At 44.3% G+C, this 144,179-nt stretch overlaps 1 protein-coding gene across 2 annotated transcripts; it reads left to right on the top strand.

Moving 5' to 3' along the window:
• Positions 1-33,285: 33,285 nt before the first annotated feature.
• acana (aggrecan a) lies at positions 33,286-129,969 on the top strand. 2 transcript variants are annotated; one of them, XM_070858474.1, is made up of 19 exons: positions 33,286-33,616; positions 78,945-79,021; positions 80,192-80,578; positions 81,460-81,634; positions 83,479-83,606; positions 85,766-86,059; positions 88,210-88,896; positions 91,003-91,177; positions 92,350-92,477; positions 93,941-94,234; positions 94,448-94,819; positions 97,477-99,681; positions 104,970-105,083; positions 115,222-115,335; positions 120,344-120,502; positions 121,992-122,074; positions 123,821-123,965; positions 125,980-126,162; positions 128,832-129,969. In XM_070858474.1, the coding sequence occupies exons 2-19, from the start codon at positions 78,952-78,954 to the stop codon at positions 128,924-128,926; spliced, it is 5,808 nt and encodes a 1,935-aa protein (XP_070714575.1). In that variant the 5' UTR covers positions 33,286-33,616; positions 78,945-78,951; the 3' UTR covers positions 128,927-129,969. The 2 variants fall into 2 exon arrangements, with proteins under 2 accessions (XP_070714575.1, XP_070714576.1); XM_070858475.1 differs by lacking the exon at positions 115,222-115,335.
• Positions 129,970-144,179: the final 14,210 nt, after the last annotated feature.

The following is a 144,179-nucleotide window of genomic DNA, read 5'->3' as shown; positions in this document are numbered from 1 at the left end:
CCCTGTGCTAAATTTGTGAGGCCAATTTTTTGCAGGCATCCCGACTAGATGCCTAAAACAATGCATTAAAGTTAATGTGGGGCCTAACACCCGTTGAAGGACCTGCCCACTCAGGCTTCTTCAGCAGCCCCCTATGGCTAGCAACTAAAGAAAGATATAGCGCCTTTCACAACCACCGGATGTCTCAAAGTACTCTACAGCCAATGAAGTACTTTCGAAGTGTAATCACTGTTGTAATGTGGGAAATGCAGCAGCCAATTTGCGCACAGCAAGCTCCCACAAACAGCAATGTGATAATGACCAGATAATCTGTTTTTTTTTGGTTATGTTGATTGAGGGATAAATATTGGCCAGGACAGCAAGGATAACTCCCCTGCTCTTCTTCGAAATAGCGGCATGGGATCTTTTATATCCACTTGAGAGGGCCTAGGTTTAACGTTCCATCTGAAAGATGGCACCTCTGACAGTACAGCGCTCCTTCGGCACTGCACTGGGAGTGTCAGCCTAGATTTATGTGCTCAAGTCCCTGGAGTGGGACTTGAACCCACAACCTTCTGACTCCGAGGCGAGTGTGCTACCCACTGAACCACAGCTGACACTTTAAAGCTAAGTTTAAAATCAGCTTTCTGTGCAACGAAAAGGAGCAGGAATGCGCCCCTGACTCCACAGGTGCCGCGATTGTCCTCCCCTGGATCCCCTTCCAATACCCCTCCCGGGATTTACCTAAGGGCCAGCGAGGCAGTTGGCTCTTAAAAACATATATATATAATTCTCAACGGGTGAGGCAAGTCGCCCAGAGTATGCAGATGAGGTCCTAAAAATGGGCTAATTTCTGCCTCACACATTATGAAAATGACATTGCTGTAATTCTAAAGTTATTGCCTTTATCTCTATTGATGTTATCCCAGCTCCCTCCCACTGTCAGACTCCTTCATTTCTCCTGAACAGCACTCTATGTTATTGCTGTACCTCACACTAACCTGGCTCCCTCAATTTGTTGGCCTCAGTGCTTCCTCCAGCCTAGTTCGTCAACAACGCTTGAGCTCAGTGGCCGATTATGCACAGTCATACCAAATAAGGTAATACCTTTGGTCCTGTGAAGTGAACAGCTTCAGTCACTGAAATATTATCACCCAAAAATACCCTGCCCACAGTGTACTCCTGAGAACCAAAGGTTAATTCATGGGCTTTTACGGCAAATGATAAAATCTTGTTTTCACAGTCAACTTCTCCAAACATAGACTTTCAGCCAATCCAATTACATCCTACTCAAAGCCATTGTATCGGGCACCTCGTCCAAGCATAACATTCGAGTTGCAAATTCCTGATCTTAGCATGGAATGTTCTCCCATGATCTAATTTTAATGGTCAAAACACCATCTACTGCCAAATCGCGTCTAGAGACAGTAACACATATTCTTGAACAATTTCTTGATAAAGAAACCCAGGTGCAGAGTCAAGGCCTAAAGTGTCGGATACCAACAGACTGACTTTACGGGTGGTGACATAGTCGACTGCCCAGGGCACCGTGGTAAGGGGAGCGCCGTGGTCAGGGGAGCGCTGTGGTCAAAAGGTTCTAACATTAACGACGTCGACCTCTGCGAAGGACTTGGCCATCTCCAAGATCTGCTTCCAACGGACGGTAGCGCTCCTCAAAAAGAACAAACTTCGTTTTAAGAGCAAGTTCCAAAACACATGGATAGCACTCAGATCCTGTTAACCGTGCCCGTATCGGAGGCGAGGGATAGCACGAGGGATAGCGTTCAGGATCCTGTTAACCATGCCCGTATCGAGGGCGAGCAGTGAACAAAGCTTCTCGCAGTTGAAGCTCCGAAAAACACATTTGCGATCGACCATGGGAGACAACAGACGATCTTCACTGGCCATCCTGTCTATCGGGAATGATGTGGCTCAAAATATCTTGGTGAACAAAGTTCTTTTAATTGTTATTTATTAATTTAGTGTTTAACTTAATGTTTTGTTTATTTGTCACTCAGCAGTAATGTTTTTTATGGCTTGCCATTTATTATTTAAATTATTAAAATCTTTTGAGATTACAGCTTTATTTCTGAAACCTTCACTAATTCTACTACATACGTAAACTCAAAGCAAGGGCGCCAAACGAGTTCACCCAGGGCACCATTTTCCCGAAGGTCAGCCCTGGATACCACTATGTTAGCAAAGAGTAGAACATGAACATAAGAAATAGGAGCAGGAGTAGGCCATTTGGCCCCTCGAACCTGCTCCGCCATTCAATATCATGGCTGATCTTCTACCTCAACTCCACTTTCCTCTAGGAGAGAAGAGGAGGTAAATCAGGGAATAGGGATTAGATGAAAATAAGTTGTGGCTTTTGAAAGCCTAAAGATTGCAAGAGGAGGGAAGACTGAGGAAGAGAAGGGGTTCAACAATGTTGATGTCCCAGAAAAGCATGAGAGGAGATTGTAAGAATGCCAAGAGCAGGAAGAACATGAACAGCCATAGATTTGGAGCTTCGGTGGAATACGGGAGGAAAGTTAATCGTAAGATCAATAAAATAGAAAGAAGCAGGAAAGTTTATGTTGAAGAGAAAGAGGAAGTGGTATCTAGAGGTGAGAGACAGATTGACTATCATCTTTGTTTTGCCTTGTTCTTCTAGATGGATGTTCGAAGAGTCTCCCAGATCTGAGTGCAGTATTGAAGTCATGGATAGACTTGGGCTTTCAACACAACTGCTCCTCACGATTCCCAAAGACAAACCATCGGGTGACCAGGCAGGAGTCTCTAGTCGTGTCATTGGCCAACTGCACAAAACACAATAATTGAGGGACATATTTATCTTGCTGTAACACATTTACGGGGCGAATTTGCCCCACGCCCGGTTTTGGGTGCATAATTTGAATTAAAAGAAAATTTAGAGCCCGGTTTGAGATGTGCCGTTCAATCTCGCGGAATTGGGGTCTCGGAGCAAAAAGAAATGTGTGGGGCTGCAGCGGGGCGGTAACAAGGCGATCACGAGGTGCGCAGCACTGATGTGCCGCCTCGCAATATCCCGTCCCCTTCTTTTAAAGGGGAGGGCCACTGCGAACTCTGCAGCCGCTTCAGTGGTGCCCACTGGGCCACCAGGGAGGGTGTCGGCCGAGCCAGTGGGTTGGCACCCAAGCGGGGGCTGAATAGTCAGCTGATACAGAAAGGATGGCAGCAGCGGCGCTACCCCCTCCGCCTCAGCCACTTCAGTGTCTCGCCCCGAGAAGCTGTCAGTGGCATTGTCCCATGCCAACCTCACGTCCCGCGGGGGGCAATTTCCCCCGCGGGGCGCAAACGGGTCGGTGGGAGGCGATAAGGGGTCGGCTCGCCACCCCGGTGCGTGGTGCAAAGCCCTTTTCACGTGCCGAGCCCTGGGGACACTTCCGGGAGGGGGCGCTCTGGCTGCCACGCCTGGGCGGAAACCCTTTAGTGCCCAGTTAGCGCCTCCCACTAACAGGCCTGTCTCAGAGGGGCAATTTTGGCCCCTTAGGATCAAATGATGATTCAATGGAGTCAACGTCCCTTTACCATGTGTGGGTGGGTTTTCTTTTTACTGAATAAATAGGGGATTGGGTCGTGCAGAGACTTCATGTCTGAAAGTTGTCTAGACAGATGGGTTGAAAGTCGATTAACTCCACTGGTTGTGAGTACCCTATTGTGAAAGGAATTTGGAGAGTCTCCACCTAAGTTGGTGTGCCCCAAACTTGGCATAAACTGAAAATCTCCGACATGCAACAGGATTGGCAGCTGTGCACAATGGTAATGTCACACTGGTAAGGGGTGTGGGGGTTCTGCACCTTACTGGGGAAGAGTAGAGAGGGTTTTATTGTGCAGCTGGTCTGATGTCCATGGAACTGGAGCCCAACAATGAACCACCATCTATGGAGGGAAAAAAGTGGGTGGGGGTGAGGAAAAGACAAACAACAACAATAACTTTTATTTATATAGCGCCTTTAACGTAGTGAAACGTCCCAAGGTCCTTCACAGGTTTATTATGAGATTAAAATAATTAACTCTGAACTGCATAAGTAGAAATTGGCGCAGGTGACCAAAAGCTTGACCAAAAAGGTAGGTTTGAAGGAGCGTCTTGAAGGAGGAAAGAGGTAGAGAGGCGGAGAGGTTTAGGCAGGGAGTTCCAGAGCTTGGGGCCCAGGCAACAGAAGGCACGGCCATCAGTGGTTGAGCGATTATAATCAGGGATGCTCAAGAGGGCAGAATTAGAGGATTAGAGGAGCGCAGACATCTCGGGGGGGTGGGGGGAGGGTGTTGGTGGTTGGAGGAGTTTGCAGCGATAGGGAGGGGCAAGGCCATGGAGAGATTTGAAAATAAGGATCAGAATTTTGAAATCAAGGCGTTGCTTAACAGGAAGTTTGTTACTTACAACCTAAAGCTATCATTCTGGGCATTTCTGATCTATATGATATTTACCTTTGTCACAGGACTGTTGCCTTGGGAACAGTGAAGCTTTATATTTGTGCAGCCTGTCCGGAAGTACATGCCGCTGTCTGCAATACTCTATTTTTCTCCGCCTCAGCCGTTGACACACATTTCCCTGTTAACCTCCAGAAAAAGATTTAAAAATAACTGTTTCACTCAATAGCCGTAACAAATCTATTTTAGGAAAGGTAAACTTCACGAGTTCAATGCTCTTTTGTGGGTTCTAGCTTTTAAATGTTCCGAAACAAAATCTCCATCTCCTGTCCTTGGCTATAGTCGTCTGGTCATAATTCTTAATGTGTTGTCACTTCTTGGAGACTTCTTGCATGCAATTGGCAACTGGCACCGCACTTCCTTCTAATTGTCGAACCGCTCTCCTCCCAAAGACACCAACCCGTGTTGGAGGATGGGTCAAATAGCTTCAGGCACCCACCAGTGTGCTTCTCAGATGACCATTCCAAACATGTGAGGCTAAGCACTGACTATTCTCTCATGGGATGCATTACAGCCAATCTCCACACTGCCCAAAACTGGGACAAAGATTCCCTCTGTGAGCTTGAGGGTCACAGATCATCAATCTATCCTTTCTATACATGTTTACTGTTTCACCACCCCTGCTGCACCGGGGGTAAGTGGAAACCTATCACGTTTCCGAGGTTTCCTTCATAAAGATAGATTTCCAAAAATAAGAATTCAATGCAAGACACAGTCACTGAAGGGAGAAACAAATGGGAAAAAGCAAAAAGGATTAACATAATATAGACACTGTCGCCTCGCATGGCCATTAAGGGACACCCTAACGTTATATTGCCATTAACACAATAGACACTACAAGCTGCATACTGTCACAAACAAGCATATGCCAGTGTCATGTACCGCCTTTAGCACAGGCACTCAACACACATGCCTGGAAGATGGTTCACACTGGTCTGCTGCCGCGAACTGGGAGCCAGAGATCGATCACTTCGCTGGAACGGGTAGGCCCGAGGCCCACCTGATATTGGGCTTTGGGCCTCGTTTACATCGGACTGAGGAGCTGCCGATGTTTTCTGGGCATCCTCAGGCAGATCTCCAGCCATCCCTTTAAGGACCTCTGGTTAGGCTGCATATTGACCTGGTTTTACTGAAGGCAACCAACCTAGCGGTGGCTGGGCTCAACGAGAACAAGTTAGAGGAAGGAGCCATCAAACGGGTGTCAGCCCCCTAATTTGCATATGCAAAGAGTCTAACGCATGCCTCAGGCACGGGCCTTGGACGCCTCTTTCGATGCCTATACCAATATGGCGGGTGGCATCCTTCTTGCTCAGATTGTGCGCATGCACACTGCCCGCCACATTGAGCACTCGACATCCATTTTACACCTGTCATTGACATACATACTCAACAAGTATGAATTGGCACTTTCAATAGTGGGGGAAAGAAAAATTTATGCGACTTCATTATTGAAGTTGCAATATCCACTTCATTATTACTTTTACAAACCTGATTTTGTACACTCATCTAAAGTGCACAACTCAGTTAATATTTTGCAATGGAGGAGTTCTATAAACGAATCAGCTTATTAGTTCAATAAACTCGGCTACATTCAATGAACAACAACAACAACCTGCGTTTATATAGCACCTTTAAATATAGGAAAACGTTCCAAGGAGCTTGACGGGGCCATAATCAGTCAAAAGTTGCCCCTGAGCCAAAGGAGGAGATTGGAGGGGTGGCTAAAAGGTTGATCCAAGAGGTAGGTTTTGAAGAGGGTCTTAAAAGGAGGAGAGTGAAATAGAGAGGCAGAGAGGTTTAAGGAGGGAATTATGGAGTGCAGGGCCTAGACGGCTGAAGGTGCAGCTGCCAATGGTGGGGTGAAGGGAGTGGAGGCTTGCATAAGAGAGCAGAGTTGGAGGAAGGTACAGTTCTTGGAGGGCAAGAGGAGGTTGCAGAGATAGGGAGGGATTTGAACCCAAGGATGAAAATTAAACAGCCAGGTAATATATTTAAAAATAAATGCACAGTTTTCAATTCCAAATTGCACTGATATAATCATGTCACTATAGTTTGCATTTATATAGTGCCATATCACCGTCCTCCAAAACATCCCAAAGCCTTCACTCTTCACATGCAGTGACTGTTGTGTAGGCAATGTATTCATAGAACCATAGAATCGCACAGCGCAGAAGGAAGCCATTCAGCCCGTCCCGCCTCTTTGAAAGAGCTATCCAATTAGTCCCACTCCCTCTGCTTTTTTCCCACAGCCCTGCAAATCTTTTCTCTTTGAAGTGTATATCCAATTTCCGTTGGAAAGTTGCTATTGAATCTGCTTCCACCATCATTTCAGGCAGGGTTTTCCAGATCATAACAAATCGCTGCGTAAAAATAAATTCTCATCTTCCGCCCCCCCCCCCCCCTTCTTTAGCCAATTACTTTAAATCGGTGTCCTCTGGTTACTGACCCTCCTGCCAGAGAAAACAGCTTCTCCTAAGTTGCTGTATCGGAACTCTTCATAGTTGATTTAATTTTGGGTGTATTGTGGTTGCCAAGATAAAGGAAGGCACTACAAATAATTGGAACATGTTTCATGTTCTAAGTACCCAGAGTTAGCACTAAGGGCTCTCAGGTTATCCTTAGCATGGTCAGATTCATAGTGCAGCTCTTTATTTTCCGCCATACTAACCTGCTTGACCGCAATCTCAGATGAGCTTATCCTGCACAGTAAACTTATCTATTTACACCAGGCGACCTGTGTCCTCTGAGTAACATTAACCATGTTCTATCCAATTGCCAGCAGTTTTGTGAGCCATGCCCACTAGTAACTTAATTCAAACTGCCCATTCATGTTTCACATTGGATACTTGCAGGAGACAGAGGAGATTTTCATCCCCTCGATCTGGGACTAGGGTTGCCCAACTCTGGTTGGACGTGTTCCTGGAGACATCATCACATGACCTCCTGACACAACCACCCTGTCCCCACACTCCTGCCATTGGTCACCCAACTTGTCCATCCTCGCGGTGCATCGCCTACCCACGCCAACTGGAAAGCGAATAGACTCTTCATTATCCAATTTGAATGCTTCTTGGCCATCAGGCAACCAGCCATCTTTCCCCATGCCCAGATTTTTTTTATAACCAGTAAACAATAGTGGTTAAAGAATATTTTTCTTGAAAACCACAATTTTTTATTGCCCCAGCAATTTTTTTCTCCTGGGTTACCCGCGGCTATATCCTGGAGATTGGTCTATAATTCCTCGAGACTCCATGGAAATCCTGGAGTGTTGACAACGCTAATCTGAGCTGGAATTGAATCCAAAGGACTGTCTGCTAATCCACTCCAGCGTTCTGCTCCAATCAGAGGTGCCATTGGTTAAACATTCGGGAGACCAGTCGGGAGCTTCTTTCTCCAGAATCAGCTCTGTATGTACTCTGCACTGCATTCATACTGGGGCTGAGCTGGTGACAATTTGCACGGACATTTTGAGCTCTTTATCTATAGTGCAAAACATCAACAGCTTCAGGCTAGGGAACCTGGACTAGTACGTTATTGGCAGGGCCGGATTAAGGGCCTGATGGGCCTGGGAAAAATTATCCAATGGGCCCATAGTTAGGTTTGTTCAAGTTCATGTTCATTACATTACGTACATGATTCTGATTCTGAGTATGAAAACATAAGCCAGTATATTCAACAATGAAAGCATATATATCAATATAATAGCAAATTACTACGGTGGACATACTATAACATATTTTATATATTAAATATATTATATAATAACACAGATAAATAGTAAAGATCATGTCTCTGCAAAAATAGGTATGTGCACGTTCGGCCAATAAACAATATTTTCCTCGGTCTTGTTTTTCCTCTCATTGTCTTTTCTATTCAGCCTATTTGGGAGGCCTTATATATTTTGTCCTGCATTTATTTGGTGGGCCTATGTTCTTTGGTGAGCCTGGGGCTGCAGCCCCATCCGCCCCGTGGTTAATCCGCCCCTGATTGTTGGGTTAATTTAAGTTTTCCAGAGACTAAAACATGATTGCATTTCTATGGGGGGAGTGTGAAGGTCAATTATCTGTGCATTTGACTGTGAATGTAAGATTCAATCACTATCTATCCTTGGATAACCTCTGGTAGTTAACGCAAGTAATGAAACTCCTTTCAATATGCAGAGTCCCATTTCTTTGTTTCACATCACTTGCGATGCGCACATCAACTGTTAGACAAAATTGTCTTCGAAAACTAATTACAAAGCTATCAAACTGAGTCTAAGCATCACAGGAAAACTCAATGGGTTTCCCATTTATAAGACTGAATCCTTTCAAGCACGTTCACTATAGCCTCAACTTTTGCCACATTAGTGCCAGTAGTCTATTTGTACAATGACATTTAATCAATAAATAAACATCTATGTGTACCTTGCAGAAGAACAGCTATAAAACACATGTCAGTTAACATGACTTTGGATGCCAAGAGTGAAGGGGAAGCAATGGTGAGTTAACAGCTTGCTTGTTCTTGATATTTAGCACTTTCCTCTTCGAGGTAACTCAATGCTGCCAGATTCATCTTTCATCCAGGAACTCAAAGATCTGACCTGTATACATCAACACCGCAGCTGCCAAATACTATTCCATCTTCAACTGGCAGTGCTCATCTCTGTGCTGCAATTGGTCTTACCATTCTCTCTGTTGATCATTCTGCCTTCTTAATCATCCCTGATTATAATCGCTCAACCATTGGTGGCCGTGCCTTCTGTTGCCAAGGCCCCAAGCTCTGGAACTCCCTGCCTAAACCTCTGTACCTCTCTACCTCTCTTTCCTCCTTCAAGACGCTCCTTAAAACCTACCTCTTTGACCAAGCTTTTGGTCACCTGCGCTAATTGTGACTTATGCGGCTTGGTGTCACATTTTTTTATCTCATAATACTCCTGTGAAGCGCCTTGGGACGTTTCACTAAGTTAAAGGCGTTATATAAATACAAGTTGTTGTTGTTCATCTTAGATGGGTCAAGGGCCTCTTTTCAATTAGCAGACAATGGAATGTGGTACAAACACGCAGGTGTCGGTACAGTAACATCACTCCACGTAACTTCCAGCTGCCATCTCAGGAGTCAAGAGAGGGCCAGTTTCATAAAAATAGTTGGCCACAAATAAACCATTGGTAACCATTCCCCCAGCAGCCAGATAAGGTGCTGCACTTGACAGTAATCGCCCAATTATGCCATGTATTCTTGCACGCCAAAAAAAAGAGCTCTGATTTTAAGCCCGCCTGACCAACATGAAAGGTGTGGGCAGGGGGTTAAATTGTGGACAGATGCTACCCAATGTGTTCCCGATATGTTTGGACCCACCACCATTTTAACTCCGCCGATTCGGGTCACGGGGAGGACACCCCTCGCCCACTCCCAGTATATTCAACACCATCATTTGAGAAAAGCTTTTAGTCCGATTACATAATTACAACCCTGACAGGATTTTGCCAAAAGAATCGGATGGATTTCCCACAGTTATGAAACTGCCAGTAAAACCTGCCGGCAAGCAGGATCAGGGCCAGAAAAGGCCCAGATAAGTTTATTATTTTTTTTAACATTTCTTTTTTAGGATCACGAGGAGTAGCAATGTTCCTCCTGCTTCCACAAAGAGACCTTGGGATCTGACTGCCCTGGGCCTCACACCCTCCTCCAACTCCCCTCCACCCCCCTGCCGATTGACTTACCTAGCTACCAGAGATCATTCCCTTCGGTCCCCAGTGGCAACCTACTCCGGCCTTATCATTCCCTCCGGCTTTGGGCGGGAGTCGGTGTTGCTAAAGTGAGATAAGGCCCGGGAGTTAAAATGGCTCAGGCCTCGCGTCAACATGGGAACTGCCCTCCCACACTGGCCCCTGCGCTCTGCACTCTCACTACAGGTTAAACTCGGGGCTAAGATTTCAGAAGGCAGCTATTAACAAAACTGTTCAACTTTTGGCAAAATACTGGCTTTTTTTTCTAAGAAACAACACAGTATTTTGTCAAGTAGATAGTTTGGCCAATTTCGCTCATATGGGGTCTGCTACCACTCTGGGGAAAACGCTTAAAGTTTAACCCATCTACTCCCTGAGGCATTAAGCGAGAGTTTTGAGGAACTGATAAACTAGGGGAGTGCAGGGAAGGAGAAATTCTTACATATGTTCAATTTATCCTGTGCTTATCAAATAAGTGTAAAGAGATGGAGGAGTTTCCAATGGAGTTGGGCAACAGTCAAATACTTTGGGGTTTAATTTACTCAGTGCCTTGGTTGAGCATTAAATGAAAGTGATTTTCTCCTCTTTTTTATGTATCCACAGGAATGCACAGATTTACTTACTGCGCTTGCTTGAATCACAGAGCATTCATATTTACAGGTTTACCTTCAATGCAAAGCAATTTTGATTTGCAAAATGGTAGAGTGCAAATTTCTGATTCCAAAGCAAAATGTAGTGAGACTCCCTTCCTTCCTTCCAGACTCTGGATTCAGGCTACATTTCTGTTCGTCACTGCTTCACACTGAGGGCAGTTCTTACATAAACACATACTCTGTATGCTTAATTGAGCATCCATTTGTGAGGAAAGCCCCAAGAGTTAATGGTGCTGAATATACTGGGAGTGGGCAGCATGCTCAGAAACTATCCAAAACTCAGGCAGAAAAAAACTAACAATGCAATTGATTGCTAAACGAGCACTGCAGCAATAGGTGGGGGAAAATACCAAAAAAGACACTTACTTCAGTAAATCAATGAACTTTGTTGTCTTCTGTCTAACTTGCACCAAGCCCCGCTCACCCATCACCCTTGTGCTCGCTGACCTGCATTGGCTCCTGGTTAAGCAACGCCTCAATTTCAAAATTCTCTTCCTTATTTTCAAATCCCTCCATTGCCTTGCTCCTCCCTATCTCTGTAATCTCCTCCACCCCACAACCCCCCGAGATGTCTGCGCTCCTCCAATTCTGCCCTCTTGAGCATCCCTGATTATAATCGCTCAACCATTGGTGGCCGTGCCTTCTGTTGCCTGGGCCCCAAGCTCTGGAACTCCCTTCCTGAACTGCTCCACCTCTCTACCTCACTTTCCTCCTTCAAGATATTCCTTAAAACCGACTTCTTTGACCAAGCTTTTGGTCACCTGCGCTAATTTCTACTTATGCGGCTCAGTGTCAATTTTTTTTAAATCTCATAATACTCCTGTGAAGCGCATTGAGTCGTTTCACTACGTTAAAAGCACCATATAAATACAAGTTGTGGTTGTGGTTGTTGGTCTGATATCTTAGTCCACAGAAGCTACATCTTGGTGTCGCCTAAATCTTTCTCTAACATGTTGCGTTCTTCTGAAGGTGTCTATTTTGGGCAGAGAAAACAGTTTAAGGACACCCTCAAAGCCTCCTTGAAACAATGTATCATCCCCAACGACTCTTGGGAATCCCTGGCCCAAGACCGCTCAAAATGGAGGAGAAGCATCCGAGAAGGCGCTGAACAACTCAAATCTCTTCGCTGGGGGCATGTGGAAGTGAATTTGAATCAGCAGAAGGAGCACACTGCAAATCAAGCACCTCACCCACCCATTCCTCCAACCACCATCTGCCACTCCTGTAACAGAGACTGCAGATCCCGCATTGGTCTCACAGTCACCTTAACTCATTTTAGTATGGAAGCAAGTCAGCCTCGACTCCGGGGGACTGCCTTAGAAGAAGAAGAAGTTGTTTGTTAAATGGCCTGTAGTAGCCAATACCTGTGTTCTGCAACGTAGCAATTAAACCTTTTTAGCCTGCTATAAATAACAGATGGGTTGGCTGGTTCATGAACCAAAGAGTGTTGATGCTTTTACAACAGCCAATGTCACCTAATGGCATTTTTTTTTAAATCTTAACACTTCTCAATATACCTTGCTCCCCCTAGTTTGTATACGCACTAGGTCCGTGAAGCAGAGCAGATCTCCAGTCTCCTGGTTAACCCTTGCTGGGCCCTGCAACATCGTGGGCGGAGGTGCGGCGAATGAGGGTACGGGGCCCAGAAGAGCTGAGGGCCCAGGGGCAGCACGGGCCAGCCCACACTGCAATATGTGTGTGAACTAGGTCCATGCAGCAGAGCAGGTCTCCAGTCGTCCTGGTTAATCCTTGCCACTGGATAAAGGCCTAGCTCTGTCGAGCCCGTGTGGTGGCTGATGTGCAATGGACACCACACATTAAAAAAATCCACACACAGGCATATTCCACCCCCCCTCAATTGGAGTTCAGGACTGGAACATCGGGTCCTTCATTGAAACATCTGTGAACTCTTGTGGAAGCAAGTCATCCTCACTCAAGGGACCGCCTATGATGATGATGACCCTATTTTTGTGTTAGGAGTAGTACGTCTTCCAATTTACAACTGATCCTCCTGGCTGAATATTTTATACTTGGTGTCATCAGTTGCTCTTGGCATAAGAATATAGGAAGCTTAGTTTTCATTTTCTGAAATAAAGCAGGGAAGATTGTCATTGTTTCTCCTGATCTATTTTTTGAAAGATATTTAGACAGGGCAGCCCACTATGAGACTGGGGGTGGGGGGTGCAGGTCTGCTATATAGTGGACGGTAAGGGAACTTAGATGAGCAGACTGAACTGGACCAATCACATAAATACTGTGGCAACAAGAGAGGGTCAGAGGCTGGGTATTCTGTGGTGAGTATCTCACCTCCTGACTCTCCAAAGCCTTTCCACCATCTACAAGGCAAAACTCACGAGTGTGATGGAATACTCTCCACTTCCAGTTCCAATAACACTCAAGAAGCTCAACACCATCCAGGACAAAGCAGCCCGCTTGATTGACACCCCATCCATCACCTTCAACATTCATTCCCTCCACCACTGGCGCTCCGTGGCTGCAGTGTGTACCATCTACAGGATGCACTGCAGCAACTCGCCAAGGCTTCTTCGGTAGCACCTCCCAAACCCCTGGCTTCTGCCACCTAGAAGGATGAGGGTAGCAGGCTTAGGCAAGCTCCAAGTTCCCCTCCAAGTTACACCATCCTCACTTGGAAGTACATCGCTGTTCCTTCAGCCGTCGCTAGGTCAAAATCCTGGAACTCCCCCCCTAACAGCACTATGGGAGCACCTACACCACACGGACAGCAGTGGTTCAAGAAGGCGGCTCACCACCACCTTCTCAAGGGCAATTAGAGATGGGTAATAAATGCTGGCCTTGCCAGTGATGCTCACATCCCGGAACAAATTTTTTAAACGAAGTTAAGAAAACATGGAACATGAAAATGCTGATTTGTCCATCAACCCAGCTCTTACTGAAGACTATTCATAATCATTGATGGACTTCCCCACCCCAATCCATTTCAACTTTTGAGAAAAGTTCCATCTGAAAAGTTTGGTGGAACGACACTAATTGTGTTAATATATAGTAAAGTATGCCAAAGACACTTCACAGGAGGTGAAAGAAGAGGGTGGTAATGGTGCAGTCAAAGAGGGAGATTTTGAGGAACCTTTTTGAAGGAGGGAGAGAAGTAGTAAGATGGGAAGGGCTTAGGGAGAGAGTTTTTCTGTCTTTAGGAAGCACCACGGTATGTTTTACTATGTTCCATACTTCGTGTTGAGGCACCATCAAGCAGCCTGACAAGAGATGGAACCTGCGACTTGGGTGCCGAATATTTGATGGGAGCCAAACAGGATTGGATCAGCCTTGCCAATGTTAAGTTGAAGAAACTTTTTGCTCATCCACAACTCGGGGTTGAAGGAGATTACAGAGATAGGGAGGGGCGAAGCCATGGAGGGATTTGAAAACAAGGATGAGAATTTTGAAATCGAGGCGTTGCTTAACCAGGAGCCACTGTATGTCAGCGAGCACAGGGTGATGGGTGAGCGGGACTTGGTGAACTGGATGTCATTGGCATGATGGAACCTAACTGATATGTCCTTACTATACAGTATAAATGCACATGAGGCCCACACTTGAGAGAAGGTCACTCTGTGACCAGTTACCTTTATTACCAAGACCTCAAGTGATGAAGGTGGGTGGAGCTTCCCCTTTTATAGCTGAAAGTCCAGGTTAGGAGTGTCTCCCACAAGTTCACCCTCCTTGTGGTCAATGTTCTCAAGGTGTACAACTTAGGTCAGCTTATACATGGGTTACAATGATAGTTGAATACATGACACTAACCATATGTCTATGGATGATATCGCCAAGTAGCAACATGTAGACAATGGATTGAAGCAAGGAAAAACAGGATGAGGAGAAGAGATAAGAAAAGGCAAGAGAAACAGCAAGCTGGAAATGTTAGGATATAATATTTTCCCGCAAATGTTACTGTAAAGTCTTTAATTGGTTCCTTCCTTTTTCTTGCTGTGTTTACACTCAAAAGGTATACACGGAGGTGTATCGTATTGTGAAAATGTCTGGCCATGATCTGGCCCACTGAATTTTATCAGGTTATCACCATATCAACAAAAACAGTCTCTATAGAGAGGTGACAACTGGCAGAAAGGGGCAAAGTATTCAGGCCACAGAGTATAAGAGTTCAGGTAAATCAAAGTACATGGGATGCTACAAGGAACACAGGCAGATTGCTTGCCTTTTCAGTTCAGAACAACAGGTCATTAACTGACTGCTGATGCCCTGGTGAATGGAATTGTCCAGCATTGACATCAAAGAATGACCTAGCTCCCCCTCTGTTGAGAGCCCATCTCTATACTGTGAATATCAATAGGTGAAAAGGTTGATTCAGACTTTTCAATTACTTGTTTCTATGTTGTGTTTTATTGCACATGCTGTATTTTATCCTGTTTTCTATTTTATATACATATCTATATGTTTTATGTCTTATTTGCCTTTACACTGATGTGAGAATCCAGACTGCCAAAACAGTTACTAGCTCTGCTATGTTTTAAATATTATCGTCCCATTTGGCTAACTCGTACATGACGTGTGAAAGCTAACAGTCACCATTGACTCTTATTTTCAGAGTGTGGAAACCTACTGATACATACTGTGCCTCATATACTGAATGGTCTCTTGTGACTCACTTTTTGGCAGGCTGTCTTTGTGGGTCTTGGGTTTATGCTGGTGATATGATTAAGTAATGCTTTAATGCAGGTGACATTCTATTACATTTTCTGTCCTGAGTGGTCATTGATGCCATTTGTGAGCCCATTTCCTCTTTTCACTCAACAGAGTGAGAATGTACTCATTGTACTGCTTCCCATGCTCACTATCCCATTGCCAATTGACGTGAAACCCTCCTGTCAAGAGTGGATGATGCTAGATTTCCATCTTGGGGAAGGAGAGAGGCAAAGCTCTTCCACCTTAAAGTGCTCCATCTAGTGCCCTGCAATAATAGTACCACATCCTGTCCTGTGAGCGAAGATGCAAGTCCACATGAGAAAGAAAATAACTTGCATAAATCCTTTTCGCGACTCGTTACAACATCCTGAAGCGATCCAGCAACAACAATGGCAACTTGTATTTATATAGCGTCTTTAATGTAGTAAAACATCCCAAAGTGCTTCACAGGAGCGTTATCAAACAACATTTGACACTGAGCCACGTAAGATATTCGGGCAGAAAGCAGGTAGGTTTTCAGGAGCGTCTTAAAGGAGGAAAGAAAGCTAGAGAGGTTTAGGGAAGGAATTTGGGGAGCTTAGGGCCTCGGTAATTGAAGGCACAGCCACCAATGGTGGAGCGCTTAAAATCGGGGATGCTTACGTGGCCAGAAATGGAGGAGTGCAGACATCTGAGGGTTGTAGGAGAGTACAGAGATCGGGCATGGAGGGATTTGAAAACAAGGATGAGAATGTAGCACATTATTTTTAAAATGCAGTAACAGCTTTTATGTAGACAGCCACAGGCTGAAATTTGAAGCTGGAAAACTTTGAGGTTCAGAGTCCAACAAGGTGCCATAAATATCTTGTAATAATTTGTCGTTGCCAACTACAGAACATATCTATTGATTACACAAGAGTTGTGTTAAATAGTCTGCCAATGAGAAGCTCAATCTTTAGCTTAATTAGCTGCAGTTACCTGTTGAGTATATTAACATACCCTGCGTGAACAAGCTGATACTCCGTGTGCTTCAATTACCTCTAGCTCTTAAACCTTAAATCAGAAGTTATTTCTCAATGGTTCTGAAGCCAAATTCTAGGTAAATATTTATTAGTTGTCCTCTGCACTTGGTTACAAACCAACTTTGTTTTTAGATTACAATTGACTTAAAATAAGGTGGAGCTCCTCCTATATTTACACTGTCACCAAGGAAGGCCTGTATGATATTATCTAATGCAGCCATAAGTCTGATTTTTCTAACAGTTTGGGGTTAATTGATACCTTTTAAAAGCAATATTTGTTGAGGGTCAGAGAGACATTGATTGCACTGCTTGCTTTTTTCAGGCGAGGTCAAGGAATGAATTTCATCTTCCTTGAAGGAGGGGTCAACAGGTGGTGATGGGGAAGTCCACATTGGAATAATCAGACGCGAACTCTGGATAGAGCATGCTTGGTGCGCTGAGTGGCTTTTTATTGCTCCATAGCCATCATAGATGGTGGAAGAGTAACTCCTTGCCTGCTTTGTCTCGTGTCTTCTTGTGGTTCCATTCCACAGCTGCACCATTCGGGTTCTGCATTTTGTACCAATTTGCTTTGAGGCCCATAGAGTGTAGCGGTATGTTTTTGTCAGTACTGTGCACCATCTAAGTGTCACCTAGTTAGATATGGCTGTATTTTATATGAAGAAAGTTGTAATCAGTGCTGCTCCCAACAGTTTTCTTTCCCATACATACGCCCTTTGTGGGGAGCTTTGGCACATTTTTAAATGAAAGGTGCTATATAAATAGAAGTTCTTGTTTAGAACCTAGTGATTTAAAACTCATATTTTAATGCTGTAACCATCGTGTTAACTACATCGCCCACACAGCACCATGCAACCTAGCTGGAAGTGGTCCAGGAATTCAGTGTTTGCTGTCAGAGCCCAATACATTTTACCATCTTCATGTAATCAAAACAAGCTCCACAGGATGCAACGGAATATATCTCAACACAGTTAGCAGTGATAGCTAAAGCAATTAGAAGCCTTTACAGGTAACCTAAGCTTGGTGGTGATTCCACAACAGTGTCCCTGAGATATAACCAAAAAGGAAACAAAAACTATATTCGGCGAAGTTATGGCGGCAGAAAGTTCGAGGAAATTCAGGGCCAAGGTGTTAAAGTTCGGTAAAGGTTCAATCAGATAATATTCCTTGCCTATTCTATTTGCGTTACTTCAATCTAACTGGTCATCTACCTGCCTGTGTGTGCTCGCTTACCCTGCTCAGTCATCGAATTCAATAACATTGCAAAATGCCTAACTTTCCGCTGAGATTTTGAATAAGATAATACGATAAGTAGTCTTTCTATCAGTATTTTTTTTTAAGCTTTGATCCAAAGAATACTACGAGTTTAGACACTAGTAGAGGGATTCAGTGCTTGTAGCTAGGTGGGAGGGTGTGACCGGAACATTGATTATATGATGTCTGTGCACCCACTAGTCAATCTGTGTAGGCTTGGCTCAGTTAGTGGCATTTTTCCCTCTGGATCATCAGAAAGTTGTAAATTTGGGCACCTCATTAGCTAGGCTCACACGACAGTGCAGTACTGAGGGAGTGCTGCATTGGGGAGGGTGTTACTTTTCCGATGAGATGTTAAACTGAGAGTCCTATGTTGATGGCTCAGATGAATGTTAAATTCCCTGTTTCGCTATTTGGAAAAAGAACATTTTGTACCAAGAGCAGGGAGTTCTTCTCATGCCAACATCCTCAATCAACCAAAACCACCAATGGGCATTTATCTTATTCCTGTTTGTGGGATCTTGCTGTGCAAAATGGCTACTGTGTTTTACCTACACAGCAATAGTCACAACACTTCAAACCAATTCATTGTACATTAAGTGCTTTGAAATAGTTCTGTGATGTGATATGGTGTTAAACAAATTCAGGCTCCTCTCTTTTTTTTCAATGTTGGTACCAAGTTTTTGCGTAAACCAGGGCGAATTCAATACCAAATCACGAAGGTAAGTGATGGAGAAGGCCAGATTTTCAAATCAATGATCTTTCAACACTGCTGGTAGCCCGTTTAAAATAAATGGGTTATCCGTCAATGTTTAGAATAACATTGATTTAATGTAAGGCCAACTGTCTAAACTCCTTTGGATTAGGGCCTCATTGACCATCTGGGAGAAGAGTGCTTCACGCTATTTGACTGTGCTGGAACTGGATCCTTCTGCCACAGGTAGAACAGGGCCTGCATTTAACAGCAACACCACAGCATTCTCCTTTTCGGAGAAGAATTCTGATTTTCCAGTAACTCTGTTGACAGAAAGCTCTCTGTGTACCGTTCCATTCGGGAATGTATCACATTTTGACATTATCAAGTGGGATTTATTTTACATATTCAATGAAGAATCTTTGTGTATGGCAACACACTAAGGAAATATTGTACTAAAGGGATGAATTGTCGTAAGAAGCTGATGCACCAATTCTCAGAGGAACTTTAGTCCAAATTTCTCTCTGGAGTACACTGACCCTTGCTGGAGTGCGGGTTCCACAACCACCAGCAGCCAGCCAGCACCTTGCCCAAGTGGCATTAAACACTTCAGTGGGCGTAGATTATCTGACAATACAAGGCATCACAGACAAATCCAATTCTGTTCTGTGCTTTGCAATCTGGACGATTTTGTATACCACCCGCAATCAGCAACATACCTTTTTATTTGTTCCTGGGATGTGGGCATCACTGGCAAGGCCAGCATTTATTGCCCATCCCTAAATGCCCTTGAGAAGAGGGTGGTGAAGCACCTTCTTGAACTGCTGCAGTCCGTGTGGTGAAGGTGCTCCCACAGTGCTGTTAGGGAAGGAGTTCCAGGATTTTGACCCAACGGCGATATACTTCCAAGTCAGGCTGGTGTGTGACTTGGAGGGGAACGTGGAGGTGATGGTGTTCCCATGCGCCTGCTGCCCTTGTCCTTCTAGGTGGTAGAGGTCGTGAGTTTGGGAGGTGCTGTCGAAGATGCCTTGGCGCGTTGCTGCAGTGCATCTTGTAGATGGTACACACTGCAGCCACGGTATGTCGGTGGTGGAGGGAGTGAATGTTGAAGGTAGTGGATGGGGTGCCAATCAAGAGGGCTGCTTTGTCCCTAACCATGCTTTGACAGAGATCGGACAACGCAAAACTGATCAGGGACATTGCTTTGAACAATCAGAATGACAGAAGACAGCGCTTGAGCTGCTGAGCCATCTGGTGAGCAGTTACAGAAAGTACGATATTTTCCCTCCAATTCTTATCATGTAGCTGATCACCTTGTAAACTCCATCTACTGAAAGTGGTCGGACTCCAGGCTATCCACTTGATTGATTGATCGATTGATTGATTGACGTAAAAGCATTGACTGATTTATATTGTGGACTCGGATCCACCAGGAACTGGATTACCACTGTCCAAACTTATTTTGTTTACAGCCTTCAAGCCATCAGAGAGTCCTTCATGCAACGTGTCTGCAATGGATTCAAATCCAGGAATCAAAAAGAAAGCACTCCTTGTTTTTAAGTTCACAATTGCACCATTTATTGAGATCAAGCAAGTATCGAAATTGGAATTTCAAAATAAAATAAAGTTTAAGAAACATGAAGCATATTCTGTACAGTAATATTGAGTTCATGAAATGCCTTTAACATGTCCTCAAGGAGAGAAACAGCAATTAAAACATTCCACGTGACCCAAGATCTAACTTTTTTTTAACTCTCCTGAAGGTGCTGAGGACAATTCTTGGGCAACTGTGCACCCTCCGATAGCTGGCCCAAGTGGCCATTCATTCTGTGTGAGTTTGGACAATGACTATCAGCAGGCTATTTCATCATGGGGTGTGTGGGGGTATCACAGCAGAGATCCCAGTCCACACTTGCACTTCCAGGCAGGATGACTGGAAGACAGTCTGGATTGGGAACCCTGACTGATTTTTCTGCACATCCCCCCACCCCCTCCAACTTGAAGTCCAGGAGGTTCCAACACCAACTGTGACCCCCACACCATGTTCCCACCTATTTTATATTTTAGAAGTTACAGTATTCAGCATTACTGCAGCTTCCAACAGTTACTGTGCACAGGATTGAAACCTTTAAATATTCAAATTATTTTGGACTGCAGCAATATTAAATTGAAAAAATCAAAGAACTGCAGATGCTGGAATTCTGAAATAAAAGCAGAAACCGCTGGAAGTCTCAATAGGTCATACAGCATCTGTGGAGAGAGAAACAGAGTCAATGTTTCAGGTCGATGACCTTTCATCAGAATATTAAATTGAGTTTGGCTTCAGTTGAATAGTATAGGATTATTGGTCAGTCATAAGAAACTTCCCAGTCATTAAATACATTCTGTGATAACTGTGGGTAGCGCTCCTGCCTCTGAGTCAAAAGGTTGTGGGTTCAAGTCCCACTCCAGAGATTTGAACTCAAAAAATCTCAGCTGACACTCCAGTGCAGTGCTGAGGGAGTGCTGCACTGTCGGAGGTGCCGCCTATCAGATGAAATGTTAAACCGAGGCCCCGTCTGCCCTCTCGGGTGGACTTAAAAGATCCCATGGCACTATTTCCCAGGGGGGTTATCCCTGGTGTCCTGACCAATATTTATCCCTCAATTAACATAATAAAAACAGATTATCTGGCCATTATCACATTGCTGTTTGAGGAACTTGCTGTGCTCAAATTGGCTGCCGTGTTTCCCACATTACAACAGTTACTACACTCCACAAATACTTCATTGGCTGTAAAGCGCTTTGAGACATCCGGTGGTTGTGAAAGGGTGCTTTTTAAATGCAAGTCTTCCTTTCTTTCTTTATCAGTCTATGCTGAATGAAAAGGCTGTTTCTCGCTGCTGTGTGAAGTGTTATTTTCAAAAGTAATGTTCCCAGTGAGCAGAAAGAGGGCTTGAAGCAATGATAGCAGTATTTTACTGGCAAAAGATGATTGGAAAGTTTTATAAAATGTCCAGATCATAACCTTCCCCTTGTTGGAAGTTACCCTTGTGAGCTTATTGATTTTCGTGCTGTACAAGTGTGCCTGCCAAATCCTTGCCCAACTCTCCCAGGACTGCCATCTGTTGATAAGTGATGGCAGTAAAGCTGGCTGCATGTACTGCTATAACTCCTCTTCACATTGCTTTTGTGGTTGAAAATAAACTAATATCCTTCATTTCAGACCATAACCTCTGCCCATATTTTGTTCCCTTTCCTCTCTTTTTGTTTTACAAACCCTCCCCACCTTTTTATTTATTTATTTTTCTCTGTTTCCCATGGCAGCTGGTAATTATTCTGCCATTCACATCCTATCTAGACTCATCTTTTGTTTCCTAACTTGTGCCATCACTATCTCAATTTGGCCCATCATCCCTTTTGTCTCCCTGACAACGGAGGCAGCGTGAGCCTGGAGAGAGCTGGAGGGAGTTTTAAACATAAGCGTCTCCCTGACAACGGAGGCAACTCGAGCCTGGAGCAGCTGGAGGGAGTTTTAAACATAAGCGTCGCGTTGACAACGGAGGCAACTCAAGCCTGGAGCAGCTGCAGGGAGTTTTAAACATAAGCTAACTATTACAGGTCCTGTCAAGGGAACAAAGTGAGAAATAAAAAGTAATGACTCCAAGGATGGAGGTCAGTGATTGGTTCTTCTATCTTAATTGAATCACTGGACAGGGAATGAATCTTAAAGAAAGCTAATAACTGATTTAATTTGCTTCAATTGCTGATTTTCTAATTTTAACTTAATTTATAATTATGGTATATATTTAATTTGGTTTAATTATAATTAATCTTTATTATACTGATTTTACTATTGTATACTCCTTATTGTATTTACAATGTAATATGAATTTCTTTTTTTTAGTTTTTTCATCTGTGTCTATCTGCGTGCGCATTTTGGCTGCCGCTTCGGACCCGAGCCTTTAATCTCTTTTTACATTTCCTTTTCCTGCTTTTTCTCTCTTTCCATCAATGGTCAATATCTAACTTGTTGTAAAATTGTTGTGAAGCGCCTTAGGACGTTTTACTATGTTAAAGGCGCTATATAAATAAAAGTTATTATTGTTAATTATTATTCAAATCTCTCCTGCCTGCCACCCTATCACAGACCTTCCCTTTTGTTCTTTCCTCCCCTCCCCCTTTTAGTACCCCTGCACTTCCTTAAGAATCTGTTACATTTTGACCTTTGCCAGTTCTGACGAAGGGTCATCGACCTGAAACATTAACTCTGCTTCTCTCTCCACAGATGCTGCCTGACCTGCTGAGACTTTCAGCTCTTTCTGTTTTTATTTCAGATTCCAGCATCTACGGTATTTTGCTTTTGTATTAATATCCTTCATCGTCGTTGAGTCAAAATGCATGAACTCCTGCTGTGGATTCACCACACATTTCAAGAAGAAAGCCCACCAACAACTTGTCAAAGGCATCTCGGAGTGGGCAATAAATGCCGAATTTGCCAGTGATGCCAACATCCAGAGAATGAGTAAAAAAAACATATTTTAAAAAAATGTTGTGCTCATTAAGGCAAGCAGTATTAGTGCTGGGCTGCTGTGTTTCCTACATTGCAACAGTGAATGCACTACAGAAGTAATGAATTGGTCGTGAAGCACTTTGGGTCATCCTCAAGTTATGAAAGACGCTATATGAATGCAAATTCTTTCCTTTTTTCTTTCCATCATTCCTTTTTTCCTTTTATCTCAGTGACATTGTCAATTAATGCTGAATTAGGGGGCAGTCCTGCGCTGGGGGCCTCTGCCTACTAATAACTGCACTGAGATTTCCAGATACATTTCAGCTAAGATCTTTATAGCCACAATCTTCGCCTTTCCATTTTGGACAATGCTGTTGTGCTCATCGATGCTGGATCACTGGTATTACTCAGAGGCTGATAATGCAATGGTGGCTGCCCCGTATTATTGGCGCGGGGGCCCAAGGCCTCTGAATATATCCCAAGGCTCTTTGAGGTTCTAAAAATAGTATAAATAAGTGACTGCAGCATCTGATTAACACTCCAGACACACAGCACCCATTTGGAATGACGGCTAAAGGGCAGGGCAGCTAATGACCCTTTATTTGTTATAGGGCTGCAAACATACACACACACACACACAAAACACGAGTCTCTATTCTCCCCCCACACACCACCCCTCCCCCATCCGCCCTTTTTGTACAGGTATGCAATCATCTATTAGAAAGAAAGAAATTGCATTTATATAGTGCCTTTCATGGCCTCAGGATGTCCCAAAGCCCTTTACAGCCAATAAAGTACTTTTGGAGTGTAGTCACTGTTGCAATGTAGGAAACGCAACAGCCAATTTACACAGAGCAAGTTCCCACAAACAGCAATGTGATAATGACCAGATAATCTGTTTTTTTTATGTGATTTTGGTTGAGGGATAAATATTGTCAGGACTCACCTGCTCTTCTTTGAAATAGTGCCATGGGTTCTTTAACGTCCATCTGAGAAGGTAACCAGGGGCCGCCATTTAATGTCTCATCCAAAAGACGGTGCCTCCAACAGTGCAGCACTCCCTCAGCACTGCACTGAAGCCTCAGCCTGGATTATGTGCTCAAGTCTATGGAGCTGGGAATTGAATCCACAACCTTCCGACTCAGAGGTGAGAGTGCTACCCACTGAGGAAGGGCTTACACCTAATTCCTCAATAACTGAGCCGCACTACATTTAAAATTAAATGAAAAACTTGATAAGCAAGCAGCAACCCTTTACAAGCTGCTGCTGCCTAACATTCCACCCTCTATCTGCACCTAATATCGGTCCCTCAGTATTGCTTTCGAGTAATTACAGTATGGGTCAGATATGAACAATTGAGCAAATACTTTGGTTCTGTCTTCACGAACGAAGACACAAATAACCTTCCAGAAATACTAGGGGAACGAGGGTCTAGCGAGAAGGAAGAACTAAAGGAAATCCTTATTAGTCAGCAAATTGTGTTAGGGAAATTGATGGGATTGAAGGCCGATAAATCTCCAGGGCCTGATAGTCAGCATCCCAGAGTACTTAAGGAAGTGGCCCTAGAAATAGTGGATGCATTGGTGGTCATTTTCCAACATTCTACAGACTCTGGATCAGTTCCTATGGACTGAAGGGTAGCTAATGTAACCCCACTTTTTAAAAAAGGAGGGAGAGAGAAAACAGGGAATTATAGACCGGTCAGTCTGACATCAGTAGTGGGGAAAATGTTGGAATTAATTATTAAAGATGTAATAGCAGCGCATTTGGAAAGCAGTGACAGGATCGGTCCAAGTCAGCATGGATTTATGAAAGGGAAATCATGCTTGACAAATCTTCTAGAATTTTTTGAGGATGTAACTAGTAGAGTGGACAAGGGGGAACCAGTGGATGTGGTGTATTTAGACTTTCAAAAGACTTTTGACAAGATCCCACATAAGAGATTAGTGTGCAAAATTAAAACACATGGTATTGGGGATAATGTACTGACGTGGATAGAGAACTGGTTGGCAGACAGGAAGCAGAGAGTAGGAATGAATGGGTCCTTTTCAGAATGGCAGGCAGTGACTAGTGGGGTGCCGCAAGATTCAGTGCTGGGACCCCAGCTATTTACAATATACATTGACGATTTAGATAAAGGAATTAAATGTAATATCTCCAAGTTTGCAGATGACACTAAGCTGGGTGACAGTGTGAGCTGTGAGGAGGATGTTAAGAGGCTGCAGGGTGATTTGGACAGGTAAGGTGAGTGGACAAATATATGGCAGATGTGGTATAATGTGGATAAATGTGAGGTTATCCACTTTGGTGGTAAAAACAGGAGGACTGATTATTATCTGAATGGTGACAGATTGGTAAAAGGGGAGATGCAACGAGACCTGGGTGTCATGGTACATCAGTCATTGAAGGTTGGCATACAGGTGCAGCAGGCAGTGAAGAAAGCAAATTTCATGTTGGCCTTCATAGTGAGAGGATTCGAGTGTAGGAGAAAGGAGGTCTTACTGCAGTTGTACAGGGCCTTGGTATTGTGTACAGTTTTGGTCTCCTAATCTGAGGAAGAACATTTTTGCTATTGAGGGAGTGCAGCGAAGGTTCACCAGACTGATTCCTGGGATGGCAGGACTGACATATGAAGAAAGATTGGATCGAATAGGCTTGTATTCAATGGAATTTAGAAGAATGAGAAGGGATCTCATAGAAACACACAAAATTCTGACAGGATTGGACAGGTTAGATACAGGAAGAATGTTCCCGATGTTGGGGAAGTCCAGAACCAAGGGTCACAGTCTAAGGATAAGGGGTAAGCCATTTAGGACCGAGATGAGGAGAAACTTCTTCACTCAGAGAATTGTGGGCATGTGGAATTCTCTACCACAGAAAGTTGTTGGGGACAGTTTGTCAGATATATTCAAAAGGGAGTTAGATATGGCCCTCACAGCTAAAGGGATCAAGGGGTATGGCGAGAAAGCAGGAATGGGGTACTGAAATGCATGATCAGCCATGATCATATTGAATGGTACTGCAGGCTCGAAGGGCCGAATGGCTTACTCTTGCACCTATTTTCTATGTTTCTATGGCATTGCAGTTATGTAAAAATCCATCTGGTTCACAAATGTTCTTACCCAGTTTGCCCTTTGTGACTCCAGACCCACAGCAATGTGGTTGACTCTTAACTGCCCTCTGAAATGGCCCAGCAAGCCACTCAGTTGTAACAAACCACTACGACAAAATTAGCACTGTGGGGGTACTTTCACCACATGGACTGCAGTGGAGGCGGCTCACCACCATCTTCGCGAGGTCAATTAGGGATGGACAATAACTGCTGGCCTTGCCAGCGACGCCCACAATCCCGTGAATGAATAAAATAAAAAGCTGAATGTAAAACTCCCTGCAATCTGTTCTGAATCAGAAGTCATTGGATAGTGATCAGGAGCAAAGCCGAGCTGAGTTAACCCATTCCTAACCCGTGGGCACTCTAGTAGAGTGTAGCAATCCTGACTGAGATTAGCTAATTGAGCACCGACTAAAGATTGACTTTGAAACGTTTTCTTCAAGCATCTCTTGAGTTTTGATTCTAACCTTGATTGTCAATACTAATTCCCAGATCTCCTCAGGATGTGGGAGATTTAAAAATGAAGAACAAACATTTGGAGAAGAAGGCATGTAATAAAAAGGATTTTGTAGAGCAGTCATTTAAAAGAATTAAAACACTGTAATAAAGTTTGATTTCCTTTGATATCAGCCCACGTACCACAACAAAAGGGAGACTGTGGATTTATAAATAGCTCGCTTACAATCTGCTGTCTTATTTATTTTGTGCTTTTCTGATGAATCAGGTTTTCTGTCCAGGATCTGCAGTTAACGGTGACGTAACAAATAAAATCAATTGCAGGAGAAACCCATCCTGTTTGTTGGCCTGTCTGACACCTCATAGTGTAGCATTTAATACACTTGCCTCAGAGGCGAGAGTGCTACCCACTGAGCCACGGCTGACACTGAGCCAGAAGGTTGCGGGTTCAAAGTCCCACTCCAGAGACTTGAGCGCATAAATCTAGGTTGACGCTCCAGTGCGGTGCTGAGGGAGTGCTGCACTGTCGGAGGTGCCGTCTTTCGGATGAGACGTTAAATCGAGGCTCCATCTGCCCTCTCAGGTGGACGTAAACGATCCCACGGCATTATTTCGAAGAAGGGAAGGAGAGTTATCCCAGGTGTCCTGGCCAATATTTATCCCTCAATCGACATCACTAAAATAGATTATCTGGTATTATCATATTGCTGTTTGCTGTGTGCCTCCATTCGTTGGTTTCCTACATTACAACAGTGGCTACATTTCAAAAAGTACTGCATTGGCTTTAAAGCACTTTTGGACGTCCGGTGTCCTGAAAGGCGCTATAGAAATGCAAGTCTTTCCTTCTTTCCTTTTTTCCTTCTTTTTCTCTTTCTCTTTCTCTCTCTCTCTCTCTCTTTCTCTTTCGCATTCTTTCTACTCTCTCTCTCTCTCTCTCTCTCACAAGCAAACCATTTGGATAACACAAGGGATGCTTCATTACATCACAACTAATGAGAGCAACAGCTTTAGACATTTGAACTTCAGCTCCTCGCCCCCACCTCACCGCTTTCTGTACCAATAATCCTATTTGAATTCCGTTGCTTTCCCTTCCATTTTGGAGCTGGTTGAATTATCTTTGGTCTTTCCATAGCTTGGTTTCGATGAGCCTTGAAAAATAAGCACCCTTTGGACCTAGTGATTAGCATATTTGAACTCCGAACCCAAACTTTGTTTTGGTTGGTCCCACAAATAGGTTCCTCTTCTCGGTTCTGATGCAGGAGCTCGTCCCTTTCAGATGTTGAAAAAGCTCCTGTGCATTTACAGCGTTTTCCATCTTTGTTACAGATTGGCACCATTCACAGTTTTCACTTTTCATATAGCCGTGCAAGAAACCACTTGAGAGCAACGTTTGAGAGCTCAGTTGTCACTGGTGCCCCTGGGCTTCTTTTCCATAACACAATTACCGTGTGATGCATCCATCGTACGGGCAGGCTCTTTTTGGGCTCATATTTAATCTTTAACAATCCCACTCATTTAATATTAGTTAGAGTAAGTGGCTTTGTTGCTGTTTCATTGAGTTTACCTCACAAGACCCAAACAGATAAGAGGGGACATTCAGCATTGAAAGACCTGACCGTCCTTACACATGCCCCATCGAAATATTTAAATGATTAAGTGATTCTAGAGTTTTCACATCCATTCCCAAACCTGGAAATCCACTCCAGGTTTTTACCATGTGTGTGAACCAAAATTCCTGATGGGTAGCACACTCGCCTCTGAGTCAACATGTTGTGGGTTCAAGTCCCACTTCAGGGGGGCTTTAGCACAAAAAAATCTAGGCTGACACTCCAGTGCAGTGCTGAGGGAGCGCTGCACTGTCAGAGGTGCCGTCTTTCAGATGAGACGTTAAACCGTCTGCTCTCTCAGGTGGATGTAAAAGATCCCATGGAACTACTTTGAAGAGGAGCAGGGGAGTTATTCCCGGTATCCTTGACCAATATTTATCCCTCAATCAACATAACAAAAACAGATTATCTGGTCATTATCACATTGCGTTTGTGGGAGCTTGCTGTGTGCAAATTCGCTGCCGTGTTTCCTACATTACAACAGTGACTGCACTCCAAAAGTACTTCATTGGCTGTAAAGCGCTTTATGACATCCGGTGGTCATGAAAAGCGCAATATAAATCCAAATCATTCATTCATTTTCTATGCCATTTTATTATCTTCCTTATATCTATGAAGTCCCCTCTCCGTCGTCTCCTTTCAAGGCCAGAAAGCCCCAATTTTCCCAGTCACTTAGTCCTTTGGATCAACCACACGGAGGAATTAGAATATAAACATACAAATGTTATGAACAGAACAGATTCAAAATCTCCTACTATACCATGGAAACGTTTTAATGTTACCAGCCTGTGCCAGCTCTTTCCAGTTCCCAAGCTGTTCTCACAGTCTGATCTCTGCAGATTTGCTGCTGGCCTCTCCCTGAAGTACTTGGAGCTGAAATCAGTTCATATAAGTAGTGCGTGAGGTGGTCCCAAAATGATGGGTCTCTACAACTGCATAATGACGCCTACTGTGATGCCCTCCATAGTAAAATAGTCTGTCGCCGCTCATTGTTTAGACAACTGATCATTAAAATGTTTTATAACTGTTCCTTCACTCTGTTATCTGTCATGCCGCTATTCAGCCTCTGGTCAAACCAATCCACCAACTTGTAACGCAACTATCACCCCAGCCCATCTTCACAATTCTCATGAAACGGCCTTTAGCAAATTGGCTCTCAAATTTCCTAAATTACAAAAGTGACTACACTTCAAAAAGCACTTCATTGGCTGTAAAGCATTTTGAGATGTCTTGAGTCTTAAATGCAGATCTTTCTTTCTTTCCTTTGTCTCTTTCTCTCTTGCTCTCTCTCTCTTTCTTTCTCTCTTTCTTTCTCTCTTTCTTTCTCTCTTTCTTTCTCTCTTTCTTTCTCTCTCTCCTTTTCTCTCTCTCTCTCTCTCTTTCTCTCTCCCCCTCATTCTCTCAGCCTCCTGATTCCTATCCCCTCAGCCCTTATACACAAGGTTCACTTTTCTGTTTTCTTGATCTCATTAGGCACACCCTCTCAACATCTAAACGGTTTGCGAGCCCCTCACTTCTCGTCTCACACCTGTCCTCTAGGGCCAGGCTCCTCTTTTCCCAGCTTCTTGACTTGCATCTGTCTAATCTCTGGTTCAATTCATTTTGCCTTTCTCCAACACCACCTTCTGGTTCCACCTGGGCTCCTAGTCATTGGCCCTGGTTTTCAGGAGCTGCAAGGCCCGCCCATTTGCCACCGCCGATGGCCACCGAGAGACCGGGCGGTACTTTGCCTGAAAGATTCCTCTTAAAGGGGTGGCAGTACCGCCCGGTGGCAAAATAATGGCTTACGCCGTAATCTAGGCGGCAGCGGGCGGGAGCTCGCAATCTCGGCAGCAAATGATCTTTGCCGCCCAAGTGCCACTGAGGATGGAGTCGGGCCCAGGGAGGGGGAACTCTGAAAAGTAAAAAACATTAATGAAAAAACAGCACCGGAACACGTTCAGGGGACCCCATGCAGGTAAGTCGCTGTGAAAAAAAATGTTTTAAGATGTTCACTAACCTTTTCTTTCATGTCTTCATACCTACCGTCGGGGTTAGAACAGCCTCCACGCAGCAGTCCTTCCTCCTGCTGGTGCCGACTCCCGCAAACTCCCGCCCGCACTTACGCTACTCGACCGCCAGAGGACATCAGCGGGCGGTTCCTGGCGGTGTTCCCCTCCCCCCTCCGCACCCCCCCGCCCCCGCTCCAGCCCAAGTGGAAACTGGGAGAGAGAGGAAAATGGCAGCAATACTAGGCGATAGTGGGCGGTAAGGCCACCAATATCCTGGGCACTCTGCGTCAAAGCTTTGTTCATTCTGTCCTCCTAACTCACAACCATTTCACCCCTCCTATCAAAACAAACAGGCGCCACTGTCTCCCTGAGATGAAGGGGTTGTTTTATGAGGAAAGGTTGAGCAGGTTGGGCCTGTACTCATTGGAGTTTAGAAGAACGAGAGTTGATCTTATTGAAATATATAAGATTCAGCGGGGGCTTGACAGGGTAGATGCAGAGAGGATGTTTCCCCTTATGGAGGAATCTGGAACTAGGGGGCATAGTTTCAGAATAAGGGGCCGTCCATTTAAAACGGAAATGCGGAGGAATTTCTTCTCTGAGTGTCATGAATCTGTGGAATTGTCTACCCCAGAGAGCTGTGGGGGCTGGGTCATTGAATATATTTAAGGCATTGATAGACAGACAGGGTAGTCAAGGGCTATGGGGAGCAAGCAGGGAGTGGACTTGAGTCCATGATCAGATCAGCCATGATCTTATTGAATGGCGGAGCAGGCTCAAGGGCCAAATGGCCGATTCCTGCTCCTATTTCTTATGTTCTTATGTTCACCAAATTTGCCTACCCGTGGTCATTCACGTTCGATAATTGACCATACAACTTGTATCTCCCCATCTCCCAGACCTCTGATTCATTTTTCTCTACTTCCTGATTGTTGGAGTTTGGGATTAATGGAAAGCCAATCATATCTCCACTGCCCAGAACCGCACCCCCATTCCCGTCATTATGCTGATAGTCCCAGACCCTGGCACCAAGTCTCCAAATTTTCGACCTGTCTTTCTTGATGATCTCTTGGAAGTTCTCCTTGCTGACTGGATCATGCTCGGCTACGATGCCACCTGCAGTGGAATAGTATGCTGGCATCAACATGTCCAGGGCTCAGATGCAGAATGGCCACTCGGGTGAGATTACCAGAGGCTGGCAAATGCCTGTGAAACCACACCCTCGTATAAATCAACATCATCAGGAGAGGAAAGGAGAACATTAGGAGAATGGTCAGTGCTTGTTTTAGGGGATAAGGTGGTGGGGAGGTTGATTCCCTGCGGATTATGGGGGTGAATCATGGGCGGTAGTGGAAATTGACCGATAGTGAATGGGTCCAAGACAAAGATCACCCCCTATGTGTCTGATCCCTGATAGTTTAGCCTTATACCACTGGATCACAAGGATGAATTTCTTCTCTGAGGGTTGTAAATCTGTGGAATTCGCTGCCTCAGAGAGCTGTGGAAGCTGGGTCATTGAATACATTGAATACGGCTAAAGGGATCAGCGGGTATGGAGAGAAGGCAGGAGTGGGGTACTGAAGTTGCATGATCAGCCATGATCATATTGTTTCTATGTTTCTATAGACAGTTTCTTAACCGATAAGAGAATAAGGGGTTATGGGGAGCGGGCAGGGAAGTGGACCTGAGTCATGATCGAATCAGCTATGATCGTATTAAATGGCAGAGCAGACTCGAGGGGCTGTATGGCTTACTCCTGCTCCTATTTCTTATGTTCTTATTCCCAGGTAGCCTCGTATAGAGGAGATTTCCCAGGCAGTGCTGTACCGCCTAATCCTCAATCATTGAATGGGGATGGGGGAGGTATGTGGCCTCAAAGTTGAACTGCATCCAAAACATGAGGCCCAGATTCAGCTTCGTGACGGTTCAAGTTTTGTGTTTTTGAATTGTAAATTCCACAGCAGGTTTGCAGTGCCAAATGGTGATTTATTGATAAGTAGCTAACACAATGAGAGCAGGCTCAATAACTCACCAGGTCATCAGGCTCATTAGTTACACGGGGCAAATTCACTCGATGGCTGTTGTTTCTCCACCTCCACCAACCATCGAGCCCACTACTTTCTGCCCACTAATGGGCCAGAGGGAATATTTGATTGACAAGGATCGTTCCCATCTCAAAAATGTGGAGGGATTTCACATGAAATATTCGGGAGAAGTCGTGCACCAAAGCCAAATGTCTAATTGGACACTCGCTGGTATTAATGACAGCAGCAGTGGTACAGACTGATGATGAGCTGGAGCCCTGCTTTCGTGAATTCTCGCTCTATGCTTCACGGGTTCGGAACATTACACGTCAACATGAGTGATGTCTTCCAGCAAGAGATTTCAGCTCAAAGCAAAAAGAAAATTCACCTCCAGGCTCAACTGACACAGAAAAAGCAATCACAATTTTAACATTTCTTGTCCTTGAACCTTCTTCCATGCCCATCTTCTTCCATCCCCGCCCCTCCACCCCACTCTGCCCTCGTAGTCCTTCTTTCTTCATACCCTTCCTTTTGTTCTCCTCCTTTCCCTCATTAGCTTTCTGCCACCCTCTTTCTTTTAACACCTCTTTTCTGTCCTCCCTTAATCAGAACTTACAACCCAGTGACTTCTTTTTGCCGCCTGTCTCCGAGATGCAACCGGTTCTTCTCGATAATTTGCAGTCGTTCAATGTTCTATTTCAAAGATTAAAAAGCTGAAATGCTAAGTAAGTGCTTTCTAATGGGCACTAAATCTGCTGGCTGCGATTCTTCCGAGCTTATAATTATCATGAATTATTGCACTTTCTCCTCTGCTTGCTGCTCACAAACAATGAATACTGTTGTGAAACTAACAAAGAATTTAGTTTTAAGTTCTTTCAATTGGATGAGGTGGGTGGCAGGAGATGGTGGGAGGGGGCAGAGGAAGAACGCTTTAAATAAAATCTTAGTGAAGATTCTAGGCTGCTTGATTCAGTGTTCAATGATAGTGGTTGTTGGGACACTGCCTCCTCCCTGTACTCTGAAGTCCATCCTGTCCTGGTGGTTTCCCCCTCCCTGTGTCTCAGCACACTCCACCTCCAGCCTCTGATCTCCAGCCCAGTGACAGCTGTCAGCCCCTGGACCGTAGTCTGAGATCGACAGAGGCGGATCCACAAATTTGGTCATTTCCCAGCACAAGGGAGATACCCATGAGCTGGCAGGAGGAGCTGTGGATCAGCTCTCGAGCTCTCCCCATTCCGTGGCTACTGATTTAGGCTTGTGGAGAAGTCTGCTGCAGCTCCCTTTCTGCTTCGCTCAAGGATCCTGTCTGTCAGGGCAAGGATAATCTACCAAGGCAACAACAATCGGACCAGCAAAGGAAAACACACACACACAAAAAAAGAAGGAAAGAACGAAGGAACAAACGAGAAAAGAAACACCAGGATCCAAGATTTAAAACGAAGTTAGTTTCTCTGCAAGGTGTATGGTACTTTTCACATTTCAGAACAACTGCACTGAATTGTACAAGGTAATTGGCATTTTGAGAGCAAGTGAGAGAGAGAGAGAGAGAAAGAGAAAAAAAGCAAGTTTATGTTTAGTGAACTGCACTGGCTTTTTGGCTGCTGCACTGACTATTGAAACTGCTTCTGTTTCAGATGTAGAGGGAAAAAAAGGTAGCAAAGAGAAAAGCCATGTAGTCTGCTCTCCGTGATGGTGAAATATTATACAGCGTGTTGTAAAGAAAACCAGGCTTCATTATTCTTGTATTGCAGCAGAAAATTGAGGTGCTGTTTGGCAGTCGGTGTCTAACTTTAGCCTATTTGAAGTGCTGCAGCAGGGCAATGGATAAAGTAATTCAATGGTTCTGCGGGGTGGGGGTAGGGGCGCTATTTCTTTTAAGATGTATTATTTTAATATTCCAAATGCTGCAGAGAAAAAGAGGGGATATCATCTGAATAGCTTGATAATGTTGGCTGCTGAGTGGAACTTGACGATCCAGTGTAAATGATGAAGGCATAGTCGAGGCAGTGTTTGCTGTGGTGTGCTCTTGGGAGGAACTTGAAAGTCTGCCCTTAGACAGATGTTCAAATATTGCAGGATGAAATCAGTACAGCGTGTGGCTGTTTGATATACCAATGTATAATTTTAGCTTGGGATGTTGAATTTGTCTGAATGAACCTTTAAACAAAAATAGAAATGTAAGAAACATTGATTATTTTGAAAGTACCACCAGAAAATGAATGTACATTATAAAATATCCCTACCTTTGACATCTAATTATTATTAATAATTTATTATACATTTTTAAAAAAATGTTTTCACTATGTTAGGATTCCTTTCTCATTTTAAAGGCACTATAGAGAGGGGTAAAGTATGAATTGCTCAGTGCTTCAGCTGATTCACGATCCCCTGGCTCTCCCTAAGACTATTACCCATTTCTCCCCCACCCCCCCTTCCCCACAGCAGTTAGCATGGAGCAGTTCAGCCACCAGATGACGCCAGGCTTCCCTCTATAAACAGACTGGCTTCTATGTATCATCGACAAGTCTCGTAGCAAGTAACAAAAGCAGTTTTCATGTGAGCTTTGGACCACATACAGTGAGAGTCCTCTCCGCAAGGACTGAGTGCAGAAGTCAGGAAAACTAATGTCAAGTGAAAGAGGACTGTTTTTTTTTAAATATAGCCAACCCTGCGTCCAATGCAGAAACGAAAACCTTAAGTTTACTTTCTTTTTTAAATCAGTTGTTCCTTTTTTTTTACACAACCCCTCGCCTCACAGTCTGTGATTCTTTCCAAGCTGACACTGACCCACCTAAAGGAAAGTTTTGTTGGGTGGATGAATAGTCAGATAGAATAGTTGTGAATGTAGCCCATGCTAGAGCAAGGGGCAGTCACAGTTAAGCTACGGCAACTACCGCACTTTTACATCAACTGTTGAGTGTAATGGAATAAAATCATAGAAATTTGCAGCACCGAAGGAGATCACTCAGCCCATCGTGTCCGTGCTGACCGACAAAGAGCTATCTAGCCTAATCCCACTTACCAGCTTTCAGCAAGGGCCACTGGATAGTCAGCGAGAGCGCCCCTCGGCCAATTTTACCCTCCGTAGCTCAAGGGTGCTGAGAATCATTTAACACCTCTATGGTACTCTGGCTGAGAACAATGAACTCAACACAGACCGAGGACCTCGCTGCTCAGTATGGCTCGGGAGCATAGGAACAGGAGGAGGCCATTCAGCCCCTCGAGCCTGTTCTGTCATTCAATGAGATCATGGTTGATCTGTGACCTAACTCCATATACATGGCTTTGCTCCATATCACTTAATACCTTTGATTAACAAAAATCTATCAATCTCCGATTTCAAATTAACAATTGACCTAGCATCAGTTGCCATTTGTGGAAGAGAGTTCCAAAGTTCTGCCACGCTTTTCATGTCGAAGTGTTTCCTAATTTCACTCCTGTAAGGTCTGGCTCTAATTATTAGACTGTGCCCCCCTTGTCCAACCAGCAGAAATCATTTCTCAATAGCCACATTATCAGTTCCCCTTATTATCCTGAAAACTTCAATCAAATCACCCCTCAACTTTCTAAATTCGAGGGAATACAACCCTAGTTTGTTTAATCTCGACTTGTAATTTAACCCTTGGAGTCCGGGTATTATTCTGGTAAACCTACACTGCACTCCCTCCAAGGCCAATATATCCTCCCTGGTGTGGAGCCCAGAACTACTCACAGTGCTCCAGGTGTGGTCTAACCAGGGCTTTGTACAGCTGCAGCATAACTTCTACGCCCCCACCCCCATATTCTAGTCCTCTATATATAAAGGCCAGCATTCCATTAGCCTTTTTGATTACCTGTCCATGACATTTTAATGATTGATGCACATTGACCTCAGCTGAACCATTGAGCGAGCTGTAAGTTGGTGTTTCTATTTAAAGGTCTCCGAAGGAATATGTCCGGCATAAAGTGCAATGATTCTTTCAATAATTAAACTAATCAGAACTGTATTGCTTACATTTTCTTTTCTAAGGTGTCTTTGTTTCTTACCAAGCTTGGATCCTGATCAGCACCAGGTTCTCTTGTTTTAGAAGCAATCTTGTGGGCCAATTGTGGATCCTATTAAATTGTTTTTAATTACATTGTGCAGTGGTACATTTATAGATCTGGGGTTTAATTCCCTCTGGTAACCCATTGCTGAGTATATTTGCTGCAACAGTATAAAAACTACTTTAAAACAGGCCAAAAAATGTTTTATTTGTGCATGTTAACCTTTGTATTTTAATTGTATTTGATTGGTGCCATTGCCAGAACTCTTTATTTGCTTCAATGTGTCCTTGGTGCAGCATTTGTTTAATTGTTCATTAGCTGTTCAGTGTTGATCCTATTTATTTAACCATCTTTGCAATTAAAAAGGCAAAATTCCTCCCCCCCACAACTACATTTTAGCCAACTTTGGGGACATTTCATATGACGTCACGCCACATGTCACGTCACAACCTCCCACCAAATTGGCATGAGGGCAGTACGACCAATATTGGCCAAGAGAATAAATATAGATTTAAAGTCTTTTTAACCAGATGCGTTATGTAAATATGGTGAACATCGAGGGTGGGGGAGGGGGGGCTGGTGGTCTAGGCAAGATAAACCGCCATGTTATACAAGTAGTCTACATAAACCACCAGTGCTGAGTCAGGAAGCTGTTCTCATTGCCAAATGAGAAATAGTTTGATTATTGATCAATTATATTCAATAGAAATTTACTTAATCACCTGAAGACCAAGCCAACTGGTCTGGGAATGGTATATAACTGATTTGGCGGTTCAGATTTTACTTCACAGATGGCGGTTGTAAGCACAACTTTCATGACTGCACCTACGCCAATGCACATTACTGCTCTTTGAGTCATCTGTTGGAATCTTTTGAGTCCACTTTAGCTGATGATTTTTGTGATATATTCTTTACGACATCACTAAGCACACTACACACAAAATGGCTCGACAGAAAACTTGTCATCATGTGACTTGTCGCATGACCCTTTTATTGTATTTACATCAGTAGGTGCATTAGCACAGTAGTCCACTAGGTGGAGCAGTAGTCCATTAGGGCAAGCTCTATATTACAATGTTGATGTGAAAGGTGGAGCTGGGTCATTACTGTAGTGCAAGGTTGGCAGTCCACCAGGATTGTCCCTCCAGGAGGCTCTGGGAATTAAAGATTCATCTCCTGGACACTTCTGTGGACATTAAAAAAATTGGCGGTTCTTCAATTTTTGGAACACTTTTGTTTGAGGTTTAAAAATATTGGAGGCAGAGTAACAAGCCACTTAACTTGACCAGGCATGACATGATGTGATGAAGTCTCCAGGGATACATCAAACCAGAGTTGCCAACCCTACTGTGTTGGGCACTGACATCACACTGTACACAAAACATCTTTACAGGAGTTTAATGTGGAGAGGATACAGCGTGAGAAAGGAGCAGTGCATTATCGAAAATAGACCGAGTGCTGTTTGGCCACAACAACAACTTACATTTATACAGCGCCCTTAATGCAGTAAAACGTCACAAGGCGCATCACCGGAGCGTAATCAAACAACATTTGACACCGAGCCACATAAGGAGATTTTCGGACAGGTGGCCAAAAGCTCGGTCAAAGAGAGAGGTTTTAAGGAATGTCTTAAAGGAGGAGAGAGAACTGGAGAGGTGGAGAGGTTTAGCGAGGGGATTCCAGAGCTTACAACGTAGGCAGCCGAAGGCACGTCCACCAATGTGAATGTGTTGCCCGTGTCATTGTGGATTACTTTTTCGTGGTAATGTTGCCTTCCTGCTATTGTCCCTACTTATCCCTCAATCAACATAACAAAAAAAACAGATGATCTGGTCATTATCACGTTGCTGTTTGTGGAAGCTTGCTGTGTGCAAATTGGCTGCTGTGTTTCCCACATTACTAAAGTGACTACATTCCAAAAGTACTTCATTGGCTGTGAAGCGCCTGGTGGTTGTGAAAGGTGCTATATAAATGCAAGTCTTTCTTTCACTCCAAGGTGGCAATGCATCCCTTTCTTCAATGTTGGCATAACTTACTATTTTCTCCCCTCTCCTTTCCTGATGGGTCTGACTCTTGCTGGGTTATGATTCCACAGGTATAGACCACACTCGCCCAAGTGATCAATCTTCGCGTGCGAGCCTAGACCGAGAGAGTTGACAGGGAAGTAAACCATGGAAGGCATCACAGCCGAGCTCGATCCTGTCCTCACGCAACATCCGCTTCCAGCAGGGGTGTCCCTAGGTACTGATCAGGTGCAGGTGTCCTGCGTGACTTGTTTCCCCTCCCCACCAACCCCCCAGCTCACAGCACAACAGCCAACTGCAACAACAACAACCTGCATTTATATAGCCTTTAACGTAGTAAGACATCCCGAGGCACTCCACAGCCCTATTCCAGTTAAGATCAGTTCACTCAACACACACACTGTGAATCACAACTGGGACATTCAAGACCTTTGCGGTTCAGTAGCGCACCAGACGATGCAGTAACTGTGAGGGCTAATTGATCTTGCGGGATTGGGTGTATAACCTAAAAAACCTACACGGAGCAGGCTCGAGGGGCTAGATGGCCTACTCCTGTTCCTAATTCTTATGTTTTTCTGAAAGGTGATTTAATTTTTGCATTCTAAGAATTGAAATGGCCCTGTGAACTCAGAAACTACTGACAAAAACCCCAAGCTCCTTCGCACAATCTGTGGCCAGGGTTTGACAGTGGAGCGTTAGAGGCTGAAATACGACTTGGGCGGGGACGCACAAACCCACGCGGCACTGTATCTGCCGCCAGTTTAAACGCCCCGCCCGATATTCAGGGAAGGTGGGGCATACAAACTGGCGGCAGATGCGATGCTGTCAGTTTTGCACCCTCGCCCAAGGCGAATTTCACCCCTTTAGCATTTTACAGCAGAGTCACAGAACAAACTGGTCCCAGAAATGCATTGGATGAGGCAAGACATAAGACCCACCACGGGAATGGTACCGTTGAATTCCATAGAATGTAGTCATGTATGGTCAGGGATTTGGGCTGTCAGTAAACGATTAACATCTATTTTTATTCCCCAAGTGGTAGATTTTCTCATATTCCTAAAACTAAGGGAAGACCATCATTGACTGTAATTCCATAACCAATAAACCTTGGTTAGACCACATGGAGTACTGCGTACAGTTCTGGTCGCCATATTATAAAAAGGATATAGAGGCATTGGAGAGGGTGCATAAAAGATTTATAAAGATGATACCAGAAATGCGAGGGTATACATATTAGGAAAGGGTGAACAGGCTGGATCTCTTTTCTCTTGAAAAGAGAAGGCTGAGGAATGACCTGAAAGAGATCTTTAAAATTATGAAAGTTTTTGATAGAGCAGATACAGAGAGAATGTTTCCACTTGTGGGGATGAGCAAAATTAAAGGCCATCGATATAAAATAATTACCAAGAAATCCAATAGGGAATTCAGAAGAAACTTCTTTACCCAGAGAGTGGTGAGAATGTGGAACTCGCTACCGCAGGGAGTGGTTAAAGCGAACAGTATCGATGCATTTAAGGCGAGGTTGGATAAGTATATGAGGGAGAAGGGAATAGAGGGTTATGTTGATAGATTTAGATGAGGAAAGACGGGAGGAGGCTCGAGTGGAGCATAAACACCGACATTGACTGGTTGGGCCGAATGGCCTGTTTCTGTGCTGTATACCCGATGTAAAGATCCCCACGACATTTGCCATATCATCTTCTAAATTATTCTTTAGCTGTATTTCAAAACCGGAGAATTTCTTACCTCCCCCAGTCTTCCCTTCCACCTACAAACTTTTCAAACTCAATCTTGATCTTGATGTCACCTAATCAATACTCTTTGATGTACATTGCTTTCTCTCCTACTCTTTTCAACCTCTGTGGTGTCCTGCACTGCAGTCATTGGCCATTCATCCAGGTATTCAATTAGATAAAGGAACTAATCCTGTGACCAATCAATATTGTGTGAGGTCATTTATAAAATCAAGTTAATTCAATAAAAGTCACCAACACATCAGTAAGAGGGCCACACAGATATCCACTGTACCTCCTTGCCAGTATTTGTATGTGACATTAAAAGGGTAGTATCACAGTTAATGTTTGACATCAGGGTGGACGATTTTGCACGTTCCATTTCTGACATTAAACCAGGCTATATGTTTTGTAACATATAGGGAGACCAAGCACCATATATAGCTTTAAATATATATCAGAAATGGTTTATCAGTGGACGCAGACATCATATTCCAGATGCCACACTTGGTTACAAATGCAAAACAATCTTCCAATCCTGGGGCTCCGGAGCTGCAGCCTGATATCACACACATTCCGACCTGCAAAGCTCCTTAATCAAACAGCAATTGAACTCTTGAGTGTTTACCGATAGAAATTCAACTGTATGCCCTTAAAGGGGCAGGCCATGTAAACGCTGCTTCACCTTAGCAGCAAAATAATACCTTGTCTATTCTAAAACAATGCACTATCCAATTTACTGTGAGTAAGGTCGCAGAAGGTCAGTTAATCTCTACAGAAGGTGTGTGTGTAGCACGTGCGTGTCACATTTCAGATGCTGTGCCTCCAGATGTCATAATTGTTACCGATTCAAAGCAATCAAATAAAGAAAGCTAGTCAATTAATGAGTTCTTCTGACCTGGGGCCCAAACTTTACAATCATCTGGATTTGACCTCTCCCCCTCAACAGTGACCTTAAAGGGAAAGTGCAGGTTAAACACCAATCCATTTTAACAGTTAATCATCACAACCATACTCCAGGCTATCTAATAAATGAGTAATGTCATGTGCAATCAGATAGTAATATATGAATTAATATTTAAATATATAACGCCCGGAAAGAGCAGGGTAAGATTTCCTCTAGTCAAAGGGGACGAAATTGTCCCCTTTTAAAGCCCCAGTAGCGCCCCTGGAGGCGGAGAAGACTTTTTGCCCGGGGGAGGGGGTTGCTGCCGCCTCCCGGGAAATTACGGCTAGCGACCTGTGCCAGCACAACCGGCGATGACGTCATCGCGGTGCGTGGCGACCCCTCGCCGCCCCCCCCCCACACCCCCACACCAACCCTTTAATGCCCCAGGGGCCACAAGGCTGGTTGACATCCACTCTAGGGGCGCTCCTTAAAGGGGAGGGCCCCGGGCTGCTTTCCTTTTTTTGACTGCCGACTCTTGGGTCGGCGCTACGATGGCGGCCCTAGCCTGGTCCGGGCTGCCTTCGTGCAAAGGGGGAGGGGCATTGAAGCGTGTTAACGCTACGCGGATCATCTGCGTTGCGCTTCCCTCACTGCTCCAGTAGTGCCCCGGTATCCGTCCCCAAAGGAAGTTTCTTTGCTCTAAGGAGAACAAGCATTAACATTAATCCCTAATCCTGTTTATATTAGACACAGTGGATGACTGGCTCCTGTGATTGCAGGACAGTGATCTGAACTTCAGTGACATCAGGATTTGTGTAATATTAGGACGCAGGTTGATATGCCCAAAGAGCAATAGCTAATTGCCCTGCCCAATGTGGTACTGAGCCACAGAGTGTATGAACCCCCCAATTCAGTCCTTTGTCAGTGCTGTGTTAACTGATCCTGACTGGGACCGCATTAAGGGCAGCAAAATTGATGTAAGCAGTTCCGAGCTAGCGAGTGGGAAAATCAGCCAAAGTTCCTGCTCCCTAACCTGTGCCCTTCAGGAAAGTGGCCTCATGTGGATAACAGGTCCAGTCTTGGTTGTGTGATGTGTCCCTCGGTCAAAGGGGCACTTTGACAAGATACTGAATGTCGACTTGTATCTTCAAAACCAAACAATTAGAAAAAGGTCAGATTTTTAAATATTGTAACAGGGTTGTGCTAAACTGCAGACATTGCTTTTTGAGTTACATCACCTCACTGAAAAAGTTACATGAGACACATGTAATATATATCACCGTGACAACGCAAACGCTATCAAGGTGATGAAAATGACACATGACTTTTCTTCCCCAAACACACTGAGTCTGTTTTTATCAAATACTTTTTCAGGAAGGCAACATCCCATTAAGAGGCAACTCAAGTGTCACCTTGGCTCTAGTGGCAGCACTGTTGTCTTTGAAGCAGAAGGCAGACTGGTAAGTGAGTGCAGTACTGCAGGAGTGCTGCAGTATCTTTGGATGAGAAGCTAAACGTAAAGGCTAGATTGCCTGTTTTTGGTGCTTCCAGTCGATATTAAAGAATTCCACGGCAGGATTTAAAGAAGAGCAGGAGTTTGTGCTGGCCAGCAGTCCTACCTCAACAAAAAACAGATTCACTGGTCACTCATTTCTGTTTGTGAGATTGTGCTGTGTGTAAAATTGCTATCACATTTGCTTCCATCACAAAACGTGATTCATAGTGTGTGAAGTACTGAGAGATGTGATTAAGTGTGCTATAAATGCTACTATTAACTTTATTAATTTAATTTGCTCTGAGTAATAATACTAGGATTAAGTTTCAGTTTGGTTTTATGTGCATGTGTCTAGCAAGGTGATGATTCTCTGGGAATAAAGGACCACTTTTCCATTTAACAGTCAGTAATTTTATTCACTACTCCCATTTAGCTCCATAAACTTTAAGGTCTTCCAAAACTCAGCTGCCCCGTGTCCTAACTCGCAGAAAGTCCCGCTCACCCATCACCCTGTGCTCGCTGCCCTACATTGGCTCCCGGTTAAGCAACGCCTCAATTTCATAATTCTCATCCTTGATTTTCGAATCCCTCCATGGCCTCGCCCCTCCCTATCTCTGTAATCTCCTCCAGCCCCACAACTCCTCGAGGAGATGTCTGCGCTTCTCTAATTCTGGTCTCTTGAGCATCCCCAATTTTAATCGTTCCACCATCGGTGGCCGTGCCTTCTGTTGCCTGGACCCCAAGCTCTGGAACTCCCTGTCTAAACCTCTCCGCCTCTCTACCTCTCTCTCCCCCTTTAAGACGTTCCTTAAAACCTACCTCTTTGCACAAGCTTTTGGTCACCTGCCCTAATATCTCCTTATGTGGCTTGGCGTGAAATTTTGTTTGATAACACTCCTGTGAAGCGCCTTGGGATGTTTTACTACGTTAAAGGTGCTATATAATTACAAGTTGCTGTTGTTGTTGTCCCAACAATGGAACAGCACCACCTACTGCTTCAGGCGAATGTGTCCTTTTCGAGTTCACAATTCTTTTTCTGGTCCCATTCAAACAGACTTGTCAATAGTTGATCAACTTTCCTTGGGCTTTACTCTATGAACTGATCAATTGGGAATTGAAGGGAAACCAACTGAACTATTGTTATTTAAAACTCATTTGGATAAACATTTAATAACATATTATCATTTATTACATAGAATGTACAGCACAGAAACAGGCCATTCGGTCCAACTGGTCTGAGCCGATGTTTATGCTCCACACGAGCCTCCTCCCACCCTACATCATCTACCTCAATCAGCATATCCCTCTATTCCTTTCATCATATGTTTATCTAGCTTCCCCTTAAATGCATCTCTGCTACTTGCCTCAACTACTCCCTGTGGTAGCGAGTTCCATTCTCTGCAATACTCCTGAATTCCTCGATAGATTTATTAGTGACTATCTTATATTTATGAGCCCTAGTTTTGGATTCCCCCACAAATGGAAACAGCTTCTCTATGTCAAAAGTCTTGAGATTAATCTTAAGTCTTCTATCTTAACCGGGGTCAGATGTTTCCTTAAGCTGGAAACTCTCTCATATTGAAAGGATCACGGGAACGTTCACCAGTGTCAGTCGGTTCAAACAGTCTTGGCAGCTCCCCTGATGGCTCAGTGCACTGCACAGTGTGGAATTGAGAAATACAGGTCAGGAACATCCCAGGTTCAGGCTCCCTGTCTCTGCTGATTTGCTGATCTCCTCATGGCTCATGATGATCTCCTTGTATCCAGGCACCACCCCAAACCCAAGGAGGGAAATTATCAGCCAGGGTTCCTGCTCCTGAACTAGCTATCTAGTGACTCCTGCTAAAAAGGATTGTTCATGTGGACAATGAGTGGGGCGAGGGTTGGGCTTGTCTGTGATGGACCTCCATGGTTAAATGGCCTGCCGACACTCACTGTCTTAGCTCTTGTATAAAGAATGGGTGAGGTACTGGAGTGTTTCTGCAAAACTATACCCCAGCAAGAGTCAGCACTGTTAATAGAGGAGACAAGGAGTTAGATGGCATTATCTTGATCATTTCAGCTTGTTATCGCACATTTATGATATTAGGTGATTTATTTTAAAAGTGCGCAATCTTAGTCAAAATGGGGTTTTGTTTTACGAGTCTTTTTTTGATCCAATGATGCAATTCTTGTCTCAATTGATGAGCCATCGTGAGTTGAATTCGAGCTGAATGTGAATCCACGACAGCTTTGAGCGATTGCAGTGTGACACAGACGGTGATATAACACTGTGTGTGTGGGGAAAAGGCAAGTGTGAGATGCTGTGAGGAGGAGAGACAGTTTGATTACACATGTCTGTAAATGTAATTTGACAGTTAGTGCGTATCGGTGTACTACAGTCAGTGTAGGCGGAATTAAGCCAACGGATATATTCGCACTTAAGGGATAAACTCAACTTTGTAAATGTGTTGAGTAAGGAATACTTAGCAGGCTGTCAAAAGCTTTATTTGAGTTATCTGAGCAATTTAAAGGAGAACAGTACTCAGATGGTACTCGGTTAGAACAGAAATGTCAGCTCTTACGATGGAATAGAGGAAGCTGACGCCTAAGGTGTTAATACAAGATGATGTTAATTTAGTTCAGTTAATGGGTGGGTGGCACACTCGCCTCTGAGTCAGAAGGTTGTGGGTTCAAATCCCATTGCAGTGCTGAGGGAGTGCTGCATTGTCGGAGGTGCCGTCTTTCAGACGAGACGTTAAACCGAGGCCCTGTCTGCTCTCTCAGGTGGATGTAAAAGATCCCATGGCACTATTTTGAAGAAGAGCAGGGGAGTTAGCAGGGAGGCTGCACACAGGGAGGTTAAAGTAACAGTGACCTCAGTCTTTAATAAGACACTCCAGAATGAGGAACAGGCCTTAGGGGCCGGCTAATATACAGTGCTCCCAAGGGATGCTGGGATCCCTTGGGACTTCAGGGGATGAGCTACCTGGTGGTGAAACATGGGAGTGCATGCTTTACAGATACACAACATCACTCCCACCCCCCCGCCCACCCCGCAAAAGTCAAAGTGAAAACTATTTACAAGGTGAGGCGGTCGGGAGCCTTTCTTTCCCTGGTGGACTGCCTTGGTACAAATGTTTGTTCTGGTGTGTTGGCTGTGTTCTTGCTGGGCTGGCGTGTTGTTGGCCCTGCAGGGCTGCTAGGTGAGCCTGGCCTTGCTGGGCTGTTGGGCGTGAAGGGTTCGATTTCCTGGTCCGGCATGGTGTCGTTGATCTTTTGGGTGTGTGGTGTGGGCTCGAAAAAGGTGGTGTCTGCTGTGGGTTGTTCAGGGCAGTCTGTGAACCGCAGCCTCGTTTGGTCCAGGTGCTTTCTGCAAATTTGACCATTGTCTAGTTTGACTACAAACACCCTATTCCCTTCTTTAGCTAGCACCATGCCCGTGATCCACTTGGGACCATGTCCATAGTTTAGCACATACACAGGGTCATTCAGATCAATTTCCCGTGACACAGTGGCGCGACCATCATTTACATTTTATTGCAACCTGATCATGCAGGTTGGGGTGAACCAGCGAGAGTCTGGTTTTAAGTGTCCTTTTCATGAGTAGCTCAGACGGGGACACCCCTGTGAGCGAGTGGGGTTTCGTGCGGTAGCTGAGCAGTACTTGGGACAGGCGGGTTTTGAGTGAGCCTTCTGTGACTCGTTTAAGGCTCTGTTTGATTGTTTGTACTGCCCACTCTGCCTGCCCATTGGAGGCTGGTTTAAACAGGGCCGAGGTGACATGTTTGATCCCATTGCGGGTCATGAATTCTTTAAATTCGGCACTGGTGAAACATGGCCCGTTGTCACTGACCAGTACGTCAGGCAGGCCGTAGATGGCAAACATGGCCCTCAGGCTTTCAGTGGTGGCGGTGGCGGTGCTTCCCGACATTATTTCACATTCAATCCATTTTGAAAAAGCATCCACCACCACCAGGAACATTTTACCGAGAAACGGGCCCGCATAGTCGACATGGATCCTCGAACATGGTCTGGAGGGCCTGGACCACAAACTTAGTAGTGTCTCTCTGGGCACATACGCTGCATTGCCGTACAAAGGACTCTAAGTCAGAGTCGATACCGTTCCACCACATGTGGGATCTGGCTATCACTTTCATCATTACTATACCTGGGTGTGTGCTGTGGAGATCCGAGATGAACGTCTCCCTGCCCTTTTTTGGTAGCCCCACAACAGGCAGTCTGCCTGAATGGACAGCTCGTCCTTTCGCCGCTGGAACGGCTTGATTGGCTCTTGCATTTCAACGGGGATACTGGTCCAGCTCCCATGCAGTACACAGTTTTTTACTAGGGACAGCAGAGGATCTTGGCTGGTCCAAGTCCTAATCTGGCGGACTGTGACAGATGATTTATCATTTTCAAATGCTTCCATGACCATCAACAAGTCTGCGGGCTGCGCCACCATCAACAAGTTTGCAGGCTGCGCCATTTCCACCCCCGTGGTGGGCAATGGTAGTCGACTGAGAGCATCCGCACAGTTCTTGGTGCCTGGCCTGTGGCGGATGGTATAGTTATACGCTGATAGCGCGAGTGCCCACCTTTGTATGCGGGCTGAGGCATTAATATTTATCTCCTTGTTTTCAGCGAACAGGGATGTGAGGGGCTTGTGATCGCTTTCCAGCTCAAATTTGAGGCCAAACAGGTACTGATGCATTTTCTTTACCCCGAACACACACGCTAATACCTCTTTCTCAATCATGCTGTAGGCCCTCTTGGTCTTAGACAAGCTCCTGGCAGCATAGGCAACAGGTTGCAACTTCCCCACAACGTTAGCTTGTTGTAATACACACCCGACTCCGTACGACGACGTGTCACATGCTAGCACAAGTCTTTTACACGGGTTATACAATACAAGCAGCTTGTTGGAGCATAAAATGTTTCTGGCTTTCTCCAAAACAATTACTTGTTTTTTTCCCCATACCCAGTTCTCTCCTTTGAGCAATAACACATGTAGGGGATCTAAGAGAGTGCTTGACCCCGGTAGGAAGTTACCAAAATAGTTGAGGAGTCCCAGGAACGATCGCAGCTCCGTGACGTTCTGTGGCCTGGGCGCGTTCCTGATCGCCTCTGTTTTGGCGTCTGTGGGCCGAATGCCTTCCGCCGCGATCTTTCTCCCCAAAAACTCCACTTCTGTTGCCATGAAGATGCATTTCGACCTCTTCAGCCACAGTCCTACACGATCCAGTTGCTGGAGGACCTCCTCCAGGTTTTGTAGGTGCTCGGCGGTGTCCCGACCTGTGACCAATATGTCGTCCTGAAAGACCACCATGTGTGATACCGACTTGAGTAGGCACTCCATGTTTCTCTGGAAGATCGCTGCAGCCGACCGAATTCCAAAGGGGCATCTGTTGTAAATGAACAGTCCCTTGTGCATGTTGGTGCAGGTGAGGCCCTTCGAAGACTCCACCAGCTCCTGCGTCATGTTGGCCGAAGTCAGGTCGAGCTTGGTGAACGTCTTGCCTCCTGCCAGCGTCGCAAATAGGTTGTCTGCCTTAGGTCGCGGGTATTGGTCCTGTAGCGAGAAACGATTAATAGTTACTTTATAATCGCCGCAAATCCTGACCGTGCCATCACTTTTGAGTGCTGGAACAATCGGGCTGGCCCACTCGCTGAATTTCACTGGGGAGATGATGCTCTCGCATTGCAGCCTGTCCAGCTCGATTTCCACTCTCTCCCTCATCATGTGAGGTACCGCTCGCACCTTGTGGTGAATGGGTCGTGCCTCTGGGACCAAGTGGATCCGCACCTTCGCCCCGGAAAAGTTTTCAATGCCTGGCTCAAAAAGGGAAGGAAATTTGTTAAGAACCTGAGTACATGAGGCCTCATCGACATGTGATAGCGCTTGGATGTCATCACAGTTCCAGCGGATTTTGCTCAGCCAGCTCCTTCCAAGCAGTGTGGGGCCATCGCCCGGGACAATCCAGAGTGGTAGTTCATGCACCGTGCCCTCGTAGGTGACCTTGACCAGGACAGTGATGAGCTCTTTGGTGTATGTTCTCAGTTTCATGTGGATGGGGCTCAGAGCTGGTCTGAATGCCTTGTTGCACCACAGTCTCTCAAACATCTTTTAACTCATGATGGCTAGCGCCAGTGTCCAGTTCCATGGCTACGGGTAAGCCATTCAATTTTACGTTTAGCATTATAGGTGGACATTTCGTCGAAAATGTGTGCACCCTGTGTACTTTAGCATCTGCCTCCTCTCTCTGAGGCTCGAAATTGCTTTGATCCACCATGGACCGATCTTTCTCTGCCACGTGGTGGTTAGCAGTTTTGCAGAGCTAGCAGCTCATTGGAGGTGCCCCATTGTTCCACAGCTCTTGGAAACATACCCTTTGAAGCGGCATGAATAGGCTGAATGAAAGCCTTCACAACAAGATGTGAATTAGCCTTGCATTCATCCTTTGTTGGGGACTCTGAGTCATCTGGGTCACCTGAGGCCTGCTGGCAGTTGCAGACTCGTGGGTTCTGCCCTGTACATTTCTGCTCGCAAACACAGTTCCAGTTAATTTATGAACATTGCTAGCACTTGTGTGCTGAGAGATTTGTTTGGTGTTATCACTGGTGGACATAAACGCCTGTGCTATCGCAATGGCCTTACTGAGGGGCGGTGTCTCTACAGTCAAAAGTTTTCGTAGGATGGTCTTGTGTCCAATGCCCAGCACAAAAAAGTATCTGAGCATTTGCTCCAGGTAGCCATCAAACTCACATTGTCCTCCAAGTCGTCTTAGCTCGGCAATTTAGTTCTTCACTTCCTAACCTTCAGATCACTGGCATGTGTAGAACCGATACCTCACCATCAGCACGCTCTCCCTCAGGTTAAGTTGCTCCAGAACCAATGTACACAGCTCCTCATATAACTTATCTGTGGGTTTCACCTGAGCCAGAATATTCTTCATGAGGCTGTAGGTCGGTGCCCCGCAGACTGTGAGGAGGAACACTCTCCTTTTTGCAGCGCTTTCTTCCCCGTCCAGCTCGTTGGCTACAATGTACTGGTCTAGCCTTTTGACATAGGCTTCCCAGTCCTCACCCTCCGAGAACTTCTCCAGGATGCCCACAGTTTGCTGCATCTTTGCATTGGATTCGTATTCTCGTCGCCAGTTATTGTGTTCCTAACACAGATGAGGCTGCACACAGGGAGGTTAAAGTAACAGTGACCTCAGTCTTTAATAAGACACTCCAGAGTGAGGAACAGCCCTTAGGGGCCGGCTTATATACAGTGCTCCCAAGGGATGCTGGCATCCCTTGGGACTTCAGGGGATGAGCTCCCTGATGGCGGAACATGGGAGTGCATGCTTTACAGATACACAACATCTTCTGTCAGAGCTGCTCCCACTCCATAACTTTGCTGGAAGTAAATGGAGGTTCCGACAAAGTTACACTGGCAGAGCGGCAGTATCTCTGAGGAAATTGCCGGTCATAATTTCCTTGGAGTTTTTTTTAAAAGAAAACCTTCCTTGGCAGTTTAATACTTCACCTGAAGGATGGCACCTCTGATAGTGCAGCAATCTCTCAGCACTGCCCTGGAGTGTCAGCCTCGGCAATGTGTTTAAGTCTTGTGCTGGACTCAAACTTTTGAACTCAGAAGCATGACTGCAGCCGATTTCCTTGGAAAATACTTCCCTTCCCAAAGTACTACTTCCCTTTTAATACTATTCTATTTGGCTTTCGGATGAGACGTTAAACCAAGGCCGCGTCAGCCCTTTCAGGTGGACATTATAGACCCCATAGCATTATTTCGATGAAGAGCAGAGGAACTCTCCAATATTTATCCCTCAACCAACATCACTAAAACAGATTATCCGTGCATTATCCCGTTGCTGTTTGTAGGAGTTTGCTGTGCGTAAATTGGCTGCCACCTTTCCTACATTTCAAAAAAGTACTTCATTGGTTGTAAAGCGCTTTGGAACGTCCTGAGGTCATGAAAGGCGCTATATAAATGCAAGTTCTTTCTTTTATTCTCGCGGCATGATTGGAGTAACATGTAATGTGTTAAACGCAACAATTGGAATCATTTGTTTTTTTTCCATTGCCTTGTTCAGTTTTCCATCTCTGTAATTGTTCACTGTGATTTGTCTTCCAAGGCCTCGTGGTTCCAATCATTTCCAGCAGTTACCAAGACTTGCTATTCACTGCTTCAACTGCAGCGCATCTCTGGGTCACATGGGTCTGTGCGGCAATTAATATGTGCCGTACATGACTTGTGCTCATGAAGGAAATTAATAATGCCAAAATTAGGTGGCTTAAAATATTGGGGTTCTCACATAAGACTGGAATCATAAAGCACAGAAGGAAGCCATTCAGCCCATCATGCCTATGCCGGCTCTTTAGTAGAGCTATCCACTTAGTCCCACTCCCTCTGCTCTTTCCCCATAGCCCTACATATATTTTTCCTTTTCAAGTATATAATCCAATTCAGTTCTGAAAGTTACTATTGAATCTGCACTACAATCTAAAATAATGATATATCTATGTCACCAGTGTTATACAGTACTGGGCTGTACCAACCAGAAAATCTCAGGTTGGGTCTTTGGCCTGTTAGCAGATCTCAGCCAGAGGAGCAGTCAGGGGCAAATGATTGCCCCAGTCTGGGGAGGAAAGATATACATCAGCCATAGTTCTGACCTCTGGCTGCTGTCCAGTCAACAGTGGGCATGGGCAGACATCAAGTGAGGGCAGTACCAGGTCTTGGCTGTGATGCACTCCGATGGGGAAATAGCCTGATGACGCTCCATATAGGCAGAATGGAAACTTGGGAAAGGTACTGGAAGGTTGACGGAGCCTATAGAACTGTGCGGCATGAATCAGCACCTTCAGCAGAAGATGAAGAAAAAAGGGGAGAAGCTGAAGCGGCCCTGAGAATGCGGCCTTCTTTACAGAACAGTCTGCTCCTGGTAATTGATCTTTGGATGAATTATCCAATCATTTTAATTAAGCAACATAAATAAGAAAGTGGAAATATAAAGCAGAAAGAAAATTAAAATGATCAGATCATTTCAATTAAGGAACTTTTGAAGTAAGAGCAGTAGACTATATATAATATATATAATATATATATAAATGGAGTGTCAGCTGTGGCTCAGTGAGTCAGAAGGTCGTGGGTTAAAATCCCACTCCAGGGACTTGAGCGCATAAATCTAGGCTGACACGCCAGTGCAGTGCTGAGGGAACCACTGTCAGAGGTTCCGTCTTTCGGATGAGATAGACGTAAAAGATCCCACGGCACTATCTTGAAGAAGAGCTGGGGAATTATCCCCACTGTCCTGGTCAATATTTCTCCCTCAATCAACATAACAAAAACAAAATATCTGGTCATTATCACATTGCTGTTTGTGGGAGCTTGCTGTTTGCAAATTGGCTGCCGTGTTTCCTACATTACAACAATAACTACACTCCAAAATATATATATATATATTGCACACTAATGGATCGCCTATGATTTTCCCACGGAAAGTCAGGACAAGGCAAATTTCCCACAGAGCGCTCAGTGACACGACAGTATAGGTGTGGGACATCTTCAGCTTTTGATCCTTGTGAAGCTCCATCTAGTGGTGATAGTCTGAAGCTGCAGATGTGATGTGTAAGAGTGGGGATACCCATTAAGGAGTGTGCAGCATAGATTGCAAATGTTATATATTATTGAGAGATTTTTAAATGTTATTGTAAGTGTGAGGTGGTGTTACTGAGGAACATGAAATGTCTGTGAAATTTGTCTGTCTTCTAGTCTATCATAGAATCATAGATTTACGAGGATGTTGCCTGGACTGAAGAATGGGTCGAATGGCCTCCTTCTGTGCCGCAAATTTCTATAATTCTATCAAATACATTAAAACCATTACAAATAAATAGGTTAATACTATCATGAAAATCGTTAAAGCTATTTGTAATAATATCATGAAAATCATCATCATCATAGGCAGTCCCTCGGAATCGAGGAAGACTTGCTTCCACTCCTGAAGTGAGTTCTTTGGTGGCTGAACAGTCCGATATGAGAGCCACAGACTCTGTCACAGGTGGGACAGACATTCGTCGAGGAAAGGGGTGGGTGGGGAGTCTTGTTTGCCGCACGCTCCTTCTGCTGTCTGCGCTTGACTTTTGCACGCTCTCGGCGTTGAGACTCGAGGTGCTCAGCGCCCTCTCGGATGCACTTCCTCCATTTAGGGCGGTCTTTGGCCAGGGATTCCCAGGTGTCGGTGGGGATGTCGCACTTTATCAGAGAGGCTTTGAGGGTGTCCTTGTAACGTTTCCTCTGCCTACCTTTGGCTCGTTTGCCGTGAGGGAGCTCCGAGTAGAGCACTTGCTTTGGGAGTCTCGTGTCTGGCATGTGTGAAAATAGCAGGCTGTGGATCCCTTGTACAATTGTTTATTGGTATTATATCTCACAGCCCGCTGACAAGGCAGCTGGTGATCAGTGAGCGCAGCATTCTCTACTGAGCACATTGTGAATAGTGATATCATTACAATGAGTATTACGACCTTTTCGGATGCAACAAAATGTAGAATTACTCATCGAGTGGCTGTTAGAAGGTGGTTAATATTGCAGTATGTGGAATTTTGTTATCTCAAGATGACATTTATTGCTTGTAGAGAAGTGAACTCAAAATATAGGCTCACATAGAACTAGATCGTCAAAGAGCCAACAGCAGAGAAATCCAATAGGGAATTCAAAAGAAACTTCTTTACCCAAAGAGTGGTGAGAATGTGGAACTCGCTACCACAGGGAGTGGTTGAAGCAAATAGTATCGATGCATTTAAGGGGAGTTTAGATAAGCATATAAGGGAAAAGAGAATAGAGGGTTATGCTGATAAAATTAGATGAGGAAAGACGGGATGAGGCTCGAGTGGCGCATATATGCCAACACATTGCTATTAGGTTGGTTTATTAGCAAAGGTTTAACAATCACACTGCACATTATCAGTTCATCCACCAGGCTCACAACCACCTGCCTCATCGTGGATCCCCTGAACCCAACTGGCTGGGGTTTTATTGAGTCTTGTGAACATCACGTGACTGACTAAGCACTCACAACTCAACAGCTCTACAACTATTTTAGTTGTGCACTTTAATCAACTGCCCCCTGATTAAAGGGAAGGAGGGTGGTGATGGCACACTCCAAAAACTTTTCAAGTGCCCCCTTGTTTTTATTATTTTTTTTTTGAGGGCACAAAAACACAAATTATACAAGTGCCCCCTGGCTAAAAGTGTGTGTGTGGGGGTGGGGGGGCACTAAAACCGACAAACATTGACAAATTAAACTTTAGTTACTAACAGATCAAATCAAAATTTGGTTGCCGGGGGTGATGATGCACTCCAGTCCCTCCGGCGCCCACCTCACGCGGAAGGCCGCGAGCGTACCGGTGGACACCGCGTGCTCCATCTCCAGGGACGCCCTGGCTCGGATGTAATCGTGGAAGAGAGGCAGGCGGTCAGGCTGAATGACCCCCTCGACCGCCCGCTGCCTGGACCAGCTGATGGCTCCCTTGGCCGTGTCCAGGAGCAGTCCTACGAGGAGGCCGGCAGACCTACCCGCTCCCCTCCGCATAGGGTGCCCAAAGATCAGGAGTGTGGGACTGAAGTGCAACCAGAATTTCAGGAGCAGCCCCTTCAAATAATAGAATAGGGGCTGCAACCTCGCACATTCCATAAAAACGTGGAACACGGACTCCTCCAGACCACAGAAATTGCAGGCGGCCTGGGAGCCCGTGAAATTTATTGCACGGGACTGCTCCGAGCACCACCCTCCAAGTCCCCAATAGATAGAGGGAGGACTCCTGCGTAGAGTGCACTCCATTGGGGACCCCCGCCTCCTCCGGACGGCAAGATGGTGCGCGATTCAACAGCTCTACAACTCTTTTGTTGCAAAACAATATTTGATATAATCCTATTTCAGAGGCCAGGAATGAAGCTTGTTTTTTAGGAGGGATCTGAGTGTGTGCGCCATATGCCATCTTTGTTAGTTTACAGCGCTATAATCAAGGACCTGTGATTGTGTGATTCAGAGCTGCTCACCAATTCCTTTTGGCTCATTGTGGATATCAGGAATTTAAGTTAAGAGGCAAGGGTATGGAAAGAGGAGGCTTCGAGGTGATTCTATTGTAAAGATTTACAAGGAGATTTCCAAAGTTGAACCAGGAAAATAGTACACATTGGTAAAGGGACCCAAGGTAAAAATGAAGAAGTTAGAAAGGAAGTCAGGGATACCTCTTAACCCGAAGGATAATCGTAAGATAAGTTGCACGGGAAGAACATTGAAGCAGACAGTATGGGTTCAGGAGACAATTGGCTATGTTTCTGGAGAGAGAAAGAATTGAGGAATTATGGTGCGAGGCTGGGTAGGGTGGGTATTGAGAGCTGCGTTGAGAAGATGGATAGGCAGAGTTGATCTAATAAAAAGGAGCAAGCTTGTTTGGTGTTACTGAATTTTTCCTGTTTCTCAAAAATAGCATTTATTAATAATATTGTTGAAACATGATTTTAATGCAAAAATCAAAGTAATTATAGGCCACTGATTGGAAACACTGGCTGGATGGTGCCATTGTGGCCATTTTGTTTTTTTAAAAAGAGTATTTCTGCAAAGTTTCTCCTGATGTCCCATTGGCGGAAGATTGAGGGAAACTCTCGGGGGTTTCCACCAGTTATGTCAGGAAATCGGGAGAACCATGCTGAAATTCCAGGCAAGCAAGTCTTTTTTGGCTTGTTTAATACACCGAGGACGAAAGGTCACGTATCAGATGTCACAAAGTGATCCTTCTTAAGTGTTAACACATAGGATGAATCAGGTGTGCTCGATATTCTCCTCCTTATTTTCAAATCCCTCCATGGCCTCACCCCTCCCTATCTCTGTAATCTCCTCCAGCCCCACAACCCTCCGAGATATCTGTGCTCCTCTAATTCTGCCCTCTTGAGCATCCCTGATTATAATCGCTCAACCATTGCTGGCCATGCCTTCTGTTGCCTAGGTCCAAAGCGCTGGAATTCCCTGACAAAACCTCTCCACCTATCTTTCCTTCTTTAAGACATTCCTTAAAACCTACCTCTTTGACCAAGCTTTTAGTCACCTACCCTAATTTCTACTTAAGTGGCTCAGTGTCAATTTTTTTAATCTCATAATGCTCCTGTGAAGCGCCTTGGGATGTTTCACTATGTGAAAGGTGCTATATAAATAAATATAAGTTCTTGTTGTTGTTGTATATAGTTTCAAAAATTGGTGTCTCAGATCATGAAATGAACAAGAGCCTTTTTGCATTGAAGCAAAGTAAACTTGTATTCCTTGTGACCTTCTCTGAGTTTAGTCGAGAACAACCACCACGTCAGTAGCCCATGACTTAGCGCCACCACAGTCAACATAAGAACCTAAGAAATAGGAACAAGAGTAGGCCACACGGCCCATTGAGCCTGCTCTGCCATTCTATAATGACGATTTCCCTCGAGTTACTGACTCACTGACTAGTGGAAATAGTTTTTCCTCATTTACCTGGGCAAGTTTTGAACATCTCCCTCAGATCTCCAATTACCCTTTGTTCTAATGAAAAGAGCTGAACTCCTACATCAATTCCAGTATCCCCATATCCCTTGATTTCCTTGGTGCCCAAAGATCTATCGATCTCAGTCTTGAATATGTTCAAAATCCGAGCATCCACAGCCCTCTAGGGTAGAGAATTCCAACGATTCACAACCCTCTGAGTGAAGAAATTTCTCCTCATCTCAGTCCTAAATGTCTGACCCCTTATCCTGAGACTATGCCTCCCTAGTGCTAGACTCTCCAGCCTGGGAAAATAGCCTCTCAGCACCTACCCTCTCAAGCCCTCTAAGAATCTCATACAAGGCAATGAGGTCACCTCTCATTCTTCTAAACTCCAGAGACAATAGGTCCATTCTACTCAATCTCTTCATTGGATAGCCCACTGATCCCAGGAATCAATCTCGTTACATGGAGTTGTGCTGCCATGGTAGAGGGTCATCTGAGATACTTAAAAACAAATTCATTCTCAGGGTGTGGGCGTCGCTGGCAAGACCAGCATTATTGCCAATCCCTGGTTACCCTGAGAAGGTGGTGCTGGGGCCACTGCCTTCTTTGAGCAGCTTGATACAACTCAATGATTTGCTGGGCCACTTCAGGGGGTGGACAAGAGTCAACCAGGTTGATGTGGAACTGGACTCACATAATGCTGGGTAAGGGCGACAGGTTTCCTTCTCTAAACGGCATTAGTGAACCAGTTGGATTTTTCCAAAAATTGACAGCTTCATGCTCACTTTTACTGATATCAGTTTTTTAGTTGCACGGAGTTCAACTTTTCAAACTGCCGTGGTGGGATTTGAACTCGGGTTCTCTGGATAATTAGTCCAGTAACATAACCGCTACACTTCCATATCCTGAATTTGTGTAGTTCTAACGCAGAGTGAGCCCAGGAGTCCAAAGGGAACTGTTTCTCCTTGTGATTGACCCTGGAGTACTACTCCAGGGAGCAGCACGAGCTGGTGCAGGAGGGTGATGGCAGCGAAGAGTGACGTCATCAAGGTCCAGGTCGGTGATTGGAGCGTGGGTAGGTACAGCAGGAGCGGCGAGATCGGGGCGAAGGAACGGAGAGGTCAGGGTGAAGGAGCAGCGAGAGCCTGTAGAGGGACGTGATCGGGGCCCAGGGGCAGCACGGGCCAGCCCACACTGCGACATGTGTGCACACTAGGTCCGTGCAGCAGAGCTGGTCTCCAGTCGTCTTGGGTAATCCTTGCCACTGGACCAAGACCTAGCTCTGTCAAGCCCATGTGGTGGCTGGTGTGCAACGGCCACCACACGTTAAAAAAAATCCACGCACAGGCATCTTCCACCCTTGAGGATGTAGTTCGGGTCCTTCATTGAAACACGTGTGAACTCATCCTTTTTTTTGGTGTGGAAGCAAGTCATCCTCGTTTCGAGGGACTGCCTATGATGATGATGGTTGACCCATTCAGCACATCAAGCCACAGCTGAGGTTCTTGGTGAATTATTATATGCATCGAGGCACGCAATGTGGCCATTCTTCATGTATGACAATGTGACAATGTTGGCGGGCTGTTCAACCATGGAGCAAATCAGTCAAGCATGATCATGTCTTAAACACGCACGCTTTGCAGTAAGGTTCACCAGCCAATGGTCATGAGTAGGAATCAGTTCTGATTACTTTCTCCCCCCCCCCCCCCCCCCGCCCCCGCTCGCCCCTCCCAAACTCAGGGGTCACTGAGCACAATGGTAGCAGTTCATCTAAAGCTGTGCCTGAAATCAGCCGACTCAGCACGGAGCAGATTCAATGAATGTGGAACGAGTTTCAGAATCGTTCCACGCACCACACACCAGGCAAGCAGTATGCAGCAGTCGCTGGAATGAAGAGGCACTGCAGACTTAACAAGGATGATTAGGAGCAGGGCATAACTACAGTGACCCCAGCTAAGACAACAACAACAACTTGTATTTATACAGCGCCTTCAACATAGTGAAACGTCCCAAGGCACTTCACAGCAGTATTATCAGATAAAAAAATTGACAACAAGGCACATAAGTAGAAATTAGGGCAGGTGACCAAAAGCTTGGTCAAAGAGATCAGTTTTAAGGACCATCTTGAAGGATGAAAGAGAGGTAGAGAGGTTTAGGGAGGGAGTTCCAAAGCTTGGGGTCCAGGCAACTGAAGGCACGGCCACCATTGGTTGAGCGATTATAATCAGGGATGCTCAAGAGGGCAAAATTGGAGGAGCGCAGACATCTCGGGGTTGTGGGGCTGGAGGAGGTTACAGAGATAGGGAGGGGTTGTGGGGCTGGAGGAGGTTACAGAGATAGGGAGGGGCGAGGCAGAAAAGGACCTCTGATGGACAGATGATTAACTCTGTGTTACAATGGTCTGCATTTGTGCAACACTTTATCTCAGAAATGACCAAAGTACTTAACAGACAATGAATAATTCTTAAGTGCAACAGTTATTTGTTGTTTTGTCACCAAGTGAGGTGGCCATTTTGTATTTGTGAAGGGTCCAAGCGGGAGACAAAGTAAAACTGCCCGTCCACACAGGCATAGACACAATGGGCCAAATGGCCTTCTTCTAAATCTCTATGAACACATAGGGATAGAACTTCCATGAAGGATCCCCAATCTCTCACCTCAACTTTGGTAGGAGATTCATGTAAATCTGGAGAAAACTCCAAGATGACAATCAGAATGACCGTCCCTTATCCACCGGTGTTAGCTGTGGCTCAGTGGGTAGCACTCTTACCTCTGAGTCAGAAGGTTGTGGGTTCAAGTCCCATGTCAGGGATTTGAGCACAGAAATCTAGGCTTATGCTGCTGCAGGAGCACTACACTGTCCAAGGTGCTGTCTTTTGGATGGGACGTTAAACCAAGACCCCGTCTGCTCTCTCAGGTGGTAGTAAGAGATCCCACGGCACTATTTCGAAGAAGAGCAGGGGAGTTATCCCTGGTGTTCTGGCCAATATTCATCCCTCAATCAACATAACAAAAAAAACAGATGATCTGGTCATCATCATATTGCTGTTTGTGGAAGCTTGCTTGTGTGCAAATTGGCTGCTGCCTTACAATAGTTACTACACTTCAACAGTACTTAATTGGCTGTAAAGCACTTTGAGATGTCCGGTTGTCATGAAAGACGCTATATAAATCTAAGTCTTTATTTTTCTTTTGTTAAATTTTCCTAAAAATAAGCTTTATAACATAATAAACACAAAAATTTGAATAATTTAGGGGGGGAAAAAAATCACATTCGCTAATAAATTTGAACCTCCCAGCTCTAATCACTCCACCAACCTCCAGCTTTCCTGCTCATGGTCTGACACGTCTTTCAAGGCCTATTGAACATCATTGATCTCACATCTATTTCTGGGCAGCTTACTCAGCGGAGTGCTGAATCAAAAACCACATCACAATTCTCACAAACCACAATGCAGTCCAGTGTCCATCACATCACCTCTGCAAACAGCACAACCATGCTGTGAAACGGTAGTGGCCAAACCAAGATAACCAGAGTACAATCCTCCGGAAGCCATTCCCACTCTCTCCCATCTACAGCACACTCCACACTTCGCCTCTCCTCCATCTTAGCCCCTTAACCCCAACTTGGCCGCCTCCCCCTATGAAACTCCCGCTCCCATTCTACTCTTACTTCTAACAACAACAATTACAACTTATAGTTCTATAGCGCCTTTAACATAGTAAAATGTCCCAAGGCACTTCACAAGAACGTTATCAAACATAATTTGACACGGAGCCACATAAGGAGTTATTTGGGCAGATGACCAAAAGCTTGGTCAAAGAGGTAGGTTACAAGGAAAGTCTTAAAGGACTGCTTTCCATCTCAGTATGAGCCACCCTTCCTTAAGGGAATCCAGGGATATGGGGATAGTGCAGGAAAGTGGAATTGAGGTCGAAGATCAACCATGATCTCATTGAATGGCGGAGTAGGCTTGAGGGGCCTACTCCTGTTGCTATTTCTTATGTTCTTATATTTCACCATTCCCCTTCATGATGCTCTTCCACACTCAACTCTGAGCCACTATCTCTTCCTCAATGTCACTCCCCATTCCTGCTCCAGACATGGATTTTACTACTCATTCTTTTTCCTCCATCATGGTCCCATACTTACCACACTCCTTACTGCTTCTCTTCCACCCACACCCCCCCGCTTTCTATAAAAAAATAAAAAATACCTGGGCCATATTTGATTGCTTTAATGACAAGTTATGTTGTGGGTCAACACATCATTTAAAACATACACAGAAGAATTGTAATGTTGTACAAGTAAGCATATTTTAAAGCAAGAGAAGTGACTGAGGAAAGAGGAGAACGTCATTGAATGAAAAAGGAAACCAAATCCTGGAGAAAGAAGATTCTTCTTAAACAAATTTGTGTGGACAAAGAACAAAGTAGGATTGTCAGAATGTATAGCTGAATGAGATCATTGATGTGCAGATTGTCAGTCCCAAAGTTTGTAAATAACATGCACTACTGCATATCCTCATACCCCTCTCTGTCAAATATCCATCTCGTTCCTTCTTGAATTTGCCACTCAATCTCTTCACTACATCCCCGGCAGTCTGCTTCACAGGTTCACTACCCTTTGTGTGAAGTACATAAGAAATAAGAATTAGGAGCAAGACTAGGCCATTCAGCCCCTCGAGCCTGCTCCGCCATTCAGCGAGATCATGGCTGATCTTCTACCTCAATTCCACCTTCTTGCACTATCCCCGTATCCCTTGAGCTCTTAAAATCCAAAAATCTATTGATCTCTGTCTTGAACATACTCAGCAACTGAGCCTCCTCAGCCATCTGGGGTAGAGAATGCCAAAGATTCACCACCCTCTGAGTGAAGAAACTTCTCCTCATCTCAGTCCTAAATGGCCGACCCTTTATTCTGAGACTGTGACCCCTGGTTCTAGACTCTTCAGTCAGAGAAAACATCCTCCCAACATCTACCCTGTCAAGCCCTGTAAGAATTTTGTATGTTTCAATGAGTAATTAACTCTAAACCGTCTGTTCATCTTCCCCTTTCTGAGCTGGTGTCTGGGTCCCCTCGTTACATAATTGTGATTGTCAAACATTTATTGAGGGTTCAGTTTATCTGTATTCCTTTGAATCTTGAATCCCTCCATAAAATGTCTTTTGAACTGCCTTTTTACCAGCGTAAACATTCCTAGTTTCCTTCCGTAAGCTTCTCCTTATAATGCAAATAATATAGTGGACGATTAATAATCTGGTTAATATTCTTAAATTAGATTTAATATACTTGCCCTTGAACAACCTCAAGGGAGATCAACTAGTCTTTAAGTATGTGTAATGGATGAAAACAATGGATGAAGAACGCAGTCAATCTTCAGTGATGGAACCCTGAAACATGGTAAAGGACTGACAGGGCACGAAATATCCACTAGATGGTGAACTCACAGGAGACTGTGTCACTCAGTATTGAGTGTCCTCTTGCAGCTTTTGTAAGTGTAATAGTGAAAATGGCTTACTATATGATACCAAATTCACTGTGTTCAGGCCTACACCTGCTTCAGCTGCTCCTCATCATATGCTGGATGGCTTGTTTCCAAGGCCCGGTCTCCACTCTGAACCTTGCTATAGTGACATGGCTGAGATGGTGGTATCCAGTATGTGGGCATGTTGTGAATGCCAACCTGTGCCCCTCCAGTCTACAGTGCAGTCACACTTCAATGCACTGCACTGCCTCATGGATAGCTAAGCCAGCAATTCTCTATTTCCCAAAATACTCATAGGTTTCCTTCTTAAATTCCATTAGGAACACATCCCTAGGTTTGCAAGAGGCTTTGAATAAACTGGAATACAGCAATCAGATTCATATCTATAGGAGCAAAGCCATTCAACCTTTGAACTCTTAGGTTTACAGTTCTAGATGACCACTCCAATACACTGCCTGAGGAAATAAAACCTACTTTTGAGGAACAGGACTGCATCTTTCGATTAGGCACTTTACAGCCTTCTGGACTCAACATCGAGTTCAGCAATTTCAGACCATAACCTCTGCCCCTACTTTTTCACATGGCAGCTGTTGATGATTCTGCCATTCCCATTTACACCCTAACTAGACTCATCTTTTGTTTATAAGAACATAAGAACATAAGAAATAGGAGCAGGAGTAGGCCATACAGCCCCTCGAGCCTGCTCCGCCATTCAATAAGATCATGGCTGATCTGATCATGGACTCAGCTCCACTTCCCCGTCCGCTCCACATAACACCTTATCCCCTTATCGTTGAAGAAACTGTCTATTTCTGTCTTAAATTTATTCAATGTCCCAGTTTCCACAGCTCTTCGAGGCAGCAAATTCCACAGATTTACAACCCTCTGAGAGAAGAAATCCCTCCTCATCTCTGTTTTAAATGGGTGGCCCCTTATTCTAAGATCATGCCCTCTAGTTCTAGTCGCCCCCATAAGTGGAAACATCCTCTCTGCATCCACCTTATCAATCTCATAATCTTATACGTTTCAATAAGATCACCTCTCATTCTTATGAACTCCAATGAGTAGAGGCCCAACCTACTCAACCTTTCCGCATAAGTCAACCCCCTCATCCCCGGAATCAACCTAGTGAACCTTCTCTGAACTGTCTCCAAAACAAGTATATCCTTTCGTAAATATGGAAACCAAAACTGCACGCAGTATTCCAGGTGTGGCCTCACCAATACCTTGTATAGCTGTAGCAAGACTTTCCTGCTTTTATACTCCATCCCCTTTGTAATAAGGCCAAGATACCATTGGCCTTCCTGATCACTTGCTGTACCTGCATACTATCCTTTTGTGTTTCATGCACAAGTACCCCTAGGTCTTGCTGTACTGCGGCACTTTGCAATCATTCTCAATTTAAATAATAACTTGCTCTTTGATTTTTTTCTGCCAAAGTGCATGGCCTCACACTTTCCAATATTATACTCTATGTGCAAAATTTTTGCCCACTCACTTTGCCTGTCTTTGTCCTTTTGCAGATTTTTTGTGTCCTGCTCACATATTGCTTTTCCTCCCATTTTTGTATCATCAGCAAACTTAGCTACGTTACACTCAGTCCCTTCTTCCAAGTCGTTAATATAGATTGTAAATAGTTGGTGTCCCAGCACTGATCCCTGCGGCACCCCACTAGTTACTGGTTGCCAACCAGAGAATGAACCATTTATCCCGATTCTCTGTTTTCTGTTAGTTAGCCAATCCTCTATCCATGTTAATATATTACCCCCAACCCCGTGATCTTTTATCTTGTGCAGTAACCTTTTATGTGGCACCTTGTCAAATGCCTTCTGGAAGTCCAAATCCACTTTATCCACCCTGTTCGTTACATCCTCATCCCATTACCATCTCCTTTTGCCTTGCACCATCATCCCTTTTGTCTCTTAAGCTCTCCTGCCTTCCACCTTATCACAAACCTTCCCTTTTGTTCTTTCCTCCCCTCCCTCTTTCCCTGCCCTGCACCTGCTTAAAATCCATTACACCTCTAACTTTTTCAAGTTCTGATGAAGGATCATTGACCTGAAACGTTAACTCAGTTTCTCTCTCCACAGGCGCTGCCTGACCTGCTGAGTTTTCCAGCAGTTTCTGTTTCTATTTCAGATTTGCAGCATCTGCAGTATTTTGCTTTTGTCTTCATTCTTATAGAACCTGGCTTCTTGGGTGCCCCCAATGGTTGCCGCGGGTAATTGCACCACTGGTTGGTCTTGAGCCTCACAGGGAACAGATTTGATTCCTGATTCACTTAAATACAATCTTACTCATCATTCAAATCCACTATTGTCCCCTGGGATTTGAGTGCAACGAAGGTTCACCAGACTGATTCCTGGGATGGGGGGGATTGTGCTATGAGGAGGGATTGAGCAGACTAGGTCTATATTCCCTAGAGTTTAGAAGAATGAGAGGTGATCTCATTGAAACATACAACATTCTGACAAGGCTAGACAGGGTAGATGCAGGGAGGATGTTTCCCCTGACTGGGGAGTCTAGAACTAGGGGTCACAGTCTCAGTATAAGGGGTCGGCCATTTAGGACTGAGATGAGAAATTTCTTCACTCAGAGGGTGGTGAATCTTTGGAATTCTCTACCCCAGAGGGCTGAGGAAGCTCAGTCATTGAGTATATTCAAGACAGAGATTGATAGATTTTAGGATATTAAGGGAATCAAGGGATATGGGGATAGTGCAGGAAAGTGGAGTTGAGGTCGAAGATCAGCCATGACCTTATTGAATGGCGGAGCAGGCTCGAGGGGCTGAATGGCCTACACCTGCTCTTATTTCTTACGTTCTATTTCTTATTTTCATGAGTGCATGGAACAGGAGGAGGAGGGACAGGGGGAGGAGGGAGAGGCAAGATTGTTTATGTCATAGCAGCAGTGCTAAAGGCACCTTTAAAAAAAGAATTTAAAATGTAACTAAAATATTGTCTCATGTCATATTCAAATACTTGTGTTCAGTTTATAACATTTCTCAACAAAAATTGCCTTTCCTTTCTTTTGTTCCTCAGTGGCGGTTCGATGGTTTAGAGTTGGGGAGGATGGGAAAAGATTTCAAGTGCAACACATGCCGCTGATCTCAGTGTGGTTATTTCTGTATGCCCCTCATATCGTCTTTTGTATCTGTATCTCTGTGATTGTCTACAGCTCTTGTTCTCACTCAGTTTCCTTTTGCCTCTCCTTGTCTCCGACTCATCTCTTCTGCATGTCTCTTACGCTCTGTATATCTCTCTCCCTTTCCTCTCTTTATGTATGTCAACATTTTGGAAACCCAACCCTTGCTTGACCAGTAGGGTGAAGAGTTCACAATCTTGCAGTGATGACCCATGTATCCAATGTCTCAATATTTGGTGCAGAGCGGAGTAGCCAATCCTGCAATGGTATGTCTGTTAGATCCTTGATAATCCACTAGATTAGGTGGCCTTGCAATACAACTGATCATGGTATGTCCATCAAAATGCATAGTTTGATTCCATGCTTTATACCCTATATTAAGGGTGTGATACATCAGGTACAGTGGCATAGTGGTTATGTTACTGGACTAATAATCTGGGGATATGAGTTCAAATCCCATCACAGCAGCATTTCAATTCAATAAATCTGGAATCATACCAGCAATGGTGACCATGTAACTACTGAATTGTTGTTAAACCCCATTGGTATATTCATGTCCTTTAGGGAAGTTAATCTGAGCATTTTAGGACAGGACCATAATAGATCTTTACGGTCTCTTTAGATCATTTCAAAATGTAAAAAGAAATGACCCTACTGTACTCTCTGGCCGAGACCTATCGTTCACTTGCTTCACTAAAAGAACTAGCCAGGCATAAAGTGTTTCCCCAGAGATGGCTTTTGTCCTCTAGAAATATTCCAGCTTCTTTAGTCTCTTGTACCTCAAGTGTCTACCCCCCAACACCCGTTCTGTTGTGCTCCTCTGCACCCTTTCCAAACACTTAGGTTTTTTTTACCTCCAAATTTGTGAAGCTGAATCTTCACAGAAAGGGTGGTCGGAATCTGGAACTCCCTCCCCCAAAAGGCTGTGGATGCTGCTGGGTCAATTGAAGCTTCTGCTTCAGGACTGAGATGGATGGTTTTTGTTAGGTAAGGGTATCAAGAGATCTGGAACAAAGGCATGTAAATGAGTTTGAGGTACAGAACCAGGACACCCTCAAAACCTCCCTGGTAAAGTGTGACATCACCACTGACACCTGGGAGACCCTGGCCGAAGACGGCCCGAGGTGGAGAAAGTGCATCCGGGAGGACGTTGAGCTCTTCGAGTCTCAACGCAAAGAGCGTGAAGAGGTCCAGCGCAGACAGCGGAAGGAGCGCACGGCAAACCAGCTCCACTCACCCCTTCCCTCAACGACTTTCTGTCCCACCTGTGACAGGGTCTGTGGCTCTCGTATTGGACTGTTCAGCCACCAAAGAACTCACTTCAGGAGTGGAAGCAAGTCTTCCTCGATTCCGAGGGACTGCCTATGATGATGATGATGGTTCTAATTGAATGGTGGTCCAGGCTCAAGGGGCTGAATGGCCTTCTGTTCCTAATCCAAAGGTCTATCACCTTTTGTTGCTTGAACCTGAGCGCTGCCAATGACAGACAGACTCTATCAGTGTAACTGTAGCCATGGTTGCATTGTTTCAGTGATATCATATAACTCTCTCACGAAGAATGGTAGCTAGTTGTTTGAGTACAACCAATTGGGGAAGGCTTCATATTGCAAAGTTTGCTCCAATGAGAAGTCAATCTGTTTGGTGCTTTTAAAGGGGTATTGTCATCATGAAAGAAGTGTTTGCCAAACATTTTGGGAGGGACAAAGGCTATTTGTTATAAGATCAGGAGCAAGTGAAGTGATGATGACTTTCATTGTGATTTACTTCACTTTATTTGCAAACAAACTTTTAAAAAATAGCTCGATATATTTCCTTTAATGAAAAAAGTCCCACTTTAAAAGGATTTTTTCTCTTTTACTCACACACAAACAGTTAAGATGAATTCTACAGTACATGGCAAGACTGGAATCATGAACTGTCATGCAATTTACCTTGAAATAGTTTGATTCATGGTGTAATTTGCATGTTGTGATTACCATGTGGTGTGTGGGTGAAAAGGAGGGATGCTATAATTTGGGTGTGAAGTTAAAGGGGTACTATTTCATTAGAATGTGCTCAGTGAACCTTTTTTTCTATGTAGGAAGGAGCAAAGAGACCCAGAAGAATTGTGTGTTGTTTATGCCAACCAGGTGTAGTTGTGTGTTTAGTAGTTAATAAAGCCACCCCTTTAAGTACGGTTCTTGGAAAATTTGGAACCGCATTTCATCAACAGGAAAAAATCCCAATATCATCAAATTAATTTTGCTTTAAGTATAGCATGGGAGGAAATAATGATTCTATCAATGATTCTATTAAATCAGTTGCAGACACCCTGTATTATTTCAGGAAGCAGTTAACAGCTGCACTCAGATGGTCCCAAGTTTTCAGCTTACGAACGATGAGGGACCCTCTGGCCATCAGCATCATAGACAGTCCCTCGGAATCGAGCAGGACTTGCTTCCAATCTAAAAATGAGTCCTTAGATGTCTGAACAGTCCAAAATGAGAACCACAGTCCCTATCACAGATGGGACAGACAGTCGTTGAGGGAAAGGGTGGCTCTTTTCGCTGCCTGCGCTTGATTTCTGCATGCTCTCGGCGACGAGACTCGAGGTGCTCAGCGCCCTCCCGTACATCCAGCCTGTCCCACACAATTATGATACTATCACATTATATATACCCTCCACCCCACCCAAAACCATGTGATCTCCTGGGAGAGGCGTAAAAACCAGACTAATTTGGGGGAAACAATTCTGGGAAATTCCTTCTCCGACCTATCTCGGCGATCGAAACTAGTCCAGGAGATCACTCTGGCCTTGAATTCCCTGTAGTACCCAACTTCTGTAAGAGGTGGTGTCCGCCCCAGCCAGAAACAGGACCAGCTCTCACTTGAAGGAATTCAGTGAGTCTGCATCCACCACACGAGACATAGCCTGTTCCAGAGGTCTACTAGAGTGTCAGCCTGTGTCTCATAGCACTCTCGCCTCTGAGTCAGAAGGTTGTGGGTTCAAGTTTCACTCCAGGGACTTGCACATAAATCTTCTCTTCTTCTTAGGCAGTCCCTCGGAGTCGAGGATGACTTGCTTCCACACTAATATGAGTTCTCAGGTGACTGAGGAGTCCAATGCGGAACCTACAGTCTCTGTCACAGATGGGGCAGACAGTGGTTGGGGGGTCGGGTGGGTGGGGGGCTTGGGCTGCCATACGCTCCTTCCGCTGTTTGCGCTTGGCTTCCGCGTGCTCCCGACAAAGAGACTCGAGGTGTTCGGCGCCTTCCCGGATACTTCTCCTCCACTTTGAGCCGTCTCGGGCCAAGGATTCCCAGGTGTCGGTGGGGATGTTTCAAGGAAGCTTTGAGAGTGTCCTTGAAGCACTTCCTCTACCCACCTGGGACTCGCTTGCCGTGTCGGAGCTCTGAGTAGAGCGGTTGTTTTGGGAGTCTAGTTTCGGGCATGCGGATGTTGTGGCCCGTCCATCGGAGCTGATCGAGCGTGGTCAATGCTTCGATGCTGGGGATGTTGGGCTGAGCAAGAACACTGACGTTGGTGCGCCTATCCTGCCAATGGATTTGCAGGATCTTGCGGAGGCAGCGTTGGTACTTCTCCAGTGCTTTAAGGTGCCTGCTGTACATAGTCCTTTCTCTGAAGCATATAGGAGGGCAGGTATCACTACTGCTCTGTAGACCAAATCTAGGCTGACACTCTAGTGCTGAGGGAATGCTGCAATGTCGGAGGTGCCATCTTGTGGATGAGACGATAAATCGAGGCCCCGTCTGCCCTCTCAGGTGGACGTAAAATATCCTGTGACACTATTTTGAAGAAGAGCAAGGGAGTTATACCCAGTGTCCTGGCCAATATTTATCCCTCAAACAACATAACAAAAACAGATTATCTGGTCATTATCACATTGCTGTTTGTGGGAGCTTGCTGTGTGCAAATTGGCTGCCGCGTTTCCTACATTACAACAGTGACTACACGCCTAAAGTATTTCATTGACTGTAAAGCGCTTTGAGATGTCCAATGGTCGTAAAAGGCGATTCCCTGGGAAAAGAACCACCTCCTGACATCATAAAAACCATTACCCAGTATATTCCTGCGCCATACAGAGCAAAAGGTCCCAGAGTCAGCTCTTGGTTTGCGCTGAGTTCGCTGATCCAGGTCACAGTAGCAGTTGGGGTGCTATAATTTGCCTCAGTTCCATTTAGGCGAGGAAGGAGGGCGGGGAGGGGGATAACATTCTGCCAGCAATCCTGCTCGCGACCACTAGACCAGAGACACCACTGGAGAGTATGGATAAGTAGAGGGTCCGGAAACAAAGACTGGCCTTCCTGGCTGAATAACCTGCAGCCACTCACCCATGAAGACAAGTCCCTTAGGCAAGCTATCAGTGGAACCATGCCTCAGCATGTTCCGGGGAGGTGGGGGGGAGGGGGGGAAATTGGCCAAAAGGAAAAGATAAAGGCGACTTCATATGCAGTGTATTAGTAAGATGAGGCATCAGTGAGTCACTGTTAGATTTGACAAGGTTGAATGAACTGCACTGTTTCCTTATTCCCTGTTAAATGCAAGCCATTTACCATTAAATCCTTATTTTATGCTTCTGGCAGGAGCCTCGAACAATAAACAAATTGCATAAAGGGCCAGTATTTAAAATTAGGCCAAAACTGAAAAAGGAGTCAGTGGAATTTTTCACCTAAAACAGCTGGAAAAACACGGAGTACACAGAAGTATTTATTTAGATTCCTGTGATGCCAAGCCTTCGCTCCACCAACCTGAGACTCCTCTCTTGCCTCGCTGCATTGAGTCTCCAATTCAGGGCACCGAGGAGCGGAAAGTGTGCTGACAGTAGCTCCATCAAATATTTATTTTACAATCGGGACAGCCATATCAGGACTGGTTGGGCCCCGTGCATAAGGTCTTCTTATGTGGATGCAAGATTCTAAAGCGAGGTGCAAGTTCACTTTCGGCACATTTTCCCCCTCAGCAGTCATAGTGCTACTCTGTTTTATTTCCCAATCCTTTAGCTACCTATAAAGACTGTAACGAACCTTACTTGTGGGCCTATCAGAGACTCCTCTTTATTGTGTGTCCTTGGGCACCTGTATCGAGCGGGCAGGTGTCGTAGGCTGAAGGAACCCAGGTGTGAATGTTTTTCTTTGAAACTGTGGTGCCAATGGCTCAACTGGTGGATCCACTGCCCACTTCATCTTCTTTGTGTGTCAGCTGTGGGTCAGTGGGTTTGCACCCTCGCCTCTGAGTAAGAAGGTTGTGGGTTCAAGTCCCACTCCAGGTTGACACTCCCAGGCTGAGTAAATGCGTTGACTATATCCTGGAGTTCAGCCTCTGAATGTGTGCAGATGCAGGCGTCGTCCACGTACTGTAGCTCGATGACAGAGGTTGGAGTGGTCTTGGACCTGGTCTGGAGGCGGCGAAGGTTGAACAGGTTCCCACTGGTTCTGTTGTTTAGTTCCACTCCAGCTGGCAGCTTGTTGACTGTGAGGTGGAGCATGGCAGCGAGGGAGATTGAGAAAAGGGTTGGAGCGACGATGCAGCCCTGTTTGACCTCGGTCCGGACGTGGATTGGATCTGTAATGGATTCGTTGGTAAGGATCATGGCCTGCATGTCGTCGTAGAGCAGGCGAAGGATGTTGATGAACTTTTGGGGGCATCCGAAAAGAGGAGGACACTCCATAGACCCTCGCGGTCGACATATTTATTGAGGCATACGAAAGCATGGGCCTTACGCTAAACATCCGTAAGACAAAGGTCCTCCACAAGCCTGTCCTCGCCGCACAGCACTGACCCACAGTCATCAAGATCCACGGCGCGGCCTTGGACAACGTGGACCATTTCCCATACCTCGGGAGCCTCTTATCAACAAAAGCAGACATTGATGAGGAGATTCAACACCACCTCCAGTGCGCCAGTACAGCCTTCGGCTGCCTGAGGAAAAGAGTGTTCGAAGACCAGACCCTCAAATCTACCATCAAGCTCATGGTCTACAGGGCTGTAGTAATACCCGCCCTCCTGTATGGCTCAGAGACATGGACCGTGTAGAGTAAACACCTCAAGTCGCTGGAGAAATACCATCAACGATGCCTTCGCAAGATCCTACAAATCCCCTGGGAGGACAGACGCACCAACATTAGCATCCTCAACCAGGCCAACATCCCCAGCATTGAAGCACTGACCACGCTTGATCAGCTCCGCTGGACAGGCCACATTGTCCGCATGCCAGACATGAGACTCCCAAAGCAAGCGCTCTACTCGGAACTCCTTCATGGCAAATGAGCCAAAGGTGGGCAGAGGAAATGTTACAGGGACACCCTCAAGGCCTCCGTGATAAAGTGCAACATCCCCACCGACACCTGGGAGTCACTGGCCAAAGACCGCCCTAAGTGGAGGAAGTGCATCCGGGAGGGCGCTGAGCACCTCGAGTCTCATTGCCGAGCGCATGCAGAAATCAAGCGCAGGCAGCGGAAGGAACGCACGCAAACCTGTCCCACCCTCCCTGACTCTCAACGACTGTCTGTCCCACCTGTGGCAGGGACTGTGGCTCCCATATTGGACTGTTCAGCCACCTAAGGACTCATTCTAAGGGACTGCCTATGATGATGATGAGTGCTAAGGGAGTGCTGCACTGTCGGAGGTGCTGTCTTTTGGATGAGACGCTAAACCGAGGTCATGTCTGCTCTCTTAGGTGGACATAAAAGTTCCCATGGCACTATTTTGAAGAGCAGCAACAGCAACAACTTGTTTATATAGCACCTTTATCATAGTGAAACATCCCAAGGCGCTTCACAGGAATATTATGAGATTTTAAAAAATTGACACCAAGCCGCATAAGTAGAAATTAGCGCAGGTGACCAAAACTTTGGTCAAAGAGGTATGTTTTAAGGAGCATCTTCAAGGAGGAAAGAGAGGTAGAGAGGAGAGGTTTAGGCAGGGAGTTCCAGAGCTTGGGGCCTAGGCAACAGAAGGCACAGCCACCAATGGTTGAACGATTACAATCAGGGATACTCAAGAGGGCAGAATTAGAGGAGCGCAGACATCTCCGGTGGATTGTGAGGCTGAAGGCGATTAGAGATAGGGAGGGGCAAGGGCCATGGAGGGATTTGAGTACGGGAGTTATCCCTGGTGTCCTGGCCAATATTTATCCCTCAATCAACATAACAAAAAATGATTATCTGGTCATTATTACATTGCTGTTTGTGGGAGCTTGCTGTGCACAAATTGGCTGCCGCATTTCCTACATTACAACAGTGACTATACTTCCAAATATTTCATTGACTGTAAAGAACTTTGGGGCATCCTGAAGTCGTGAAAGGTGATATATAAACTTTTCAGGTCTGGAACCGAATCACACAGAACCGAACAGTCCCAGGGTCAATCCTCGCTCAGCGTTGACTTGGCTGATCCCGGCCAAATTGGCAGTGGGAATGCTGCAATTGATGCTGATGCTCCAGGGGTAGGAAACAGAAAATCAGCTTGGGATCTTGCTGTTGATCACAAACCAGTGAATCCCGGCGGGAGCCTGCATGGTGGGTGAAGACAGGTTTGGAGCTGTACTGTCTCACATGGTTACATAGCCTGCTGAGCCTCATCAGAGGGGTGTTGGCAAGTTATCTTTGGAGGGCGGCTTAGCTGAACTCAATCCTCTAACCAACTACCACACGTGTAACCCCATCATCATAGGCAGTCCCTCGGAATCGAGGAAGACTTGCTTTCACTCTTAGCATGAGTTCTTAGGTGGCTGTACAGTCCAATACGAGAACCACAGTCTCTGGCACAGGTGGGACAGACAGTGGTTGAAGGAAAGGGTGGGTGGGGAGTCTGGTTTGCCGCACGTTCCTTCCGCTGCCTGCGCTTGATTTCTGCATGCTCTCGGCGACGAGGCTCGAGGAGCTCAGCGCCCTCCCGGATGCACTTCCTCCACTCAGGGCGGTCTTTGGCCAGGGACTCCCAGGTGTCAGTGGGGATGTCGCACTTTATCAGGGAGGCTTTGAGGGTGTCCTTGTAACGTTTCCACTGCCCACCTTTGGCTTGTTTGTCGTGGATGAGTTCTGAGTAGAGCGCTTGCTTTGGGAGTCTCGTGTCTGGCATGCGAACTATGTGGCCTGTCCAGCGGAGCTAATCAAATGTGGTCAGTGCTTCAATGCTGGGGATGTTAGCCTGGACGAGGATGCTAATGACCCTTCCAGTGCACACAGAAATCACTGGACAGTGATTGCCAGTGAGAATGCTGGTTGACGTTCTGCCCTTCCTTGTCCGGGAGTGCCAGGATAATTCGAACACCCCAATTGCCGCTCTAGCTGGAGATTCGCTAACTCACGCACACTTTCCAGCAGGAGTCACTGGAAAATGAGTAGGAATGCTGGCTGGGTTTTATTTTCCCCTTCCAGTGACCCTGCAAGCTGAAATCAGTTAGCCCAGCAGCGACTGGGAGTTGAACATAAGAACATAAGAAATAGGAGCAGGAGTAGGCCATTTGGCCCCTCGAGACTGCTCCGCCATTCAATAAGATCATGGCTGATCTGATCATGGACTCAGCTCCACTTCACTGCCTGCTCCCCTTAACCCTTTATTGCCTTATCGCTCAAAAATCTGTCTATCTCCGCCTTAAACCATTCCCACTGCCAATTTGGCCGGGATCAGCCAAGTCAACGCTGAGCGGGGATTGACCCTGGGACTGCGCGGCTCAGTTCCACGCCTGAATCATGGAGCTTCCGTGTCGCTCGGTTCCACACCAAATGTTGCCGTTACCCATCGAGTGCCAATGGGTAGCTCTGCGACCCAATACTTTCAGTTCCAACTGCTGCAGTAGAGACTAAGACGACGGCCAAAATAAACAACAAATTCCAGACAGCAGCAAATTTTAGTTCGTCTATGATGTATTCAGTAGCAGAATATGGAATTCCAGTTTTTTTGTGCGTATTGTTGCATACGACAGGGTTTATACTGGGTTGTAGCCAGTCTGTAAGGATGACGCTAAAGGTACTGCCCAGTTCATTTAATAGCCAGAGCTGGTACATGCAGACTTGGTTCTCTGGCCCCCAACCACAGGGTACAGTTAGGTCACGGAATATATACTTGCCAGCAATGCAAACTGAAGGTAGTTTATCACCAGCAATAAAACCCCAAGGGGTTAGGACAGTAACATTTCAACGCTCGCCATATTGTGATATCTGAAAACCATGAAGACTATTCATCGTTATTTTTCTTTAGACGGGCATGGAAATCACAGTAAATTAACAACAACTTGCATTTATATAGCGCCTTTAATGTAGTAAAACATCCCAAGGTGCTTCACAGGAGCGTTATCAAACAAAATTTGACACCGAGCCACATAAGGAGATCATCATCATCATCATCATAGGCAGTCCCTCGGAATCGAGGAAGACTTGCTTCCACTCTAAAAATGAGGCCTTAGGTGGCTGAACAGTCCAATACAAGAACCACAGTCCCTGTCACAGGTGGGACAGAGATAGTCGTTGAGGGTAAGGGAGGGTGGGACTGGTTTGCCGCACGCTCTTTCCGCTGCCTGTGCTTGATTTCTGCATGCTCTCGGCGATGAGACCCAAGGTGCTCAGCGCCCTCCCGGATGCACTTCATCCACTTAATGCGGTCTTTGGCTAGGAAATATTAGGGCAGATAACCCAAAACAGAGAGGTTTAGGGAGTGAATTCCAGAGCTTAGGGTCTCGCCAGCTGAAAGCACGGCCATCAATGGTGGAGCAATTAAAATAATGGATGCGCAAGAGGCCAGAATTGGAGGAGTGCAGAGATCTCAGAGGGTTGTGGGGCTGGAGGAGGTTATAGAGATACTGAGAAGCGAGGCCATGGAGGGATTTGAAAACAAAGATGAAAATGTTAAATTTGAGGCGTTGCCGAATCAGGAGCCAATGTAGGTCAGCGAGCTCAGGGGTGATGGGTGAGCGGGACTTGGTGGGGGTTAGGGTGCAATCAGCAGGAAAATGTAGTACAACAATTATAATCTGTAAAATGATATAAATAAAATGCCATTGTTTTCTAATTGTCTGACCACTTTAAGAAAATATGTTTATCATAACAGCTGAGACTCCTATCTGAGCTTCATACAGTTTTTTGCTTACTCTCCTGAAGGTGCTGACTCTTGGGGTACGGGTTTCACAGGCACAAGGGGCATCCAATGGGCAAGACTTTCATCACATGTTGAGTCACTATTTGCTTTTAGATGGTAGCACATCCCTGTCCCTATTATTTTTATTCATTCATGGGATGTGGGCGTCTAGGGAGTGAGTTCCAGGATTTTGACCCAATCTTGAAGGAACGGAGCTATATTTACAAGTCAGGACAGTGTGTGACTTGGAAGGGAAATTGCAGTTGGTGGTGTTCCCATGCGCCTGCTGCCCTTGTCCTTCTAGGTGGTAGGGGTCACGACAAGGTATTGCACATTCCTAATTGCCCGTGAGAAGATACTGTCGAAGAAGCCTTGGCGAGTTGCTGCAGTGCATCTAGTAGAGTGTATACACTGCAGACTCATCTGATGCCAAACTTTTTAGGGGATCATTTCAAATTCAGCAATCATGTAAAACAGGCAATATTGGATTGGCAGCTCATTATTCAACCGGCCCAATTTGTTTCTCTCCACTGAAGTCAACGGCAAGGAAAATTGGGCGTGGTGTACAATGGGCGTTCGATCCGATTGGTGCCTGTTTCGCGTGATCGCTGAAAGTTAAATTTACCGCCGTAGATTTTCTAGCGGGGTCAGCGCACATGATCAGAAGCAAGAACTGCGGCAGATTGTACTTCTCCCTCCTTCCTAGCCTGGGGGGTGCTGAGGCAAACTGTAGCATTCCTACTGCTGTCTCAGCTGAGATTTGCTAACTCAGCACAGAATGGACCTGTATGGTCCAGGACTGTAGCGCATGTATATACACTGAGCCACCAGGGGGAGCCATAGCTCGACATTCTTAATCCAGTCAGTGGATGTCTTGTCCTGTTTTCGACAGTCTGAAAATTGAAACAAACTAGTTAATGACTAAATTATGAAAACTAAGAATACATAATGAATTTTTAAAAACCTACATATGCATTACGCATATGCGAGTAGATATTTTGATTGTTATTTATGGGATGTTGAGGTAAAACTGACCTCCTCTCTACCCCTCCTCCTTTAAGACATTCCTTAAACCCTACCTCTTTGACCAAGCTTTTGGTCACCTGCCCTAATATCTCCTTCTGTGGCTCGGTGGCAAAATTTATTCAATAATCACTCCTGTGAAGCGCCGTTAAAGACACTATAAAAATGCAAGTTGGTGTTTGCATTGAATCTTGGTGCTTTAGTCTGGATTAACTGGACCCAGCTAAGAGATTTGAGACTAACTGTCGCACTTCAACTGTAGAGGGAAAAAGAAAAACTGCAAATGTTGAAAATCTGAAATAAAATCGCAAAGTAGTGAAAATTCACAGTGGACCCCATTGGCCTCTGAAAAGAGAAAAGACTGATTAATGTTACGGGTTTAGAAATTTTTGTCAGCAGGAGTCAAGTTCCCTTTATAGGGCTGGCTAAATCTTGTTATACTCAGCGAGTATATTCATGGCTGAGATCAATAGATTTTTGGACTCTAGGGGAATCAAGGGATATGGGGATCGGGCAGGAAAGTGGAGTTGAGGTCGAAGATCAGCCATGATCTTATTGAATGGCGGAGCAGGCTCGAGGGGCCGTAAGGCTTCCTCCTAGAGGGGAGAACAGCAGGGCTAAGCTCACAGGTCAAATATATTCAATGCTTGCACAAGGTGGAACTTTGTATAAGATTATGAGGGGGCTTGACAAGGTGGATACAGAGGGGATGTTTCCACTGATGAGGGAATCGAGAACTAGAGGGCATGATCTTAGAATAAGGGACCGCCCATTTAAATCAGAGATGAGGAGAAATTTCTTCTCTCAGAGGGTTGTCACTCTGTGGAATTCGCTGCCTCAGAGAGCTGTGGAAGCCAGGACATTGAATAAATTTAAGACAGAAATAGACAGTTTCTTAAACAATAAGGGGATAAGGGGTTATGGGGAGCGGGTGGGGAAGTGGAGCTGAGTCCATGATCAGATCAGCCATGATCTTATTGAATGGCGGAGCAGGCCCGAGGGGCCGTATGGCCTACTCCTGTTTCTATTTCTTATGTTCTTATATTAACTGCTATCAGAGTTCATGGCTTTGGAAATAGAAAAGTGCTGGATAATATTCAAAGGTCATGTCACCTCAGGCTGTGAAAAGCCACAATAGAGACAAAGAGGGGAACAAAACTTTGGATTGGAAATGTGAAGTGGAATCTGAGCAGTTAAACCTCAAGCTTTATTTGCATATGTGCATGCACCTCGTTTCATGTACACACGTGTCAGCCCCTGTGCACATGGAAAAGAAAGAAAGACTTGCATTTACATAGCACCTTTCACTGCCATCGGATGTCTCAAAGCGGTTTACAGCCAATGAAGTACTTTTGGATTTTAGTCACTGTTATAATGCAGGAAACACAGCAGCCAATTTGTGCTCAGCAAGCTCCCATAAACAGCAATGTATTATGACCAGGTAATCTGATTTTGTTATGTTGATTGAGGGATAAATATTGACCAGGACACCAGGGATAACTCCCCTGCTCTTCTTCAGAAATAGTGCCATGGGATCTTTTACATCCACCTGAGAGGACAGACAGAGCCTCAGTTTAACATCTCATCCGAAAGACGGCACCTCCGACAGTCCAGCACTCCCTCAGTCTTGCACTGGAGTGGGATTTGAACCTGCAACCTTCTAACTCAGAGACAAGGGTGCTACCCACTGAGCCACAGCTGACACTGTGAAGAATGTCACCCTTCTCTCTGTGTACAGCGGGCAAAAGAGCCCAAGTAGGGTTGATTCAGCTGGCAGAACAAGGGTAGTGTACAGTGACCATTAGTTATAGCCTACAAATCAATCCTGACCCTTAAGCTAGCCCCTGATTACCATTGAGAGCACCGAGTTCCATGAACCTAGCCTATCAGAGATTGGGCCTGCTCCCACTTGTAGTTGCCAGCTTCCACCTGACCTTTTGAGGACACGTTTGAGGGCTGCAGCCCAGCTGAATATGTCACGCGTTCCAGCAATAACAAGGCTCCTTTTCTCCCCATTCTATGATCGGAATTGCTCCAAACGGGATATATTTTTCCGGCTGTGAAAGGCGTCATTGAAATTATTCTGGAAATTGTTGAGACTTTGCTACGTGTTTTTGGAGGGAGCCAGACATACCTCAGAGCGACAGACATCCTCAAGGATCCTGAAAGAATCTCCTGTGAAAAACTACGCAAACATACGCCAGCAGTCACCCGATTTATCCGAGGACGTATCGCCCTTTAGGCTGCTTTCTGGCTCTGGAAAATGTACCAATCTTTCAAATGTTCCTTGCACCATTCAATGCCTTAGCGTTGATGGAGCAACCATGCATTCGAAATGATTTATTTCTCATCAATCAGGAACAGTAGCATAAGGTAATGTTACTGGACTAACAATCCAAAGGCCTGGGCTAGTAATCCAAAGAAAAGAGTTCAATCCCACTAATGCAGCTGGGGAATTTAAATTCAGTGGAAATAAATCTAGAATAAATAAGCTAGTATTAGCAATGGTGACCATGTAAGTACTGGATTGTTGTAAAAAAAACCATCCGGTTCACTAATGTCCTTTATGGGAAGGAAATCTGCTGTCCTTACCCGGTCTGGCCAATATGTGGCTCCAGACCCACACGTAATTCATGGCTAAGGCAGTTAATTTGTTTTGCAGATAATGAACTGAAACTGGTAAATGACCATCGTACATTCCTTGCAGCCCTGAAGGTACCGACTGGAATATAATTCCGCAGGCAACTCTCTGATACACTCGCCCAGATGGTCATTTTTCACTTGTGCACTTAGTCAGTCGGCTTCAGCAGGGCATTTGAGGAAAGAGGGCGTCACCCAGCTGAGTCCAACTGTGCCCTAACCCAATGTCCATATACAAGTCTTGCCCACCAGGGTCATGGCGTGAACAAAAGCCCCTCCCTCGCACCAAGTCTCTGAAGCCAATTGTAGCACCCCAATTCTGCCCCGTCAGTTAGCTCAGTATAGATTTTGTCACCGAAGCTGGGACTTGCCGAGTCGTTATGACTTGGTTCTGCAGCAGGCAATGCTTTTAACAGCGCAGGCAAATCCAAAATGAGCATGAGAAGATCTGAATTCTCTTCCAAAGCCCACTCCACCTTGTTACTTCTCTCTGCCTGCAGAAACCTCCCTGAAAGCCATTTCTTCCCTAAATCTCACTTCTTGCTCAGTGTTCACAATTTCCCCTTGTTCAACACGTAAAATGCGCTATCATGAGGAAAAAAAACTCTATTTAGGTGCAAGTTGTTGATGAGGGAGTCTTCACAGCTCATTCATTCGTAAGTTGAGGTTCTCTGACACTGGTCAAAATGCTCTATAGTTCGGCAGTCCCACAGAGACCACCTCCTTTGACATTCATCATTGTTGTTCTGCAGGGATGGTACTAACTCACTTTTTAACTTTTTTCTTTTACAGATAAATTATGACCACTCTGCTTTTAGTGTTTATATGTTTGCGAGTGATCGCAGCGGCTATTTCTGTCGAAGTTTCTGGTAAGTAATTTTGAAAGATAAATGAATGATTAGATATTATGATATGAATTGTCAGATTATGGGCTTGACTCAGTTTGTAACACACGTGTCACCGTCGACAGATTTGAATAGCCTGTCGATGCTCCCTGGCCACTAGTGCGAGATACCACGAGACTATCAATTCCGATAGAATCACCGACCTCCAAAACGATGGATCTCCTGGGGATTTTTCAAACTTCTTCTTTGATCTTTTAATGTTAGCAAGGAGACTCGTGTCCCATCAGTTCTGAGCTACCATTCCAATTTAACTGGTGCTTAGGCGCCCGTGAACCGAGCTGTGCATCAGATTTCCATGTTCCCTAGCTGGAGAGCCAGCAGTATAACTTGGGTCTGCAAGCTTCTAAACACTCTAAGTATGGACCTGTTCCAACCAGTAACAGCAGTATAATGAGACGCTGAGTCATTTGTTATTTGTTATAGGTGGAGATAAACAGATTTTTGAATGATAAGGGAGTGAAGGGTTATGGGGAACGGGCAGGGAAGTGGAGCTGAGCCCAAGATCAGATCAGCCATGATCTTATTAAATGGCGGAGCAGGCTCGAGGGGCTGAATGGCCTAATCCTGCTCCTATTTCTTATGTTCTTATGTGCTGTACCCAGTCTAAAAAAAGTACTGGATATAGACAGAAAATTGGGATTTTCTAATATCCTATTGCACCTGGCCCTTTACTGATGTGACAACAACTTGTATTTATATAGCGCCTTTAATGTAGTAAAACATCCCAAGGCACTTCACAGCAGTGTTACAAGACAAAACAAATAAATGTGATACCGAACCACATATGAAGAAATTACGGCAGACGACCAAAAGCTTGGTCAAAGAGGTATGTTTTAAGGAGCGTCTTAAAGGAGGAAAGAGAGGTAGAGAGGTTTAGGCAGGGAGTTCCAGAGCTTGGGGCCTCGGCAACAGAAGGCACGGCCACCAATGGTTGAGCGATTATAATCAGGGATGCTCAAGAGGGCAGAATTAGAGGAGCGCAGACATCTCGGGGGGTTGTGGGGCTGGAGGAGATTACAGAGCTAGGGAGGGGCGAGGCCATGGAAGGATTTGTAAACAAGGATGAGAGTTTTGAAATCGCGACGTTGCTTAACCGTATCTGTAAAGAGATATCTTTTTATTCCTGTTTAACAGATGATGCTAAGGCACTGAGCGTAAAGATTGCTGCGCAGACGCCAGTGAAGGCTGTCCTTGCGAGCTCTGTGACTATCCCCTGCTACTTCATCAACACTACACCACTCTCACCGGACGCTCCCTTGGTATCTCTGCTGGCCCCAAGAATCAAATGGACCAAAATCACAGAAGGGGGGAAAGAGACAGTCATCGTCGTCGCCACTTCTGGAAAAGTTAAGATCAGCCAAGAGTACAAGGGTCGAGTCAAGCTTCCGAGCTACCATGAAATCCCAAGTGACGCCACCTTGGAGTTGGATAAACTACAATCGAGTGATTCAGGAATGTACCGCTGTGAGGTGATGCATGGTATTGAGGATAGCCAGGACGTTGTAGAGTTGGTTGTTAAAGGTAGATATTATGCTTGATTCTATTGCTGTTTTTCTTCTCTAATGTTTGGACAGTTATTTTTGACATTGCAGCTAGGAATAGATGTACACTTGGGTTTACTATCGGTCTGTTTGGTCCGAACAAAAACCCTTCCCCTTACCAATTGACTTCCATTTGCATATTCCAATACCCACCAAATTGACTCCCAATGCCCACTCCCAATTGGACAGTCTCCTGGTTTCAGATCAGGGTGCCCAAGAGCAGTGGCCCTTCTTCTTCCAAAGAGATTTGTCATTTTCAATATAGGGCTTTTGACCATGGTTGAAATCAAATTGGTGGTGCAAATCCTTCAAGTCCACCTGACTTGAATGTGCAAAACTAAGGAAAACTAAGGAAAAATATGAGAGAAAGACCATGTTGGAAGGCCAAATCCAAGACTATATGGAAGAGTTGGAACCATTTAGTCAGCAGCAACAATGACAAAGAGGAGAACGTAATGGCAAAGTCTTGTGACATCTATTGCTGTGATATATTCTTACAACAAACACACAGATGACAAGATGGCTCTACAGGAACTTGTCATCATGTGACCACATGACCCTTTTATTATTATACATCAGCGGTTGCATTACTACAGTAGTCCACTAGGTAGAGCAGTAGTCCACTAGGGGGACCTCTATATTACACTGGCAAGCCCTGATTATAATAAGCCATTGCCTACCTACCTACCTACCACCAAGACTTTCACATCACTTGTAAGGTCTGTTCGATAAAAATATTTGCCCAGCCATAATAGACAGAGGTATCAACACCCTTCCGACAAACAGTGTTTGACCTCCTATAAATACAGCAATTTAAATCTAGAGGGTGTTTCTTAACTGCATTTTCTTTTCTGATTCCAGGTATTGTATTCCATTATCGTGCAATCTCCAGCAGATACACCCTCAACTTCTACAAAGCCCAGCAGGCTTGTATCGACAACACTGCCACTATCGCAACCCCAGAACAACTGCAGGCAGCTTACGATGATGGATATGATCAGTGTGATGCCGGATGGATGGCTGATCAAACAGTAAGGTCTGCAACCAATTCTACTTTCTTGCCTCACAAATCCTTGTGGGATACCACTTTGGGAACATGTCATGTCAAGCCCCACGGTAGAAGGACTAACAACGATATAATACAGCAAATTTACCCAGATTTCACTCGATCCATAAATTTCCAATCTGTGCCAGTGACAGTGAGGCCCCACAAGTGGCAGGGGGACTTGCATAATTTACCCCAATATGTATATGAATTATATCTTCGAACTAATACCATGCACAAATTATTTTACATCCGGCTCCAGGGACTTGAGCACAAAAAAAAAATCTAGGCTGACACTCCAGTGCAGTGCTGAGGGAGGGCTGCACTGTTGGAGGTGCTGTCTTTCAGAGGAGATGTTAAACCGAGGCCCCGTCTGCTCTCTCAGATGGACGTAAAAGATCTCATGGCGCTATTTCGAAGAAGAGCATGGGGGTTATCCCTGGTGTCCTGGCCAATATTTATCCCTCAATCAACATAACATTCTCTTATTGCTGTTTGTGGGAGCTTGCTTGTGAGCAAATTGGCTGCCACGTTTCCTACATTACAACAGTGGCTACACTCCAAAAAAGTACTTCACTGGCTGCAAAGCGCTTTGAGACATCCGGTGGTTGTGAAAAGCACTATATAATTGCAAGTCTTTCTTTTTATAAGAGATAATCTAACATTATATCCCATAGTAAATCTCCCATGTTCTCCCTCTGCCCCCGCCCCCCACCCACCCCGAAAGTAATGACTAATACTGAGGTATGGTTTGATGGGCATTAATAACCCTAAAAGACCCCACTGCAATAGCCTTTCCATCAGGTGTAAACCTGGATAGTGGAGTTTGGCAGACAGTTCAATCAAGATGGGTCATTATAGAAGAGCCTGATTCTGTCCTCGCACAACAACAGCGCAAGGGGACCTTTCAACAGGGGCCACTGGATGATGACAGGAACCATGGCCGGTCTCCTCTTACCCACTTCCCCCCACCCACCCCCCACTTTCCCACCCACTCATTGGCTATCTTGGCACAAGCTGGGTATCAATGGTGTAACCTTCCTGATCTGTATGCCAAGTTGGGACGACGACCCATTGACCCACCAGAGCTGTGGAATGATTGGTGAGGAAATACCATTTACTTTCAAATTTGTTCAGATATTTCGTCCTAAAACCGAACTGTATTTCTCCGGGGCTTCTCAACAACAGCAAGTGGTTCTGCTGTCAGCTGCCATCCAGTGTAAGAAAATACTTATTGAGTTGATGCAATTGCTCCCTTAGCTTCTCCTCCAGCAGTACTGATAAACAAGCTGTCATAGTGAGCGGGGCAAGATAAGATAAAATAGAGAATTTGCATATATGTCAGCCATTAGATTTGAAAACTTTAGTCTAATAAAATGGCTCATCCAAGAATCTACTCTGGTAAGTGCCACTAAAATGGGGTTTGGCCAGTGCAATGGAATTCGCACACCAATTTTTCATTTCTAGTTCAAATCCAGCCATGACTGATGGGATGAAAGTTCCACTTATCTGTTGACTATAAGTCTTCTGTGCGAAATGGGATTAGACTGTCTCTGATGAATTAGGAGTCCCGGTAATCCCCTTTTAAATGCTTCGCTGTGGTAAGTGGTGGCCTTTTCCACAGGTTGGTTGCTGCTTCCTGCCCAAGTCACGAACATTGTGCAAGCCTAACATATAAAATGAGACAGAAGACTGAAGATGTTGGTCTGGGCCCAGACAGTCAGTTCCTGTTATGTCCATTTTAAACCTTTTACAGCGGAACCCAGTATTTTTAGGGAATAAAGAGACACTGCTAACATTGTTGCTGACAAGTAGTTCTGAAATTCTTTTCTTAGGTATCCGATTCACAAACCACGAGTGGGTTGCTATGGTAATTTGGATGAGTACCCAGGTGTCAGATCCTATGGCGTTCGAGACACAAATGAAACCTATGATGTTTATTGTTTCGCAAAAGAATTACAAGGTAAGAAATGTATTCTTTCCTGGAGAAGCCCAGGTTGAGGCCCACAGTGCAGGATGCAAGCTTGAAATGAGTAGGGGGGGGAACATAGGGCGAATGTGGCCAGGAGACACCAAAAGTTCAGGTTTGAAAAGCCTTGGCGATTGAAGAGGAATGTAAGAGCAAAGGTCCTGGGAAAGAATGAGTTAAAGTGGTAAATGGTGTGATCAGTCTTGATTTCAACACAGTGCAGAATGCAAGGAGATACTGTGTAGGATCAGAAGATCACATCCGTGAATGAATTTAAAAAAAACTACAAGCCCAACTTTAGCTGAGATCTAGGCTCCTTTTCGAAACGCAGGTCTCTTACTCCAATTGGAAACAGATGAACTTCTCTGCTATGTATAGAATACCACATTCAAGATCAGCAAATCTAAAGGAAATCAAAAGTTTAGACACAATTCTGTAGTAAAAGAGCGCTCCACACACGGAATTAACTACCAGTGCAGATAAGAGAACTAGAAATTTTAAGGGGTTTCAAAAAGAAAATGGACTGCGTGGCATCTTTTAAAAAAAAATTATTTATTCATTCACGGGATGTGGAGATTGCCCATGAGAAGGCGTCTTCTTGAACTGCTGCAGTCCTTGTGGTGAAGGTAACCCCACAGTGCCGACTTTGTCATAGCGGTTTGGTACAACTGAGTGGCTTGTTAGGCCATTTCAGAGGGCAGCTAAGAGTCAACCACATTGCTGTGGGTTTGGAGCACTGTCTCATTGCATTCTGCACTGTGTCGAAATCAAGACTAATCACACCATCGCACACTTCACCCCATCCTTTGTTCTTACTTTCCTCTTCAATCACCAGACCGGAAAAAGACAGCAGGTTTCCTTCCCTGAAGGACATTAGTAAACCAGTTGGGGTTTTACAATAACCCAGTAGTTTCATGGTCACCATTACTGATACAAGCTTTTTATTCTAGACATATTTAATTAACTGAATTTAAATTTGAACCCATGTCTCCACATTATTAGTCCAGTAACATACCACTACGCTACCGTACCCTTTGATTCAGGGTCATTACATTTTATAAATAAATCTGATTGAAGGAGATGGACAACAGGATGAGCAGGACAAATGGACCAATCATCCTTTCCTGCCTGATTTAATACTAACTACAGGTTGAACCTCCATTATCCGGAACCCTCGGGACCTGATCTGTTCTGGATAAGGGATTTTTCCGGACGAGGGGTGGTCACATTAAATTGGATGGTACAGGAACTGAGCAAGGGGATATTGGGGCTGGGAGTGCGGCAGAGAGATCATGGGGGGGGGGGGGGGACAGGATCGCGGGGTCGGGCCAGTGATTGTGGAAGTCGGCAACGAGGAATGACTTCAATTTGATCATGTTGGAGTTCTACGCATGCGCCACCCGGTGACCGGGAATGGTTCCGGATTAGGGGTGCTTCCGGATAAGGGAGTCCCGGATAAGGGAGATTCAACCTGCACTAGCTTCATGGCTAAGTAGCTGCTCAATACTGAATAGCAAGGAATGTTTTTTGCATGACAATTCAATGGAAGAGCAAATTGGTGTTGTCCTTATGTGTTGAAGACACATGACATCCCATACCTGGAGAGTGTCTCATTCCCAATCCTGTTATCATGGGGGGGGGGGGGGGGGGGGGTGGTGGAGGAAATAGAATTAGAAGCGAGATTGTGTTGTCTTTAACATACTAGTGTTAGAAACTTTTAAATATCTAGTTACTTCGGTGGATTTTAATGGTTAGATTATGCCACTGCCGATATTACACAATCAAACACAATTGGAAATCAATACTATTAATCACCTTCGCGATGGATTCAGAAGCCACTAGTTTAAAATTAGGAAGTTAAGAATAATAAGGGAAGTCAAAGGAACATTTTCACTGAAAGGATAATAGAAGCAAACATTATAATGGGTTTCAGAGGCAATTAGATGCGATTCTAGAGAGAGAAAGGATTGAAGGCAGGTTGGCTGGATTGGTCTGTGTGCAAGGATCAGGCTTATGGGCCTAATGGATTTTTCCAGTTCTGTTATGATTTTTCAGGTGTAACATTTTTGTGGAAAAAGATTTCTGGAATTTGAGAGGGATTTGCGGAGCTGAACTGATCAACTTCAATTTTCTTTTCCTCTTTTTGTCTCTAGGTAATGTCTTCTACATAACTGCCAATGGACAATATGCCTTTAAGGAAGCAATGGAAGCCTGCTATGACAAAGGGGCCCAGTTAGCCACCACAGGACAATTATACATGGCATGGAAAGATGGCATGGATCAGTGCAATACGGGCTGGCTTGCTGATGGCAGTGTCAGATACCCGATCTCAAAGCGAAGACCCAACTGTGGTGGCAACCTAATAGGTGTAAGGACGGTGTACCGCTACCCCAACCAAACTGGTTACCCTGATCCCACCACTCGCCATGATGCCTACTGCTTCAATGGTAAGAGATTGAGAATTTCAATTTTGCTTGGATTTATCATCGTTGGTCATTATCATTATGAAGCGGCTCATTCGCTAAGACAACAAAATTGTTCATTCCGGTGCAGGATTCAAATGCCAAGGGTTACAAGTTTACAAAATAAATTTGACAGTTAGTAGCAAGAAAGGAAACCAAGGGGACCTGTTGCACCCAAAGAGTAATAACACTGCAGAGAAGGTAGTGGAAGTAGACAGTACAAAGCAATTGATGTATAAGAACATACGAACTATGCCCCTCGAGCCTGCTCCACCATTCAATAAGATCATGGCTGATCTCCTACCTCAACTCAACCTTCCCACACTATCCAAATATTCCTGGGTTCCCTTAATATTCCAAAATCTATCGGTCTCTGTCTTGAATATACTCAATGACTAAGCATCCACAGCCCTCCGGGGTAGAGAATTCCAAAGAATCACAACCCTTTGAGTGAAGACATTTCTCCTCACCTCAGTCTTAAATGGCCGACCCTTTATCCTGAGCCTGTGCCCCCTTGTTCTAGACTTCCCAGCCAGGGGAAACATCCTTCCTGCATCTACCCTGTCAAGCCCCTTAAGAATTTTATAGGTTTTAATGAGATCGCCTCTCATTCTTTTAAACTCCGTTGAGAGAAGAGACTGAGAGATATGGTGGATATGATTGGGTTATAGGACTCAAACAGTATTATTCGGTTACTAACCATTTCTTTTTTTTTAATTAAAGTTTTTTCCGCTTCTCATTATTAGCGCAAAACACAATATAGAAAAGTGTTTCCACTCACTTTCACAAGACAGTAGTTTACATATGGAGATGATAATGAGAAGCCGGTTCATTTGTAAGAGTTTTTTTTTTAAATTTGAGAAATATTTTTTGCTGTGAGTTAGTGCATTGCCAATTTCACTTCAGCGATCCGGGTTTGAATCCTACAAAACAGAGAAGATTGCAGGCTCCTCACTCTGTGTGTGTGTGTCTGTTAACCGATATGGAAAGAGTTTGCTAAAACAGGCGCAACGAAGGCCAATTGTGGAGAGCAATATCCCGGCCTGCCCCGATCAGCATGAGGGGCACATAGTAGCACAGGCGTCTGCCCAGGTGACCGTAGCACTCGCCCAAAACAGGCATTGGGGCCCCCTTGCATAGGCCCTCATTTACATATGTAAGGGACCCAATGACTGTTTCATGACATAAGAACATAACATAAAAATTAGGAGCAGCAGGAGACCATTCGGCCCCTCGAGCCTGATCTTCTACCTCAACTCCACTTTCCTGCACTATCCCATATCCCTTGATTCCATTAATATCCAAAAATCTATCAATCTCTGTCTTGAATATACTCAAAGACCGTACCTCCACAGCCCTCTGGGATAGAGAATTCCAAAGATTCACCATCCTCTGAGTGAAGAAATTCCTTCTTATCTCAATCCTAAATGGCCGACCCCTTATTCTGTGACTATGACCCCTGGTTCTAGACTCCCCAGCCAGAGGAAACATCCTCCCTGCATCTACCCCTGTCAAGCCCTGTATGTTTCAATGAGATCACCTCTCATTCCTCTAAACTCTAGAGAATATAGGCCTAGTCTACTCAATCTCTCCTCATAGGATAATCCCAGGAATCCATGCACTAAGTTGGTGTGCGATGCGTAGAACTGTCTCGGGCCTGCTCCGTCTCGGGTTCTTTAACGGTGGCTGCAGCCTCAGCATCAACCATCACCAAAAAGTAAGTTTTTATAAAATCATTCCAGTGGAGACAGGAGGAACAGTAGTGTTCTTCCTGTCGTCACGGCATTCCTAAGGGTGAGCTTTGGGCCTCCCGGTTAGCTCCGTGCTCACTATCTGTTATGTACCTGCAAACGGGCATAACCCAATTTTTAGCCCTAGTCCTCAGAGCCCTAATCCCCTCTCCTGAAGAGCCTGAACAGATTTGTAATACTAATGTGCTTTGCTTAGCCTAGGACCCTTAGTCTAAACAGAGGGGCCAGGAATGTATGAGGATGAAGAGTATAGGTTGAGGTCACTCTTTAATTGATATAGAATTGAATTTGATGCTACTCTATACAAAGTGAAGTGCAGTAGAGGTCCTCCCTCGAGTGCTCCCTTCAATTGGTAATCTCTTCAATATGTTTATTTTCCAACAGTGAGGTCCGATATAGAAGCAATCACGGAAACCCCACTGACCTATCCAGGCACGGAACCAGAAGAGTTATTTACTGATGATGGAAGTGCCTTTACCGTCCAAACCATAACTGAAAAAGTGGAGGTCTTCTTCACAAAAGCAATCGTAGAGGGAGAAGCACAGGGAGATATTATTACACTTAGTCCTTTCACTCCAATAACACTTCCGTTCACTGAGGAAGCTCCTGAGGCGACCATATCTCCAGAGGTTCTCATCCCAGGGACTGGCAGCTATCCCGCTTCTGAGGAACCTGCTGCATCAGTTACCGCGGACATTATTGTTCCGACAGTGGCAGTACCTGAAACCATGACCGTCATTGAAGAACTCGCCACCCCTGGAATCATACCCGAGGAGACCTCCGGTCCCAAGCTCACGGTCTCTGAGGTAACAATTGTTGAAGACCTGACAGCAACGGCAAGACTTGGAGAAGTCACAGAGGCTCCACAGGACACTCTAGCCACCATTGATGAGCTTGTTGATATAGCAACAGCAGCTCCTGATGTCCTCGCAGCAGTGTCGGAGCAACTAACAATTGCTCCACAGGAGACAGGAACCCCAATCACAGAAATTGTCACCGAAACATTGATCGACGAGGAAGAGAGTTCGACATTCGAACAAATAATTATTAGCAGCCCAATCACTCCAACTGGTAAGTTGACACAGTTACCGCGGTAAGGATACAAGAGCAAATTTGTCATCTGGTGCTGGCATTTCATAGGGACAGCAGGTTCCCAGAAGACGGTACAGCAATCTACTGGTTATGGTACTGGACTAGCAACCCAGAGGTTCTGAGTTCCAGCTCTGTCATGGCAAGTTATGAAAATTAATTCAGTAAGTCTGGTCATTTGTGGTTGGTACCAGAAAAAAGTAGAATGAAAGCTGTCAGATTGCTGTTAAAACAAAAACCAACAGATTCATTAAAGTCATTCAGGGAAAGGAACCTTCTACCACTACCTGGTCTGGCATGCATGTGTCTCCAGATCCACATTATGGGGCTCACTCGTGATGCCCCTGGGGCAACTAGGGATTGGTAATAAACATTGGCTTGTCATTGTCACCCTCATCCCCAAATTGAAGTTAAAAAAATTGTTTCCTGATCATGTATGTGAGATGCTTCCTGGAGCACAACCTTTGTTTTAAACAACTTTAAGAAAAAAAAACTACTTACCATATTTTCAAATGTTCGGTTAGAAAACAAAGACCGACTAATGTAGCTACATAATTGGGGAATAAGAGGGCATTCCGTCTGTAAACTGAAGTTCAATACAGGTATCATTGACTATAAAGCCAATCCACTATTAAAAATGTCTAAGAGAAAATATAATGGCTTAAAACCAAAAATATTATCAGGAGTTTGTTCTAGATGATCTTTTGTTAGGTGTCGGGACTGGGGGAAGGTCAGTAAGGCAGAAGGGGACCAAAGTCACAGATAGTCTCTAACGCTGGTTACCGCCACAGACTGAACAGGACACTATCCAATAGAAAGGTTTGTATGAAACTACAGGTGACTACAATCGCAGAATGTTCGACATTGTGGCCTTTTGTCACTGAAGCAGTTCAACAAGGATGTCCCAATGTCATTGTCAGATCTTGTTCTTACTCACTCCCTTTCCCCCTATTTACTTCCCCTGTAATTATAGTTGTTCTTTTGATGGTTACAGCTCCTTCACAATTTCCTGTCTTGTTCCTCTGAAGCTCTGACTATGATGTTCTGCACTCAATGCACTTCTGCTCTCTCACTATCTTCTACTCTAACTCATTCTTTTCCTTTACCCCTTTGATAGTTCATTCCTCCTTCCATCGATATGCTTTTACACCCCAAGCTTAGGTCACATCAATCATTTTTGATTCACCTTCTCTCTTGCTTTTTTGAAACTTGCCAACATGCTCCACTACAGCATATTTGCCTTTGCCCATCACTTAAATTCTCAGTAAGAATAATAATATATGTCGGGGGGGGGTTCCTAGTTCCCAGTATTTACCAATTTTATTGAGTATAAAACGTTTATCATAAGCTCACTAAACTTTCAGCATGGAAGGTGCCTATTCAGCCCATGTGCTGGCTCTACATTCGAACGATCTACTCTGAGCCCATTTCTCTGCTCTTTCCTTGCATTCTACAGAATTTTCTTTTCCAAATGTTTATCTAAATATTGCAATTGCTTGTTGTAATGCACCCGATAGTCTAATAATCTTTTACGTGAAAAAATTATTTATTTCTTTATCCAATCAAGCTCCTGTGCCTATTCAGACAAGGTTGGAGTGATGATAAACCGCAGATCCAACAACTTGGTTTCATTTATTTGAAAAGAATAACTTGGATTTAATCCCAGTCATTTGTTCAGAATCAAGTCCTGGAAAAATCCAGTTGATGCTCTTACCCTGTTACTTCTCAGAGCTCACGTGAATTTCTTCTCACTGATTACATTCTTGGTTGCTTCTCATCCACACTCCAGTGCATTGTATAATTGCCACATGACCAAGATCCCAAATGATCACAGTGAAATGCCAAAACTATTTTATACTCTTCCTGTACAAAATGCAGCAAAACTTTCTAATCCTGTCCTTAGGAGTCAAGTGTGGCGGTTAGGGATGTACGGTAAAGGGAGCTGTTTCATCTGCCGTCTGTATTACTTGAAAAGCCCAGCACGCATTATATTGGAGGGACAGTGGGGTAATAGTGAGGTTGCATCCATTATATGCATCATATTTAATGTAACTCGGCTCAATCACCTGCATATTTGTTCCTCAATAGGGATTGTTTTCCATTACCGTGCTATTTCGAGCAGGTACACCCTTAACTTCACCGAGGGCCAAATCGCCTGTTTAGAAAACAGTGCTGTCATCGCCACCCCTGAACAGCTGCAAGCAGCCTATGAACAAGGATACAACCAGTGTGACGCAGGCTGGCTCTCTGACCAGACTGTCAGGTAAGGCATACACTGTCCAAATGCCTTTGGATCAAACGATATGTCGACTAGGAATCAAAGAGTACGCAGTGAACACAATCATATGACATTCCCTTATCCATTCGTTTCATGGCGATGCTAATCCATGGGCTCGTCCTGCCACTGAACAACACACAGACAGGATCAAATATATACAATTAGTTTCATAGTATAACATTAGGAGCAGAAGGAGGCCATTTAGCCCTCCTGACCTGCTCTGCGATTTATTTCGATCATGGCTGATCTGCAACTCAGCTCCATTATCCCACCATTGCTTCATGTGATTTGATACCCTTATTAACAAAGATCTATCTATAGCAGTCTTGAAAGTTTCAATTATCCCAGCATCCACAGTCTTTTGTGGGAGAGAGTTGCAAATTTCTACTGCCCTTTGTGTGAAAAAGTACTTCCTGGTTCTGCTCATAAATGGGTGCAACAGAAAGAAAACTGTGATTCACAACTCTTTATTAGATCCTGTCATCGCCTTTCGGATAAGATGTTACACCAAGGCCCTGTCTGCCCTCTCAGGTGAATATAAAAGATGCTATGGCGCTATTTCGAAAAAGATGCAAGGGAGTTCTCTTGGCAAATATTTATCCCTCGATCCACAACACTGAAAAAAACATTATCTGGTCATTATCATATTGCTGTTTGTGGGAGCTTGCTGTGCGCAAATTGGCTGCCGCGTTTTCCTACAATACAACAGTGGCCACACTTTTTTTTAAAGTACTTAATTGGCTGTAAAGTGCTTTTGCACAGCCTGAGGCTGTGCAGGTGTTATACAAATGCAAGTTCTTTCGTTCTAAGCTAAAAACTGACCATCTGAGTCTGCGCAATTGTCCACGGTTAAAGCAATAGCACATCTTCTTCATGGTGAACACCAGTCCCTTTCCTTTCTGATCGGGGTCTGCTTGTACAGAGCACAGAGTCTCGGGTAGCCCCCAACGACCCACCTCCCCGCAGCTCCTGCCGACAGCTCGCTCACACTGCGTCACTCAGTTGATTGCCCAGCAATCTGTCCAATTGCAGGCCAAGGTCTAATTCTGTCTTTTATCCACAGTCGGATTGTTGCCCAGGGTTTGGAGTCAAAATTTGAGCAAATGCAAAAAAGTTAATTTTGTAGATTTTTCATATCTCAAACACTTTTTGATTAGGTATCCAATGGTGAACCCTAGAGAACGCTGTTTTGGTGACAAAGATGGCTTCCCTGGTGTAAGAAGCTATGGTATCCGCAAACCCGAGGAAACCTATGACGTCTACTGCTACATCGACTCTCTCAATGGTACAGTATCCAGATCTGGCCAAAAGCCATAGTTACGGTCCCTAAACCTCTCCACTTCTCTCTCCTCCTTTAAGACTCTCCTTAAAACCTACCTCTTTGGCCAAGCTTTTGGTCACCTGACCTAATACCTCTCTATATGGCTCGGCATTAAGTTTTGTTTGATAACCCTCCTGTGAAGCGCCTTGGGACGTTTTACTATGGTAAACGCGCGATATAACTGCAGGTTGTTCAAAGCTTTGGAGCTAAATTTTGCAGTGATGTTTGACAATCTCCAATCCATCTTTTAAGAAAGAAACAAGAATTTCATCAGCTTCACCGTATTCTAGTCAATGGTTTGTGATAGATGTAGTCAACTTGGAATTCAAAAAAGGGAGTAAGCCAGGTATACATGTTTGAGGAAGATGGAGTGATGATCAGCAGTATAGTCCAATGGAGTTGTTTTGTACAGATGTGTGTCTGGTGTCCTTTACTTGCCATGTGGGAGAAACCCATCTGCAGACTGTGGACTGTGGAAGGGAGTGGGTGTGATGGGTCGAGTGGTCTTTCTCCATCCAAGCTTTATGTTTTTATGTCTTTTTGTATTAAGAAATCAAATGAAGGGCAACTGTGCAGGAAACCACTAAGGTTGACAAAAGAAAAGATCAGATATATCAAGAGATAAGGGGCAGGTGACACCAAGCTTACATTTTAAAAGGGTTATGGATTGAGAGAGGTAAGGAAGATGGGGAGATAGAGTTCCACAGTTTTGAGGTTGGTGGAAGAAGAGTTAGAGTAAGAGTCAGTCAATGAGTCTTGATTTCAACTCATTGAGGATAGAGGGAAGAATATTGTAGGATGACATATTTAGAATTTAAGGTGTATAAAAGCGGAAAGTTAAAGAGGCAATGGTCAAGTTTTGAATCATTAAACTGGAGACCAAGAAAGGTTGTACCAGAGAGGAGGATAGGGACCAGTGATGAGAAGCTGGCAGCAAGCAATGATCTTAAACAGAGCTGCTTTTGCTCAGCAAGTGAAGGGTTCACCGAGGAAACTGATAAATGTAACCTTGTATAGGAGGGTAGACTGGTCAGAGCTGTGCAGTGGGTGGCTCACAGCTGGCACCTGGGTGGCTAGAAATGTACAATGGGGGCATTTAACAATGGATGGGCAGGCTGAGCTAACGTAACTTCCTTTTAACCAAGTTCCAAAATTATAATCTTTCTCTATCAAGCTATAAATTAAATAAAGAGATTGGTAGGAAACCCATAGTTTATATTTAAAAAAAAATGATACTGTAATTTTCCACATATAATCTGCACATTTCTACATTGAAAAATGACTCTGGAATCTGTACGGATGCTATTCGTAAATGTGTGCTTTATATAAAATATTTTACAAAGACTGGGGAAAGTCTCTGTGCATTACATGCAAAAGGTGACATTACTAAGCTTGCTTCACTGTTTGTTTCTGCGCTGTTGTTATAGGGAAGGTATTCCACGCAACTGTGACGGACAGATTCACCTATGATGAAGCAGTGGACTATTGTTTCAGCCACAATGCGAAGATAGCCACCACTGGCCAACTCTACGCAGCCTGGAAACTGGGCATGGACAAGTGTCGAGCGGGCTGGCTGTCAGACGGCAGTGTTAGATACCCCATCCAAAGTCCCAGACCATTTTGTGGCAGTGGGCCAGCTGGAGTGAGAACAGTATATCTGAACCTGGATCAGACCGGATACCCTGAACCTGAGACACGCTATGATGTCTATTGCTTCAGAGGTGAGCAAGAAAAAATTGTCTTTTTACTTATTTGTTTTTGAGAGGTTTGCCCAAGATCAAATGGGCTGGGTGATGGTTCTCATGGAAAATGGAAAAATGCCATGATGGTATGACAGGAAAAGAACTTCTGAAGTTAGAACTGAGGCGCATTGTTGGGCAATGTAGAAGGAGTTTATCCTACATCTAACTTTGATATTTAACTTTTTTTTTTAGAAGCCATTGTTCCTGTGGGTACTGAAGAGCCAGAGATTGAGAAATTGACAGTACCTGTGATCCTAGTGGAAAGGCCCTCACCAACCGCTGAGGTTGAGCTTGATCATGCTAAAACAGTGATACCAGAGGAAGTTGAACAAGGCTGGACTGATATCTTTGTCGTGGAGACTACAGTGGAGCCCACTATTACAATGGGTTTGATTGAGGAAACTATCGCAACTCATGTGGTTCCAAAGTTGGAGGTATTGCCTCCTGAATGGACTACAGTATCCCTGGTTTCTGGGCAGACTACTGAAGCCATCCCAGATGCCTATCTCACAACTGAAGAGGCTGAACAAGTCTTTGTGACTGTAGCACCCACGGCAGAGCCTGGTGAGTACTCTTATTTCTAACTGGAGGACGGGAAACTGCTGTTGATGGAATATTACAACCAAGCAACTAATACTGCATAAGGGGAACGGTAGCATGGTGATTAATTACTGGACTAGTAATCCAGAGGCCTAGACTAATGATCCAGAGACATGAGTTCAAATCCCATCACGACAGCTGGGGAATTTAAATTCAGTTGACTAAATAAATCTGGAATTAAAAAAACTCACACCAATAATAGTGACCATGAAACTATTGGATTGTTGTAAAAACCCAACTGGTTCACGGCTGTCCTTCAAGGAAGGAAACCTGCCGTCCTTACCTGGTCTGGCCTATATGTGACTCCAGATGCACAGCAATTGAGGTTGACTCTGAAGTGGCCTAGCAAGCCATTTTCTTGAGGACAATTAGGGATGGGCAAGATATGCTGGCCTTGCAACATCCCATGAATAAAAAAAAAAATATTAAAGGAACCTAACCTTGAGTCAATGAAAAGCCTGCAGTTTATATATTTCCAATTTTATCCCTTCACTCCTGAAGGTGCTGATTTCTATTACAATAATGTCAGAAAACCTTCTGTCATCTTGTCTAAGAGGCAATCCTTCATCCATCAGCCTGCACTGTGATAGGGCGGGGGGGGGTGAAATTCGTTTGGGGCTTTAACATGAAACAGGCCAACAATCTGCCTGTTTTACAGCACACCCACAGTTTCTATTTACTTCAATGGAAACTAAATCAGGCTTTGTGTAAAATGGAAGGAAAACTTGCATTTATATAGCGCATTTCATGGCCTTCGGATGTCTCAAAGCGGTTTACAGCCAATAAAGTACTTTTGAATTGTAGTCACTGAGGCAATGTGAGAAATGCGGCAGACAATTTGCGCACAGCAAGCTCCCCCAAACTGCAATGTGATAATAATGACCAGTTCATCCGTTTGTAATGTTGATTGAGAGATAAATATTGGCCAGGTCACCGGGGATAACTCCCCTGCTCTTCTTCGAAATAGTGCCATGGGATCTTTTACATCCACCTGAGAGGGCAGTCGGGGCCTCGGTTTAACATCTCATCCGAAAGACGGCACCTCCGACAATGCAGCGCTCCCTCAGCACTGCACTTAAGTGTCAGCCTAGATTTTTGTGCTCAAGTCTCCAGAGTGGGACTTGAACCCACAACCTTCGTACTCAGGCGAATGTGCCACAGCTGGCACATGGGCGGCTGATCCGTTATCGGCCATTACCCACTAATGCCCAATACCAATTTTACCCTCTGGCGTTGACGGGTTATTCGATTGTCAGAGAAGGGAGCATCACAGTTTAGCTGAATTCAGTCAGAGGTTTCACATTTTAAATACCCAGTCAGTTAGTCATATCTTTGATCTAGAGCAATTCTAATCATAGAATCATAGAAATTTACAGCACGGAAGGCCCATTGTGTCTGCGCCGGTCGACAAAGAGCTACCCAGCCTAATCCCACTTTCCAGCTCTTGGTCTGTAGCCTTGTAGGTTACGGCACTTCAAGTACATATCAACGTTTCTGCATCTACCACCCTTTCAGGCAGTGAGTTCCAGACCCTCACCATCCTCTGGGTGAATACATTTTCCCTCAAATCCCTCTAAACCTCCTACCAATTACTTTCAATCTATGCCCCCCTAGTTGTTGACCCCTCTGCCAAGGGAAATAGGTCCTTCCTATCCACTCTATCTAGGCCCCTCATAATTTTATACAACAATAAGGTCTCCCCTCAGCCTCCTCTGTTTCAAAGAAAACAATCCCAGCCTATCCAATCTTTCCTCATATCTAAAATTCTCTAGCCCAGGCAACGTCCTCGTAAATCTCCTCTGTACCCTCTCTAGTGCAAACTAAAACTGCACGCTGTGCTCTAGCTGTGGCCTAACTAGTTTTTTATACAGTTCAAGCATAACCTCTCTGCTCTTGTATTCTATGCCTCGGCTAATAAAGGCAAGTATCCCATATGCCTTCTTAATGACCTTATCAACCTGGCCTGCTACCTTCAGGGATCTGTGGACCTGCACTCCAATCTCCCTTTGTTCCTACCATTTCTCAGTGTCCTACCATTTATTGTGTATTCCCTTGCCTTCTTAGCCCTCCCCAAATGCATTACCTCACACTTCTCTGGATTGAATTCTATGTGTCACAGTTCTGCCCACCTGACCAGTTCATTGATATCTTCCTGCAGTCTACAGCTTTCTTCTTCATTATCAACCACACGGCCAATTTTAGTATAATCTGCAAACTTCTTAACCATACCCCCTACATTCAAGTCTAAATCATTGATGTATACCACAAAAAGCAAGGACCGAGTACTGAGCCCTGTGGAACCCCACTGGAAGCAGCCTTCTCGTGTAATAAAATTAGATATATTCTGCAATCAGCTGAATGATTGGTGCACGAGACTACTCATAGAGAAAGAGTAAAATAGAAGCACATAGCCAAGGAACATTCATGCAATCTTCATGCAATCTTTATTTTCTTTTAAAATAACCTTGTCAAAGAGATTAAGAACAAGGGATGCATGACTTCAGAGGTGAACATTCTGGTGTATTTACAAGTGTAAGAGTCCAGTGCCCTGTACGTACAGTAAGGGCTTAATGCCTTTATATCCTCCGTGATTTTAAAACCTTTTTTGCGTTTTCCCTCAGGGTCTGCTGACGTAACATCTTTCCCAGAAGTGGATGTAAGTGGAACGCCGTCTGGGATACCGGCTATTACTGGAGAACCTTCTGGAATACCTGATGATAGTGGAGAACCTTCTGGAATAATTGATGTTAGTGGAGAACCTTCTGGAAAACTTGATGTAAGCGGAGAACCTTCTGGAATATCAGATGTTAGCGGAGAACCTTCTGGAATACCAGAGGTTAGCGGAGAACCTTCTGGAATACCTGAGGTTAGCGGAGAACCTTCTGGAGTACCAGAAGTAAGCGGAGAACCTTCTGGAGTACCAGAAGTAAGCGGAGAACCTTCTGGAATACCACGTGTTAGCGGAGAACCCTCTGGAGTACCAGATGTAAGCGGAGAACCTTCTGGAGTACCAGATGTAAGCGGAGAACCTTCTGGAGTACCAGAGGTTAGCGGAGAACCTTCTGGAATACCAGAGGTTAGCGGAGAACCTTCTGGAGTACCAGAAGTAAGCGGAGAACCTTCTGGAGTACCAGAAGTAAGCGGAGAACCTTCTGGAATACCACGTGTTAGCGGAGAACCTTCTGGAGTACCAGATGTAAGCGGAGAACCTTCTGGAATACCAGAGGGTAGTGGAGAACCTTCTGGAATACCAGAGGGTAGTGGAGAACCTTCTGGAATACCATATGATAGCGGAGAACCTTCTGGAATACCTGAGGTTAGCGGAGAACCTTCTGGAATACCTGAGGTTAGCGGGGAACCTTCTGGAATACCATATGGTAGCGGAGAACCTTCTGGAATACCATACGGTAGTGGAGAACCTTCTGGAATACCATATGATAGCGGAGAACCTTCTGGAATACCTGAGGTTAGCGGAGAACCTTCTGGAATACCTGAGGTTAGCGGGGAACCTTCTGGAATACCTGAGGTTAGCGGAGAACCTTCTAGAATACCTGAGGTTAGCGGAGAACCTTCTGGAATACCTGAGGTTAGCGGTGAACCTTTTGGAATACCTGAGGTTAGCGGAGAACCTTCTGGAATACCTGAGGTTAGCGGAGAACCTTCTGGATTACCTGAGGTTAGCGGAGAACCTTCTGGGTTACCTGAGGTTAGCGGAGAACCTTCTGGAATACCTGAGGTTAGCAGAGAACCTTATGAAATACCTAAGGTTAGCAGAGAACCTTCTGAAATACCTGATGTCAGCGGAGAACCTTCTGGGTTACCTGAGGTTAGCGGAGAGCCTTCTGGAATATCTGATGTCAGCGGAGAAGCTTCTGGAATACCTGATGTTAGTGAAGAACCTTCCGGAATACCTGATATAAGTGGGGAACCTTATGGAAAGCCTGATGTTAGCAGAGAACCTTCTGGAATACCAGATGTCAGTGGATTACCATCCGGAATACCAGAAATCAGTGGGGAACCATCTGGAGTACCTGATATCAGTGGAGATGCTTCTGGAATACAGGTAATCCTGGTGACTGCAGTAGATACAGAATATCCAACTGTGCCTTCTGAATTTGTAGAAGCAGGTGAAGGAGCTATTGAAGAACTTATTTCTGGGATTTCGGATTTAAGCGGGCAACCATCTGGGATTCTAGATTTAAGTGGGGAGCCATCTGGGATTCCTGATATAAGCGGAGAAGTCAACGGACAACTATATGACATTAGTGGAGAACCTTCTGGAGTTCCTGATGTTAGCGGGGAACCTTCTACAATTCCCCAAATTGTTATTCCATCATCCAGAATTATTGACATAAGCAAGGAGCCTTCCGGAGTTCCTGAAGTTAGTGGAGAACCTTCTGGTGCTCCTGAAATTAGTGGAGAACCTTCTGGTGCTCCTGAAGTTAGTGGAGAACCTTCTGGATTCCCAGAAGTCACTGAAGGACCTTCGGGAGTTCCTGAAGTTAGCGGACAACCATCTGGTGCTCCTGAAGTTAGTGGCGAACCTTCTGTGACAGTTTCACCTGTAATTCCTAAAATATCTCAACAAACGGAGCTTGAAATAACCCTGGCGGAAACCAAAATACCAGAAGCAGAACGTGAAGAGGACGAGGTTCCTTCACAATCAATAGACAGCATGACATCCAGCGGAATAGAAATGTCAATTGCTCCCGAGACTGTAGGGGTGCTAAAGGTTACTCCCGCCACGCCAATAGCACTTACAACTGTTCCACCTCAAATCTCGCCAGAAGTTGTGACAATTGTGGCTGAACCCGTGATAGCAGAAGGTACTAAATGTTTTGATTCAAATTATCTTCTTCAGTTGGAGTAGGTTCTGTAATAAGTGGTGTTCCAGTGGCATGATGGAAAACTGTAGCCAAAAAAAAAACCACGGGATTGTGTAATTTATCACTTACTAGCGGATCACCCGTGGCGGTGCTCACGGTAAGTCGGATGAAATGCCGTTTATGATGACTGGAGCATTGTGCCATGTCATGTATTATTCTATACTAAAACAGAGCTATGTTTAAGATAGCCCATGCTTTTAAAGCCACAAAATCTAAGTAGGCTATATATAAATGCAGCTCAAGGTCAGTCAGAGTTTAATTGCTACTTGCTGAGGGAAGCTGGCAGATTGGCAGTTTTTTTTTAAATATCCATGTCCTGGTCAGAAAAAAAAGGAGATGGAAATTAAAGTACAGTTTTTTGGCATAGTGAAGCAAGGCATCTGAAGTATTAACAGTTATCCACACTTTTCCTCTTGTTCATCCTAAGAAAAGACAGAGTGGGAGGGAGAGAGATGCATTTTATTATTGAGTGGTGTTAACTTTCTCATTTGACAAGGGGTGTCCCGTCATTATATAGCAATCTGTCTGATTGCTCATCCAGCAAAAGAACTGAAACTTAAAAGGAACTTGCCCAATTGGGCCAAGTGAAGTTTAGTGATAGGTATCCCTTAGAATCGTAGCTGACACTTTAAACATTTATGATGGGTCTTTGTTCTGGAATACTTAAAGAGGTTACATAATCTTGATAAAGAATATCCTGTACACTGCATTTATAAACCGGGAGGTGAGGGGAGGGTGAAGAGATGGACAAGAACAAAAATAAATCACACCCCTTGCTGGTCCTTGAAAGTCTCTTCATTGTTGGCCCCTTGCAACTAGGAAAATGATCTTGATCCCATCAGTATGGGTTGGATGCAAACCCAGACCCCACAGGTGAAAGGACAGTGTCCGAACCCATCCAGGTCTTCCCCGACATAGCATGAAAAATTAGCCAGAGTTCTAGCACTACCTTGTGTTTAAAAAAAAAAGCAAATTCTTGCCAAATGTTTATTTTTTTCCAAATCATTACACTATCAAACAGTGTTGAAATCTAAACTCGTATTCCGAAAGATAATTCAGGGTCTAATTTCATTCATTCATGCCCCCGCACCTCCCCGAAAATGTAATTATCTGTATTTAAACAACTTTATAAATCTTGTGCCCATCAAGACGAGAATGTTGGTTATGTTACTGGACCAGTAATCCAGAGAACGTGAGTTTAAATCCCACCATTTTTGAGAATTTGAATTCAATTTTAAATAACGTGGAAATAAAATGCTGGTGTCGGTAAAAGTGAAACTCTTGGATTGTGGTAAAAACCCAGCTGGTTCACTAATGTCCTTTATGGACCTTTATATTTAAGGTGGAGATAGACAAATTTTTGAATGATAAGGGAGTCAAGAGTTACGGGGAGCGGGCAGGGAAGTGGAGTTGAGGCCAAGATTAGATCAGCCATGATCTTATTGAATGTCGGAGAAGGCTCGAGGGGCTAAATGGTCTACTCCTGCTCCTATTTCTTATGTAAACCTGCCGTCCTTACCCGGTCCAGCCTATATGTGACCCCAGTGCCACACCAATGTGGTTGACCCTTAACTGCCCTCTGAAGTGGCCTAGCACCACTTTCTCAGGGCAACTGGGGATGAACAACAAATCTCGGCGATGGCAGTGAGGCCAGCATCCTCAGAATGAATTTTAAACATTGACATTGGATGTATTTTCAAATCGTCCATATGTCTTTTTTTTTTGAACAGGCACTAAAAAGCAAGCAGAGGGATTTAATGTGAGTGTGTCAAGTGTTTGTACAGAGGTGTGTCAGTCAGAAAATACATCCCAGTGACGTAACACATAATGGGCTAGAAATTGCGTAGCGCCGCATTACGGGCGCTAACTTTTGCGGGAGCGCAAAAGTATCATCAGGCACTACCCAATTCCACAGACGCGAACTTGCGGTGTAACGCTTCAGGAGGCAAGTAGAGCACTAAATCAAGCATTACCACTTCCCTTGGAGCACTAAACCAAGCAAGAGGGGTGGTAGCGGCAGAGCGCGGCACAATGTCCCGTGCAGCACTGCCGGGATCAGAGGCTCCTTTCCTCCCTTAAAGGGAAGGACCATCGCTGAGGGCTCTGCAGGGAAATGAATCCACTGATCTGCAATGACACATGTCATCCACGTGCAGGCTGATCAATCGCCGGCAATGGAACATTTTAAAAAGGAGCAGAGGGGCGTGATTAAAAAAAAGTTCTATCCTAACTGACCACCACTGTCTTTAACTACCGCTCCCCAAGCGGCTGGCCGACGTCACAGTGCCTCCTGCAGCTGCCGTTGTTGGCGTCCGGCGATGCTGCAGGGGCGCGGGAGCAAAGTTAGCATCCTGGGCGGTACTGGGGCGCTGCGCACCGGATGGCCTCACGATCTCCAGGGCGCAGGAGGTAGTGGCGTTAAGGTTACCGCCGCCACTAACCTGCAAGGGAAGCGCACGGGCATCGATTCTCTCACCTCGCCCGGGCAGAAAGCCGGCGCCACCCCTTGATCAGCCCCCGGTGGCGCTAACGGGAGGCGCAAAGGAGGCCAATTTCTCCCCCAATATGTGTTTGTGCGTCAACCCCCTATTCTGTCATTGCTCTCACACCTATCGAGAGCACAAAGTTCCAAAAGGTTTAGCTGTAGATTGATAAACAAGATTTAATGCCTTTAATGTAGGCATTTTGCTGTGGGTTGTGAATCTAAGATATCAGCAAACATTTAGGAGACTCTAATTACAGTGAACATTGCTCTGGGACGATGCAGTATATTGGATCCACAGCATTTTGACTTGGTCCAAACAATTTAAACATCATTTGGAAATTAAGAAATGAGTATTGATCCATAATTATTTTTCACAAATACATGACAACCCACCGGAAAGTGCCTACTTTATATGACATTAAATCTCGTTCATCAATCTAAAGCTGACCTTTTGGACAATAACCAAAGGTATTAAGGGATATGAGACAAAAACAGGTATAGGTCGCAGATCAGCCATGATCTGATTGAATGGCAGAACAGGCTCGAGGGGGTAACTGGCCTACTCTTGTTCCTATGTTCACCACCGTGTGTATTTCAGGGGTTTGTGGGTATTTCTTTTGTTCATTCACAGAATGCGCGAGTCACTGACAAGACCAGCATTTATTGCCCATCCCTAATTGCCCTTAAGAAGTTGGTGGTGAGTCACCTTGTTGAATTCAACTAAGAGTCAATCACATTGCTAGGGGTCTGGAGTCACATGGAGGCCAGACTGGCTAAGGATGGCAGATTTCCTTCTCCAAAGAAAATTACTGAACCAGATGGGTTTTTAGAACAATCCGGTAGTTTCAGGGTCACCATTACTGATACTAGCTTTTTAATGATTTTATTTTCAGATTTATTTCATTGAATGCCATGGTGGGACTGGAACTCAAGTCGCTGGATCATTAGTCCAGGCCTCAGGATTACTGGTCCAGTACCAGAGCCACTATGCTACTGTACCCCATAGGGCAAGCAGGGATTGGCATGGATCTCCAGAGACTGTGTGACTCTCTCTGGGCTTCCTTATTGCTTAACTCCCTCCACTGCCTCCATGTGTCAGGCTGTGTGTCCGGCATCCAGTACTGGATGAGTAGAAAGTTCCTCCAATTAAATATTGGGAAGACCGAAGCCATTGTCTTCAGCCCCTGCCACAAACTCCATTCCTTAGGTAATTTATTTGCCTGATTATACTCCTGTGACGCTCATGGGAAGTCTTACTCTGTCAAAGGCGATATATAAATGCAATTTTCTTGTTGCCCAGAAAGGCTGAATGACAGCTCTTGATGCAGAAATGTTACTTTTGATATAAATACCTGATTATTAAAGCTAAGCTTCAACCCTAAGTTAATTGTGCCATGCGATACTAGTGAGAAACTCTTCAATGTGTTAGCATCATACCTGACAAAGCATTAGCGGGTTTGCTACTAATTACTAATGAGAACACTTTTGATTATGTGATGGATCAACAAGGCCAAGGCTGAGATAGTGGCAGACACCTCAAATTCCTCTCCAGGAGACAGAAATTTGAAAGTGACACTCGGTCAGTTCCTTCAATAATGCAACAGTGGTCGAGGAGTTCTTATGAAAATTGTTTATTAAAGAATTGTCTGGTTTGGATATGCAGGATATTTCTCCTGTTCCAAGGAAGGTGCCTCAGTCCTCCACTGAAACTGGTGGCCGGTCTTCTACACTAGGTTGCCCATCAATACTAGAAGTCCTTTGACATTGGCTTCTACCCTCTGCCACCTCCCCCAGCTATCTGCACCATTGTCAGTCTTTCATTCAGGTCTTCCCATTCATAGTCCCACCATCTTATCCTTAGTACACCACATGGTCTTTTCCCAACTGGAGTCTTTCCATCAACTTCCAAAAGTACCAATATTCACTCATATCGCATATATGCCGAACCCATGGCAGTATTCTCGCCAAGCAAGTTCTAGTTTCTGGACATAGGCTGGTCCTTCTCATTTTAATGTTGATCATTTTGTCCTCCCAACTGATGGGCAGAATCTTTCCTTGCACATCACATTCCAAAAGGATCCAAGCTTCGGCTTTTGAATCATCAGGGTCCAGCTCACACAATTGCCTACAGCTTTTAGAGCTGCCTTTGAGTACAGTAATGACGTGGCAGCACAAGCCTTGTGAGCTCTTTTCACATCCCATAATATGTGTCTCTGTTTCCAGGGTGATCTCCTCAACCGGCACCTTAATCCGAGAAGGATAAGCCAACTAATGTAGATTTTCTTTCCTCTAAGGATTACAACCTCATTTTTCCAGAAGTTCGACCCGCAGTGGCCTCAGTAAGAATTTTCCAAGCTCCATGTTCCAGAGGGAACGAGCTGTAGTGAATTCCAGCCCTGCTACTCGAACGTGCGCAGTTGAGTTGGAGCGCAGTGCTCAAATGCTTTGTGTTGACTGCAAATGCTGAGCATTCAAATGAAGAGAGTTCCAAATTCACCATGAATTTAAAATATATGATTTTTTTTTTCATAATTCATGGATCTTTCCAATTTGGGCCAAGAGGTTGATTAAGTCAACTTCAATAAATTGTTGTGGGTGAGCAGTTTAATTCACACACAATAAAGGGACTGGTTGTTGAGTTGTTTTAACTGGACTAATGCCTCATCCTTTAGGCACCTAGTTATTGCCTGTGTCAAACATCGAGTAACTGCATCACTCTGTGATTTTACTATTTTTTCTGTAGTTGTCCCTGACCCATGTCAAGGCAGCCCCTGCGGTCGAGGAACGTGTGTGCAGAGAGACGGCAGCTTTGTTTGTGAATGCCCAGTTGGATTAACAGGAGAACAATGCGAAATAGGTACGTGAGTCAATTATTGTGTTATTGCAGCCAAGCTCACAATCTGCCCAATCCAATGGAAGATGACTCTTCAACCATTGGGTCATCAATATCTTTGGATTTAACTTGCATTTTTCCCAAATGCAAAGCCATGTTCAGTATTAGTTTTGTGCAATTGCAGGCGCAGCAAACCTCAATTATAGTGGTTGGTTCAGCTTGGGTAGAGCATGCCGTACACTATCAGTACATCAACAACATGTAAAGACTACTCTTTGCATCCAGTTCCAGTCACCTAGACACAGGGAGATATTCCAGCCCGGGACGTAGTTCAGAGAAGACCAATTCTTAGTGTCAGAGGACTGAGTTTTGAAGAAAATCCTAGAGAAGAGTCGGCTTTTGAGCCTTGACAGGAGCAATCTGGAGGTGATCTTACAGCGAGATATACAATAGTAAACAGTGTATGAAAGTATATAAATCCAGAACACCACTTCAAACTAAACCATGACAGTATGACAGGGAGAAATGGGTTTTAACGAGTAAACTGCAAACTTAGGACTGATGTCAGGAAATCCTTTTTCACACCATGAGCCACACAAGGAATGGACTTCTGAGTAGAGTAATGGGGCGAAAACCTAGAGGTCATTTTAAGAAACATTTGATGTTGTGTTCTTCCAGGAGCTGGGAGGGGCTGAATGGCCTCCCCATCTATATTTATCTTGTTAATAGATTGACAATAAAATGTTCAATTTCAATTCCTGCAAAGAATTACTGTCAGTTCCTCTCTTGACCACAAGATGGTGATGTATTACTATGAACTTTCATTCATCATGGAGGAACTCCAGTCTGTTGCTGTAATCTCCAACACTTGGCAATCATTCCAGGTTCCGTGTAGATTCTCCCAAAGAGAATGGGGTCCCCTTGATGGTATTGACACAGTCCTGGGGAATCCCCGGATTCAAATACAACACACTTCTAGGGGGATCCCCTACAACTACTGACATGCTCCCAGGCACCATTTGCAAGTACTAAGACACTGTGAGGACCCCCTGCAAATATTGACACACTCCTGTCCGAATTTTTTTTTAAAAACAGCCTCTGCTACCCAAAGAAAAATGTGCTGTCATTGAAGAGCATGCTTTAGTTAAAGTATACAGCAACAAAATTTATGGGTTATTCGGTCAACAAACAGAAAATATAGGATAGAAGAGAGAATTCTAGAGGCAATGTGCTTGTATCATACATTGTGCCTAGCCCCAAAAGTGAGATGTCCCTAACCCCAATTTGTAATTGATTTAGTTCTCAACATTTGAATGAGAGAACAACAGAATGAAATGTGATCTCATTGAAACATACAAAATTCTTACAGGGCTTGAAAGGGTAGATGCAGGGAGGATGTTTCCTCTGGCTGGGGAGTCTAGAACCAGGGGTCACAGTCTCAGAATAAGGGGTCGGCCATTTAGGACAGGTGAGGAGAAATTTCTTCACTCAGAGGGTGGTGAATCTTTGAAATTCTCTATCCCAGAGGGCTGTGGAGGCTCAGTCTTTGAGTATATTCCAGACACAAATCGCTAGCTTTTTGGATATTAAGGGAATCAAGGGATATGGGGATAGTGCAGGAAAGTGGAGCTGAGGTAGAAGATCAACCATGATCTTATTAAATGGCAGAGCAGGCTCGAGGGGCTGAATGTCCTACTCCTGCTCCAAATTCTTAGGTTCTTATTTCCTTGTGTTACAAATTGACAGAACGGGTGGGGCGGGCTGGGGCAAGACAGGAAGAAGTGAAATGATCGTTAGTAAATAAAATTGAAAATAAACTAAATTTGCCAATCATTTTTTGTGTTTGTGTATTTCTGTGATCTCTGTCCAAAGGAGGAACCATTTTGACTGATGTGTCTAAGAATACATCATGCTTGATTCCACCGGTTTCTCTCTGGATGGATTCAAAGGGACAGTGTCTTCATCAATAAATATTTACCAAAGTTTGACTATTGTGCTCTTCTCATGGCTTTAAGAGTAAGCGAGGGATGGATTCATTGTGCAGTTCAGTGCAATTTGTGTTATATTCGTATCATCAATCCAGCTTCAAGAGGTGTGTTACTGCCCCTGGTCCTAGTGCTATAGAAAGACCCCTGTTCGCATTACAAGGTTAACTCCACAGTGAGTGGTGAGTATTTTGTTACCGCTCTTCCCCAACTCCCACTCTCACACCTCCCATTGGCTGCAGATGACACAAAGAGGCCTGTAGGTGAAAATAGCATGGCTGGCCTGTAGTGATGGGGCAAAAAAACTGCTCCGTTTGCCAGCGAACACCAAACCTGGCAAATTCCATTTCTGTTTCACCAGCCACAGTGCAGTCTCCAGCGACATGGTAATAAAATCACTTATTCGGGTGGTTGGAATTTGGCACGCACAGTGCTCGTCGCATCGGGGCATTTACTTCACGGCAAGTGAGGGCAGGTGTTAGGGAGCCAATGCAGTAATCAGGCATTACAACTGGAACAAATTGCAGCCGATTGGGTACAGAAGCTGACTGATGGTCATTGTCATGCCGCTGCTGCAAGCACATTCCGTCGTACCAGAAGCCAGCGGCTTCCACGCTAAATATGTGGGGCAGGCTGGATGGACCGGAGGGTCTTTTCCTGTCCACTATTGTTTGTAAGTAGCTCAAACACAGGCACAAGGGCTGATCAAGGGCACCACATGTATGAAACTGTAATGCATTTGCTTCATGTGTTCTTAAAAATTCATAGCAACGCATTGTTATTAAGAACTAGTTGGTTTATTAACAAAGGTTTAACAATCACACTACACATTACCAGTTCATCCACTAGGCTCACAATCTCATCATCATAGACAGTCTCTCGGAATCGAGGAAGATTTGCTTTCACTCTTAAAATGAGTCCTTCGGTGGCTGAGCAGTCCACTACGAGAATCACAGTGGATGACCTAGACCCAACTGACTGGGGTTTTATTAAGTCTTGTGAACATCATGTGACTGGCTAAGTCCCTCACAGTGCAACAGCTCTATAAATATTTTTGTAGACACAGTAATCAAGTGTCCCCTGATTAAGGGTGGGGCGGGGGGGTGTGTGGGGGCGGGGGGGGGGGCATGGGGGCGGTGGGGGGGGGCGTGGGGACGGGCACACGCCAGAAACTTTTCAAGTGCCTCCTTGTTTTTTTTTGAGGGCACCAAAAACACAAATTATACAAGTGCCCCTGGCTAAAGGGGTGGGGGCACTAAAACCGACAAACTTAAACAAATTAAACTTTTGACGTGGTTCAAATTAAAATTTGGTTGCCGGGGGTGATGATGCACTCCAGTCCCTCCGGCGCCCACCTCTCACGGAAGGCCGCGGGCGTCCCGGTGGACACCGCGTGCTCCATCTCCAGGGACACCCTGGCTCTATTGTAGAAAACAATAAATAAACATTAAATCAAGTGCCCCCTTATTAAAGGGGGGACACTGCAAACAGTTTACAAGTGCCTTTTTGTTTTTGTTTTTGGTTTTTTTTGTGGGTTTTTTAGTTTTTTATCTTTTTTTTGACACTAAAACCACAAATATATACAAGTGCCTCCTATAAAAGAGGAGGGGGACACTAAAACCCGGCAATTAAAACAAATTAAACTTTAAAACATATAAAATCAAATTAAAATTTGGTTGCCGGGGGTGACAATGCACTCCAGTCCCTCCGGCGCCCACCTCTCGCGGAAGGCCGCGAGCGTACCGGTGGACACCGCGTGCTCCATCTCTAAGGACACCCTGGCTCTACAACTCTTTTTACAGCAAAACAAAATTGAACAGTTAGATCAAGTGCCCCCCGACCTGGGGGACACAACAAACACTTATCAGGCCCTTTTTATATTTTTTTGTATTTTTTTTTGGCCTGGCTCTACACTCTTTTGTAAAAAACAAAATTAAACATTTAATCAAGTGCCCCCTGATCTGGGGGACACTCCAAACATTTTTCCAGGCCCTTTTTTTGGGGGGGGGTGCGGTTTTGTGTGTTTTTTTGTGTTTTTTTGGGGGCTCTAAAACATAAATATATACAAGTGCCCCCTATAAAAGGGGAGGGGTACACTAAAACCCGGCAATAAAACAAATTAAACTTTAAAACATATAAAATCAAATTAAAATTTGGTTGCCGGGGGTGATGATGCACTCCAGTCCCTCCGGTGCCCACCTCTCGCAACAGCTCTACAACTCTTTTAGGGAATACAAAACAAACATTAGATCGAGTGCCCCCCGATCTGGGGGACACAACAAACACTTATCAGGCCCTTTTTATATTTTTTTGTATTTTTTTTTGGCCTGGCTCTACAACTCTTTTAGAGGAGACAAATTAAAGCATTTAAATCAAGGACCCCCCTTTCTGGGGGGCCACTCCAAACATTTTCCAATGCCCTTTTTTTTTTTTTTGTTTTTTTTTTGTATTTTGGTAGTTTTTTAAAAAAAATTTGGGGGTATTAAAATTATATAATTTATAAGTGCCCCCTATAAAAGGGGAGGGGTACACTAAAACCCGGCAATTAAAACAAATTAAACCTTAAGACATATAAAGTCAAATTAAAATTTGGTTGCCGGGGGTGATGATGCACTCCAGTCCCTCCGGTGCCCACCTCTCGCAACAGCTCTACAACTTTTTTAGGGAGTACAAAACAAACATTAGATCGAGTGCCCCCCGATCTGGGGGACACAACAAACACTTATCAGGCCCTTTTTATATTTTTTTGTATTTTTTTTTGGCCTAGCTCTACAACTCTTTTAGGGAGTACAAAACAAACATTAGATCGAGTGCCCCCCAATCTGGGGGACACTCCAGACACTTATACCTGCCCTCTTTTTTTGTTTTTTTTGGGGGGTTTTTTATACTTTTTTTGGGGGGGGGTTTTTTGTGATTTTTTGGGGCAATAAAATCATAAAGTTTACAAGTGCCCCCTATAAAAGGGGAGGGGGACACTAAAAACCCCGGCAATTAAAACAAATTAAACTTTAAATCATAAAATCAAATTAAAATTTGGTTGCCGGGGGTGATGATGCACTCCAGTCCCTCCGGTGCCCACCTCTCGCAACAGCTCTACAACTCTTTTAGGGAGTACAAAACAAACATTAGATCGAGTGCCCCCCAATCTGGGGGACACAACAAACACTTATCAGGCCCTTTTTATATTTTTTTGTATTTTTTTTTGGCCTGGCTCTACAAACCTGTGAGAAAATTCATAGGTGCATACGTTACAGAAACCAAGGCACGATTTGTTCCAGTGGCTTTCTCAGAAGCATTTTACAGAAGAATTTTGGTCCTAAAACTGACGCTAAATATGGAAGAATTATCTTAAGAGTTATTCTAGTTAATGGCAATTACAGATGGTAAGGCCATGGAGAATTGGAAGGTCCATTACAACCATTCTATGCTACTCTATAACTGATGAATATGGACAATCTGGAACTGGATGGCTCTAGTGGCAAAGTATCAGAGACATGATCTGAGGTTCCAAAGATTCAAATCCAAGTTTGGATTTTATAAATTGTTATTACGCATGTGTGCAATGGGCAGATATATCATTCTCGCCAATGCCATTAAAGATACAGCAGTGTTCAGGTACTTACAACAGGTCCAAAATGACGGAAACACATCTCATAGTAAGGTTGGAATGTCTATCTCAGCAATGGCTGAACAACAGGTTGAGACCTGGTTGGAAAAAGTTGCTTGCATTGGCAGTTTCTTTCCATTGAATTTGAAAGTTGCTGTGATCGCAAAATATAAGATGGAAATCAATCAACCTGGAAATATTTTGGAAATGGGTGTGAGATATTTTACCCTATTCCAGCAATCACATTTTAGATAAACTGAAGTAATCCAGCTTTTGTGGTGTCTGCTCACTGGGAGCCCTTGTGTTGGGCTGCAGCTCCCTTGATCCAGCTGGATTATTCTGGATAGATTCACCCAAAGCTCAGTGGAGATTTGCACTTGCATCTTGTCGGCTTCAAAAACTTTGTTTGTACAAAATGAATGCTGCAAATCGATATGCCAACGCACCTGTCTGCATCTGCATTGACGTAATGATTTGCATCGAAGAGTGTGGTGTCAGCTGATCCCTACCATGGCATGGATACCAGGAACTTAAATAACTTTTGAAATGTCATCATGTCATCTGATTGGTGCTAATGAGCAACTAGAATGATTTTTATGAGCTGTTGCCTTCATGATGTCGTGCTTGGCAATTTTCTGTTTGACTTAGAGAGGAAGAGGAACCCATGGGGGGAAAAAAGCCATCCATCATTTCCATCGTGATGGTGTTGCACACAAGCAATGCAATGCTGTGTTTTGCCAAATCCTTTGTCTCATGAAGATGAAGGCCCTTTAATGCATGCCAGCTTGGAGAAGCACACACAAATGCATTCATTAGCGAGGTCCAAATCTGGGTTGGAGATTGGAGTTTGTTTTCAGCTAAAATTGGGATATCTCACTTTGCAATTAGTTTCTTTGCTTTCAGTTATGAAAATGTCTAACCATTTGCACCTGAAGGGTTGGTTTACAGGATGAGACACAAAGGTTTTGTGTAAGATGGAACTACAGGCTCAGACTGCAATTGACCGCAATAACTTTTGGCTGTAAATATAGGGTTCAATTATGTCGTCACCATAATGCAACATGGCGAATAGAACCCCACTGTTTCACAACCAAGAGTGTTGTAGGTAGAACAATTTGCCTCTGCACCTAGTTCTGTTTGTGAAGAAGAATGTGCTGTTGCGACGTTTTATGAAGACTAAAACTCAATTGGTTTACTACTGACTATACATTGTCTAACAGGCTGCCTCGGTTTAATTGCATTTTTACAAAACCTTTGTATCTGATCTTGAAAGTTGACTTTAGTATATTAATGAATGATATGGTTTCAAAAAAATGTTGCTGCGCTACAGGCTAAAGTCAGCTGCTACCTTTCACCCACTCCCACCCCAGTGCCATCAGCTTCGAAGTCTGAGGACTGTAGTCATCATTTTGAATGCTCTTGGCCCAATTCTTCTTTATTTCCAAACTCTCTTGCAAAATAGTAACAGTCTGCTTTTAGTCGGTACTAATGAAAGGGAAACAGTCTCGGGCTTTTCTGTAGGCCTCCATCTTGAACCATGTGTTAGGATGCTGCCGAAGAGATGCATGCTGGGTGTAGCTTTTAAGCATGTAAGCAAGGCAAGAATTAAGTTATTTAACTCCCAGGTGACATGTTACAGTGGGAACTTTTTCCTGGGCACATGTTCACATGAGATTTTGACTAAGCCCAATTATTTTCAATGTTTTTCCTCCTTTGAAATGTCTTTTGCCTTCACTCCTGTCAGTCTGATTTGTGCAGTAGAGTGGAAGGGGATCAATTCTATCAATGCCAACGTCTTTCCTCGATGAATAAAGTTGGGCAGTTACTGTCAGAAGGTTAATCCACCAAGGAGCCATTACTGCCAAACTGATTGTACCCCTACCCAAGTCCAAACAGACACACTTTCCAGCGATAGGTCACTGGATTGCAATCAGTACCAGGAAACTTAGATGATTTTTCCTTCTCCCTAGCCCAGAAATACTCAGACCAAATGTGGAACCCCCCTACCACTATGATTCCAGACAACGGCCTCTATTTTTGTTTTGGTCCTTAGAGCAGCATTGAGTGTGAGTCTAATGCCACCAGAATAAATACCACTGCCCCCTGGCCCCCGCACTGTCTTTTAGGGAGACAATTTCCTGAAGTCCACACCAGTTGTGGAATTCCTATACTGGCCAGAAAGTTGAAAAACTTCATGAATTGAGGTGAGAGATTAAAACTTTTCCAGTGTCAACATCAAGCAATCCCAGGTCAGGTACACCATAGGTTTGATGCAGAGTCAAGCTCCTTCTACTCTCTCCCAACAATGTGCTTCAGTCCCAATTCCAGAAGAGTGCATCAGTGTGGCATTTTCTGATTTTCACACCAGCCAATCTAGTGGCTTTTCCCAGTGAGATTGTCAAATCTGTGCCAGTTAGAGCATAACTAGGGGTAATTTTGTGTTGTGGGTCATCCCGCTTTAGGAACCTGTTGCATTTAGAACCCTAATATCAGCAGAAAGATCCAAGCCTAGATCCCAGGGGTGAAAGGACAATGTATTTTACCCCCTGCATCATCCAGTCCCCACAGATGTCAGATGTGAGATTGTGTGATACCCTGCAATCTCATTTCAGCTTGTCATTGGGAGGAGGCAACTGATTTTCACCCACCCCATATCCCCCACCACCTCCCAGCATGACCAGAGCACCAATCAGCTCAGAGTTGTCTGAAGAGATTGAATCTTTTCAGGCCTCTTCATCAAGATCAGTCTGTTCAAAAATATATATATTTTTAATTCTAACCATTTGAATTTGTTGTAAAAATTGGTTTTCCATTAAAACCATGTGAAAGTTACAACCCTCAGTGAGGAACAAGCCACCACTAGCCCTAACGAGCTGAATTAACACATGCATTGAAACCATGAGGAATAAAAATTGCTCGAATTGTTCGTGGAAATTTCCTCTGGTTCAGTATAGTTAGTGAAATTGTAAACGTGTTCTTATTTACAATGTCACTACCCAAAGGGGCCAGAACAGGGTTTCTCCCAAAGTTAGACATGCACCTGTTCCAAAGGCCAGAGATTGCCATATGCTGTTAAGCTCAGTACCTAGTTTCTAACAGTTTATCCAATTCACTGCTTATATAAAAATATTCAAAATCATTAACAGATAAAGAAGAAAATAATTCAAAGGGCTTTCATGGGTCTATGTCCTCCTGATACTGAGGCTCTCTCTTTAGCCTCATGTTATACAAGATCCAACAGAAGATACTGGGGACTTTTACTGATGGGATGAAAGTTTCCTTTCTGTAATCGCCCCAGGGGGCACTTGTATAATTTGTGTTTTTAGTGCCCCCCCCCAAAAAAAACAAGGGTGCACTTGAAAAGTTTTTTGGAGTGTGTCTCCACCCCGCCCCCCCCCCCTTTAATCAGGGGGGCACTTGATTACTGTACAACTCAAAATAGTTGTAATGGCCCTTAGAACTAATTGACTATAAACTGACAATCTGATTCAGAGAAGCCACTGACTGGTTTGGTTGGGAAGTATAAATTGCCACACTGGTGCAGCAGGGGGTCCTCTTCTACAATTGGTGGTGAGGCACATTTTTGAGGCATGATAGAGAGATTTTTACTCGGCATCTACCAATGCTACACCCAATCAAGGAGTGCTTGATGCAGATACTGGGTGCCCAAAGACATAGAATCATACAGCAACAGAAGGAGGCCATTCGGCCCTTTGTGTCTGTGCTGACTCTCTGTGACAGCTACCAATTAGTCCCACTCCCCACATATTCCATTCCCCATCACATCCCTCATCTTGCTAAGTGCAAAAAAGCTGTAGTGTAATTTTTTTAAATCTGAGAAACTTAAATGCTTTTGAGTTTAAAGATTCTGACACTCAAATCTACCAGCTGCCCCAATAAAGTCCAATTGGAAACTAGTTTGATCAGATTGTTCTTAATTGGTCCCCTGTCCAAGCTGACTGAATCAGTGAGCTCAGTTAGTTGTCTTATTTAACAGGCAGTCACTTTACTTGCCAATTCCAGAAGACTAGTCCAAGCCAGCTGAATGGCTTGGCTAGTTAGGAAAATATCAGTGAGATAGACAAGTGCCCTGTTTGCTCGAGGTTGGGTTTATCGACAAGACTTTCCATACCAGCCCATTTGGCATCAGAAAACATGGCTAGAAAGTTGAAAAAGACTGGGCCTGGTTCAGGTATCCGCTTCCCAAGAAAAGAATAAAAACAATGAAGACATGTAGGTATGGCAGGAAGGCAGGAAATAACCGAAGGTGAGGTGAGAATGATTTTGAGGATCCATTAGATAGAGGAAGGGAAGACCTATAGCAGGAACCAATTATCGCTGAAAGTGATAGCCAACCTGATGAGGGGATACCTCAAGCAACTAGTGGGTGTCAGCTTTAAATTGCTCAGCATGTTTCTCGAAGGTAGTTGTAGCTCTAAAACCAAACATGACACCAAATGGATGCCTCCAGAATAAGTGCAGAGAGCAAACACCCCCCTTTCTCTTCCGCCCCACCCTGTCAAAGAATTCCCTGCTTGAAATCCTAATGGCAGAACTTGATTTCTTGCAGACATTGACGAGTGCCACTCGAGCCCTTGTCTGAATGGAGCTACCTGTATCGATGGCATCGACACTTTCAAATGCTTGTGCCTACCCAGCTATGAAGGGGACCTCTGTGAAATTGGTACGAGAAAGTGGCTTCAGCTAACTTTACTAACAGCTTACAAACGCTAGCCCAACTTAGGGTGGGCAACTTGTTCTGGGTTTGACTTCCATTGTACTTTTTTTTTCTAACTAATCTTTTATTCTCAGGAAATCAAAGGTGATTTTCTTTTTCTGATAGTTTGTGCACAACAGTGGTAATATTTACAACAACTTGTATTTAACATAGTGAAACGTCCCAAGGTGTTTCACAGAAGTGTTATGAGACAAATTTGACACCGTGCCACATAAGACCAAAAGCTTGGTCGTAGAGATAGGTTTTAAGGAGTGTCGAAGGAGGAAAGAGAGTTAGGGAGGGAGTTCCAGAGCTTAAGGCTCAGGCAACAGAAGGCACGGCCACCAATGGTTGAGCGATTATAAACAGGGATGTTCAAGAGGGCAGAATTAGAGGAACGCAGACATCTCGGCGGGGAGCTAGGGTTGTGGGGCTGAAGGAGGTTACAGAGATAGGGAGGGGCGAGATAATAAAGGGATTTGAAAACAAGGATGAGAATTTTGAAATCGAGGCCTTGTTTAACTGGAAGCCAATGTAGGTCAGCGAGCACAGGTGATGGGTGAACAGGACTTGGTGTGTTAGGAAATGGGCTGCCACACTTGGAGGATTTGGTGATACTAATCATTGTATGGAAACAATCCACTCCTTACCATGAAGATCCAGCCTAGGCAAAACGATAGCCCAATAATTGTCTTGGTTAACTCACAGTGAAACTCTAAGTGTCGTCACAGGTCACTGGTAAAATCCGAACTTGTAAAATGCAAGGCTTCACATTGTGAGAAATATGAGCAACTCCAGGACTACCAGGTTCTTCAGTGAGTCACCTGAGGTTCAAACTTTGATCCATTGAGTTAGTGAAAAGGTTTTGTTTGACCCCCTGATTCATGTATCTGTAAATTTGTCCAACAGGGAAACTTTTTTTTACACTTACCGGGGCTGCAATGGATCAACAAGGAGATCAGTTACGGTACTTTTTGGCCTGTATCTCCGCTCTGCTCAGTTCTGCACTTCATTTGCCCCCTTCTCTGCTGAAGATGCTGATTAATGCTGGGGTATAGCCCCTTGGGTCCATCCAGCCCTCTGTTGCCTCAAGTAACCATTCTTCAAGCTTGATTTTTTTTTTCCATTCCCTATTCTGGCCAGGGGCACTCTGGCCAATTGTAAGTGCCCACCTCCGTGGTGCCATAGCTGAGATCAACATCATCGACATAGAGCAGTGAATCAAACCTTGGACCTTCCCATTCTTTGTGGCTCCATATCGCATTATATGTGCATTTACCCTCCAAAGCATAGGGAAGCTTCTGTGCATTTCTGATCTACCTGGAACAAAAGCTTCTTTGCTCCTCTTACAGAGCAAAGCTGTGGATGGCCCAATAAATATCCTGAAGGATCTTCGGGTTATATATTAGAAACCAATAAAATCATCTTTCAGTAAATCTATAAACTCTAACAATCTACCTATCTGGCTAGGATTGCTCATAGGCCACTAATGACACATGACATATTGTCCAATGTTCCATGGGTCTTTGTTCAATTTAGACCAGATTATTTTCTTACCATCACTTCAGTTTCTGAGTCAGACTCCTCCTCTTCTTAAACAAAAAACAATTAGCAGTCTTAAATGATCATTATGGTCAGTGACTTCTGACTTGTTACCCAGATATTCCTGCAGTAAAACTGATGGGAATACAGAGAGTGGGTATGTGGTAATCATTGTTATGAAAGGTATGATCCCATTACTGTTTTATTTATTTGAAGGAAATGGTTTCTACTACCTTTTCCTCTTTTTAACTCATCAGTGCTGCCTCTGATCAAGAAAGGGCAATCACCAGATCTTGTGACAGCCGCATTGAGTAGTGCTTTGGGATTGATGGGTAGAAACTGTCCTTTTCAGCCAGTTGACCTCTAAGATGACACTCTAAGTTTATGGACACTAACGCATTGAGCACCTGGACTAGAAATCAACAATAAGTAGGGGAGCTTGAACACTGGTTCAAGGTAGGGTTAAAGTGTATGAAGGCCTTGCTGGGATTTGGTGGCTCCAACAATGGAACATTTATTATTTTACCATGTGGACAAGTTGGACCTCATCTAGGGCAGCAAGTAAATGCGGCATTTGGCCTCTTGGGCTAGAAAGTGATCTGATATTGGAGAATGTTTTCTATGAATGTTGGGTGACGACAGGATTGGGTTCCGTTGTGATGACCCCCCCAGTCAAATAACCTGATAAAGCTCACGCATGAAGAATAGCCACCTGAGTATCATCGCTTCGGAAGGGGAGGGGAAAGAAAAGAAAGATATGATGGTAGAAATGATCCAATAAACGTCAGTATAAAAATTGTACCCAACCGCATGTCCATTGTCAACTATGATATTCCAAAACACCTGCCCTTTCTACATAGGAATTTATGGCTTGTAAGATGGGATTTCTTGCAGACAATAACCCTTTAATTCAACTCTTGAGTTGATACATCCAGGATGTAAGGTAGAATCTTTAATTTCGCCCCGAATTCAACAACCTGAACCCATAATGAATGCTATAGTGACCAAGAATCCCACTGGCCAGAAAGTCCTGAGGTCTGGTTAGAAACATGAATAATGTAGAGGAAATGTTACGGTCATTTTTGCAGTCAACAGCCACAAAACCTACACTGAATGATGCTGGCATGAGGCACAAGCTTAAATTCTCCTTCCTCATCCAACCTCAACAGATCAAATTGGTCCCTTCTTCCAATTCGTAAAAACTGCGTTGTGAACAAACTATTGTAGATCACCTAGATCTTTGTAAAACTATTCAAAAGTCAAACCTTTATAACAGTTTTCCTCTTTTTTCCTTTTCATATTCTTTGTAGACCTTTTGGCAAAATTTTCACCGATCTGATGGCGTTAACATCGGTTTTCCACCATTGTTAATGTCATTTTGAGCCTGGTTACTGGTGCTCCAACACAGGCCAAGATAATACTTTTATTTTCTCAGAAAAGGCAGTGCTGAGATTCTGTGCACTCTTGCTATGCAGGTAGCAGTGCAGTTGTCCGATTTGTGAGTTAGCCACCTTTTGTTCTGCCTCCCTCATTTTTACACCAACAAATAAGCTAAATGGCTTTTTGTGAATAATCCCAGCTGTGAATTGGTGCTGCACTATGGTAAAGATGGAAAGTAATCATTTGTTTCTGAATAAGGTAATGGCCACCTATCCCTGATGTGACAAGAATATTGATGAGCAGGAGTTTATCTTCCAATATCCATTTTGCCACCAAAAGTACTGTTCATAAAGCATTTGGGCTTCAACAGCACCTCCCAAACCTGTGACTCCTACCACCTAGGACAAGGACAGCAGGCGCATGGGAACACCACCACCTCCCAAATTCCCCTCCAAGTCACTTACCATCCTGACTTGGAAATATATTGCCATTCCTTCATCGTCGCTGGGTCAAAATCCTGGAACTCCTTCCCTAACAGCGCTGTAGGAGCACCTTCATCACACGGACTGCAGTGGTTCAAGAAACCAGCTCATCACCACCTTCTCAAGGACAATTAGGGATGGGCAATAAATGCTGGTCTTGCCAGCGATGCCCCACACCTCATGAATGAATAAAAGAAAACAGTTTGCTCTTTGTTCAACAATCTATTTCCTACTGGCAGCAACTCCAAGATACCTCGTCAGTCATAAATAGTTTCATAATTGGCACCACTAGATTTTGGCATCACCCACTTCCCTCTGCCAACTCCTGAAGCTGTCATTCTATTGCCACTTTTCCATTCAGGTCATCCAATGCACCATCCCACCAGCTCACTATTGGTCTCCCACATGGTCTAAGTAGCAAGTACAACAGGGCAAAAGAATATTTTAGTGCAACCACTACCTTATAATATATTGGGTAATGGCAACTAGTGCTGGAGGACTAGAGGAGCATTGTCCCTTTGAACCGAGGCCATGTCAAGGTGAAAATTCTGCCTTTAATCTTAACAATCTCTGCAGATTTGCCTGAAGTTTGTAATTGTCAGTTTGCAGTAAGTTAATATTTAGATTTTTTTCAAAGTTTTAAAATTGGTTCTGTCACTGGCCTGGTCTTTTTGCAGGACTTTGCTGGTTATGTTCCGGTTTATTTGGGTGTTGCCTTGTACCCTGTTGTATACTGACTACAACATTTGTGCGCATTGTTCTGGGCAATATAATAGCAGCTTTGGAAAACACTAAAAGCCAACATTTCTTCAGCGTGTTTTTCCAGTATGAGTTGCGATTGCACTGGCGGATGTAACTCATTTTTATGCGGTTCAAGGGAGTGAATGAGAATTCACCAAATCTCAAATTAACATGACCGAAATCATGGCCTCCAATTAGGAAGGGGGATTGCCCAGTGTCTAAACTTAACAGTCATGCAGTTACAGAAAATGCAATTAAGCTAGTGGATGCCAACATGAGCGAGATATTCTAGCAAAGGATGTCCATTAAATTTTATTGTTCAGAGCAAGTTTTTAATTTTTGCAATGTTTATGGGGCGATATTGTTCAGAGATCGTTTGTGTCTTATTAAATGAGTTGCAAACACTTGCTTCTGACTATGAGGTATGAAACCAAATTTCTGTATGGTGATGTTCCAGAGAGGTGTCATCATCATAGGCAGTCCCTGGAAATCGAGGAAAACTTGCTTCCACTAAAAGTGAGTTCTTAGGTGACTGAACAGTCCAATATGGGAATTGTAGTCTCTGTCACAGGTGTGACAGATAGAGGTTGAAGGAAGGGATGGGTGGGGAGTCTGATTTGCTGCACGCTACTGCCGCTGCCTGCGCTTGGTTTCTGCATGCTCTCGGCGACGAGACTCGAGGTGCTCAGCGCCCTCCCGGATGCTCTTCCTCCACTAAGGGCGGTCTTTGGCCAGGGACTCCCAGGTGTCGGTAGGGATGTTGCATTTTGAGCTCCAGTAATAAACTATTGTAATACAACCTGTAACGGTCTGATTTTTGTTTTCTGTAGACGTGGAGGTGTGCGAATTTGGTTGGGATAAGTTTCAGGGTCACTGCTACAAGCACTTTGTTGACAGACAGACGTGGGAATCTGCAGAGCACCAGTGCAGGGAGCAGAAAGCCCACCTGGCCAGCATTACCACCCCAGAGGAACAAGATTTTGTCAACAGTGAGTATTTGATGTAGTCATAAGGACCATTTGTTATGTCATAATCCATTTATGTCACTTTACCTTTGCTGGCTGCATTCTTCTCCATCTATTGACGTTCTTGGTCTGACTTCAAATGGAATCCCCACTTCTCCTTCATCACTAAACATGCTTCCAAGAAGCTCAGATTCCTATTTTCATACCAAGCACTTCATTCCCATCAACAACTCACAATTCCTTATATAAGGCCAGGTCTGTAAATGACGTGGCGTGGCGGGGGGAGAAATTTGGTCACGCCTCTGTTGCGGCGTTGTCCCGGGCGGAGCGGTACGTTTTGCGCCGGCAAATAGTTTGCGCCTGCCGCTGCAAAATTCATCAGCTGGGCCCGGAGTTTGGAGCGCAGCGCTACGGGAGACATTCCACACCTCGTATAGGGCGCTAGGCCAGCTGAGCCACCGAAAATCCCGAGCAAAACAGCTGGCAGGGCACGCCCTAACAGAGGCTTCCATGGAGCAAAAGAAACCTGAAAAATGCCCAGCAAAAAAATTCGCAATTTATTACTGACGCAACCCCAACATAAATCGCAAAAAGATCACACTTGCCTGAGGTAGACATTGCTTCAATCACTTCGGCCGGTACAGATTGGAGCAGCAGTTTTCACTGGCGTTCCCACTAGGGCGCACTAGGGAGCACTGGATTGCGCCCGCTCCATAAATATCGAGTCGGTGTCACAACTAGGGGCATTGCACACCAGCTCGCCTCTCCCGGGCGGTAATACTCCACGCCCCCACAAACCTGTCACCAGCGCTGCCAGTTTTACTGACTCCTTCCCTCCCTTAAAGGGATGGGCCAATGCTGTGGTCATTGAAGCCTAAGGCTGTGGATGTTCATCAGTGGCACCTGCGATACGCACATAGCAGCCCCAAGCACCCTGAGAGTGCAGGGCTAAGCAATCGCGGGTTACAAAGAAATCAAAATGCAACACACTGGGGACAGAATTCAATTTCGGCCTACCTTTAATTAGCACTCCCCAAGTGGCCAGCTGAGGTGACAATGCCTCCTGCAGCTATCATTGTTGATGCCCAGCGGTGCTGCAGGGGGTGGGAGCGAATTTTTCATCCGGGGCAGTAACGGGGCGCTGCGCATTGGATGACATCATGATCTCCGGGGCGTAAGAAATCGAGGCGGTAAGTTTTAGCGCCAGCGCAAACCCGTCAGGGAAATTCACGGGCATCAGTGATTTCGCCGTGCCCGGTCGGTAACCCCTTAGCGCCCCGTTAGCACCTCCAGGGGGCGGTAACGGGAGGCGCAAAGCAGCCCAATTTCTCCACCTGGAGTTATTGGACTCTCCAGCTGTGGCTGTTTACGAGATTAAAATCCTGACTCTAAAACTGTCGTGAAATATCATCGTGCAAACTATTTCATTTGGCAATGGAAGTAAATCCACCACTTCATCTGACAAACTCTGTCCACTGTGAAGCTGATATTGTTGGTATCTTTGTGTGCTCAGATAATGCCCGGGATTATCAATGGATTGGACTGAATGACAAGACAATAGAGGGTGATTTCCATTGGTCTGATGCCAGCCCGCTGGTGAGTTTTGGCCCCAGATTTCCTGCCCTTCTCTCTTGGTAGTTTCAAAAGCAAATGTAATTTATCTGAAAACAGTTAGCCCAGGAGAAATGAGAATACAAAGCCCTGTCAGTAAAATCAATGGGGAGTAAGTAACCAAGATCTTGCATTGGATAATTAATCGATTCAGTTATTCTTTAACTGACCAAACACCATGGACGATCAGAGAGGAGTCCAGCCACAAGGAAAGCCAATTCAACCATTGTCCTTTCCCCATTCTCTCACACTCAGTTTCAGAATAGCATTGGAACTGTGGCTGCTCAGCAGGTTGCAAGCCCATACTACACGTTTATAATTTGAGTGTACACCTGATAAGGGCAGCAATATCTAAGGGAAGACCTCTTGTTCCAAGTACTGCAACTTTTATGTGTGAGAAAATATTCATGTTATCTGAAATGTCTTCGTAATATTGCTATTATGCCTTGAGTAGAGTCTGGACCATGCTATTCCTCTGTAGTAGTGTAAATGATGAGTAGTGTTCTAGGGGAGCAGCACAGAAAGTGGTGCAACTTCAAACCAGCCTGTCATCTCATTTCCCAGCCTGGTGGTCGAGGGGGTCATTCAGCCCGACTGCCTGCCTCTCTTCCGCGGTTACATTCGAGCCAGGGTGTCCCTGGAGATGGAGCACGCGATGTCCACCGGTACGCTCACGGCCTTCCGCAAGAGGTGGGCGCCGGAGGGACAGGAGCGCATCATCACCCCCGGCAACCAAATTTTAATTTGACTGTTTAATGTCCAAAGTTTAACTTGTTAATTTGTCGGCTCTAGTGCCCCTTTGAAGAGGGCACTTGATTTTATGGTTCATTAACAATAGCTGTTGCTTGATTCCCTGACGTCAGCTGGCTCTGGAGTAGCCCTCAAGTCAGCTCCCCCATTTGTGAAGGAGATGCACCAGGATGCATTGGGTTGCTTTCCATAATTAACGTCGCCAGAGCAGCCTGAGAGAGAGGCAGACAGAGAGACCCTACTCGAGGGTCTGTAAGCTGACAATCAAATTGCCGTTTTGGAAATGAAGGAGCTACATGATGCTGAGAAACCATCAGTGTATTTCCACCATGTTGTGTTTTTATTTCAGATTTCCAACATTTGTAATTTGCTTTTCTCTTTCTCTTTACACCGCATGGCATTGTTGGGTTAGGTTAAAAAAGTTGGGGTCTACATTTTAGAGAAGCGTAGCCTGAAGGGTGATCTGATTGAGGTTTATAAGATGATGAAGGATATAGATTGTGTTCCAGTTGACACAAATTTAAATTGTACAAGGCCGGATCTAGGTTAGATGTCAGGAGGTGGTGCGTTTCCCAGAGAATAGAGGACCTCTGGAATAGGTTGCAGTCTCGTGCAGTGGATGCTGATTCGCTGAATTCTATCCAGCGACCAGTTTCTGGCTAGGGCGATGATCACCTCCTCCAGATGGTAGGTACTGCAGGGAATTCAGGGCCAGAGTGATCTCCTGGCTAGCTTCGATCACCGACATGGGGCGGAGAGGAACTTCCCAGACTTTTTCCCCCCAAAATTGGCCTGGGTGTTTTAATCTGTTTTTTTTTTTGCCTCTCCCAGGAGATCACATGGTTTTGGATGGGGTGGAGAGTGTATATGTCGTGATACACAAAGTATCGCAATTGTGGGGACAAGATGGTCTTTACCTGTCTGTCGTTGTCCATATGTTTGTATTCAAGATTGGATATATTTTTATTTTCCCTCAAATAGTTGTACGAGAACTGGCGGCCCAATCAACCTGACAGTTTCTTCAACACTGGCGAAGATTGTGTTGTCATGATATGGCATGAAAATGGCCAATGGAATGATGTTCCATGCAATTACCACCTGCCTTTTACCTGCAAGAAAGGGACAGGTAAGCTTGGGACGCTCCTGTGCAGTGACATCTGTATTCTAGGGCGCTCTAATAAAACAAAAGTTCCCCGCAACCCATCAACGGATATAAAGCGCAAACCGTGTACAGCAAGCTGACAGATTTCTAATTCATCTCTACAAATGAGGAAAGCCAATTGGCCACCTAGCTCATGTTGCTATAGAAATGATCCCTCTTCAGTGTCTATCTACCTCTTTGTCTACAGACTCATTTCAGATTGATGCTGTTCGTAATATCATAAGAACATAAGAAATAGGAGCAGGAGTAGACCATTTAGCCCCTCGAGCCTGCTCCTCCATTCAATAAGATCATGGCCTCAACTCCACTTCCCTGCCCGCTCCCCATAACCCTTGACTCCCTTATCATTCTTGACTTCTAGTGCTGCAGAGTTGAACCCGATAAATTGTGGAGTCGATTTCACAGTATCCAATGTAGCAGACAGATAAAGAACCACAGTAAATCTGTACAGTTGGATACCGCAACTTTTGTTTCTGGCTGCCAAACTTTTACCATTGACTGGAGGAATAACCATACAGACCTACAAAGGATAAAATAATATTGGGTTATCATGACCATTATCCAACCAATGATCCTAGGGTAAAATGAGCCAGAGGTTCACGAGGATTTCAAAGGGTCAAAAACTGTGATAGAGACTGGTCATTTAGGAGTAGGAGGAGAACTCATTATTAAAGTATTAAATGTGGCCATTTCACACATTTTGGATTCCAGTGCAGTGAGTAAGTAGACCTGATTCCCCCGTGTTCTGACATTTTTGAGATCATAGGGAAGAAATAAAGTTTGACAAAAATTGAGTCAATTTTCCAAGATTCCACTCTCGGCACTGAATCTCATTCAACAGGAACACGGGTCAGTGACTGATTCACAGCACTCTCACATTTCCAGTCACTTTCTGATCCAGAGGGTAAATGGCAGCCAGAGAATCATACCCCACCACGAAGACAAAACCTTGGGGGGCGGGGGGGGGGGGGTACTTTAAAGAGAACAAGAATGAATAAATATAGATCTATATTAATAAAGTATATCGGGCAACATTTCTTGTTAGAAGATGCCCAGATTCTATTATTGAAAGATTTCTATTTATATAGCAATGTATCTCTCTTCAGGAGCACTTTACTTACATTGAATTACTTCAAAATGCAATCATTAAGAACATTAGAATTAAAGCAGGAACAGGCCATTCGGCCCCTCGAGCCTGCTCCGCCATTCAATGAGACCATGGCTGATCTTCTATCTCAACTCCACTTTTCTGCACTAAACCATATCCCTTGATTCCCTTAATATCAAAAATCTATCGATCTCTGTCTTGAATATAATCAACGACTGAGCCTCCACAGCCATCTGCGGCAGAGAATTCCAAAGACTCACCACCCTCTGAGTGAATAAATTTCTCCTCATCTCAGTCCTAAATGGCCGACCCCTTATTCTGAGACTGTGATCCTTGGTTCTAGACTCCCCAGCCAGGGGGACATCCTCCCTGCATCTACCCTGTCAAGCCCTGTAAGAATTGTGTATATTTCAATGGGATCACCATTCATTCTTCTAAAGACTAGAGAATATAGGCCTAGTCTACTCAATCTCTCCTCATAGGCTGACACAGCATGACAGCAGCCATTTTGCACACAGCAAGATGCTGCAATCAGGTGATTGATCAATTGATCTGAGTTTTTTCATGGTGTTTATTGAGGGAGGAATGTTTGCCAAGACACCAGGAGACCTCCATGTTCTACTTTAAATAGAGGGCTGGGATCTTTACCATCCACCTCAACCAACAGACAGGTTGGTTTAATATCTCTACTGAAGGGTGACACTTTTGACAAAGCAGCACTCCCTTAATACTGCACCAGAGCATTAGCAGAGGCAAGAGTGTTACCAACTAAGCCAAGCTGGACTAAAATGACCCCAAATTACAGTAAAGTATCAACCAATTGTGGCGTTTTTAAATGATGGTTTACTTTTTTTCTCTCCCTTTCTTCAGTTGCTTGTGGCCAACCACCAGTGGTAGAACATGCCAAAACGTTTGGAAAAACGAAAGAACGTTTTGAAATTAACTCCTTGGTACGGTATCAGTGTCAAAATGGCTTCTTACAGCGCCATTTTCCCAATATCAAATGTCAGTCAAATGGGCAGTGGGAGCAGCCAAGGATAATGTGTATAGACAGTAAGTAAAAATTCATGCAAGTCTTTTTTTTTTCATGTAACTTTTTTCTTCATTTCTTCCCACACCCACCATCAATTATTTCCTGTTGTGCCATCGACAGCAATCTGGCAACTCAACATGAAACAGCTCGATTGCTACACTGAGAGGATAGTAGGGTTGGTGTTGTGGAAGGCTGAGATTAAATGAGCTGAAGGGCCTTCTTTATCTGACCTGATCTCCTGATCTTGTGAACCTCCTTAACCGAGGAGGGTGGGTGATCCTGGCTACATTCTACTTCATTCTATAATCAGGTGATGGAGATGCGTATGTTTCAGGGGTTACATGTGCTCACTGAAAAACATAAATCTGGCCTGTCCTAGCTATTCCTTCGAATAGATCATATACACTTGTAGTGTTGTATGTAAACATGCATAAGCCGACGTAGACTTGAGATCATCCAAAACTCGGCAGCCCGTGTCCTAACTCGCACCAAGTCCGCGCACCCATCACCTCTGTGCTCGCTGTTAAGCAACGCCTCAATTTCAAAATTATCATCCTTGTTTACAAATCCCTCCATGGCCTCGCCCCTCCCTATCTCTGTAATCTCCTTCAGCCCCACAAACACCCGAGAATTCTGCACCCCTCTAATTCTGCCCTCTTGAGCATCCCTGATTATAATCGCTCAACCATTGGTGGCCGTGTCTTCAACTGCCTAGGCCCCTAGCTCTGGAACTCCCTCCCTAAACCTCTCTGCCTCTCTACCTCTCTTTCCTCCTTCAAGAAGCTCCTTAAAACATACCACTTTGACCAAGTCTGCCATAATTTCTCCTTATGTGGCTCGGTGTCAAATTTTTGTCTTACAACACTCCTGTGAAGCGCCTTGGGTTGTTTTACTACGTTAAAGGTGCTATATAAATACGAGTTGTTGTTGTTGTAGATTCTCCAAGTTACTTAATTTCATGAATGAGGTGGGTAATCACCGGAAAACGTCTAGAAAATCTCTCCTTTCCAAAAATAAGCAGGCAAGACACTCCAGCATTACAATCATTAGCATGATTCCATCACGGCCACTTGGGTGAAGTGGAAAGGGCAGCCAGAACCTGTGGAACTGCAATGTAGCAAGGATCGATGCCCTCGAGAGGCAGAGAGAAAATGAGGAATGTTATCCTAAAAACAATTCAATTTATAAACCACCTATTTATTACAGATGGTTCCCCTTTTGAAAATACTTGCCATTTCCTGGTATTTGGGTAGCATCTGTAACATAAATTGAGCATTTCTGTCGAAGATTTAGCTCAAATTTGGTTTCTTTAATTCTGTCACAGTGCATAAGAGGTTAAAACTAAGCTTCAATCTCAGAAGTCATGTTCCAGTTTAACCGGATATATCGTTATGACAGTTGTTCATAGCAGTTGGTTTTGGTTAGTTTCCTTGAGAAACAAGCCAGAGCAATCAATTCAAATACAAACATGCTGTCTGATTTGCAGCTTTTGGAATTTAACAGATTGCTAAGTCCTGGTGACAGTATTGAAATTAACGAACCTCTATGTAAAAAAATAATTACAACATTGCTTTAGCACGGAGTTGGAAACAATTACTTCCTGCTATATGAGAAGTTAGCAAAATTTAACAAATACAGTAAAAAAAAAAGTTTTGTTATTAATTAGTTGGTTGACCTTGTCCTTACAAACAAAACAAAACTATTGTGTAATGTTACTCTGCCAGTTTCAAAGACGAGGAAATTCTTTGCAAGTGTGTCTAAAACCAATAGCTGCAAGAACCTTAAATTTAAAAAGTTTCATTATTCCAGGTTCATTACAGTACTTTACCTCGATATCAGGACAAATGGAAATAATTGCAAGGATGTAGGGAAGCCAAAAATATTTATGGAAAAAAGGGTAAATGACCCAAAACATAACGGTCAAGAGTTTCTGCTTTGGGCACAATCGGCAATTCGGGCACAAATTATGCTCAAATTAAGTTGCACATCACCGACGTAAAATCTGCCATGAACCAACGTTTGGAACGTAGTTTTAAAAAATGTTGTATTAAAAAATACTTCTTGATATATTTAAGAGTAGCAACCTGTTGCTGCTTTATTAATATAGCTGAAAATGGGTTTATCAAAAAAATAAGAATTTTTAATCAGTGTCTAGCCCAGTGAGTAACCCAATTTTAAATAACTGAAAATTATTTTTTAAAAAACTATGCGGCAGTAGTTACATTGCTATACAGTAGTCAGTTTCTAAGAATTTTTTATAAAATGTGAAAGCTTTTAAAATGTGACTATTTGTGTCATTATACCTAAAAAGAAAAACAGCCTAATTTTAAAAGCCTCCTCTAAGGCCCACAAACAGGCACAATTCGCAGAAACCCAAAATGGCGATGAATTCGATCCGGGGGCTTTGGCCAGTTGTGTAGGCGGGGCCGGCTTCTAGTGCAATGTTTTTTAAAAAGCTTGCGGAAACTCGATTTGCGCTGGACTTAATTTGCGCTTGGAAATTTCTTGCTCTATTGCGCTGAAAAACAACAACGCAACTGAGCAGAAACTCCTGCCCAGCATCTATTGTGAAATTCCAGAGATAAAGCTCACGAGGCAAATCATATATGGATACTGCACTTGCGTGGAATAAATGAAGTCCTTACAAACAAAACAAAAATCCATACTGACTTTCTGTTTCTTTTTACAGCCGCCACGTATAACCGCAGGCCTCAGAAGAGGGTTGACACAAGTAGGCCGCATCCTCAATATGAATTGAGTGCTTCATACAACTCCGAGCCTTAAGTGAAAATTAAAGGATATAATTCTATTCCAGAACATTTATATTAAGAAAAGAATAATTTTGTCAGATAAGAGAGTTGTTTTCCCAGCCAATATATAAAACACCAAAGCAGCCCTAGATCCAATGCCTTTTTTTTTCTCGATTTCAAGTGAAGTGTTATCATTTAGGTTGAACTCTTCAGCCTGTCACTGTGCCTTTGGAATGAGATGCCGAAGAATTTATTTTCAGACAACTACACGTCATAAGAAGTATTGGATCAACTTAACAGCCCGAAAGTACCTGCAAAGGTACATCAACACAGTTTAAAACAATGTTGGAAAGTATTATGCAAGCAGAATCATTCACAAATGCAACACATTACAGAGTTGTTTTTTTTACTGAGAAAATATATTGTTTCTTTGCTGTGAACACAAAAGCAACAGAGCAACAGTTCTGATGCTATTCAACCAGGACCATGCAGTGCATGGTGTTTCTGGTGACTTTTAGTTATTGAGGTGCATAGTAGAAATTGGAGTGCTAACCTGTTATCAAATGCAGCAGCCACCTCCAAACAGGGAGGGCCTGTTGCGTGGCAATCTTGCGTTGCATAACCTTTGAACTGGAAAACGAGCAAAAAAAAAAAATAATGGATTTGTTTTTTTTTTAAAAAGAGAAATAAATGTGTGGGAAAAAATTGCTTTGACAAAATATGTCCTTGAACATGTAAAATAAAATATGAAGCGTTATATTTTATCCTGAGAAAACAGTAACAGCTTTAAAAATATTTCAGACAATTTGAGTGTGTGCGTTTGTGTGTGTGTATGTGTGTGCTCGTTATAATGAAACTGTGAATGTTCGAGAGATAAATTGTGTACATGCAACAGAAAAAAGTACGAGAAAGGAAGCTTTGCTTTTGTTAAATTTTAGATAAATATAAAGAGAGGACTGGAAAATGTAAACATATTTTAAAGTTTGTGGAAACTAATTATATAATTGACATTCTTTTCCTGCGTAATACAATATAATTTACTTTTGAATCTTAAACTCACAGAGAATTTCTTTTGTTTTAAAGGGAAATATCCTCTATTAGCATCTGTGAAACTGTGGGTTTCCCCTGTCTTTTACTTTTTTTTAAAAAACCTAATCTTTCCCTTAAGCCAGAGAACACTTATTGTGTTCAGTGTTTGGCCATTTTATTTTTGCCCATTGCTGCCGTTCCATTTCTTGCATTTGTTTTTCAATTCCGACCCAGGCTAATGGGATGAATGTCTCAATTCTCTGCTGGCCTCAGACGCCTTGAGCCAAGCGAGTTGGGGTAGTCTCAACCCAGTACTCTGCCATCATGGGCCCCATAGTATCAAAACTGCCCCTAATATGATAATCTCAGAGATGGCGGGTGTGAGAAACCGACATATCACAATGATGCAGTCGGGGGCACAGCTCTGAGCTAAGGTGACAATGTTGGGGCAGTGTAGAAGCAACAGGCTATGCTATACCCATCGTACAAGTGCTTGACACTGGCACAGAGCATCTAAAATAGGATTGATAGGGTTCCATATCACAGCACTGACGTCTCCTGCTCTATTAAACATACACAAATACAAAATAAAAAAGCATAATGTGTATGTGTGACTCACAGTGAAGATGTGGCTTCTTTCTGACACTTGTTAGCCTTGAACATGGCCTCTGAATATCAGTTTGGCCCAATCAAACAGATTGCATACAAGGCTTCATTCATGCTGCAACTGCAGTATCAGTGCAAAGTGGTTTAGCTTCTGACCAGTGCGAACTGCAGAGTCAGTGCCTGAGATTCCGCAGCAGAGGGAGTTTCACTCCACTGTGGTGCAGATTTATGCTATAACTTGTCAGTGTGGGTGTGGAATCCAAGCCCCTTTGTGCTGACACCCCACTTGTACTGTGAATGCAGCCTAAGATGTCAGCGGTGAAAGTTAACCCCCATTCATATTCTAGTCAGACCCCAAGATGGCGGCTTATCTAGGAGCCCGGTAATGCTGTGAGCGGTTGCTGGATCAACTTGGTACACAGCAGAAAAAGGCTCTCCTCACTGTCGCAGACAAGCCCAGATTAAAATTAGATGGAAAGCGAGGAGCAAGTAAGCTAACCATAGGGTAGTCCGTGCCTGTTCCTCAGAGAGCAGTGCAAGGAAAAAGGGGAGGCAGATTACTTTTTAAATAATTAATTACCACAATCATAGGGTGATGGTCATTTATTGCTTTGCAGTTTTGCTTTCTAGGTTCTTTTGCAAACTAAAGGGATGACCCCTCATTCTGTAAAACATTACATTCTCCAACTCCCTCCCCGGTTTTACCTACATTTTTTTTTCCAAACAGACTTTTTTTTTTCCAATACTGGGTGCGGCGCTCCCCCTTCAATCTCACTTTAGCCCCACCTTGTGACATCAGCTCGAAGACTGGAGAAACCCCATGTAAACGCCATGTAGATGTAGTAGAGTCTATTCTGGTGCAGATCCGACCCATTGCTTCAGCTGTCACCAGGTGCAGTAAAGTGTAGAGGTGGATGGTACTCCGCAACCAGAGAAACTTCCTATTTGCAGTCGTTTGAGCCTCATAAGGACAGCCCACTAAAAGGAGCATTCCATGTCAATTGTAGCACTATCATGCAAACTTGCATGTTATTTTAAATAGAAATTCATTCAGTTTACCAAACCCCCTCCTCATCTATTTTGAACCCAATAGTCTGGGTTTGGCAAATGTATTAAGTTTGTTTCTATATAATAAGACCCAAGTCTAATATTGTCTTTTGGATCCCACCAGTCCATTTAGCACTTCCAATTTTGTGGTAAGGAGGGAGCAGTATTTGAACAATTGTATGAATATTAATTAAAGGTACTTTACACCAGTTACAAATTCGTTAAAAAAAAAAATTGCTTTCAAAATGAATTAGATCCTTTCTCCAACAAATGCTGTGAGAGAAATGGGTAAGTGCAGATTATACGTTGTTTTTTCTTTGTTAACACTAAGCAAGCCAGGAATGAGTGCTTCTAAATCTTTGTAGTTGGAGCATTGTATTTGCTGGTAAGAGGAACTGATTGTACACCCTGCATGATAGGATTGTACCAAACCCTGTATGTGTTTTGCCATTTTGTAATGTTCGTTGTTTTTTTTAAAAAAACATAAGCCCACAAATGTAGGTCTTGATTCAAAGCACAGCTATGTATTAAGATGAGGAACCCAATCTATTTCTGCATAAATTGAATTGTATACAATAAACTGTATCCCATGTTACACCTGCTCTCAACTAACCCAGTGACTTCACAAAATTCTTAGAGCTTGGCTGGAGAGCGAGAAAGAGAATGTGTTTATTGTGAGCGTGCGTTGTGAGCAACTGTGTTGCGTGTGTGTCTTTTCAACGCAATGGCTTCAGCAGCTATTCAACAGTGAAAAAATTTTCTATTGAGTCGTGTGGGTGTGTGTGTGTTTAAATAAATACACTCGGTCACAGATGAAAGTTCTGGCAGCATAGCCATTTTTTTTTAAATTGCACCGTGTTAATTTTAACCATGAGGCACTGACGACCCCTCTTCTAATTGTGTGATTGTGTTGAACCTGAGCCATAGAACTGGGGTTATTGTAAAAAGAGCAAACTGTGCGTGACTATGAAATTCGTTGAATTATTTCACTTTTTTACATCCTCGTTTAATTTCACTTTAGGCGAATAAGAGCATGAACTTAAAGCTGAGAAAACGTCAGGGATTGTTGCTCATCAAGATGCTTGGGTTTCCAAACAAACCACCTTTTTTGCTCTACAATAACAAAATATTTTTGAATAACTTATGTATTTACCAGCAGGAGGCTAGAGAACTCTATTTCAGAACATAAGAATTAGGAGCAGGAGCAGGCCATAGAGTCCCTCGAGCCTGCTCCACCATTCAATAAGATCGTGGCTGAACTTCTACCTCAACTCCACTTTCCTACCCTATTCCCCATATTTGGTATAAAAATGTCCTCCTACGATTGAGCTTAGTCAAGTTTTCAATGGAGCCTCATTCTGGCTCCGTGATTGCTGGAAACTTAAGAATGCTGAACGGGTGTCTATTGTAGGATCACATTCTTTAAACTAAGGGGGAGAAATTCGTTATCACCCTGTTTGGGGGCAGTAACTTTTGAAGGCTGGGAAACCTAGCTCCAGGATCTACCTGGACCACCAAGGGAGCGGCGAACCCGTGTGATCAGTCCGGCATTCGAGCAGAGCGCGGGGCTGAGCGATCGCCGGCAGGAACCCGTGAAGAGAACGGCATCAACAAAGGTCATTTTTTTTTTACTTACCTCGGCCGCCTCGTCTTTAATCATCGTCCCCGAAGCAGCCGGCCTCCCAATCCGCGCCTCCTGCAGTTGCTGGTGTTTTCGCCCGGCGCTGCTGCAAGGGGCGAAAGTGAATTTCAGGTCCGGGGCACAAACAGGGCGATGCACACGGTGATGACATCATGATCTCCAGGTGCAGGAGATCGGGGCGCATCGCCGTAGCGCCGCCGCTAAACTCCCGCCCAATATGGCAGGTGCCGATGTCAGCACCGCACCCGGTCACAAAGGCATTTACGTCCCACCAGCGCCCCCTAACGGGAGGTGCAAGTTTCAAGCCCAAAGATCAGCTTTTCTGGAAACTGCATTCAACTCCATCCCAAACTATTACGATGAAAGTCTCCCCTGTCTGGTGGTTTCATACAATCACTTTGGATAATGGCAATCCAGTTCCTCAGGGGAACAGGCTCACACTACAATATTGGCAATCTCATTCAGTGTAGGCACAAGGGGGTTGGTGTGGCAAGTGTTCTTAAGCAGTTGAGTCTGAGGCATATTGGGCAAAGAAGGGGTCTTCGTGTACAGCTCTAACTGAGCTATACCCGATCTGGACATGCTTGATGCTGACGTTAACATCCATCACTTTGATGAGCACCATAGGCTTAATTGGCTCTTACATATCAATTGAAAACATGTTCATGCAAATATGGATCAAAAACACTTCATAAAAAACTTTGCAAGCCAAGTTTCATCTGGCCCAAATCAAAAGCTCTGATATTTCACCGTTGCTTTGTACTACCATTCTCTTTGCTGCCTCTGAACCCTTACAGAACAATCAAGGGAACTGCAGAAAATCAGAACTTGGGTTACATTCTAAGGTGTGTCAGGAATGACTCTCTGTTAAAAGCATAAATTACCTGAACCTCTTGAAATAGAGCCTTTGCTGATCCTTAGCACTGCCATTGGGTGCCTCACCAATGCAATAGTTATTTGGTACCAAATGGTGAAAAGTAATTGGTTCAAAAACAAAATGTCTTCCAAAACAATTTCCCACTGTTTATTTTTATTTTTAAGATTGACTTAAGCAAGACAACATAACATTGACTTCGATGTCTGGGTAATAATTCAGACATTATTTATCCTTCAGTTCGAGAAATGACTTGCATTGTACAAGAAAGTTCTACTTCAATAACCCTGGGGCAATACATTACTTCCTCTCTATCTACTGCAGTGTCACTGCATGAATACTGTGCTCTGTTGCTCAATCTCGTGCTCAGGTGTTCTACCTATAATTACTATCTCCAACACCTTGTACGTTTTTCAGCCTATTTTGTAGATTTTTATACCCTCTTTTATCTGGGAGAGGGCATGTTCAAGGTATGACCAATGTTCCCTCTAATTTTTAAGTTTGGTGCATGGTGCCTTTAACTGGCTGTGCTTTATTTCCTATTCGCTGGTTTATCCTGTTTGATTGTTATGGGCCTACAGTTTTGGAAATGCCTAGTATTCGTGCTATTGCCTCTTCAGTAGGTAAATTGTAAATCCGCATACCAAAGCTCCATTGTGCACACCTATGCAGCCCACAGAGAAACGAAAAAGTTTGGATAATCCTGATTTATACTTCATTCATTAACCTGTTCAAATAAGTTACCGGGATGGACACTGAAGCAGGCACTATAAATGGGGGCAAGAGACAATTCAATGTGGTTCTGGAGAGAGACGGGATTGGGAGATATAGTGAGAAGGTTGGGCTGGTCTATGAAAAATGGAAAAGGACTTGTTAGCCTGATAACCTTTTCCTATTCCTAAAAATATTTCATATATAATATAGGTGCATAAAAACATGCTTCCCTCCAGCCAGTCTACAAATCAATTATTCTTGTAAAATCATGGCCATCAATAATGATCCTGACCTCACAGGGTTCACAGAGAGGTCAGATAATGGGCTTGTCAAATGGGGAAATGGCAGAGAAACGTTAGAGAATCCTGCACTCACTATAAGCACAATGGGACAGCTCTGGGTCATATTTATATCAATTGATCAATTGATGTATTCACATTCTCAGATCACACAGTCACCTCTTTGATGGCAAGTCACCTTTTGTCCATACTGGAATAAAATGAGACAGAGCTCCAGTGCCAAGTTTGGGATTTGCCATGTTGATGCTATTTGTTGCTTCCCCCGGCTCCATGTGGGTCATGTTGCTAATGCATCCTGGACATTGTTACTTTTTTGATGCAGTGGGGCCTGCTCAACCAAACGCACTTCTACTTTATTCAATTCTAGGAGAGCAATGTCTATGTCCACCTTCCACTTTTACATTCAGGCTTGGAGAACCAACCTGTTGGCAGCCTGTGCTCCACAGAAATAAGCACTTGGGACTGGCTCATCACATTTATGTTGCCAAAACCGGCTCACTTATCCTTACAACATCATAAGCTCATGGGTGTATCTATGATGCTGGTGGGATAGGGGAACTGGGTACAGCAAATAGGGAAAAACTTGGTCTCTCACTGTCAGCTGGAGTCATATAGCACCAAAAAACACCCTGGATGATAGCTGTTTGGTGTCTATTAGTACATAATCAATGATAGTGGTCATGGATGTTCTTCGTTACTCTTATAGTCTTCAGAGGCCAGGTAAATTCCTACACACAGCTTTATCGGTGCATACTGTTACTCAGCGTGGGTGAATGTTAGCACTCCAGTTTTTATTATAGACCTCATCTCCACTGTCTTACATTTAAATAAAACCATTTTACTCTTCATGGTTACCAATAAGTCCAGCATCTCTTGAACCATCCAATTGAAATCTTCCTACGAAGGCAGGTAAGCCTTCCATGTTTCTGAATGATGGAATTTCAGATCTGAGGTAACACTCCTGGGATCATACAGAACATTATGTTGTGCCTAGCTTTCCCTCCTCTATCTTTATCTTTTTTGTTTCTCCCCACATCCCTCCTTCGGCCTCATGCCATCCTGCATTTAAGAAAATGTATGGTCTGCTCCACAAGTACTACCGTTGAACCAGACACCAGAGTGATGCTTATGTGATTTTCCTACAGACATATGGGTGGAATTAGGGACTCAACAATGTGGAGCAATTAAACCCACATCCCCACCACTCCAGTAAACAGCACTGGCCCACTGCCTATGTCAATTCTACCATGACGCCCAGTATAATGGGTTTGGGTCATTTATCACCAAGTTATTAAATGAGATCTCTGTATGTGAGCCAGGACGTTGTCACAGAGGCAGTTATTGTGCACGTGCCCAATTAAGATGCACACACAAGTGGCTCTAAGACATCCTTTCCTCCTGAACAGTAACATTGGTTCTGACCAATAGAAAACAGGTGTAATCCTCTGTAGGAACATGAGAAAACATGGGACAAAGGAACACTATTCATCCAGTCAAGCCCTATGAGTTGACAATTCCTACACTCCATGTTTGTGGATTTAGTCTGCAGTATAATACTACTAAAATGGTTTAAAATAAAACTCTTCTGGAATTCAGAGCAGTTCAATTAAGCTTTCTCTTCTCCCAGGAAAGTCTAGCCAGGAATCAACAGACGGTGGGGGAAATAATCCTAAAGAAAGGTGAACCCACAAGTAGATCTAAAATGTTGTTGCATTGTCCAGTATCTCTTCCTCATTAAGGGCAAGTAAAATGGCCGCTCAGTAAACTCCAACTGTCCTTTGTGACTTCCCTTGATTGGACTCTAGGTGCTAATGCATCCACACTTAGTCCATTTCAAAGACCTAATCTGGACCCCAAAGCATAAATGTAACTAATGTCTGCACTAGCCACTGATGGAATCATTTTAGCATCCTCAAGGAGCCAGTCCACTGGGGGAATCGGATTCTGTTGCACAGTGGTATTGGAAGGAGCTCCATAGAAAGATAACAAAATGGTTGCCTCCAAACAGATCAGACTTCAGAGTGCACTCAGTCTCACTTCAAAAAATTGTTTGGGGAATGTGTGGCCTGTGTAATTTGACAGTGATACAATTTATAGAGCCAAATTAAGCAATACGTACAAGTGGCTCTAAGACGCTCTTTCCCCCTGAACAGTAAAATTGGTTCTGACCAATAGAGAACAGGTGTAATCCTCTGTAGGAACTTGAGAAAGCATGGGACAAAGGAACACTATTCATCCGGTCAAGCACACTCCTTCCACAGCCCATGCACAATCTACCTTATCATGGATTCAACCCACCCACCTCGTGTCCTAAAGGAATGTGCTGTATAAATATTCCCAGATCCCCAAAGATAATCAAGCAAAACTCAGGATATTCATCCATCCTCACATCTCAGCTATTCATCCATGGCCTGCATACCTCTACAGACTCAACCCAAACCCAGCTGCACATCTTGCCGAGTTTTCAATCTCAATCTATTCCCAGAAGCTCTGATCCTCTTCCCAAATATTTATCAGCCCTTTTTGAAAGAGTTTTGTTTTAGCGGTCTGATCCACATCCACACACAATAGGAATGAAAGATTTCTTCCAATCTCCTGCGTCTTTCGGAGCATTGTTAATATTTAGCCTGTGCTCTCTGGTTTTTTTGTTCACAGTGCAAGTTCAATACGTTGATTCCATCTACATCATCTGTACCGCCACATAGATCATGTCCCCTATCAGTCTTCTTTTCTCTATTGGAAATAAATTAATCTCTCAACATGCTGAGTATATAGTTGGGCTTTTCTATAACGTTCTTTGGAGCAACATGAAAAGCTTGGTGCAGCTAGTTGGGCTTTTATAGCGATGGTGTTTTATATGGGTTATATATTAATAAAGGGGACTAAACTACAATAGTGAACTCATTCTTCTCTCCATCCCAATAATGTAAAAGTCTCCTAGCTAGTTTTTTGTATCTCTGGTTAAAAATCATCATCATCATAGGCGGTCCCTCGAACGAGGATGACTTGCTTCCACACGGGTTCACAGATGTTTCAATGAAGGACCTAATGTTCCAGTCCTAACTCCAATTGAGGGGGTGGAAGATGCCTGTGCGTGGATTTCTTTAACGTGTGGTGACCGTTGCACATCAGCCACCACACGGGCTCGGCAGAGCTAGGCCTTTATCCAGTGGCAAGAGTTGAACCAGAACGACTGGAGACCTGCTCTGCTGCACGGACCTAGTGCGCACACATATTGCAGTGTGGGTTGGTCCGTGCTGCCCCTGAACCCTCGGCTCTTCTGGGCCCCGTACCCTCATTTGCTGCACCTCCGCCACAATGTCTCACTGCTCCTCTGCCACAAACATTCGCCGCACCTCCGCCACGATCTCTCACCACTCCTCCGCCACGATCTCTCACCACTCCTCCGCCACGATCTCTCGCCGCTCCTCCGCCACGATCTCTCACCGCTCCTCCGCCACAAAAACAATCACGGCACCTCCACCACGATCTCTCACGTCTCCTCCACCACAAACATTTGCCACATCTCTGCCATGTGGTTAGAAATATTGCCACACTGACATCAATTCTTAGCAGAGTCACCAATCGGATGCGTAAGGACTACCTGACAAATCTTCACAGTATTTATTTTCCTGTGTTACCCTTCTCCTCCCAAAGATTCGTGCTGTGGTATGCCTTCAGAAACCCTCCATTACTTCTCTCAAGTGGTTATTCTTCAAGGGTGAACAGCAGTGTCATCAGATTATTCAATCATGACTCAATCCTGGCCTCACCCAGCATCCACGCACACCGCTTTCCACCAAGGATCATTGTACAGTGCTCAGGAGTGAGAACCCTGGGTGATTTTCTTTCCCCTTCTCTAGCCCAAAGGTGATTGAGGTCAATAGACATACATCAGCTACCACCATGCCTGAGATTGTCCAAATGAACACAGATGAGGGCCTGAATTGGTAACGACCACAGCAAAGGTCTACCACAGCACCAAAGAATCTTTATCCATTCAGCCATCAGGTTAGCCTACCTTTGCTGCATTTAAATGGAGAGCAGGATGAATAATGTACTACTGGGGTTTAGGGTCTCTTTACTTGCCGATCACCAATATATGATACATCACAGGGTATATTAGACGGGAGAGTCCTATAGGAGGAGATTACTGTACCACTGTGATAAAAATGATTGTAACTGAATTAACACATTTACATTTAGATTCTTTGTAAAGAATTGTATGGTTGAAATCTGTAATCTACACCGCATTCTATTATTATCATAAGCCAATCTAATTTCAGTGAAATAAAGGGTTTCATTGTGTTAAATATGTAGATAAAATGCTCAAATTTAAAAAAATATATATATACAAAAATGTATTTTCAAATTCATCCTTTTGTTTGTAAAATTGTGATCCAATATTTTGTGGGGTTAAAGTAGATTTACAGAAGCTGCTGCATTGTATTCAGTGCAGGCCAGATATAGGAAATATATATGTTTGAATATAACATGTGTTGGTAGTGTTGTAGTATCTTTCTTGTGAGCCTTGCTTTATCACGCTGTATATATATTGCACATTGTAGTCTGCTTGTATGATGTATGCCTTCGAAGTAATCTGTAATCGCCTTCATACGCTGAATCCTGGGACCTACTTGTAAATGCTGCAGTTGACATTTTGCACTGTATGTTTTGCCAAAGACTCTTTAGCGACCCAGAGGTTGCTGTTGGTAGAAATATGGTGTCACTTTGTGTTTGTTTCAGCCTGCCTCTTCAAAACAATAGATATTTTGCAATGTACGATTTTCCATTAAAACAGAAAATAATAATCAGTAAAAAAAAGAGTGGATGTCAGGTCCATAAATAAACTATCAGATGACCTGTTGTACTGACTGGCATCAAAAGAGCTTTCCCACTGCCATCGAAGTAAGGACACATGTTAAGTTTTAAGAGACAGTATCCTTCTCTGGTGATCTTCATAAATTGGCGATAACCAATTGCCAATCCATCTATTGATTTCTCCCTAGTGTAACCCAGTGGCACGAATGGAGGCAAATTGACCACCAAGCACAATGCCTGCCTTAGCACCTACATTCATAGAATGGTTACAGCACAGAAGGAGGCCATTCAGCCCATCGAGTCCATGCCGGCTCTCTGCAAGAGCACCTCAGCTAGTCTCACTCCCCTGTCCTTTCCCTGTAGCCCTGCAATTTTTTTTTCCTTCAAGTAATTATCTAATTCCCTTTTGAAAGTCACAATTGAATCTGCTCCACCACCCTTTCAGGCAGTGCATTCCTGATCCTAAACACTCGCTGCGTAAAAAAGTTTTTCCTCATGTCACCTTTGGTGCTTCTGCCAATCACCTTAAATCTGTGTGCTCTGGTTCTCGACCCTTCCGCCAATGGGAACAGTTTCTCTCCATCTACTCTGTCTAGACCCCTCATGATTTTGAACACCTTTATCAAATCTCCTCTCAACCTTCTCCGCTCTAAGGAGAACAACCCCAGCTTCTCCAGTCTATCCACATAACTGAAGTCCCTCATCCCTGGAGCTATTCCTTACCTTCAACTTGGCATGACTGCCCTTAATGGTTGAGATATATCAGGTCTCACTAGTTGGTCAAGCATTTCACTGTAATGAAGTACTGTATCTAAGGGAAGTGGGGGAGTAGAAGTGAGGATCAATGTTGCTGTCTGACCATTGGTGACGGCTAGAACTCCTACCTTCCTAGACAAAGACCCGTGGCAGTGACCAGCCAAACTCTAGATACCATGGGGTTGATTTTGACTTTGTGTGGGTGATCGTGAGTCAGCAGCCCCCATTTTATGTCTCTGCCAATTTTTATTTCCATTGAAGTGATCGGGAGAGATGTAAAACGGGTCTCCGACCTGCTTTCACCTGTGTTACACTATCGCACAATGTCAAACCTACCCCATGTGTCAATTAAACAGGAACAGCCGACATAAACCATTTTTTTAAATCACCAAGGAAGAAGCACAAAATAAATGTCACAGTAACATTATTGGTAGAGCATTGGTCTTGAGGACCAAGGCAGCCCAGTACTCAAACCTTTAGGAGTTTACTTCATGGGTTCTGCTGGCGGGCAGATAAATTGGGATTGAATGGGATGGTGCTGGTAGGGTGGGATAACATACGGTCAACTTGTCCTAGGCCAAGAACGTCTGTCAGACAATAACTGAGTGCCACTGAGTGCAGCAAGGGAAATTTCCACGTGTTCAACATTGACACCGTGAAGAGGTGACTGGCTCCTGCGAGAAGACAAAGTGGGTCGCAAGTTCACTTAAAGCAGAACATTTCTCCAGGAATGAGAAAAGCCACCTGCTGTCCAAAACAAGCCAAATCTGAACCACTGGGATAGCCATTTCTTTGTCTCTTGACATCAATAGCAAAGAGAAAACCAAATTCAGCTCCAAGTTCCCATTTAACTAGTCAACGAAATTTGTTCAAGTACGGTGAATGAAAAAAGGCCACTCCAGAGAATCAGCCATTGTACTTCTCACATCCCACAGGTACTCAGCTCCAATCAAGTCAATACCGGCAAGTGAATACTTGTGTTTTGTGAAAACCATTTTCCATTGTATTCACGCCTGTTAAACAAATCACTCCAGATATCAGTTCCTGGTTAGTAAAGTTGTTTAAAAGATATTAACAATCCAAATGCAATTGTTGCTTTTTACACACATTGCATGGCATCTGCTACCTAAAGAAATACAGCTAAAGTTAAAAGCTGCAATACTTTATAATTTAGGAAATGTTGCAGCATGGTCAAAGATATACAAGGGATTGGTTCATTGGAGTTAACACACAGTTGGTTGCTCTCTGGGATCTGGGTTTTAATGCAGTCTAGACCAATGGGATGAGAGATCACCTCCTTCTCTGTGAATTATAAGGTCCTATGAGGTGGGGGGGGGGGGAAATTGGGGAGCGCCCCATTTGGGACAGTAACTTTTAAAAGTTTGAAAAATTAGTGCCAAGCACTAATGTTTTCAAACTTTAAAAAAATTTGGGGTTGCCGCATCAGGAGGGAAGTGGAATGCTGAATCAAGCGCATCACTTCCTTCCTGGAGCCCCAATCGACAGCAGGCGGGGTGGTAGGTGTGCACAGCTGCTCATTGGGCCGCATCGAAAGGCTCCTTCCCTCCCTTAAAGGGAAGGCCCATCGCTGCAGGCTCTGCAAAACAAAGACTTACCTCTCCCTGACGGCAGCCGCAATCTGGCCCAATCAGCCTGATGCACTCAAGTAGAGTGCCGAGCTGATCGATCGCAGGCAAAGATTACCGGCCAGAAACCTGAAAGAGAGGTCATTTTTTTTTTTTAAACGTATCTCGGCCACCTCACCTTTAAGCATCGCCCTCAAAGCGCCCGGCCGCCCGATACACGCCTCCTGCAGCTGCCAGTGTTTTCGCCTGGCGATGCTGCAGGGGACGGAACCCAAGTTCAGGTCTGCGGCGATGCGCATGGTGATGACATCACAATCTCAGGGTGAAGGAGATCGGGACGCAAACGACACATCGCCGCTGCACACCTCCTGCCGAATATGGCGGGAGTCGATGTTATCACCGCGTCCGGTCGGAACCCGGCTAGCACCTCGTTACCGCCCCCAGAGGCAATAACGGGGCAATTTGTACTAAGTAGGCCAATTTCTAGGCCTGAGCTCCTATGTGAAATAAATTTGATATAATGTCTACTTAGTTTCTAGTGAACATGGGCCTATTAGTGTAAAACTGTTCCTAGTTCAGTGTTAATTGACAATCTAACTTAGAGGGACCAAAAATGTAGGAGTTAAAAATAAATCCTCAGGACGTTCTTTTCTGAGATAGAAGTGTTCCATTCCCCTGCATTGATCAACATTAAAACAGACAACCTAGAAAAATAAAGGGCAAGAAACTGAAACACAGACATTTTACGAGTAATTCCTGAAATCTTCATTGGTGAATCAAAGGAAACATTAAACGGAGGTATTTGGCTTCCTTTGTTTACACCAGGGTGTTGTGTTAGTGTCCACGTTTTCTCATTCAGCAAAGCAGCATGTGGGCGATACTCACTAATATCACCAATCCCCCACAGACACTGAGACAGCAGTGCCAGATAGATGGGCAAAATGGCCTCTCCTCATTTAATTGTTCTTGAATTTGTGGAGGCTGGAAGCCATAGTCTGTGAGCTAAGTCAAGGGACCATTGTGTTTTACCTTTCTAATAAACTGAAACACTTCAATACCACACCACACAGCACTGCTTCTAAACCTAACAAATTAAACTGTTTGTAGAGAGTTCAAAGGTCAGTGGACTGCAAACCTGCGACACTGTGACCAACAATCAGGTGTACTTTTAACATCCAGTTTAGTGCTACATCTTCATTAAGGAAAGTGAAAGGGTAGTATCTCTCTATAATGATTATATCTAGACTAAACGTCCTAAATGCATAAGGAATTACTCTTGTCTGCTTACAAATCAGATTGCATTGGGTGTTCAAGTCATAAACTGGTCTTTTTGTCTGAACGACTTTGATTTACAAATGAAAGATACAGCAAGGAAGGCATGACCAGAGTCGATAATCCTTCTCCGTAACAGTACAGAAACAAAATATGAACATCGAATAAATCTGTCAACATCTCAATATGTAACCTTGGAACACAGATTATTTTACAAAACTCTGCAGTGCCAGGCAACGGAGTTGGAATGTGGATTATTAAAATACTTTGGCAACCGTTTTTTGTGATAGATGTCAGCTCTAGATTGAGAATTACAAAAACCATATAGCAGATTAGATGTTGCCCTCTCGCTTTAAAAATCCTCGCTGGTAAGATGACACCTTCTTCTGTTTTAAACGACTTAGAAACATAGAAACATAGAAAATAGGTGCAGGAGTAGGCCATTCGGCCCTTCTAGCTTGCACCACCATTCAATGAGTTCATGGCTGAACATGCAACTTCAGTACCTCATTCCTGCTTTCTCGCCATACCCCTTGATCCCCCTAGTAGTAAGGACTTCATCTAACTCCTTTTTGAATATATTTAGTGAATTGGCCTTTCTGTGGTAGAGAATTCCACAGGTTCACCACTCTCTGGGTGAA

This window comes from Pristiophorus japonicus, chromosome 17 (assembly GCF_044704955.1).
Source record: "Pristiophorus japonicus isolate sPriJap1 chromosome 17, sPriJap1.hap1, whole genome shotgun sequence".
Taxonomy (NCBI): Eukaryota; Metazoa; Chordata; class Chondrichthyes; family Pristiophoridae; genus Pristiophorus; species Pristiophorus japonicus.
Note: the sequence above shows the minus strand (reverse complement) of the source record. Positions and strands in the feature narration are given on the sequence as shown.

Bases quoted from the DNA above. Each gene is read 5' to 3' on its own strand.
- acana (XM_070858474.1), top strand. From the start codon at position 78,952: ATGACCACTCTGCTTTTAGTGTTTATATGTTTGCGAGTGATCGCAGCG. The intron at 80,579-81,459 runs GTAGATATTATG...TTCTGATTCCAG, and splicing joins TGTAGAGTTGGTTGTTAAAG to GTATTGTATTCCATTATCGT. The intron at 122,075-123,820 runs GTGAGTTTTGGC...TCCCTCAAATAG, and splicing joins GGTCTGATGCCAGCCCGCTG to TTGTACGAGAACTGGCGGCC.